Source organism: Elgaria multicarinata, chromosome 4 (genome assembly GCF_023053635.1).
Source record: "Elgaria multicarinata webbii isolate HBS135686 ecotype San Diego chromosome 4, rElgMul1.1.pri, whole genome shotgun sequence".
NCBI classification, from domain to species: Eukaryota; Metazoa; Chordata; class Lepidosauria; order Squamata; family Anguidae; genus Elgaria; species Elgaria multicarinata.
The window spans coordinates 14,127,339-14,251,127 of NC_086174.1; the positions used below are offsets into that span (position 1 = coordinate 14,127,339).

The window sequence follows — 123,789 nt, forward strand, 5'->3', positions numbered from 1 at the left end:
AGAACACTTTGAAATGTCATGTAACTTTTATATTTAGAGCTGCACTTCTCAGTAGAAGTGGTAACCTAAGTGCTAAAATGAAAAAAAAAACAGCTAAGAAAAATAAGTAGAATCTGATCACTAAAATTTCACGTTTTCGGAATGAAGTGCTATTGAATCTAGAATAAATGTTTAAGTATCTAGAACTGTGAAATGAGTTGTAGACTAAAACTATTGATGACTACTTCTCGTGAGGGTTATATGCAAGCTTCAGTATTGGAGGCAGTATGCTGGGGAACGCAAGCAGAAGGGTGCTGTTGCACTCATCTCCTGTTTATGGGCTTCCCGCAGGCAGCTGGTTGGTCACTGTGTGAACAGAATGCTGGATTAGACAGTTCCTTTGTCTGATTCAGCATGGTTCTTATGTTCTTAAAATCTTGAGAAGCAAATAAAGAAGTACTTGCCACTTTTCATTACAGTAAAGTTTTGTCATACTATCATAGGATCTAAGAACATTTAAAAATGGGGGCAGGGGTGGATAGATTTATCCAGCACCAGATGTGGAAACTTTCAGTCATGGTGGAACCTGTTTTCATACTGTCTTAAAGTCCATTGGGTCTGGAGGGGGAGTCTTCTTTGTTCAATATGTGATTTTTGATGCTGCCATGATGAGAACAAATATATGGGGATGTAACAATCAATGGCTACAACTTAACACAAACCTAAGCACCAATGAAATCATCAGATTTGTATCCCTGTATTGGATTGTGACTGATGTCTCTAAGGAAAGCACCAATTAGCGGTAGAGAGAATGTAAATGTGAGCACTTCAGTGATAAAATACGTGTATATTTTTGCTACTTTAAGCTATTAAAATATGTCTACATTTGTTGCTGTTTTTCATTTTTTGTTGTTGTTGTTGTTTTGTTAATATGCAGTCTTGAAATAAACACACCAGTATCTATGTAGGCTCTCTGATAGCTTCTGGAGCAGCCTTTCTGGAGCAACAAGAACTATTTCTAGAAAAAAAGTTGTTTTTTCAGATCCAGTCACACATGCTGGTACAGAAAGAGCAAATTCTAGAGGTGATCAGTTGTTTGCTCCTATCTGAGATGCTCTGTTTGATCTTTTATTTTGCCAGTGAGTGAGCTGTTCTAAAGTTATTCCTAATCATTGCCACTGTTTTGTTTATGGCTAGGAGCAGGGTGTTGTCGGTTCTAACGTAGATACAATATCCACTACTTTATGGTCTCAATCAAAGCCTCTGGCTTTAACTATACAACCTACAGGACCGTGGCCCTGTATCCCTTAAGACTTCCTCCTCTCCTGCATATCATTGCAATTTCTTAGAGATTTGACAGACTACTTTTTTGATAAGTAAATGCACCATTGTTGGGTGGCATCCAGTTGTCTTCCTTCAAAGCAGTAGTTCTGCATTAACTCTTGACCACTGCTTTGATATTACATTGCCGTTATGAGTGCTGATGGAATAAGGTTGGACATGAGTTAGTAGCGGCAAGTGACAAAACCCTCCTCTGATACACCTACACCTTTTGGGCTGAATGCTCCATTGCTGTATCACTCAAGGGCAGGAGGATTTCCTTGCTCTGCACCCTCGGCCTGAAACAATATCCTGCCATTTGAGAACATGTCGCTTCCTATATTTACAAAATACTATTTCTTTGAAGGCTGTGCACTCCCTCTCCCCATCACCTCTTTTGAATTGCTTCACTTTAAAAAGGGGATGAGGAATATGTGGGTCTCCAGTTGTTGATGGACTGTAGTTTCCATCATCCTTCACCACTGGGGGAGATGGGAGTTGCAATCATCTGGAGGGCCACATGTTCCTCATACCTGCTTTAAAATATCAAAAAGCAGCAAATGTAACTACAGCCACTCCTTTCAGCAATCCTGTCCATCTGCTTTTAAAGCTAACATTGCTGTTACACATGGATATGATATTGCTCTACTGCAATATACTCAAGGCTATAGTTGGCACAGTACTATGCATGTTTACTTTAAAGTCCCATTGGGCCCATTCAGACGACATTGAAGGCTCTGTGGTTAACTTAACCATTCTTCTCTGGTTAGCACTAACCACAGGCCATACGCTCGCACACAACACGGTTAACACTGTCCGGTCCCCAGTTTCATTAACCACACGCTAACCACAAAGCAGTTAGATAAGCGCCTGAGTTCTCCGAACGCTCCACCCTGTATCCCATCAGCCCTTGCGCTGAGAGCTGGCAGTTGCGTGATTTAGGCCGCTCTATACTGCTAGCTCTATGATTTCGGCCCCTTAACCACAGGTGTGTGTCAGATGACACCTTAAGCCAAAGTTAGTGCTGCTAACCCTGCTGCGGAACAAGGTTAGTGAAGCTGACCACAATGTGGTTAGCGGAGACACCTGGTTAAGGAAAACGCATGTCAGATGACACTATTAACCCTGCTGCTTAACCCAAAACCCTTAACTCGCATGGTTAACGGTGTTATCTGAACGGGGCCATTGTGTTCAATGGGACTTATTCCCAGATAAGTGCAAAGGACTGCATCCTGTGAGAGAACCTCCAGCTGGTTGGCCACTGTGTGAACAGAGTGCTGAACTAGATGAACCTTTGGTCTGATCCAGCAGGGCTCTTCTTATGTTCTTAGATGTGTTGGACACCTACTCCCATCAGCATAGCCAATGGTCAGGAATAAGGGGAGTTTGAAGTTCAACAACATTTGGAGGGCCAGAGATTCCCCATTTCTGGTCTAGGGAATTATAATCAGCAAGATCTTTGCTCTCCTGACCTCATAATTACTACATCTGTGCACTGTGTTCAGTCTGCAAGGTCATGCAGAGAGTATCCTCACCAACTGGAGACTTGCCCAAATGACTGTGTCTTTCATAAGTGATGCAAGACCTCCCTCTGTTGCAGCTTGTTATTAAAGCCTTGTGGTGTAGTGGCTAAAGTGTCGGACTGGGAGTTGGGAGATCCGGGTTCTAGTCCCCACTCAGCCATGGAAACCCACTGGGTGACTTTGGGCCAGTCACAGACTCTCAGCCCAACCCACCCCACAGGTTGTGAGGATAAAATGGAGAAGAGAGTTATGTACGTCACCTTGGGTTCCTTGGAGGAAAAAAGGCGGGATATAAATGCAATAATAATAATAATGATAATAATAATAATAAAATAGATATGTAAATATGTGTTACAACATGCCTTAAGTCTAAACAGTGGCTGTTTTGGGGTTTTCTGTGTAGCCACTACCTTGCTCTAGTTTTAGCCATTGGATAGGTTCTTCATTCTAGAACTTTGTGCTAAGCACCCTTGAGAACTATAAAGGTGCTGAGGTGAAAACAACTTTGAATTGTTGAGTGTGTAATTAGTCTTAACACCCTGCATAATAAAAATTATGCCACTAATCCTTAAGTGAAGATAACATCGCTGTATATTAATTGTCTTAGAAGAAAGACTTCTTGTGCTGATAGCGAAGTACGTTCTCTTATATACAACCTTCTCAAAGGTCTGCTTTTGCACCGCTTCAGGCTGTTGGAGAATAGATATTTTGAGGACTGGATTACAGTTTTCCTGCTTTCCTTAACGTTTTGTTAGCAGTTCAATAGAAATTGGAGTTTTAATAGGAGATTATGGGACTGGTGTCTGCAAATGCCTTCTGAGACAGCTGATTTGGAAGTCTGATTGGCGTTGGATTTGTAGTGTTTGGGTCTCAAGTGAACTCAGTAGTTGCAATTCATAGAGCCCTGTGTTAGAGAAAATAAGATTTTGTGTGTTGCAGTCAGGACTGACCCAACCATAAGGGCAAACTAGGCCACTGCTTGGGATGCCAAATGCCTCATGGACAGGTACTGTTTGTATGTTTTGGATGAATGTAGTAGTTCTTCAGCTGGTTGATATCTCCTGCATTCCAGGGACATGTTCAGGGATCCTGATTTCTATTGGCAGTCCAGGACTTCTGCCAACGTGCAAAGAGAAATAAAAGCCTTATTCAGGCGTCATAAATCTAAGTATTATTATTCAGATTTATATACTGCTTTCCACAAAAGTATCAAAGCAGTGACACAGTGGTATAAAAACTATAAATATAACAATAAAAACAACAATACAACAACACAATCAGTAATAAAACCACACACTTTACCGTGTGCTACAAACCATAGCTGGCTGGGAATGCATTTGTAAAGAGATGAGTTTTAAGAAGATACCTAAACGTCAGAATTGTCTACTATGTGTTCGTAAAGTGTTCCAGAGGGTGGGTACTACAACACTAAATGCTCTACTACAGGTGCTCCTGAGGTGAGCTTTAGGGTAAATGTGTGAGTAGGGGGAGGAGTATGCTAGCCCTGCTCTATTTGTTGATTTCCATCGCCCTCTACTCATGGAGGGTGACTTTCTGAATCAGAAAGCTCCCTGTGTCCAGAGTAGAGATGTGAAGGCCCGGAAAAAAAACCAGAAAAAAATCAGGAAAAAAACAGTTTTTTTCCGAAGCCTTTTTTGGGGGGTTTCCGAAAAATTGAAAAAAAATGAAGAAAAAACGGATTACGTGATGTTTTATTTTAGCATGGTGAATAAAATGTTTAAGACACAAGGTGTTCAGATATTTACTTCTCCAAATGATTTCTAAAAACTATGTACAGTATTAGATTATTACAATTTCTGTGCACCAAAGACAAGCAAGTCCTAGGTTGCAAATTGAGACTACAACTCTCAAATGCAAGCGCAAGATGCATTTCTGCCTCTAGGGGGCACTGCCACTGAAGCAGAGACTGAAACTGATAGTGATAATGAGAAAATGAGTCTGATTAAATTTCATGCATATTCATTGAATCTTGGTTCCCCCCCCTTTTTTTTTTTCCTCAGTTCTTTTTATGGGAATGGGTACTTTATGTCTGCTTGACACTGTGGAGGACTAGCAGAGACATAATTATCTTTGTTACTAATGATGGTAGTTTCTTCTGTTGTTTTTTGAAATTGTTTTTTGCCTGCTCCTCATAATCTGGCAGAACCAAAGAGGTTCCTTACAGTTCAGGTGTTCCTAACAGTTCAGGAGCTTGTAGCTCCATTTGATACCAAAAAAAAGTTTAAAAGTAAATTAAATTTGTAATAATTGTTTGAATACACTACTTTTAATATACCAAATGTAATAATTTTATGCCAAACCAACTTGGACATAACTACATTTTATGTTCCTAAAGTAACAAAGTGACTTTCAATCTGTAAAAAGTACTAATATTGCATTATTTCAATTTTTCCAAAAATTTCCATTTTTTTCTGAAAAAAATGGGGGGGGGGGAACGGGTTTTTTCCAGGATTGCATAAGGGGGCGTTAGGAGGCAAGGGGGTGGCGGGGGGAGCGCTAAGAGGCAAAAGGGCGGCAGGGGGGCGCTTGAGGTGGTCTTTTCTGTACCAGGAGTTTTGGTTACAGAAGGAAATTTCCGATTGCTATCCTGCACTGCACTACGGAGAGTGGTTCAGAAGCTCCTGGTTGCATTTCCAACATCATATTTGGTGAAATGTGGTTTTAGTGTGGTCTGCCTACTTCTCTCCAAGCAAAGAAATCGATTCCAGATTACTAAACGTGGTGATTTAAGACTCATGTTAAGTGACTTTAAACCAGACATTGGGAGACTGGTATCACTTCATCAAGCTCATCCATCACATTAAGAATTTACAGAATAGTGAGGAACTCTACCCTAGTTACTAAATGTGATATCTAATATTCTTGCTAAATGACTATCAGACTTTGAAAAGTTGATATCACTAGATCAAGTTTATCAATTATGTTTAATTGAATAAACTAAAAAATGTAATTTGATTTTGAATAAATATTCAATTAATTGTTACTGTTTTGAATTTTATTGTTATTTTCTTCCTTAGTGGGTCGTTGAAAAACACTATTCTGAATAATGATTTTTATAGGGTAGGGTAGGGGGCACTGGGCATGAGTTTGTGGAACCAAGGGGGTGGTGACCTGAAAAAGTTTGGGAACCACTGGTTTAGATGTTCATTCCGATTGTCTTTCCTTGCCATATTGTATGTATGACTTGTATCTGGGGCACAGCTGTGTTAAAGATGCTGCAGCAAAAACAGCCAAGTGTCTGCGGCACTTTCAGACCAATAAATATATACTGACATAAGCTTATGTGGGTCAGAACTCACTTTCATCAGTTGCACATCACTTTGCATCTCATAAAGTGGGCTCTGGCTCCACAAATGATTATGTCAATATATAGATCTTGAAAGAGCCATATAACACTGGGGGGGATAACATTTGCAATTTCTGATCTGGGAAGGTTCAGAAGCAGAGTTTTGTAAGGCAGTAGAGGGATCAACAGTTCGAAGTCTTAAAACAAAATTACATTCTGTTTTACAGCAGCCATGTGACCTTCTTTTCAGAGGACACTCCTCTATTTGAAGGGTTGTCCTCTCTAATCCCAGTTTAAAGATTTAGCACCTGCACAGCAGTTGGAACAAGCAGGCACACAAATCACATGGTTACAGTTTTTTGTACTGTAGCAAGACTGATTAAATTATAATTATTTCTAAGTTTGATTCTATTATTGATTAAATTATAATTATTTCTAAGTTTGATTCTATTATATAAATTAGCATATGTAAATTTTATGCAAATATATCCTGGGGAGTGAGAAATTTCCTTTTTTTATTTACAATTTGTGAGTGGCCACCCTAGTCTTCTCCAGAACTATTTTATAGTTTGCTTTCGGGTTTTTCTCTCTTTCTACCCTCCCTGCCCGTTATTCCTGACTAACATAGCCAGACAGGTCCTCCCTCTACAACTGGGTGCAGGACTTCAGATTCTGTAACATTGAGCCCTACAACTTCCCTTCTTTAAGGTTAAACTCTGACCTGTTCAGACAACACGCTAACGCACGGCGGTGAAGCATTTGGGTCAAACTTTATGGCTTAGTATGACGTGTGAACTATTCCTAACCATGGTGGCTACATAAGCACAGTTTAAACACGCTCAAAAAGGGTTAGCAGCCTAACCATGGCTTAGCATGTTGTCTGAACCAGGCCCATTGTATGAGATTTTGGCTGAGTTTGGACAACATGCTGTTCAACTGTTGTTTCCCATTCTGTTCCTAACACCCCCTCAGCCAGTTGATTAGTATTTCGTCCGAACTCAGCCTTTGTTTTGCCAATTGCCTTGTGAGGGATTTTGTCTGGGAATACTTTAAAGGCGCTGTCCTATGGAGGTTTACCCAGAAAAAAAAGTCCTACAACTCCCAGCATGAGTTGTAGGGCTTTTTTCTGTGTAAACCTCCTTAGGATAGCGCCCTAAATCGACGCATTAAAAAATAGATTTCTTTGTCCGTGGCGAGGGCGAAGGAGTTTCATAATCGCCTCTTCCAAAACGTGAGGTATCACTTCAGAAAACAGCCCGCGCGTGTGGCTACAGTTCCTGTCAGCAAGGCCAAGGGCGGCCTGAGGAACGCCGCCTTCCCGCGTTCAGCAGGAGGGCACGCAGTGCGCAGGCGCCTCCCCCGGCCGGCCCCTCCCTTCTCCTGCGCGATCTGACGGTCTCCCTTTCTCCTCGTCGTCTTCCGCTTCTCGGCCGCCGTAGCCCCTGCTAGTGGAGCCCGTGCAGGCCTTCCGTCCCCCTCCCTCCCCGGCTCTGAGAGGAAGAGAAAGGCAGGGACGGGACAGGAGTCGGATTACAAGATGGCGGCCGCGCCGCGGTGGTAGTTGCTGCTGCTGTTGCTGTTTGTCGGTACCGCTGAGGTGGAGGAAAGGCGGCGGCGGTGGCGGCGGTGGCGGCGGGTGGCCCGGGCGCCATGAAAAGCGGCGAGTTAAAGGCCTCCTGAGCGACGCCCCTTGGCCGTTCCCCTCGCCCTTCCGATCCGGCCGGGCCCCCACCATGTCGGACACCCGGCGGCGGGTGAAGGTCTACACGCTCAACGAGGAGCGGCAATGGGACGACAGGGGCACCGGGCACGTCTCGTCCACCTACGTGGAGCGGCTCAAGGGGATGTCGCTGCTCGTGCGGGCCGAGTCGGACGGTGAGGAGGGCGAGGGGGGAGGAAGAATGGGGCGCGGCGGCGGCGGCTGGGCTGTCTGGGACAATAGAGAGGCGGAAAGGGAAAGGACCTCAAGCCCGTGGGGTCTCCCCCAACCTCCTCCATCCACGGTAGACACCCGGGCCCCCAACGCCAGTCCCACCCCGCGCTGATGGCTTTTGGGGTGGGGGTGCGGGGTGGGCAGGCTTCCAAAACGGTGGCTCCGAACGCCTCTTTCCTCTCACGCGCGCACATAACACCTATGCTCGTTCTCTATCGCTACCCAGAATAAGGTCTCAGGGCAAAGTTATTCGTGCTTCTTCCTTTCTTTTCCCCTCGCAAGCCCACCCCGGCCCCCAAGACTCGCGTGCGCTGCTGCTTCAACCCATTCCCCCAACCCCCCACAAGGCACTATGTCGGGGGTCACCCCGTTCCCCCAGTTCTGTTTTTCATAGTTGCCCCGTGCCAAAGTGCTGCAACTGATTCCCCCTAAAACTACAAAAGTTACTACTAACCCGCTTGCCAACGTGTAAATCAGTGTTAGTTGTTTTGTGGCTTAAGAAGACTTAAAGGCGAAGGGAGAGAACACCAACTTTTGGAAAGCTTCTGTATTTGGTCACCTGCAGGTGATTCTTACTCACCATAGATGACCAGGTCAGTGACTATTTACATGCTTGCCTTAATACTACAGAACTATACTCTTTCCCCCCACCCCCTTCCACTGGGAGATCCTTGTCAGATACCACTAGCTTTTTCACTTCCATCTTGTTCAGACATGAATTTCCCTTGAGAATTCCACCTTGATCCCTGCACTTCTAGAAAGCTTTACTCTGAAGCTTATTCCAAGGGGAGAAACCGTTCAAAGGCACTCCAGACTTGATGCATTCTGCTTTCAATTCAGTAGTTTTCTTCAGAGACGTTCATTTTCCCGCATCTTACCGTTTTCCTGAACAAAACTAAACACTTTCTCTTATTTTCAGAGGTGTAGTGTTATTTGTTGTTTTACTGCAACAGACTATGAGTCTTGTAGCACCTTAAAAACTAGCATATTTATTATAATTTGTCTTTAAGATGCCACAAGACTCCTCATTAATTTTTCTCGTGAGGAGCTGGTGTATAGTATGGAGAAGAGACTACTCTCACTCTTGCTTCAGGCTACCAGATCCCCTATTCTGATTTATGTTAATGGAACATAGAATATTGGCTCTTAAAGTTTTGTGTACTAATTCGACTTTAAGTTATCTTCTTGTTCTGAACTCAACACCTTTATTGCAAAAAGTGATTTGAGAACCAAATAATCAAAACGCTGCCTTAAAATGTACCCTAGCAACTGAACATTTGTATTCTCTTGGGAGTAAAAAGAGAGAAGAAGAAATTACTTGTATGCATCGTGTTTTATGTTGTGATGTAAAAGGCTCTTTAAAAAAAAGCAGGTTTTCCTGTTGCAATTTTTTAAACTAAGGTTTAAACCCTTACTGTGACAGCATCATTTTTTTTAAGGATCACGAAAGCTGTTTTTAGAAGAAGAAAGTATATTGGCAACGTTACTAACGAACAGGTGTTAATGTTCTAAATAAACCTTGTCAGGGCTGGAAAAGATTACTCGAGAGCGGTTGCCATGATACACGACTACTTGGACACGCACATAATACAGAGTTTTAGGGTTATGGAGTTTAGTGTTCTGAATATACCACAACATAAATGTATGCTAGCTACCAAAAGAAGATAAGAATACAATGCTCTTGCATGGATAAATTCAATCAATCAACTTTTATTAGTCAACCAACCATAATAGCATGGGGAATTAAACATATATGGCACACTGAGATTTGCTTTTTTTTAGATGGTCCCAAAATGTCAGATTTGGGAAGGGGCTTGCAGAAATATATTTAAAAGTGGGTGAACTTTTTAATTTTGTTACGATCATTGCTTGTATGAACATTTTAGAATAAAAGTTGGTGTTTTAAAATAGATCTGACTACAGACATGTTTAGATTTTATAACGGTGGTTGAGAGATATATTTTTTTTAGGTTCCTAACTATAATCCTTGTTATCCTTTCAGGTTCACTGTTGTTGGAATCGAAGATAAATCCAAACACTGCATATCAAAAACAGCAGGCATGTACTAGTTTTGTTTTTGCTGAATGTTTCTATTGTGTTGCTGTTGTAACCAAAAAAATCGCCATTTTTCACAGAAGTGGCAAAATGAATTAACCAGTCTGAACATTTCTTTCGGGGCATATTAAGAATTGTGAATGGATCTGCTATTAGATTTTGATATAAAATGAGGTGTATGTGTATGAGGTGTTTGGAGAAAAAAGATAATGAAAATTCAGTCTTGATTCTCCTAGTATTGTTTGATTGGGAGAAAGACTCTCTGCTGGATATGGTATGATATCAGCTTTGATTTTAGGAGGAGTTAACTAGCCTGTGATATATAAATCTCGCATGCTACTAGACCAGGGGTGGAAACTTGCAGCCCTCCAGATGTTTTGGTCTACAACTCCCATCAGTCCTAGCCAACATAGCTAATGGTGAGGAATCATGGGAGTTGTAGACCAAAACAAGGGGAGGTCCATAAGTTGCCCACCCCTGCACTTGATCAAGTTAGCCAATCTGATATGGCCTGAGTGTTCCTACTTCTCAACAGCAGAACTTCTGAAATAAAGGGATGACATAATTTGTCATTAGCTTTCTTCCAGTTCTGAAAAGATTAGTGTGTGTTTTGCTTTATATCAAAAACTTAACATTGATGTTCTGTGTTAAATATTTTTTAATGTGTCTATTGTTTACTTAATGCAGGCCTGCACCGCTTGTTACCCTCCAAGCTGGATGCAGCTCTCCAGCCATGTATTGCAGCCCACCTGGAGCTTGATAAAACTTCAGATTTTGCTGCCTGACCGGGACTGCAAAAACAAGGGCTGACAAGCGCCTAGCAGGCTACAGTGCATAGCTGATGATCTGCATCCGATGTGGTGGGTCACAACTTGTGCAGGCCTGACTTAATATTTCTACTTTATCCTTTCTGTTTATTATGCTCTTTTCATCACAGTCATTTTTTTTTGTATTCTTAGATCCTTTACCAGAATTTCAGAGCAGTTTAGAAAATGTAGTTATGATGGTCTTGGTCTTTTACCTTCCAAAGCCAGCCTTTCATTCGCTTTCATTCACATGACTAGTGGATACAAAACAGGATAGGAAATCCAGAGTTTGCTTGGTTGTGACTGCAGTCTTCCATTACTTTCTTATGACAGAAAAGAAGGGGACTAGGTCACAGGTTTCTCTTAGTTTGCTCTACAGTGTTAGAATGCTTGATGGAACCCATTGTCAGCCCTACAAATAAGTTTTCTCCCTTATGGCAAATTGAGTATAGTGTTCAGGCCGGGGAAATATCCAGGGTCGTCTTCTCTTTTGAGTTTGTATAATTCTTTGCAGACTCTTACTGATTATGCTCTCTTGCTTCACGGAAGCTACAGCTGCAGGGCACTGTCTTTCCAAGCTTCATAAACCATGATCAGATCTTGGCTTATTATTCCTGCTAGTTAAGTAAGATTAAAGTAGTGTTCCCTGCTTCAAACAGGGTACTCTGGCTTAATACAAACTAAGAATCAAGCACCAAAGCCAGTGACTGGGTTTGGACAATCAGCGGGGAAAAGAAGCACGGCAGCTTTTTTCCTTGTGCCACTTGCATGTGCACCATTTCTCTAATTACCCTTGCCGTGCCGTGGGTTACCATGTTGCCTGAACCCAACAAGGTGCTCAACTTGTTGTAGGGGTCACCCAGTCAGTGTGTGAGTGGAGGGACTAAAGGGAAAGTGCTCAGTCCCAGTGGTCTTGCACGTCTTCATAGACCATGGTTTATGAAGCCAGGAAAGATCATCCAAACCCATCCACAGAGTCCTTTCCTAGCGTTGAAATAGTTATCTTGTCTTTGGTGGATGGAGGCAACTTCGAAATGGCAGGTAAGTAAGTCTTACTTTGTGAGTAATATTCTCAAGAGCGAACAGTTTAGGGATAGAAAGTATGTTGTGCTGTTTAAGTGGGGTATCAAAAATGGTCCCCTTTCATGTTGATGCCTCTCTGTGGAGACATAGTCTATCATCTAAGCACTGTTAGCACCACTAGATCAGTCTCTCAATGGGTAAGTTTAAGAGAAGATGTCTTTCAAACTGGCTAGTCTCTTAATTACTCTTAAAATTAAGAGACTTAATTGGTCTCTGAATTTTAGAAAATTAAGTGTACTCTCCTTTGGTCTTCAGGAAGCTGAAAGAACGAGATTTTGCATATATATATGGGGAGTTCCAAAATAAAATATGTAGCTAAGGATTTAAAAGCCATATCTGTCAATGAGATTAATTTTATGTTACAGAAAACAATTTCTGAAGACATAGGTTCCGGTTCTATAGTTAGATCCAATTGTGGAACTGAATCATGGGTTCCAGTTCTGTAGTTGGATCCATAGGAAGGCTTCTATGCCTTAGGGGAATTCCAGTGGCTTCATTAGAACTCTGCTGGCACAGAGAACTGTCTTGCATGGAACAGAACGGAGGATCAGGGCTGAAATAAGTAAATCTTGTCTATAAATAGGTTTAGCAAGGCTTGAGCACAAACTCAAAAATACCAGGTTGCATTCACTTGTTATCTTTCTCAGTGTTAGGTGTATATATTTGAACTCTGGTATTGACATCTTAACAGTGACCAAGAATAATTAGCTCTGGACAGAACATTTATGGATTATTATTTACTGTACTAAGAAGCCACTACCCTTTTTCAGTAGCATATATGAGGCTGGTTTACATGATGCAATTACAGTGATGCTGCTATACTGTTTTACTCTGTACAGCACCATGTACATTGATGGTGCTATATAAATAAATAAATAATAATAATAATAATAATAATATCCTAATTGTCTCTGCATGTGTTTAAATACTAGAAGCATTCCTAATAAAATGGGGGGAAGCAGCAGCCCTATTCTTTTGCTATATGTGTCTACCTGAAGGCCAGTTCCCAACATGCCATCATATTCTAGTGTGACCGAAGATGGGCCCCAGCAGATAGAAGGAGGCCTGATTCTCAGGGAAAGAGCAAATGTAGCCCTCACACCGGTGATATCCCCAGGAATTGGGGGGGGGGAAGTATCTTAGGAACATTGGCAATATTTTGTTTATGCAGTATTTTAGAAAAGGGTCTTAACCTCTTAAATCCAAGTAATCAGAAATGGGATTTTTAGATGCATCACCTAATATAATCAATGGTTACACAGTTCTTTATACAAAATAGCTGTGCAAAAGTTTTGTCAGTTCAAACGTTAACAGCAATTATTTAAATGTTGGCCTTTTAAAATGTGTGTAAAATGTATTTTCTGAAGTAATAAAAGCAATTGCATTGTTAACTGAATGTAAATGTTTGTTTTGCTTTTATTTTTATGAAAACTAGGGAAAGTACAAGTACTCTTCAAGTACATGCAAAGGTTTTTGCTTTGCTGCCAGTGTTTGCGGTGCGTTGATCTTCTTAAGCAGCCTTTTTTTCTGTCAAGAGCTGAACTCCCTTGCTGGGTGTTCTGTCAGGGGCTACATGTTGGCAGTGGGCAGGACCAGGGCCAAACGGGGGTGGGGCCCCCTCTCTTTCTCTCTCTCTCTCTCTCCCACTCCCACTCCATCTCTCTTCGTCTCTGACACCCCCTCCCTTCATTTCTCTCTTCCTCTTCCTTCCTGCCCAGTGGGCTGCCAGAGAAGGCACAGATTGCCCTTGCAAGATGTTTGAACTGATTGCATGCAGAGGATTTTTAAAATTAGGCTGAGGACTGCAGGTTGCCCACCCCAATTAAGGAGATATCCCATCCTCCTGTTTCTGTTTTCAGTAATGTGGAAAGCGTCTGCTACTGGGCAATATAGAAATGTAACAAATAAATTAAATAAGATTGTTTATTGATACAATGTTTGCTACCCAAGCTTTTGTTAATGCCATAAAAGTTATAGAAGATAAATATTTTTCCATGTTTTAAAATGCATTTTTATAGGACCGTTCTTAAATTCCTTTGTGTGTTATTCCAGAATTATTTTTCTTGAGCATTGTGGCAATTACTAATGTGGATTAGTGTCACTGTGCTATTCTCTTGGAAATGTGCTACGTTCTTGGAAGTGTGCTATAGCTCTTTTGACCTGTCCCTGTTCTGATTGCAAGAAAATACTTGAACTTGTGACTCTCTCCATAAAAATTAAAATGGTGTACTGTTACCCCATCCATTAAGGTGCTTCTACCATAACTGTATAATTGCTGTTCCATTGAGAGGGCAGTTAATGTTCTTTCTCTTTAGTATTGCTTTCTCATACTAAAGACATCAGGTTGGATCCAGTTGTCACATGGGTGGAAATCAATGTGGCATAGTGGCTAAAGTGTTGGATGGGAGTCGGGATATCCAGGTTCTAATCCCCACTCGACCATGGAAACCCATTGGGTGACTTTGGGCCAGTCAGAGACTCCCAGCCCAACCTACCTCACAGGGTTGTTGTTGTGAGGATAAAATGGAGAGGAGGGAGGACTATGTACGCCGCCTTGGTTCCGTGAATGAAAAAAGGCGAGATATAAATGCAATAATAAATAAATAAAATCAGTCTGCTCACAACTAGAATTTTCCTTTCTTCCTTCCCCCTTGCAGCACCCACAAACACCCCTGAATTCTGCTCTGGAGGTTTCCCCAGCCTTCAGGCGCAGATTTGGGGAGCTGCAGAGGGGAAGGGGGGATTCGTTCCACCAGCGGTTTCCCTTTCACTGGCGGAACACCACGATTGCATGCTACCCATCAGTTGTATGTGTTGAAAAAGATATGTGTCGGAAATTAGTTAAGCAGTATATCATGCAAGCCTTTCAATTCCTGTTGGATCCTAATGAACGTGGTAAACAACTCTGTATGTTGGATAACTTGTTTCTATGAAATAGAGCAGGACCAAAGGAGGTGAAGTGGCTTTCTATTTACTGTTTGTTTAAATATATCTTCCTGAACCATCTTGGAATTTGTTCATTACGGTTGTTGTGTGTGACATCTTATGCTGAAGGCTATACACTATAATAGAACTCTTCACAAATACGGTAATGCAAAATTGCTTCTGTATCATGACAGACATTCATACTGTCATAATAAGTAGTTCTTTTTGTTGGGGACTTTGCAGTTCCCTATCTTTTTTGCAGTTCTCTTTCTATAAAATAGGAATATTAATCACTTACCTCATGTGGTTATGAAAGTGAAGATAAAATCATTTTTCATGATAGATGTGTAGTGTAAACTTCTATACATGCCTTGGATATAATCCTAAATACACAGCTAGTCTCTTCATAAAATGTTTTCTCAAGATTATATATATTGTGTCTGTTTAATGTCCTTCTCAAGATATAGTAAATTGGAAAGTTAATATTGTTAATTAAAAGTTTGGCTGGATAGTCATGGAACAAAAGGCATGAGGAGAGCTGTTCCTCTAAAAAGTTAATTATGCTTTTTTTAGTCTCCTTTTTGGTCAAGCTCAACACAACACCATTTGCTTTGGATATATATTCCTAAATGTATTTCACTGTTCTTCTTGTATGTTGGAATCAAATAATAAGTATAGTCTTTCATTCTGAAATAGGATACTTTGATTGTTTGGTCAGAGGCAGAGAATTATGATTTAGCCCTGAGTTTTCAAGAAAAAGCTGGCTGTGATGAGATCTGGGAAAAAATTTGTCAGGTAAGGTTAACATTTTAAAGCTCTTACCACATTTTAAAATGGATCAGACTCTTTTGGAATAACATATTGCTGGCCAAAGTTGCATCTTGATTTTTGTATGTAGCAGAATTGTCTTGGGGGTGGCTGGGGAGGGAATGGAGTCTTTTTCCCCCTGGGTGTTCATATCTCTGAGCACCACATACATATAGAGCCAAACTCAAGCTAAGTTCCATGACACTTCTATCTGTGAAATAATATGCAGTTGAAAACCCGCTGTTATGTTCATACATACTATATGCATGAACGACTCTTCTAGCCATAAAATGCTTTGTGCACCTTAGAAATATGTGTAAAGCATCCTTGGAAATTTGAGGCAGTATTCAACAGGGTGCTTATGCACCCACCAATTTCCTTCCGCAGGTGGTGAGTCCTGCCAATTCCAGTGCAAAGCGGGACCCACCACTTACGCAAGGGAAATTTAAAGCTTCCTAGAGGAAACAAGAAAAAAATGCTCATTTCTGAAAGGAAGTAGCATGGCGGAGATGCACTGAATCTCCGTTGCGCAAGTAGTGTGGGCCGCTTGCGCAAGAATCAGCAGAGATATAGACACCCCCTTGTATACTGGCTGTAATGTGCCTTATTTAGAAATAAAATGTATAATCAGTTTCACCTAATTCCTAAGTCTCAGCTTTAAACTAGTTATATGGGTTGCTTTGCCTCATAATGGAGTCCTCCTGTGTCTGGAATTACAGCCACCACAACATCCATGTGACTCTCCTGTGTGATCGCGACTGGTTGGGATGTGAATTGTATCATTGGCCCTTTGCCAGTGAGTCATTTCGGAGCAGTTCATCGCATGCATAGCTCTGATGAGCCATAGGAAAGTCCTCCCTTCTCGTTACACAGTATCAACATTTGCCATGAGAGCACAACCTGAGTTTGGTGCAGCCCGCCAGTCCCGTTTTATTTCTGGTCAATTAGCAGAAATCCGAAGCCTATGAACATGACATGATTTATGTAAATCGTGATGAAATGATTGACTTTGGTATTTCTTTCTCTTCTTTGCCACCCACTGTCACATGAGTCAGCAACTGTTCATGTTTCCATTTTTAGGTTCAAGGTAAAGACCCATCTGTGGAAGTCACGCAGGACCTCATTGACGAATCTGAAGAAGAGCGTTTTGAGGAAATGCCTGAAACAAGTCATTTGATTGATCTCCCTACTTGTGAACTCAACAAACTCGAAGAGATCGCAGACCTAGTTACCTCAGTTCTCTCATCACCCATCCGTAGAGAAAAATTAGCCTTGGCTTTGGAAAATGAAGGCTATATTAAAAAATTATTGCAGCTTTTCCAGCTCTGTGAGAACCTAGAAAATACTGAAGGCTTACATCATTTGTATGAAATTATTCGAGGAATTTTGTTCCTCAATAAAGCAACTCTTTTTGAGGTGATGTTTTCAGACGAGTGCATTATGGATGTTGTGGGATGCCTTGAGTATGACCCTGCATTAGCTCAGCCAAAACGGCACAGGGAATTCTTGACCAAAACAGCAAAATTTAAAGAGGTCATACCCATAACAGACTCTGAACTTAGGCAAAAGATTCATCAGACTTACAGGGTACAGTACATTCAGGACATCATCTTGCCAACGCCATCTGTTTTTGAAGAGAATTTTCTTTCTACCCTCACTTCTTTCATTTTCTTTAACAAAGTTGAGATTGTCAGTATGCTGCAGGTAAGTTGAACCTACAAGTTTGAAAGGATTGTATTTTGAAGCTTCCAAGCATGATTGAGATATTAACAACAGTATGCCTTTAATTCAGCTCTGTTGGTTGTGTATACTTTTAAACTTTCTTGTTTAGTAGCTCTGCTCCTCTCTCTCCCTACTCCAGCAGTGTGGGTTAGTTTTATCCTTTACTGTACTCTCTCAGCTGTATATTTCACAGGCTTTCCATAAGGCTATCACATTTTTTCTTAAACTAGATATGTTGCATCCAGCTTGTTCTTTGTGATATGAGAGGTGGGTGACTTTTGGCAGCGGCCTTACTCATGACAGATGGTTAGCAGTTGTGCCTGCCTTACAGTTATGTGCTATATTAAAACCAAAAGGTAGTATAAGTGATAGCTATACTGTCATGAACCTTCCTGCACCTGTAAACAGTTAATATGTGAATTGTAACACATTCATTGAACATAATATACAGGCTGTATGAGAAGGGCACAGATCTTTAATTTTGTAACAGCTTTAGCTTTCTATAACGTTTTGCAACAATCATAAGGTTCCGAAGCTAAATCAGAAACAATAAATGCACAGTAACTGCTGTTAGCAAACTTGTTTTTAATACATATTGTATCCATGGAAACTCTCAATAAAGATGTTTAAAAAATAAAGAGGAAACAAAATGTAAACCTCCTGAGCATAACCCTGCTCATCACAAGAGATTCCTATACAGTTTGACATTGGGTTAAGATGAAGTTCTGAACTGAAATAAAGTAAAAGGGCTGAATGTACAAAGACCTAGGAAGCTACATTATACCAGGTCAGTCAGTTTGTCCATCTAGCCCTATATTATCAGCTCTGACAGACAGTGACTGTCCAAGGTTTCACTCAGTGATCTTTTGCATCACATATCTTATCCTTTTTAATTGAAGATGTTAGGGATTGAGTCTGGGACGTGTGTAAAGAATTTGCTCTATCACTAAGCTATGGTCCATCCCCTTATAAAAATCCTATCGATTTTCAATTAGTAGTTGGCAGGAATTTACTTAGAACACACTATTACAAGCCTCCTAGAAATAGGAAATCTCTTTGCTAGCTAGATAATAGAGGTAAAAGGTGCATGGGGTATCTTACCAAAAGCTTCTGTTTATCTCTCTAATTGCTTGGACAATACAAATGTAAGCTCGATTTTAAGTACTCCAGTTCTTCAGGTTGTAGTCCTGACTGAGTGTATTGAAGAAAGCACATCTTTCACAGAAACACCAGCACTAAGAGAGAGAGAGAGAGAGATCCCTATCTTGTGACATGTTCTTGGATTGCAGATTTTATAGGTCAAACTATAGGAGCCTAATGAACTTGGCTAGATTTCTAGCATTTGGAAGCTGTACACCTTACCATTTCGATGGTTCTCCCGAGAACCCTAAGTGGCAGCATAGAGTAGTTTACACTGTATGGAAGATTGTGGAGTATTTCAGTAATGCTTAAGGGAAATTATTGTGATGCAGTTTTTAAAAGGCGGTGTTGTGGTTGTGCCAGTGGCAAAGGGTGGTTTTTTGTTGTTCTTTTGCTGCCAAAGAATCTGTAATATGTCATCTAGTGGAACTATCTTGGCCTAAGGTAGTTGTGTAGAATTTGCTCTTAATTTCCTTATACAATTGCTTGTGTTCAGCTCAACTTGAAGTTCACTGAGTCCGATGGAAAAACAGCACTTTACTCTCTTGGAATGATTCCTTGGATCAGTATTTGTTGTGTCGTGTAGAAGAAGGGTTATAGACATGAAATGTCAGCAACCCCAGTCTAGAGAGCAACAGAAGGTATTGAATCATAGGCATACAATCTAAAATAAATTACACAGAAGGAAAAAAGAGATTGGGGGGTGGGGGGAGAGGAGAAAGGCCAAAGCAGGCTCTGATTCTGAAAGTTAAATATTATTCGAGTAATTAGCTGAAAAACAGTTCAGGGAGAGGTGAAGCCTGATGGAGCTGGCCTTCCAGCAGAACTGATGGAATGGCCCTAAATCATCACCCTCTGCCAAGGAAGAAGGTCCCAGCAGGTTACAGTAGCTGTTTACTGAGCATATCCATGACCGGCTGTGACCTGTGGCATCCTGTGGTGTAAGATGTGTAACCTGCTGATAACATTCCTCTTCATCTGGCCCTTTTCTTTTCCCCAGATGCCTCTGCATTGGCTTTTGGGTGTCATGCCATAGCAGGAGGCTGAATGAACGAGCTGATTTAAAATCCTGCAAAGATTGAAGTAGGAATAAAGGAAGCTGCCTTGTGCCAAACCAACTATTGGTCCATTTAGTTCAGTATTGTCTGCCCTGACTGGCAAGCGCTCTCCGGGATCTTTCCCAGCCTTGCCTGGAGATGCCAGGAATTGAACCTGGGAGCTTTTCATGCAAAGCATATGTTCTAATCACCAAGTTATGGCTCTCCCCCTAAAGGGATAGTGACAATTGTCGGTCCTTGAGACATGAAGGATTAGAATCACTGACAAAGTTTGGCCTCCCTTTGTCCCTTCGATGTTTCTATGCTTTGAACATAACATGGCAATAAGTGGCCAGAAGTGCTTCTCACCAACTCCATTGGTCTGCAGGCTGCTGATCCTCCTTCATGCCACTGTTGTTTTGCAGTTGGGCTACTGTAGCATGATATCACTCCTTGTTCAGCAATTAAACTGTAGCTACTATAGATAGTGGCTTCTGTCTCAAAAGAATGGGCAACCTGTAGCATAATGTAGCTGAATTGGCACTGGTTTCCATTTGTCTTCTAAACATGATAAAATATGCTTTTTTAAAAATGTGTAATCTAAAATATTTAGGCCCTGCATGTTTTTAAGACTACCTGATATCACTATAGAGAAATATCCTGTTATGACCACAAAGATTGTCCAGGCTTCTTCTTGACTTGTACATTACTTGTGACCCATGCTGCAAGGATGTATAGTTTAACCTTTTGGTGGCTGCTTTATAACTGTTGAAAGTTGCCCAAGTATAATCATTCTCCAGAAGCATTGCAACACCCTTCTGTTAGAGCTGGCCTTTTAATGGTGGAGGCTAGACTGAACATGAATGGGATTTTAGCTAGATTTCATACTTTATAAAATCTTGATGTTGAAAGCTTGATTTTAAATATACTGTAATACTAATTCTTTGGCACTGAGTGGAATGAACATCTAAATGCATGATAAATGAATCCTAAATGATACCAGGCTAGGCCTAAAGCCTCTTCCTGCTGGTGGTCTCTCCCCCCCCCTTCCCCACGCCCCCTTCCACACCCTCTTGTTTTCCAAGAGCATAACACATGGAGGACATATTTTCAATGCTTGCCAGCAACTGTGTTTTGGAAACAGCTTCCTCCTTTATTTTGGTCCTTGTTGCTGCTGCTGTGGCAACACAAAATTGGTGTGCTTTCTGAGATTTCTTGCTTCCTGCAGGGCTCTAAGAGAAACATTATGAATGAGGTAGATGCTGGGTGAATCTCTTCTAATTGGCAGTATTGTGAATAGCAGCAGGTGGAAAGGAACTATATATGCATGAGTATATTTCTTTTGATTGATGGCTGAAGTCCAAAGAGCAACTTCAGAAGTGAGACCAAGGCGTTATGCATGCCCATGGTATTATTTTTAACTTCCATGTTTCAGTGGTTCTTCACTCTCTCTCTAACCCCTCCCCACCATGCCCGTAACATGTAAACTGGCCTGGAAGCTTACTTCAGTTTCAAAAGCGGTTTCCCTTGTGCCGTGGTGAATTGCTGGTTGAGAAACAGATGCCCAAAACAGATTGCTGGGGTTGTGCATCTTCTTTGCCTCTTCATCTTGGCCTAGGTGTCTTCTTGCAATTTTGGAGTTTCCCCTCAAAACCTCAAAAGCTTTTCGCATTCCAGAAAACACAGAAGTGCAGAGTAGGCTCAGGCAATGTTCTGGAGGTACTGTCTTAGGTTCCCTGCAATGGTATACCTTGCTTGCTGTATTCAATATTGCAAGAATTATTATTTATTAATATATCTTGCAGTATTGCAATTTTAAGTATTTCAGGATTGTTATAGAACATTACAAATGGAAACACTGTTGCAACATACAGAGAGGTCACTAGTCAATATTTGGGACTGTCCAGTATAGTTAATTTTCTGCAATAAGAAATCCCTGTACCAAACAAAGAAATAACTATATTCCTTTTAATTATTTTTGGCATACTTCCTGGCCTTACCTTACATTGTAGTAAGTTGAAATTCAGTATTGAATGCCTGAGGAAAGGAATCCAAATAATAGTCTTTTAAGTAGGACTTTCCTCTTCCATCATTGCCCTCTGTTTTAAAGCCATTATAAACTACACATTACTACGACAAGGATCATCTATGATTCTTTAAAGTGAACATAGTTCCCATGATGTCATTCATTCTTATATTTACCGCCTTGCCTAGTTGCCAGAGCTACACAGGCAAGCATGTGGAATTCCCTCCAGGCAAGTGAGTGGGCTGGCAAGGAGGCACAGAGTGACTGTTGCTCCCTTACCAGCTTACTTAGCTTCCATGCAGCCAGCAGGAAAAAGCAGCAGGCTAGCAAAGGAGAAGCACAGCACTCATTCTTTTTCACCAGTTCGCTGCACTTCGAACCTGTTCTTTACGGGCCCATGCAGGCAAGTAAAACATTCTATGGGCTAGTAACTTTTTAGGGCTTAATTACAAGGCTGATACAGTTTTATATTCAAATGGAGTGCTTAACCAGTAACTAAAGCGGTAATGGCTTTTGCTTCCACTTGATGCGATGGAGAAGGTACATCTTGGCTTCCTATAATGCAATACTAGGAACACGCACAGTTAACCACACGGTTAACCATTCCACAGGCAACCTGCTTAACCACGTGTTCAAAAAGAAACAAAGAGAACATCATGTACCTTGAAAATTACTTCGTTGCAAATATCAGCATAAATTTAATATTACTTTCTAAAACGTGCGGGAGACACAGTGTGTAGTCCTTGAGCTGTATGGCTGCCATCTGGAAGCTCCAGGCTACACCGTTATTTAGATGACTATTTGTGACACAATCATTAACTGTTGGGGGGTGGGGGTAACTTAGAAAGACAGCCCACCAGCTTCTGACTCTGTGCATCATGTCAGTTTTCATAACGACGCATTTCTAAGTGTTGGAGAGAACACTAAAAATAGCACACAAACTCTGCTGTTGGGGCAGACATGATGAGGTTGTGGGCCATTTTTGAAATAGGATGGTGGGAAGCAGGAAATGGCTTTGTGATCCATTTGTGTTTATCCAACCCCAGTTCTGAAGTGTTGTTGCATCTGTGTTTTGACTTAATGTGCTGCATTGATCAGTTTCCAGCGGGATGGAAACTTGTAAACAGAAGCACAATTGCTTTATTACTTCGTATTTTCAGAGTTGGGAAAGCTTGGTATATTATGAGGGAATTGGAGGGGTTAATCCCTACTATTTTTAATGACATGTTTACAACTCTTAACTTCATTTAAGGGCTAGGGATGGAGAGTGGCTGAGACTGCCTTGCACTGTGCCTGCTGCTTCCTTCAATCAGTTCACTAAATCTTTTGTATAATCCTTCCATAGTCAAGCTCTTAACAAATGTGTCAGTTAACACGAGAGAGCTATCGAAAAGTTTTAAGATGATACAACTTACTGTTTTTTATACTTTTGAGATCCGATATGCCAATTGAGAATGTGTCTAGCGTTAGTAGGTTGGCTTTTGAACCGGCAACTGCCTTTTTAACTTGCATGTGTTAAGACACATCTAAACCTATACCTAAATTTCTTCCTTGAACAAAATTTTGCCTGAATTATTCTGTTGCATTCACAGGTGTCAGAGTATTCTTGTCCAGTATTGAGTACCAATTTCCGAAAAGAATGAGACTTAACACTGTCAAGTATTTGACTTCTAATTCCCTTTAAAGTGAAGGTGAAACAGCAAGTAAAAAGCTTTTGTAAATCCATAGCATTTGTCGTATCAGAAAGTTTAGGAAATTTAGCCAGGATAGTACATGTAGATGTATCATGTTAGTAGTACACAACATGGCCTGGTTTGCATGAAATGACAAGTATGGGTTGTCATTGAGTTGTGGGTTGTTATTATTAGGGTCGAACCCTGCAATATGGTTTAACTATGGATTGTTAACCATGAACAACCCAGGAAGAGAATCCATAATTTGTTGTTGGCTTGTGAATTCTGGATTGCTCATGGTTAACAACTCACAGTTAAACCGTAGTGCAGGGCTTGCACATAATGGCAACCCATGATTCAACAACAATTCACAATTCAATGACAACCCATGCTCAGTCCATATTCAAACTGTACTCTGGGTTGTTGTTACATGTGAGCCACGACACTGTCAGGTTTGTCATGATAGATGAACCAGGTCATTGAATCAATTGCAGCAGGACAGAACCTGTTTTTATATTACAGCTGTAAAAGTAAAGATATTGGTGTCATGATTATGTAACAATTACTATATCCTACAGGAAGACGAAAAGTTTTTGTCTGAAGTTTTTGCACAACTAACTGACGAAGCTACTGACGATGACAAAAGGCGTGAACTGGTAAGTCCAGTTTGAGTTATTTTGACTTAGGAAAGCTGTGTTTGCTTCAACCTTTCATGTGCACTACCACCTTAATTTCTATTTGTTTTCAACATGTTTTTGCTAGTGTGGCAATTTTAAGGGGTCTATAAAGCAGGGCAGGTTATCCTGGTTAATTAAATATTTGTGTATGTATAGAGTCTATACTGCACCTATTCAAGTCTGTCCTACAAATTAATGTACAGCAAGAGAGTACAGTAAACCAAAACAAAAGCACTCAAATGTCCCCTTCACACCGTTATTTAAAGGTGCTCCTAAGTTTTTAAAGTGTACACTCAAATGTTAATGTGTCAAACCTGTCACTTGGATGTTTTTTACATTATTGCGTTCCTGCTGTTAGACAGCTGAAGTGCATTTTCTTTTTCCAAACTCCATATTAGTGTAAATCCATATAATACTTTTATTAGACCAACTGAAAGTTCACAAAAAATGTGCAAGCTTTTGAGATCACCAAATCCCTTCATCCGGCAAGATGTTTTTAAAAAGGCAGGAGGGGGTGAGGAATGTGATGGTGAATTCACAGTATTTGCATGTTTAGAGTCCCAAGATGAAGTGGGGAAGGAGGGGTCTGCAGGAATTCAAATTAGGCTCTGCTGGTCATGTGATGGTTACAGGTTGGACCTGGTGCTAATCCTAGTGTTACTAGGAACCAGAAAGGGGAAGGTGTTGTAGATATAAAATCGAGCTGTTACTCAGACATGTCTCTAATCTGAGTGAAGCACAGCCTTTCACCTGTAGATCACTGAGAGAAACTAGGCAGTCTTTATATTAACAAAGCTGGAAGTAATTTTAGATGTTGTATTAAGGTTAAAAAAAAAAGTCAGTTTTGAATGCTGTAGCTTAATCTAGTAACTGAAGAGAATGAACTCTCAGGGAACCCTAGTTACAGTTTCAGGTGGTGTAAAATAGTCTTCTTCCGGTGTAGTGTCCCACTGTAGAATGGCTAATTTCAATACTCTCCAGGTCACACACACAAATCAAAGGTAGCCATGTTGACCTAAAGAAAAAAATCCAAAATCCATATTAGAGTTATACCTTTATTAAGCCAATCAAAAGATCATAAAACATGTACAAGCTTTCAAGATCTCTAGATCTCTTCAGCAGGGAAGACATTAAAAATGTTTCAGACACCTCTGTTCCCCTGCTCTCCCTCTCCCCATCTCTCTCTTTATACTCACTCTCAGTCTTTCATTGCACAAGTTGACAGTTCTGTAGCTTAATGTATTAAGATTAATATGTTTCAGAATGTTGGAAGAAATAGATTCCACCACATTATTAAACTCCATGGCATATTGCGACATCAAGAACACAAAAGTTCTTAATACTATAGGGCTACATCTAAAGTTACACAGGCAGACTTCCACTCATGCAATGAGGATTTTCCTCCCACCTCCTACAGTCCCCCATGTTCTCCCCAGATCTTCTTTGGAGGGTCTCCCAACTCTCCAGAGCAGATTTTGGGGGCTGCGAAGGGGAAGGGCGATCAGTTCCCCACAGGAGTCCATCCAACAGGGAGGCAAACCGCATTGGATACAACCCATAGGACAAGTGATTATTCAGTAGCTCCAGATGCTAGTTGAGTCCTAAATATATTCAAGAGAAATTGGGGGAAAGGGAGTTAATGGAGAAGAGATCATATGCCTTCCTTCCACGATACTAGTTTGCTGCTTCTATTGCCTTTATTGCCTGGGGGAAAAATTGTTCTTTGTGTTGAGTAAAATTCAGAATCTTTTGATATCAGTAGCTGCATTAGGGTTAACTTCAGTGTACTAGCATTTAATATTTCTGTCATCTTTTGCAGGTTAACTTCTTCAAGGAGTTCTGTGCTTTTTCTCAGACATTACAACCTCAGAACAGAGACACGTTTTTCAAAACATTGGCAAAGTTAGGAATTCTTCCTGCTCTTGAAATAGTAATGGTAAGTTAAATGCCAGGCAAGACTTGAGGTTTCTCAGTAGTTTGTTTTAATATGTTCAGTCATTGAGGGATTTCAAATAGATTTACAGATACTAACACCATTCTTCGTAGCATGCAGAGCATTTGAAAAAGATAGAATTTATAGTTAACCTGGATATTTCCTGGCTCATTTAAATACACAGCTGGGATCTGGACTATAACCATCATTCTGTAATCACTTAACTTTTGTCTAAGTTGTAAGTAGTTTGTGTGTGTAATACTAGGAGGGGAATGTTTAATGGTAACGTTGAAGTGTCTGACATGTAGCAAAACATTTTCTATTCTTTGTCCTTTAAGTTACATTATGTTCACTAACTGTCATAAATTCTGTCAGTGACTTCGCAACCTGAACTTTAAAAATAGTAAAGTTGGACTTCTTTATTTTGTTTTTAATAGGGAAATTTGGAAAAAAAAATAGTTGTCCAAATCATGGCTATCAAGTTTGTAGGTAGCCTTAGATTCAAAGATTATGTGAAATGATTTCATATCGTACAGAAATAAAGTTATTGGCTTTTTGCATATTTGAAATCAAAACTTCAATGCATTTGAATTTCTTTATATGACATTATTGCATCTGAAATGCTTCATTTTCACTGATTTGATTTTCATTTCAGGGCATGGATGATTTGCAAGTTAGGTCTGCTGCTACAGATATATTTTCTTATCTGGTAGAATTCAGTCCATCCATGGTTCGGGAATTTGTGATGCAAGAAGCCCAGCAGAGTGATGATGTAAGAAAGATGCAGCATGCTTACATGTTATGGTTACAAATATAAAGGCAATAGCCATTCCTATAACCAAGGCCCTTGTTCTATCAATCCAAAACATTCGTTTTCTTCAATTGATGGCAATATTCCCACACACACACACACACAATTCTGAGTGCAGTTCTGAGAACATAGACTTGTATTCTGAACAATAATTAGGACGGACTGAGAGCTGCCTCAGTTACAGTAATGGTCAGGTAGGAGCAAAAGAAATTAGAGACGTTAATAATGAGATTGCAATATTATCTGGCACTGGTTCATACGTAATGTTAAACCATGGACAAGTCTGAAAAAGCCTGAGTAAAGTGTTAGGCTCGCAGACTCTCTCGTCCCTTTGCCCACGTAGCTGGGTACGTGACCTTGACAGAGTTTCGTTTCACATTTGAAGAACCCCGGATTAGCATTGTATTTGAGCCAGGGATCCTGGGTTAAAATTCTGGTCAGTTACTAAACAAGACAACTTCAAACCGAAGTTTTGAAGGTTGCATAGAGTGCAAACTGCTCTGTAGATCTTGGTCTGGGGCTTGGCTGCCTTAAGTATGTGTGCCATTTTGACCCTGAACACTTTCAATTTATTTATGTTTTTCTCTCTGAATTGTAAATGCTAAAAGTAATAGTAATCAGTCTGCAAACAGAAGTAGGAGCTAAAAAAAGATGGTCCCAGTAGTTTAGCACTCACCTATTATAAGGCTGTCAATTTTCTCTTATGCAAGCTCTAGAAGCGAGGCTAAGTAATTTGGAGTTTTATTGTGCTTTTGTGTCTAGATAGGTTATATTGGGCTTACTGAGTTGACCATTGACCACTTAAATTAGTATAGTGTTCATTTAGGCCACATGGTTTCTTTAACATAGAGATCCAGTTTGCACATAATGACTAACTCTGGGTTAAATAAACCATAGTTAGTCATGGACGCACAAGATCGAGTGAGCACACTGCTTCCTGCACTCTCATCACTTGTGCTTTGTACCTGGTTTCATCAACAATCAAGGTGTGCACTCTTGAATCTGACATCCGAACCCGGAACTCTGGGTTATTGAAAGACAAACAACCCCGATTTTGAACCCATGGTTTGTTGATGAAATGGGATACAGTGTGAAAGCAGTGCATGTGCACTGTCACTCAGTCACAACAGTTTGTGGGTTAAACAGCCCATGAATTGCCATTGCATGCGAATCAGTTCAATCTTCAAAATCACTGCATAATAAATGGTTAAACTTTTAGGCAGAATGCATAGCAATACAACAGATTCATGGTGCAAGCATATTTGAGAACTACAAGGTTATAGTTCTGAAAACCTAATCAGCTCCTTTTTACCAAAAGGAAATCCTTGCTAAGAAAGGTGGTTAAATTCATAGGCTGAGTAGTTGGTACCCTGAAAGAGTAGTAAAGCCAAAAAGTGTTATGGCATTTTTCTTGTCAGGGGAGATCTACTTGTTAAATTTCTGAAAGAAGAATGTTTAATTTTGTCTTTATTACAGGATATCCTCCTCATAAACGTAGTCATTGAGCAAATGATCTGTGACACTGACCCCGAGCTTGGGGGTGCTGTTCAGTTAATGGGGCTCTTACGTACTCTAATTGATCCTGAGAACATGTTGGCCACAGCTAATGTAAGAAAATGGAAAGGGGTAAAGAAACTTTACTGTCTAAGAAATACGTTGAATAAAATCTACTTGTCTTTTGGCACACTTTATAATTTCTATACTATTTATAAAATTCACAGTGACTTTGCATTTCTGGCAAATATACTTTGAAGCATGTTTTTTTTTTTCTTTATTTAAAAATGTAACCACCAGTCATCTGTGGAGCTGGAATTGTAGTTGTACTTTTCTGACGTGGTTCCTACAGCATGATAACAGTAGATTTTGTTTCTCCTTGTCCATGGCTTTTCAAATGCATGGAGCTTCGGTCATTGCATACCATTTTGCGTTGAGTCAGACATTACCTTCCAGTAGAAATGTTACAGAAGCTTGATTTATGTGTTTGGTCAGGTGTGTGTGTGGCTGTCACCCACCCTTGGATCAAATGATGGGTTCTGCACAGTGACTGTTGCTCGGGGAATTGAAAGGCCTCATAACACCATATAAGTGAGCGTGGGGGTGGTGGGGCTGGACGTCAATTATGCTATTGCAGACAAAATGACTGCAAGCATGTGTGTGCATACTAGGAATATAAACTATTATATTCCAGTATGATGCTATACAAAGAGTTTGGGATTTCAACTTAAAGGCCCAAATTCATGTTCTCACCCAAGCTGTGCAGCTTAGTAGTTAGAAAAGTTGCTGTCACTTAACCTACTACCTCATAAAATGGTTGAGGGACAAGATCAGGATTTATTGCAACTTCCCTGTGCCATTGTGACTGGGCAGGAGGAAATGTAAGTAAAGCCAGTACTCCCTATGCAATATGTATGTAAGTATGTGACATTTTAGTAGACATTTTAAAATCAGTAGCTGTGTTAATGTTTACATTGCATGCATGTATGCATACATGCATTGGGTAATACGGAATGTCACGTGAGCAGACATCTGCTCACACAATAGGACTCTTCCCCTTCCTCAGAGCTTATCCTTAGTACCCTTTTAAATCTGCCCTGGAAGATCCCCCAACCCTCTGGAACAGATTATGGGGGTGTGCATTGGGGAGGGGGAATTCACCGACAGCATCCATTCCGTTGGCAGACGGATACTAAGAGATTTCACCCGTTATTACTACTTAAAATATTGTAATCCTGCATTTCATTATGCAGTTCATAATTCAGTTTACAGCACATTTTAAAACCGCTATGAGTAAAATAATTTAAAAAGGAAAATAAAACAATGGTTCTCCACTTCCTTGAGAACCATTTAGAATCTAAACCACTAAAAACAACAACACAGAACCATCCAACGCCTAGGGAAATTTTTTAAAAAAGTTTTCTGGGCACCTGAAATCAACAGTTTGCATTCCGTGCAAGCATAAAGGGAGAGAGTTCCATAACTGAGGAACTACTGCTGAGAAAGCCTGATCTGTGCTTGCTAACCACCTCGCCTCAGAAGATAGGGGCATCCAGATTTTACGGAAGGGAAGCATGGTGTCTTTCAGATCTTCTAGATATATATTTTGTAGGTACTGAATGCAACATCCCTGTTTTCTGTTCGTTGGTTTATTTGTACTTGTGAGCTGCATGAGTTCACATTCTCTTACAGTACTTGCTAATATACTTAGTATTTTGTGTTTCAGAAAACGGAGAAAAGTGAATTTCTCAATTTTTTCTACAACCATTGTATGCATGTCCTCACTGCTCCACTTCTGGCAAATACATCAGAGGACAAAAGTGACAAAGGTAAGATCAGGTGCTTTTCTACATTGTCCTCCTCCATCTACCTTTTGGACTCGAGAGGCATGATTGTCCTTGCTGGGATTTGCAAGAGGGCTGTGAGTTCTTGTTGTGTTCCGTGAATCAGTTGGCTTCTGTCAAGACCATGCAATTTTTCATGCCCGAGTTGTATCATCCTGACCTGCTTTTTGGTCTGCAGAAGACTGATAGAAGATGATTATGGCCTTCTTCACACATTAACACTGAACTATGGTTTAGGGTTAATGCATAAGCCTCAGGGTGAGTGCGCTTCCCCATCCCTTCTTCCAGTTCAGCTATGAGAGTTTTCTCCTTCGTTTTCAACTAACGGCATTTGCCTATATCCAAACTGAGATAAACTGTGCTTAACTATAGTTTAGGAAAACAACCCCACTTCATGCTGCAGTATACGAGCCTGGCTTCTTGCCGCAGTTCCCAGTTTGAAAGAAATAACTGGTTAGTTGAAAACAAATGCTCCCAATCTCTTCATGACTATACCAAACGGGGTATACATGGGCTCGCTCCTGTCGTGCTAAATCACGGTTTAGTGTTGCACTGGAATGCAGCTAGTGGTGGCGGATGATCAGATAGAAATACTGTTGTAGAACCGGAGGTTTCATAGGTTCTCTTTTTCACTCACTGTCAAGTACTGCAAGCAGTGTTCTTCAGTGTAGTGTTCTTTCAGTAGCTCTTGCTGTCCCTGAATTTTAGATGCTGATATTGTCTGCATCTTGTATCTGAAATTGACCCAGAAATAGGAATCAAAGGCGGCACTATAGTGATATGATTTTTTAAAAATCATACTGTTACTTTCTACTGTTAGTTTTTCCCTACCCTGTGCCTGCTTACCCTACCCTGTACCTGTTTGCATTCTCTTCTCCTCCTTATTGTTTTACTATGATTTTATTAGATTGTAAGCCTATGCGGCAGGGTCTTGCTATTTACTGTTTTACTCTGTACAGCACCATGTACATTGATGGTGCTATATAAATAAATAAATAAATAAATAATAATAATAATAATAATAATAATAATAATAATAATACAAGCAAAACCCCAATACTACCTAGTTTTTCAGTCACTTTTTAAAGTCATTCTTGAAAAACTAACTTAGTTGATGGCATGCAAAAGATGCTATGGGGTGGAGCAGGCACACGTTAGTGCTTAATTGAGGTATTAGACACGGTGAAAATAACTTGGCATGTGGCTTGTTACTACCCAGTTCTTCTTCCAGTCTTGTGGGTCTGGATCTCCAAAATCTAATTCTGACATAACTATGGAGTCCCAGTGTCATGATATTTCTTTGAGTGCAGCAACAGTTGAGCTCAAGTTTTTGACACTGTGACCAGGTTGGCATGAACACGGAGGGAAAATAAGCCCGCGTGGCTTCTTTTCCCTCTTGGTGTGTGCTGGTCGTGAGCTGTCTAATTAGGGTAATTAAACTCACCGGGCACAGACTGTCATGATGTCAGAACCCAGTGAGAGTGGGTGGATGGGTGGAATGGTTTACAAACCATCCTGAAACCCATGGCTTGTTCTAGGGTTTTCAGGGTGGTTTGTAAATCAGCCCAACCTCTCTGGGTTCAGACATTATGACAACCCACACCCGGCAAGGTTAATTATGCTAATTAGGCGACTCTCAGGGTAGGAAAAGAAGCCACCATGGTGTGCTTTCCATCCGGGATCATGCAGACCTGCCCAGTGCTGTGCACGTAGGGATTTTTTACAGGGATTTTCTAAAGTAATTACAAATTGTCAAATTTTACACCAAAAAAATTGTACTATTTTGCTCAACTGCCTAGTTTTTATTAAAATCTCATTAAGCAAGAGAACCTGCCTAAATGTGTCTCTTGAGAAACTGTATCTATTGTCTTCATCTTGCACATGGGCTCAGTTCAGACATGAAGGAGCTTGGACTTTTGTGCTCTCCCTTCTCCTCCTCCTCTCAAACCCTCGAGAAGGAGATGCTTCCAATTTTAAATCAACTGCAGTTCCATTTGACACCCAAACATGGGGAGCTGTGGTTTGAGAACAGGGCAGGATCTGAAACCATGGGTGGATCCTGGCTTGTTCTCATTTAATCATAGTCTAAATAAATCATCGTTCCCTGAATTCAGGTGTCAAAGGGAACAAAACGAAAGCTCCTCCCTATGGGCTCGGAAGAGGAGAAGGGTGAGCAAGGGGACCTGCACGCCCAAGGCTTGTGAAAGCTTGTTCATGTAAGCAGGAAACCAGGCCTGCTGACCTTCAGGCGCAGGGGTTCCTCACAATTTTTTTGCAATTGGAGCAAAATAGAATGGACCCTGGCAACGTCTTTTTGGAGTTGTGATATCTTACTAACCTGTCCCTAACCATGGGGCTAACTTGCATGTCTGTTGTTTGGCACACAGACTTTTAGTGGCTAGCCCTGTACTGTTTTAGGCATGTCTGTAGTGAAGTTAAAAGCAAAACTGAGTCTGCCTCTGATGCTGTGGCACTAAACTGGTGGATGGAGTTGTTCCGATACATAGGTGAGTCGGAAGATACCCAGCCCCGAAACAAACCGTGTGCTTCTTGTCTAGGAACATATTCTGTGTGACTCAGTAAGTAAATAGGCAACTTACAGTGTTATATCTTTTCACTTTTTGTAAGATGCCGTGGTGGGAAGCAACAAGAGTAACACAATTTGCCCAGGTAGGTGGAAATCTTTCTGTGTAATATTTTTTTAAAAGTGTAATTGGAACTGTAATGTAATAATGTATAGGCAGAAATAGCCTTTCTTGAGAATCTTAGACTGATACCTTCTGCTTCCTTCTAGCGAGGGGGAGAGAATTAGTCACACCATTGTGCAAAATGTCACTAGCTGAATGGTGTAATATGAGTCCAGCTTTTATATTAGGTGGACTCATGTTACGTTAGAATTTGGATTTTATTCTTTTAGAAAACCCTGCCCTTCTATTGTTTGGATAAGGTGGTAACTTTCTGAATGCTGTCATTTTCAACTTTTCAGCCAATATTTGTGTGTGTTTGGTGTGGGGGGGGGCGGTGTTTGTTAGGCTCCCCTGGCTTTTACACTGCAAAATGATATTTTCTTCATACCACTTTAGCTGTCACGACTGTCCTGAAAAATTGTGGGAACTGTAGTTTGGTAAGATTGTGCAATTTTTCTGTGGGAGATCCTTGGATGTTCCCTGTCAGAACTACAAGTCATAGCAGTCCCTCGAGAGAGGCAATAACCATTAAACCAGTTTAAATTGCTGATGTGGAGGCGAAAGACACGAATCTGATTCTTTGAAGCTGCTCCAGCTGCATTGGTGCAAACGGTGGTATGTGCCATTACAGCTGCTATAGGAGACTCCTATTGGGAGATGCCTTATACTGAATCAGACCCTGGGTCCATCTAGCCTAATATTGTCAACACTGACTGGCAGTGGCTCTCCAGGGTTTCAGGCAGGATTCTTTCTTCTCCCAACCTGGAGATGACGGGGATTGAACTTGGGGGCCTTCTGCACTCCAGGCGGTTGCTCTACCGAGCTGTGGCAACATCCAGCACTGTGGTGAAATTGCCAGTCAAAATTGCTCACTACAGAAGAAATTATATTTGGAGAGGGGCCAGGGTTCTACATAATGTAGCTGGTAGGGTCCTGTCCCCAGCCGCACCACCCCTGGCTCCTTGTGTGACAATGCAGGGCTGCCTTGGGGAGGGAAGAGTTGAGGAGGAGACCACTACTTACGGGATTGGACTCATATTGTTTATAAGCCCCAAATAAATGTAGTTCGTTGTATGAACTGAACGTGTCAGTCAAAGCAGGAAAAAAAATGGTTGCCTGATCTGTTTCTATGACACTTTCCTGGGCACTTTGTGGCCCAGGCATCTTATGAACGCTCTGAACAACTCACATACGGCACTTGCCACATTCTGAATTATTCAAGACAGAACTGCTTCGCCGTGGGGGTGGGGAGAAGGAAAATCAAGTTCTGAGTTTATAAGTAGGTGGCTGCATTCAGACATCACATTCACTGATGGAACAAGCCTTGTGCATGTGTTGCTTCCTCACACACTCGGCTCAGTTATGACACCTGAACTGGCAAACTGATTTGAGCAGTCCCTCTAAATCAGGATTGCAAATGCAGGCCATTCCCAAGGACTGGAGAATGTCACTTCTGAATGCAGCCCACAAATGGTTGTGCAGAATTAGTTATATTGCCGGCAGAGTCAGTGCGCACATAAGCTTTTAACGAACCTCTTGAGTGTTTAGTGCGATGTGGCCCCCAGCAAGACAATCTACCAGGAGACCTTGAAGAAACACTCCTGTGCGTTTCATGAGAAATCTGTGGCTCCTTTAGCAGCAGCTGATGGTATTGCTGCACATTTGTATTAGTAGGCTGCCTTAAATAGTCAGAGAGAAAGGGTAATTTGTTTTAAGTAAAACGTTACTAGGCCTGAGATCTTTGCTTTGCCAAGATTTGTCCAGGGTTCAGTTTCCAGTTTGCTTGGCATAGATAGTATGTCTGGCCTGGGGAAAGCCTTTCACCTAGGTTAACCTTTCTCTGGCATTTGCAAAAGGGTCCATGGGGTTCCTTCTATCTAACTGAGTTTCGTTTATTTTGCAGACAACTATCAAACAGCACAGCTGCTTGCCTTAATTTTGGAGCTGCTCACTTTTTGTGTGGAACACCACACATACCACATCAAGAACTATATTATGAACAAGGATTTGCTGAGAAGAGTTTTAGTCTTGATGAATTCAAAACACACGTTTTTGGCACTGTGTAAGTAAGAAGTCAGATATTCTACCTTAGATGTGTATAATTGCTCTCCGTAGTTTGTTGATTCATATCCGTCAGGGCTTTTGCTTATGATGCAATTTGGGGAGGAGCACAGAAAAGTTGCAGATTATGGTATTCAGTACTTCCTGAGAATTTCTGCAGCTGCTTCCCCCCCCCCCCCCAAGCTAGCTTCTAGGATAAGATCCAGTGAGGTTGGCCAGCAGTACCGATTCCCGGTGCACGTGCAGCCAACCCCACCGGCATCTGCTGTGTCACGCTTCTGGGGACAAGGCCCCAAACATCCAGAAGCAGATGTTTCTGGAAGGGGCAGGTCATGCCCTTTCTGAAAACAAGTATTTTTGCTTGCTTTGGCCCTTCCCCCACAGAAATGCTACATTGCGGGGCCACCCACCCACGAGCCTGCCCCCCCCCCATTGCAAAGGGTCTGTTGGATCCTATCCCCAGACGTGATGGTTTTGAGACAGACTCAAACATGTGTGAACAATGCCTGGTAAAATCTCAGAAACCAAAGAAGATGTTGAGTAAGATTTTCAGTAGTCAAATGGTGGAGCTGTCTCCTTTTCAGACCTTGTTCCTTACCGTGATCAGCAGAATAAGTTATGCAAAATGAGAGGAACTGTGCAAATACTCATTATTTCGTTTCAGAACGTTCATTGTTGTAGCTTGAGTCCAGTATTGGTCAAATTTTAAATATCTGACCTCATTTCCACCAAAACTGTGCTACAAAGCACAATCTGAGAGAAGAATTTAGTATTTTCCACTTGGTGCCTTGGTTCAGCAGAACATCTGGCTCAAATTATCTTACATGTGCCTTGCCCTTTCTGCAAGCATCTCAAAATGCAGTTTAGCCTTGCAGCAGTCCTATGAGGAACAAAAGCTTACACACACAGAGCCAACCCATAGTCAGCTTCACAGATGAGCATTGTTTCCTACACCCAAGCCCAGTGCTGCAGTGCCTGAGCCATTTTGGAGCATGCATTGGAAGCCTCTCCTGTACAGATTCCATTGAATTTGAAACTGGCAGAAGAGCAGTGAATTGTTCTTGGTCATTTCTTTCTCATTTTACTGTGGTTCATACAGGCCAATTTCCCAGTGTTTTTTTGCTCCACGTTTGCTTCTGCACAAATAATGCAAATGCATTAAGTTCAGAAATCGTATCTGGGCTTGGTAGCCAACAAATACTTGTACTAGCCAGTAGGCATATATTAAAAGCATAAGAACATAAGAAGAGCTATGCTGGATCAGACCAAGGGTCCACCTAGTCCAACATTCTGTTCACATAGTGGCCGACCAGATGTCGATGGGAAACTCACAAGCAGGACACGGATGCCGCCACACCCTCCCACCCGTGTTCCCCAGCAACTGGTGTACATAAGCGTACATGGCTCTGATACTGGAGGTAGCATAGCAGCATCAGGATGAGCAGCCATGGATAGCCTTCTTCTCCAGGAATTTGTCTAGTCCCCTTTTAAAGCCATCCACATTGGTGGCTGTCTTGTACCTCTTGTAATGTGCAGGGCCTCCCTGTCCAAGGAGCCGGTGGAGCCTGTCTCCTCCCCGCACAGAACTAAAGAGAATGACATTGCTCCCTGACAAGCCTGAGTCCCTCCATATCTTTCTAGAAATTAAACATTGCCTCCCCCTTGCAAAGGTTCCCTATGTTGTCAGCAAACAGAAACTCCCTCCTCCGTAAAGTAGTCCTGGTTTTCCCAACTCCCATTCAGCAACAGTTAAAATCCACATACATGCACATACATGTCTGACTCTGGATGTAGGCAGGCTGTTTTATAAAATCCTATTTTTCCAGGGGCATTTTGAGGCATGAAAGAGGGGCCAGCCACAAGCACACTCCACGATAGCGGGCACTGGCCGGGAAAGAGCTGTAGGGGCAGGAGCAGAGCTGTCCTGAGATGGAGGCACAGGAGGGCAGCGGAGGAGGGCATGTGGAGAACTGAGAATGAAAGGCGGCGGCTGCTGCTGCCAACTCTTGCTCAGCCTGAGGACTGTGGGACATGGCAGGATTAGGGTCACGGGAGGGAGAAGTGCTCTGGCAATGTAGTTAGCTACTAATAAGGAAAATGCTAGCAGTGTTACAAAAAGGAAAGGCAAAATACCGTGGCTTCTCCTGGCTGGAGGCTGCAGCCCAATTCTGATGGCAAGAATTAATTTCTTGATCACCATGGTGACCGTATTTGTAGACTCCTGGTTAAATGTACCATTGTTCAACCTTTTCGCTGCTGTGCATTAAGCTGGACCAATCCTTTCGCCTTATGTAAATGGTGAAATGCGAATTATTTGGAATAGGGGCATTTGAGAACAAGAAAGGACACTCCTAAAATGCTTGTTAATGTTGCAGGTGCTCTTCGTTTCATGCGGAGGATAATTGGGCTAAAAGATGAATTTTATAACCGTTATATCACCAAAGGAAACTTATTTGAGCCCGTCATAAATGCTCTTTTGGATAATGGAACTAGGTACAATCTCCTGAATTCAGCAGTCGTTGAACTTTTTGAATTCATCAGAGTGGTAAGTCTTGTGTAGTGCTGTTTTTCAGTTTTATCTTCTAAAATAAACGTTTTAAGCATAAAGGATTAATACTAAATGCATAAAGGTCTTGTGTGTTAGACAAAATAGAAAAAGTGACACCATAATATTGGTGTGTGTGTGTGTGTGTGTGTGTGTGTGTTTCTTTAAGTCAGCTATTGCTGCTTGAATACAGTGGGCCGGTTCGCACGATCACCACAGCCTTATTTAAGCCACAGTGGGTTGTGGTGGAGGCAGGCAACCATTTTGAATATTCATCTCCCAGCAAGGGGTTCTCATCCAAACCCAGGCAGCAGAGGGTTCTTTGAAGGTTAAATAACCCTACAAAAGAACATGGTTTATTGCTGTCGAGGTTTGGACCACTTGACAAACTACAGCTGGGGCTTGACTAGGCAATCTGGCACTGGTGGCTCCGTGGCTCATCTTGGCTTAAACAAGCCATGGTGCGCTGCAGTGATTGTGCAAACCAGGACAGTGGGCCAGTTCGCATGATCAAACAAGCCAGAGTGGCTTAAATAAGCTACAGTGGCTTATTTAAATCAGCAGTGCATGCTGGGCACCATTAGCCTAATTACCAACCCAGTTGCAACTTGTCGTGTCATCTGAACCTGGGCAGCATGGGTCGCTTGAGGGGGAAATAACCCAACAACAGGCCATGGATTATTTGACGGTTGTATCCCCCTCAAACAAGCTTTTTTGCCTCGGTTCAAGATGATATTGTAAGTGGTGCCCAGATGGGTAATTAGGCTAATGGTGCCCAGCATGCACCACTTACTTAAACGAGCCACCATGGCTTGTTTTTATCATGTGAAATGAGCCACTATGAACGAGGCTCAGCCCTGGACCCGTTCACTGTCTTCTTGGTCCGCTCGCCCTGTCCCTTCATCCTTTGCAGAAAATGAATACCATGTTCACTTGATACCAGGGATCAGCTTGAGACTACTGTTTGTCCCCTAATTTCATCTGGATCCTGAATTTAGATGAATTTGGAGTTTAGAATCATAGAATAGCAGAGTTGGAAGGGGCCTACAAGGCCATCGAGTCCAACCCCCTGCTCAATGCAGGAATCCACCCTAAAGCATCCCTGACAGATGGTTGTCCAGCTGCCTCTTGAAGGCCTCTAGTGTGGGAGAGCCCACAACCTCCCTAGGTAACTGATTCCACCGTCGCACTGCTCTAACAGTCAGGAAGTTTTTCCTGATGTCCAGTCGGAATCTGGCTTCCTTTAACTTGAGCCTGTTATTCCATGTCCTGCACTCTGGGAGGATCGAGAAGAGATGCTGGCCCTCCTCTGTGTGACAACCTTTTAAGTATTTGAAGAGTGCTCTCATGTCTCCCCTCAATCTTCTCTTCTCCAGGCTAAACATGCCCAGTTCTTTCAGTCTCTCTTCATAGGGCTTTGTTTCTAGACCCCTGATCATCCTGGTTGCCCTCCTCTGAACACGCTCCAGCTTGTCTGCATCCTTCTTGAATTGTGGAGCCCAGAACTGGACACAATACTCTAGATGAGGCCTATTTATTTAATTTATTGTAGATACCTTCCGTTTGCAAAACTCCCAGCAGAGCTAACATAAAAATAAAATAATTATGGAATAAAGGTAACAGTATATTAAATAAGAACTGTAAAACAGATCTACATTAGAAACAGCAACCATCAGTCAGAATCAGCTTGATGATGTGCTCAGATGCCTGGGGAATTTTAAAAGGTCTTGACTTGGCCCTGGGAAGACATTGGGTTTGGCACCAGATCAACTTCAGAGGGAGTGGGGGAACGTTCTGGAGTTGTGGCCCCACAACTGAGGAAGCCCTTTCCCTAGGCACCACCCACATGATCGCAGAAGGACATGAAGGAGGGCCTCCAGGCATGATCATAGCACCATGTTGGACCTGGCTTTTTACTGAACGGGAGGCCTGGCAGCGCATGTGGGGTTTGAATGAATGGGAGCCAGAGACTTGCTCTGTGTCCAGGCTCTTCAGAGGCTGGCAGACCTTCTGCACAGACGTTACGATGTCCTGGAATACAACTGGCTGTGCTATTCAGAAAACTGTGTATGTTAGCTGTGGAAACACACCCACGTTTTAAAACAGTTTTAATTCTAGCACTGCTATTAGCAGCTGCCAAAGTAAAGGAATATTTGCGACAGCTGAACAGGGTAGTTGCCTTGAGGTTCATATGGTTGAAGCCAGGCTTCGAATGCAGTTTTTCAAGTCTGTGAATAGAATGCTGCCCACCCCCCGCCCACCCCGTTCCTTCCCTGCTGTTTGTCTGCTCTCACCCTGCAATGATTTCCCAGTGATTCAAGCCCAAAGCATTTTGTAGAAACGTTTCCCTGTTCGGATTATTTCCTCTTCCACTGATTTCATAAAGTTAGTTTCCTTCATATTGATGTTTCTGGTCTTCTCCAGCTCGGTAACATTAAACTTTGTTTTGTGTTCAATGCAGGAAGATATCAAGTCACTTACTACACATATAGTTGAGAACTTTTATAAGGCACTTGAATCCATTGAATATGTTCAGACATTCAAAGGACTGAAGACAAAATATGAGCAAGAGAAAGACAGACAAAGCCAGAAAATGAATAGGTACATATCTTGAAACTAAATATAAATCTGAAAGCACCATTGGATGACCTTTCAAGTGGGTTTAATGTCTGTCTGCTTCTGTTAATAATATTGTGGCACGCATGGTGCTTAGCAATAGATTTTTATCAGCTCAGGTATTTCTGTGTTTAATCCATTTCCCTTTCCAAAATATAAGTCAACACACTTTCTGAGTCTTGATGTTTTAAGACAATATTCCAGGGGATGAGGAGAACCCCCAAGTTCCCTCTCAGAGAAGTTGGGATTTTGTCATGGTGGGTGGGAACAGAGATTAGTTGGTTGACCAGACCAACTACACACTGGTGCAGAACTGACATTAATGCCCCTAGAACAGGACTGCAGAAATCATGATCTGTGGGGGGCTTAATTCAGCCCTCCAGATGCCTCCATCCATCCTGTGGATCCTCCTTGGGTTCTATATGGTATCAACCACACACGGTCTGGCTTTGGTATCTTCTATTTTAACCCTAGTGCCAAATGTTGAACCTCTTTTTGGTGCATTTTACAGTGTCCCGTCTATACTGCGTAGCAACAGGTTCCGCAGAGATGCCAGGACCTTAGAGGATGACGAGGAAATGTGGTTCAATGAAGATGAAGAGGAGGAGGGTGAAGCCATTGTACCCCCAGTAGAGAAATCCAAGGCAGAGGATGATTTTCCAGAAAGTTATGAGAAATTCATGGAAACAAAAAAAGGTATTTTCCCCTGTTGTTTGCAGCATATAATGAGATTCTGTCCGACCTATGTCAAAGCGGAATTTTCAGAAGCTATTAAACCCCATCTGCAGGTTCAGTAGCAGAAAGAAACCTTGAAAGTGTTGTGGGTAGTTTCAGCTGAACTAAAAAATGAAAACCCGGTGAGGGGTGGGGGGATTTTCAGTGTAGAGGGCTCTTCAATGGCCTCTGTCTCCTTCTCTGTTTGTGTGGGGTGTATCCAGGCTGGGCTTTAACTCCTTTCGCTTGCTCAGGAGGCAGGAAACGATGTGACTTGGGTTTTTAATACTCTTACCTACCTGGTGTAAGTCCCTCCCAGTGCCTTCCTTGCCTTTGCTCAGGAAGCAGCTGCAAATAAATAAATAATCTTTCCAAAGAACAAATCTCAACCTAGGCCATTTCCCTCTTCTCAAAATGCTCCTGTCATGAAACATTCACCCATCTTATCCAGGCTATCGCACTGCTGTTTCATATCCCAGCCTAGAACATCCCGTACCAACAGAGAAAGGAAGGTTGGCACTTACAGGAGATGGAAGTTTGTTCTGGTTAGTTTGTGGAAGTATCCAGGCCCCACCTTTGCTGACATTCATTGGCTCTTTCCATGGCCTATTTATTTTATTTATTTATTTATTTAATTACATTTATATACCGCCCCGCAGCCGAAGCTCTCTGGGCGGTTTACAACTATTCACAGACGCTCCTGGACTGTGAGTCCATAAAACACCAAACACTTTCAAGAAGTCACCCTGCTCTCTTTCTCCTTAGCTGTTTCTCTGGGGAAAAATTTCAACCCTAAGCTCGTCCATTGTTTGGAACTGGGGAGGGGCTTACTCCAGGGAAGGGGAGGGAGGGAGAGGATTCAGTGTCTTTTGAGTAGGAGATAAAGCCCAGCCTAGATATGGCCACACATTAAAAAGAAGAAATATTCATAGTACATATCTTTTCCCCCCCCCCCAATCGTGATTGCAACCTTTACTCCTCTATTCCCTGATGAATAGGCGTGTTTATACATACCCCTTCCTTTGATATATATAGAATTCTACTCTCACCAACACCTTGGGCCTCACCAATAGTTGTGAACCGCCTAGAGAGCTTCAGCTATCAGGGAGTATAGAAATAATAATGATAATGAAAATAATAATGTAATCCGTTAGTCACATCAGTCACTGGCATCACATAAAAAAGCGGAGCGGTTTTGTGAACTGCCCAGAGAGCTTCGGCTATTGGTATAAAAATGTTATAAATAAATAAATAAATAAACTATACGGAAAACCTTCAGAAACTGGGCTTACCAAAATACATCCACATCAACATCCAGAAAGCAGTCATACTTAAAACGTGCTCCATTGTCAGGAAATTCCTAAATCAGTAAAAGACAGCATGACTTGGCAAAGCCCATCAGGTCCATCTAGAACAGCCTTCCTCAACCTGGGGCGCTCCAGATGTGTTGGACTGCATCTCCCAGAATGCCCCAGCCAGCTGGCTGGGGCATTCTGGGAGTTGTAGTCCAACACATCTGGAGCGCCCCAGGTTGAGGAAGGCTGATCTAGAAAAACCACCACGAGCAAGAGAAGAGATGACGCTGATTGATGATGATGATGCAGATGTACATTCTCTCTACACCAAAGTTTCGTAAAACCGATGTATTTTATTTTGCAGCCAGAACAGATTGGAGTTGGAGAAGGACAAATTAAATATAAGCAAAGTTACACCACAAGATTTGTGTGTTTGTGATGGCTCTCATTTAAGCCTCCACATTTGCAGCGGTGATTAAGGCTATCCTTCACATCAAAGTGGAGGTTTCAGACCAATGGCGCCTCTGCAGAAGCACTGCAGCAGTGCCATGAGTTCCGGAGTTGCTCATGGGGGTGCGGTGCGAGCTGGAGCAAATTGGATTTTAGGCTGTTAGGTTTAATATACTTAATAGGGGCTTGCCATGCCTGTATTGTCAGAATTGTTCTGGTCACTTCGCTTAATACCCCTTCCCCCAATTAAGTGCCACTGTTAAAAGGAAGAATAGGTTCAGCTGATACATTCTGCGTATCTTGGGTTTTGTAGATTATTTTTGGCAGTTACTGTGCTAAAATCAAAATCCTTTTTTTCCCATTAGCAAAAGAGAGCGAAGACAAAGAGAATCTCCCCAAAAGGACTTCAGCGGGTGGCTTCAAATTCACTTTTTCCCACTCTGCAAGTGCCACTAACGGAGCAAATAGTACAAACAGCAAATCTGTAGCGGCTCAAACTTCGCCAGCAAGTTCAAACGGTTCCTCTTCTAAGAATGCCAATTTGACTGCAGCAGTCACAGCCACGAAGGTGAGTGATGTGGTATTTGTGAAAGCAAGCGTGGTGATGCCTTCGCAGTTTCAAACCATTGGATGATATGGTGAGAAAGCTCCTTCAGATATCCAAATAAGTTGCTCTCAAGATCCAGAGCGTGTGGGGTGAAGCTGGTTGGGATGCACAGCAGGGCTGTGGAGTCGGAGTCGTGGAGTCGGAGTCAGAAGTAATTCTTGGGTTACTGGAGTCGGAGTTGGTAAAAATGTACTGACTCTGACTCCTAATAAATTTAAATTGTATATAGAGTTGCGATATGTCCCTGAAAACCAAGATTGTCCTGGATTCCAGCCAATTCCAAAATATTCTGGCTGGTTGGACAAAAATCCCGGATTTGCAGTCTAGCTGGCCAGAGAAATTCAGACCCCCTCAGCGGATCGGCAGCAACAGAGAAAAAGACGGATCAATGTGCCGCCTTTTTCCAGAGTGCCGCTGCTCCTTCACAGGCAGGCTCAGATGAGTCACCATGACTCAGGTGCTCCATGCATGTGAGTTCCAAGCACAAGAAGGAGTTTGGTAATCTTGGCTGGTTGCAGTAAGCGCTGGGCCTCGCTGGGTTGTTTGTGGGGGAAGAAAGAGTTTTTTGGGGTGTATGAGGGAGGGAGTGGGGGGAGGAAGGAAAGGAAGCACAAACAAATGTTCACTTTTAACTGAACATAATACAGTTGTTACGAAGTAGCTCTCCTGTGAGTGAGCAGTACAGACTCCATTTTGAGGCAGCCAACAGTCAAGGTGTCTTCACCCCTCCATCTCCAACAGAGATGAGGAAAAAAACACAGGAATGGGGCTGAGAGCAATCACAAGGGTAGGTCAAGCAATTCATTTAGATAAGAATCACCTTACTTAGCCACAGACGCTCTATGACCAATGTCTAAAGATGTCTTACAAGTGTGTGTGTGTGTGTGTGTGTGTGAGTCTCATTAGAATGTGTGCAAGTTGTACACGGGTCTAATGAGAGCATATCACGTAACACAGTAAAGGAGATTTTTATTTGAATTTTAGAAAAAACCACCCCAAACATATACACATAGCACGAATCAGTTGCTTTAAGCACTTTTAGCTACCTAAACTAATCCATGTTTAATTAGAAGTAATTTCGATAGAACTCACTGGGACTTACTTCTGAGTCGACACACAGTAAGTCCCTTTGTCTGCAGTGAGGCTTGCTCCTAGGTAAATGTGCAGGTAAATTTTTCAGGATATATTTTAATTTCAAGTTATTTTGTGGTAGCGACATCCTGTGAAGAAAATCACAATGGCAAAAAGAGTGTCAACAAAGTCAGCTGTTTTTAAACATTTTACAATAACGAGATGAGAAACATTATGTATGTCAGTGTATTATAGAAGATGATGATTCAGAAAAAACATGTAATGCAAAAATCAGTAGTTTTGGTGGTTCTGACAAAAATGCACCTACAAGAGCATCGAATTTGAAAAGACACAGCGTTTTCATCCTAAAGTGTTAGAAGCTGTGAATGAGAAAGATAACAACATTCCATCTACTTCAGGGCTAAAGAAAGATCAGAAATCTACTGGCGGCCAAACACAAGTATCAAGATTCTTTACATCTAATAAAGATACCATAACAATGTCGCCAGAAAAGTTCAAAAACCACATCATTGAAATGGCCTTTTTAGGCTTTACTGGAGAAATGGCTAGAAAACTTGGAGTTTTTCTAGAAAGAGAAAGTGTAAGGAGGCTTACAATTAAAGAAGCCAAATGTAAGAAAGAAGAACTTTTGAAAAAGTTTAAAGGGATGTTTTGTCTTCGTTAAAATGGATGCATGCACATGTCAAAGAGTCAATTATTTTGCTATTAACGTTAGATTTGTTGATGAAAGCAATAAAATGATAACTCGAACATTAGGAGTAAAGGACACCCAGTCACATCACACCAGCGAATATCTTCAGAAGTTAGTGGAAGATGTTTTGAAAGATTTTGAAATTAAAAAGGAACAGGTTCTATGTATCGTAACAGATAATGCTTCAAATATGTTAAGCACAATTGAGAAAATGAATAAAGTTGACGAAGAAAACACACAAATGTTAGAAGATAAAGATCCCATTCCTGCAAGTAATCCACCAACAGTGCAAATTGAAGAGAGCAGTGAAACTGAAACTTTAGATGATATTGCAGAAGCACCTAAGCTTATTACAATTCAACATATGCGTTGTGCTGTACATTTTATTTATTTGTTTATTACATTTTTATACCGCCCAATAGCCGAAGCGCTCTGGGCGGTTCACAAAAATTAAAACCATAGTAAAACAACCAACAGGTTAAAAGCACAAATACAAAATACAGTATAAAAAGCACAACCAGGATAAAAACCATGCAGCAAAATTGATATAAAATTAAAATACAAAGTTAAAATAGCAAAATTCAAATTCAAGTTAAAATTATGTGTTAAAACACTGAGAGAATAAAAAGTCTTCAGCTGGCGATGAAAGGAGTACAGTGTAAGAGCCAGGCGGACCTCTGGCGGACCTCTCTGGGGAGCTCAACTAGCAATAAGAGATGGATTGAAAGATCGTCATGCAGCTACTCTCATTGGCAAGCTAAGGCAAATAGCTGTTGCAGCCGGGACCCCTAAAACAGATGCTATTCTGAAGAGACGTGCTGGAAAAGGAGCCATTTTGGATAAAGCAACATGCTGGGGAAGCACTTATTTGATGACAAAGCGTTTGCTTGAACTAAAAGACTTTCTTGAAGATCTGGACAACAGAAATGTTTCACTAACTGAAAGCCAGTGGGTGCAAGTGACAGAATTAGAAAGTCTACTTTCTCCGCCCTTTTACTGTCACCAAGAAGTTGCAATCTGAGGATTTAACACCTGGTAAATTCTTGTTGGAGTGGAAAAGCTTGACGTATCGCCTGAACAAAAGAGGAGGATTAATTGCTGAAGGCATTGTATCTTCAATGAAGAAAAGAGAGGCTCTCTTGCTGGATAATCAAATCCTGTTAGCTGCTTTTTACATTGATCCAATGACCCGGCTTTTGTTGAGCGATGACCAAGTTGCTGCAGGAAAACAGGCACTCTATGAAGTAGCAGTTTGCATGAAAGGGTTACAATCATCCAGTTCAAATGAAGAATTAGACTTTGAAACCTACTTGGACAGAATGGAACGTTCAAAAATAAAGCGACACCGCTTAAGCATGGAAAAACAACAACCAGTACATATCAAAATAAAGAAACTTCGGCAAGAATTTTTTGAAGGATTAAAAGAAGTGGAAAAGTATGACCGCTCATCAAAACTGACTGTAGAAGAAGCCATCCTAGTTTATCCAGCAGTTATTAGTGATGCAGCTAGAACTGTTGAAAGACGGTTTTCAGCACTGAAAATAGCCAAATCAGATTTAAGAGCTTCTATGAGGGAAGATTTGGCAGAAGCAATTCTGTTTCTAAGAGCAATATGTTAGTCTTCAATCTTCTACAAGATAATGTTTATTTCATTAAATGTATATTCACTTGAATTTTATATTCAAACGATACTTTAATCTTGAAAAAGGTTTATGTTACTTATGTACCTAGCTGAGTTCATTTCTTTTAAAATGGTCATTTGTTAAGTTGTTTTAGGTGTTCAATTGTTTTTTACTTTTTTGTAGTTTTGACTTTGATATCAAAGTATATACTTTAGACTTTTGAACTAGTAGAGAAAGTTGTTCCTGATTTTCTTTTATAGTTTCATATCCTATTACTTTATAGTCTATAGTCTTTTGATAAACCACCCAGACAACTTCGGCTATGGGGCGATATAAATGCAATTAAATAAATAAATAAAAATATAACCTCATTGTTTTCATTTCTGGGCTTCTTTAATAAATAAAATTTAAAAAAACCATAATGTCTTAGCTATAGCCTTTAGACCCGGGATTAAACAGGTTAGGGTTCTAAAAAGTTGCGTGCTTGCAGTCAATGTAGGAAATTTATTTCCTATATCGATATATAATTAAAGGAGTCGGAGGTGCCATGAATAAAGGAGTCAGAGTCGGAGGTTTTATGTGCTGACTCCACAGCCCTGATGCACAGTGGGTCTTTCTCTTACCATGTGGTATCGTTTTACAAGTCTGATTCTCTGCATCACAGAGAACTTGCAAGAATTTTATAAATGTGATCAAACTGATTAAAGTGGGCATTATGTTGGACTCAGATACTGGAATTTATGAGCTCATCAGTTGTTTGTGTGAAGCTGTACTTTTAATGTTGCTTTTGTTGTTAGTCACTTGGAATGTCTGGTAAGATCAAGCAGGATAAAATATTTAAAATGTAACACTTAACCCTGTGTCAATGAGCATCATCAGACGAGTGGTTTATTGCACGCTCGTTACTGGCTCCTCATGGTTTTTCGTGCGTCCTTTTGACGATGTCCGCCTCCCGCTCCTTCTGGTCGTCTTTCCGCAACAAATAAGGCTCCAGTAAGTCCCGTTTTTTTGTGGGGGAAACTAAACGTGCCGCCATTTCCTGCTGCATGCAGGAAAAGCGGCACAATTAAAAAAAACTGAATGAGCCACGTGGTCATTGTTTACTTCCTCTTTCTATCATATCTAGCTCTGTTCTTCCTGGGTTGGAAGAAGGTGTTTCAAGTGATCAAACAGAATCAGACTCTTAAGTAAGGAGTCAGCGCCAGAAACAGGCTAGCTTGTACTAGTGGGGGAGAAAGCTCTTATGAGGTCTTCACTAGGTGGGAGTGAACTCTCTCCAGAGCTTTTCTTGTCAAAAGCAAATAATACACAGCTAACATTCTTCTGAGAGGGAGAACACGGAGAGGTTAGCTGATCCTAGAGTACGCCACAGGCTAAAACAGGTGGAGCTAAAAGAAAGCGAGAAAAAGTCGGCCCAGCTGGTGACCCGTCAGAAGCTGCATCAAAACTAGTCTCTCTGAAATTAACGTGTTTTAGAAAAGAGCTTTCCATTCTTCTTGAAAAGACAATTATCTCACTTAATTTGCATGGTTTTGCCTAAGAGAAAGTTCCTTAAAATTAGACTCTCTTCAGGTGGGAAGGGATGTTTATTGCTTGAATAAAACTTTGTAGATTACTTAGCAAACCTCATTATTGTCTCCCAAGAAGACAAGAAGTTTTGAGAAACACGACACTTCCTCCATGTGAAGAAAGAAGAAGTATTGTTGGGCAGAAGCAGGGGAGGGGACACGAAACATGATTACCCTCCCTCCCCTGTCTGATGATGCTCAATATTTTCTGTGTCATGTTAATAAAATTCAGTGGTATTGTTTGACAGTCTTAACTCCCACTGGGAACTATATTTGATGCTGTAAGTTCCAGGAGCCTCTGAGCAGTTGAGCAACCAGATGATTTAGGTTCAGGGATGGACAACTTGTGGCCCTCAGCTAATTTGGCCTACAATTCTGATCAGCCCATCCAGTATATCCAATGGTAAGAAATAATAGGAATTGTAGCCCAATACATCTGGAGGTCACAAGTTGTCTACCTGATCAAAGAGAAACCGTTCTGCTTAATCCTTGTCCAAATTATCCCTGCTTCAGACACACTTTAAGCGTACAGCTGACCTATTCAAGGCATAATTATTAACTAATCTTCCAAGGGCCCGTCCAGTCAAGCACGTTGTTTCCCATAATAGACAGCCAGATACTTCCAAGAAGTTCACAACTAGGTCATGACGACAATAGCTCTTCCTTGCTATTTGTTCACGTATCTCCTATTAGCATGGAGATGCTACTTAACTATCATAGCAAATACCCTTTTGATAGACCTGTCCTCTATTAATATGTATAATTCCCTTCTAAAACCACCCAGGTTAGAGGCCACTGCACAACTTGTGGCACCAAATGCCACAAAATGGGGAACATAACATTCCGAATTGTAAAAGTTTTCTTGCCACCTATGCATAGAGTAATGTCTAACCTTCAGTTTCTGAATTATGACACAGATACCTGCTCTGCCTTTCATCACAGTATTTGTGAAAAGCAGGGTTTGAAACCTAGCAGATCCCTTAAATTGGGGTCCCCAACTTTTTGAAGTTCATGGGAACGTTTATTTATTTCCTTACGGCCCAAAAGCTAACGGTCTGTGGGCAGTCCACAATGAAAACCATAAAATGCAGCAAATCAAAACATAATATAAAACTTTAAAAGTTTAAAAATACCATGTAAAAGCAAAATAAACATAGTAGTTACAGCCCAAGAAAAGCCTGTGTGAAAAGATGTGTTTTCTGGAGGCGTTTTCGAATGGGACATAGCTACACCAGGCGTTCCAGTGTGGTGAGATCCTTGGCTTTTCCTACATAAGCTAGCTAGCATCTGTTTACAGCAATGCATTTTTCCGGAGAATTTTTTTCCCCCCCGATGTGAGTTTTTCCTTTGCATCCAACAGGGAAGCTTGGTTGGCCTTGTGGATTATCCAGATGATGAGGAGGAAGATGAAGAGGAGGAAACATCTCCAAGAAAAAGACCTCGTCTCGGCTCTTAAAACCATTGAAACAAACTCTGATTGAGGGTGCTTAAATGCTGTGACTGAACTAAGTCTGACTCGGAAAGCTTTCTCCCTGGAAAATACATGAGAATACAAGGAGTAGCAAAAGAACTCGACTAGAAGGGTTTAGTTCTGAGAACACCAGGCTTCCAAAGAACCTATTCTCTTTCTAGTCAGTGAGTCTGCCATTCAGGCTGTTAAATATTAAAGTGAAATGGTGGGTTAGCAATCAGCACCTGGATGACCGCTTGCCAGCAAAAAGATCATCTCGGGTTCTGTGAGGGGATGGGAAAAGTAACTTTTTGATATTGCAGGGTTTCCCCAGTTTGTATCCAAGCTAGAAGAAAATTGTAAGGCTTCAGTTGCAAACCTAGTAACATAACTTTGTAATGGTGCTGTCCATTGTGGTTTTTTTTTTTTAGCAATTGCCTCTTTTAAATAATTCTTTCCATTAAAAAATGAATTCAGAAGTTGGGGACCACTATTTGCACAGTCAGCCAAAAGATAGAGGATAGCACCCTGCTATGTAGTGCATGTTGAGTGGCAAATTGATTCTCCCCCCCACCCCAAACATATTTTGAAGGAAAAAGAAGCTGGGTTCAAAATGAAAGATGACTAGAAGAAGCTATCCAGGAAAACCAATACTAAGGATCATCAGCTTTGGGGGGGGGATCTATAAACCATCAATAAACCCTAGTACTTGAAATGACATTTGAGTTGCAATTACTAATAACATTTAATGGAAAAGAAGTTGAATGGCGTCAGTCCGCTAGCATCAAAAATGTTTTCCTTGAGCCATCTGCATTTCACATTTGCAAGAGTAAGAGAGACAACATCGTGAAATGCTGCCAGAAAATTTTGAACCCTACTGAATTGGGGGCATAAATCATTTTTGACCAATACTGATTTGAAGGTAGAGTCAACATGCAGCACCTTGAACTTGAGGGTTTTAGTACAAAGGCTGCTTCTTAACACATTCCATGTATTTAAACAAATTTCAAAAAGTACACTAGGTAAATTGATGGAGGCAACTATTTGAGACTTTTTATTTTCAGAGCAAACTGTAAATATTTTAATGTTAGTTTGGCCATATATGATCTGAGATCATGAAGAAGAAATTCCCCAGACTACAAATTAAGAGTGATATGAACTATGAAACCAGCAGCAATCCACCATTATAGATCACTCTTGCAATGTGTTATGGGTCCATTTCTCCTGGAACAGTTACTGACAGAGTTTCCCTGTTTTGGAGATTTTGTAGTTAACTTTAATTTTAGCTATTGTTTGCAAAAGATGGGCTGTCTGTGTAGATATGAAGTATAGTTTTTCCATGAAACAGAAGTTTATTTTGTATTGAGAAAAAAAAAACCACTGTACTTGTTTTACACCATTTGTATACATGTGGTGATATTAATGCTGAACTGTAAAATTCAGGAATTAAAATGTGACCCTGTAATTCCATAATTATTGGTTTTGTTTGGTTTGTTGTAAATGGTAAGTTAATTCAGATTTTGAAATGTGGCCATTTTAGAAGATTTTAATGAGATAGTTATTTGTACAATTTAATCATTATATGCCACTGAACCAAATCTGGCACAAAAAGCAAGGAATGCTCCTAGATTTAATTCAGTGTGTTGCAATGACTGACATATCTCTGCCCTCTGGGGGCTCCAGGCAACCAAGAATGGGGCTTCCTTCTCCCTTCTTCAATGGAGTCCTTCTTACTGGTGGGGAAACAATTTGGCTGGTTCAACAGTTGCTGTGTAGACTTGCTCTTCTGTTCCTTTTCTCTTTCTTTCTTTTTGGTTCTCTTGGCGAGTCTTCCCTCCACTCCCACAGAAGTAACAATTTTTTCCTAATGCTCTGTGGTTAACCCCTGGGGAAACTCCGTGTGTACCATTTCCCTTCAAAGTGAAATTCATGTAACCTGTTTCTAAGCTTTTGAATAAGTCATTGAAAAAGACCCAAAATACGTTTGGGTTCATTATCTTCCATCCTTTTTCAAAGACTGTTAGGGGCTTTAAGACACATGCAGACTTGCTCAGGAGTTGCTTCTATAGCAGAAAACAGTGTTGCTTTTTATAGTTTAAACAATAAGAGGGTGAACATGTCAGCCAATATTTAAACACTTGCAATGCTGTGAAAGATGCATTGAGCTTCTCCCTTTCAAGTTACACAATCTGCCTCAGGTGTACTCTTCCCAACTTCCACCTCCTTTCCAGTTTGGATGCTGGTTGCTTTTTGCCACAGGACAGCCCACATTTCAAATGCCTGGGGCCCTTCAACTGATTTTTTAAAGAAAAAGATTTCATCTGCCAACATGTCTCAGTTAAATACTATTTTAATAAAAAGTTACATGAAATGTGGATGGCCTGTGTTTTTACTGTGTTGAAAGTAGTATTCTGTTACCTCCATAGCAACAGGACACTGATCAAATTCTGGATGATTCTGAATTACAAATATAGACAATAACTGGGAGTTTCTTGGTATATTTATAATTGAGCCAAACAAAGTTAAAAGCTATTTCTGTAACAGCAGATTTACATTTTTAAAAGCCCAAGTGCTTACCATTTGCAAGCCAGATTTAATCATACTTGGAATAGTCTCATTGGTTTCGATGGGACTAGTCTAAGTATGACTAAATCTGGATCCAAACCACCAGCTGGTTTAATCTTGTCATTTGTGTGAACCACACTGTCTGCCTGTTTCCTAGGCTGCTTCACACATTGCAGTGGGCTGGATCCAGTTCTAAAGACATGAACTTGGTCATGATTAACTTGTTCCATTGATTTCAGTGGGACCTAAGTTCAGCTAATTTAGTATGGATCCCCCTCAGGATGAATAGGTACATGGTAATGTTGTATGTGCTTATGTGGACCCTGTAATGTGCAAGAATGCCATACTTTCCCCTCATTGTAAGTACAGCGGGAAATGCTTTGGAAATGTAGGGTCACTTGTAGCTCCATGGAGTGGCAGACAAAAAATACCAGAGAGTACGTGTGTATATTGTGTGAACTGACTTTACACATGAAAGGTATGCAGTTTATTTAAGTGCCAGGACATTTGCCATGTTGGATTTTATGCCTGACACTCCTTACACAAGCTTAAAATTAAAACAACTTTAACCACTTTAATGCTGAGTAATATTCCTGACGTAAGTACTGGTGGGGGGGGGAATTAAACCGCACAAAGGTACCACAGAGCCCACATTCAGCAATACACACTGAAAATCATAAACCAAACTACTGGGTGGTTAATGCTTTGGAACAATCAAACCTACATAAAAATAACTGGTTTTATAATATATAAAATCAAGTTAATGAATAGGATGCTTGTAAACAAACAATTCAGTTCATGGTTAAATATATACTAAAGGTAATTTTTGTCCCCAGCTCTTCTCAGAAGCAGCTTCTCTAAACTATCGCTTATTAATAACTTCTTCTTTTAGTTTTGCTGCAAGCATTCTCTTCTTTAACAACCTTTGCTCTTCTTCTTCTGTCATGCCCTAAAAATTAAAAATAAAAACATTAACTGCAACATCTGTGGCTACCTTGCATAGTCCTATACACATGTTTACTTAGAAATAAGCCCCACTTGAGTTCAATGGGACTTTTTCCTCAGTTAAGTGCATAGGATTTCAGCCTGTCAATTGTGAAATGATTTTATGTTACAGCAAGCACTAGACTAGCAGTTGCAGCTTGTAAGGCAAACATAATTTTTTAGTTTAACATTAGTAACAAGGAATGGGATGCTGCTCCATGCATTACATGGTAAAGTAATGGGACTTGAGAGGGACTGTGAATACCTGCTTTGGATTGGCAGAAGATCCTAGTTTCAATCTCCAGGTAGGACTGGAAACATTTCTACCTGAAACCCTGAGGAGACACAGTATTGACAATACTGGCACAGATGGGCCGTTGGTCTTACACAATATAAGGCAGCTTCCTGTATTCGATGAGGTAAGTGCAGATTTGCCACTAAGTACCAGTCTGACTGGGTGTGGGAGGGGCAGTTAGATTTTTATTAGCATCTCCACCTAATGGATTGGATCTCTGAAATCAATGGTAGTCATGACTAAATTAGGTCTCACTGATTTCAAGGAGTCTACATGGGACTCAATCCGAATCCAACTCAATGTGTGGTGCATCTTTATAAATGTATTCATCTTAGTACCAGATGAGTAAATGTGATATACTGGATAGATCAGACAAGTGATGGCACAGCTAACACTCTTATCTGACTTTAGCATGGAAATCTCTTGCTACTGTTTACTCAATTTAGCATATCCTGCTGCTGTATGAAAAAATGCACCATAATCCCATTCATCCGGCATTGCTCCATGAATGAGACATTTCATGCTGTATTTACAGAGAAGAGAAAAAAATATAGAAATGGTTTTGGAGATGGTGGTATAGAACAGGGGTGGGCAGAAGGTAGATTGAGATCTGTGAGATCTCTGGGTGATTTGCAGTAGATCAAGGTTTTCCCATTACTATCATTGAAGAACAGTAAAAGCAAAAGTCCTCTTGACTGTTCCCAGATATTTGTAGTGGAATCAGCATAGAATCCTTAGTCTGCCTTCTACAGAGTTTTCTATGTTTGAAGGTTTGCTTTTGGGTAACCATAACTTTTTATCCTAAGCCTAAATATCCCAAGGGGAAAGTACGGCACACACTTGAGAAGTGCAAGACTTTAATTTACACCCTCAAACAGACATTGGAGATTTGATGAATCTGAAGTCTTTTATCATTTCCACCCTTCCAGCTTTTCTCTAAGCAGAAAGAGTTTCAAGGAATATTTTGCTGGGTTATTAAAAATCTGTATTTCTCCAGGTTGGTGTGAGGAAGGCATCCCACAATGGGTTAACTCCCCCTATCGCCCAGGAAAAGCAGGGACTCACATGACTGAGTTTTAAGCCCTCTATTGGTCTGAAGCTCCTCCTACCCAGTTCGTCCCTGCTTTTCGCCCAGGACAGAGCTACTTCTCATCTCCTCCTATCTCAAGCCTATACTTATCTCTATTTCTAACACTTTTTAAACTTCTTACCTCTTTGACTTTCTTTCTCTTACCAAAAACAAACAAACAAACAAAAAACGCTTTTCTGCTTCCTTTTCTCTGCCGCTTGCCTATCATTCTCTATGACCCCTCCGGCAAAGAAAACCATTTCGAAGCCTCAAAAGAAAAAGAAAACAATGACTCATGTGAGAGTCGTTAGGAAGCCATCAGCAGACAAAAGGATGACCTGCCAGAAAGGTCAAGGAGATAACCAGTTTGCCGGCTTCGGCTGCCTACTGAGTCTCCCAGCCGCGGAGGATCAAGGAGATCACCAGCCCGGAGGCCAAGGCCCCTCGCTGAGTCTCTTACACACCAGGAACGGTGCGATCCCGGCCTCAAAAGATGCGGCCGAGACTGAGGGAGTCGGGGGCTCAGCACGCCACCCTCTCCACTCAGAACAAGAGGAGGAAGCAACGGAGCAGCTGGATGCTCCAACAGCATCAAGGGTGAGATCAAATCCATTCTTTCTCCCCCACGTGGATGTTTCCCGCCAAACAAAGCGGGCGGCCATTTTGAGTTGCAGTTTCGATTCCAACTTGCAAAGGGAAGCCCCTCCTCCTTCCACCTCCTCCATTGCTCAGCCACAGAATAATGAGATAGCCCCAACGCCTATCCTAAGCATGGCTCAAATAGATAAATCTGTTTTAGCACAGATCACTAAGGCAGTACTGGATAATCTGTCTGAGCATTTGTTAGACAAGCAAACCTTGAGATCAAGCCGTTCTGCAAAACGCACCAGAGGCTTGCACACTTCTGAGTCTTCCTCCTCTCCTCCTCCACAATTAGAAAACAAAAATAAAAACAATGATAAAACAAAAAACAAAAATAAGGCTTTCAGGTCAAAACAGCCCAATTCTTCCCATAGTCTGCACTCATCAGCAGGCTCTGGGGACGACTCTCCAGACCCACACTCCATAGCCAAAGGTCGCTCTAACAAATCCAAGACCCCCTTGGCTGAGCCCCACCATGACAGTGATTCCTCCATAATGTCACTGCAGGAGTTCTTTTCAGAAGGAGAGGAGGGTGGATGGTCAGACATAGAAATTACAGACCATATCTCGGCTGATCGATTCTTTAACAAAGAGGATTTTTTACCTTTATTGTCCAAAGCAATTGTCTCTCTAGCTAGTGAGCCAGTACAACCCGACAAACAGCAATCTTTATCTAGAGGGGCAGCGATGTTTCCAGAACCCAAGCCAACCACCAGAGAGGTACCTTTTCCCAATTCCTTTAATAAATTAATGAAGGAGGAGTGGAAATCTCCCCTCCAGGGGAAAAAGGGAGTCAGTACAGCGCAGAGGTTTTATACTCTTCCTCACAATGTGATGGAAGAATTAAAAATTCCATTAGTAGATGCCCCTGTGGCGGCCTTGCTCTCAGGTGCTGTATTGCCAAAAGACGGTGACTTTCCCCTAAAAGACCACGGGGAAAGAAGATCAGATACAGCTTTAAAAAAGGCGCATGAAGCTTCAGCATTAGCTTTAAGGGCCTCAGCAGTATCATCTTTTTTCGCTAGAGCTTCCATCTTATGGGTGGAAGACATAATAAACAATAAGGAATTAGATCAGCCTACTTTATACAGAGGACTGCTCAAACTCTCTAAATCTTTTGCCTTCCTGGCTGATGCTACACAAGATGCGCTTCAGTTTTCAGCCCGCTCCATAGCAGCTGCTAATGTGGCCAGACGTTCCATTTGGCTTAAGCACTGGAATGTTGATCTTCCCTCAAGGGGAAATCTTGCGACTGTACCTTTCACAGGTGCACACCTTTTTGGAGAAGAGGCCTTAAAAGATGTCCTCATAGAGACTAAGGATAAGAAAAAAGTTATGCCTTCATCCTTCCGGCGAGAAGATAAAAAACTCATCCGGTCTTATACATCCTTTCGCCCATTCCGGACCACTAACCAATCTTCCTTTCGATCCAAAAGCTACAGGTTTCCTAAACCAGCATGGTCCAGATCCCGCTTTCAGTCCAGAAGCGCCAACTCCTCTAGCGCTTCTGCCAAACCCCCTTCTACTTTCCAGGCCTCAAGGTCTGGACGACAGCAGTTCTGACGCCAGGGAACCCTTCATCGGGGGGAGACTTCAACATTTCCTCCCAGCATGGGAACAATCCACAGACGATCGCTGGGTCCTGGACACCATCTCCCATGGTTATCTCATAGAGTTTTGGAAACAACCTCCCCCTCGGTTCACCCCATCCCCCACATCACAATCCGCCACCAAGAATCACATCCTATCTACCGCCATACAGCGTCTACTTCAAATAGGAGCGATAGAACCAGTACCATCCATAGAAAAATACGAAGGTATTTATTCCATCTTATTTCTAGTAGCCAAAAAGGGCAAAGGCTGGAGACCAATTCTGGACCTCAAGCATCTGAACAGGTTTGTCAAATATCGAAAATTCCGTATGGAGACATTGCAAACCATCAAAGAAGCCCTTCACAAAGCAGAATATTTGACTTCCATAGACCTCACAGAGGCATATCTGCATATTCCCATCTCACTACCTCACAGAAAATTCCTACGCTTCACGTACCGGAACTATCATTACCAGTACAAAGCACTTCCATTTGGCCTATCCTCGGCACCCCGCATCTTCACCAAGATCATGGTGACAGTAATAGCTCATCTCCGGCTAAAGGGCGTGCATATTTATCCATATTTGGACGACCTCCTTATCCGTTCTGTTTCCAGTCAGAAAGCCTCACAGGATCTACAGACAACTGTCGAGTGCCTAGAAAGACACAGCTTTGTCATAAACAGAAAAAAGAGCCATCTCACACCCACCCAGGTCCTCCCTCATCTAGGAGCACTCATCGACACCTCCAAGGGTTTAATATTCCTCTCCCCAGAGAGAATAGTCAAGCTTCAGGACCGCTCAAGGGCAATTCATCGGCAAAGAATAACCAACTTAATGGATGCTGCGCATCTTCTGGGTTTAATGATCTCATGCCTCGGCATTCTCCCATGGGCCAGGCTGCATTCTCGCCCCCTTCAGTGGTTCCTATTGCCCTTCCAAGCTCAAATAGCAAGGAGGGATCGCCTCCCAATACTTCTCCCTCTGCACGTCAGAGACTCCCTCATGTGGTGGCAAGACCTCCAAAATCTGCAGGTGGGCAGCCCCTTCCAGGAGCCTCAGAGGATCTTACTGACAACAGATGCCAGCCTCGAAGGGTGGGGAGCCCACTGCAACTCTCTCCTGGCCCAAGGAAAATGGAATGCAGAGGAAAAATGCCACAGCATCAACTGGCTGGAGCTCAGGGCAGTACACCTGGGTCTAAAAGCATTCTCACGCCATCTGCAACATTCTCATGTCCTAGTCAGAACGGACAACACAACAACACGAGCCCACATAACACGTCAAGGGGGTTCCAAATCCCTCTCCTTACACCTGGAGGCCCAGAGCATGCTATTATGGGCCGAACAGAACTTAGCCTCCATATCAGCCCAACACATCAAAGGGACCCTGAACCATACAGCAGACTATCTGAGTCGGCAACAAATAGACCCAGGGGAATGGAGCCTACATCCAGCAGTCTTCCAGAGAATCATACACCATTTCGGCCCACTAACACTGGACTTGTTTGCATCCAGGCAAAACCACAAGCTGCCAAGATTTCTCTCCAGATTCCAGTCTTACGGAGCCGAAGGGATAGATGCACTATATATCAACTGGCCGAAAGAGAGGCTCTACGCATTCCCTCCAATCCCCCTCTTAGCCAGAGTTCTACAAAAAATCAGAAAGGAACAAGCCACTGTAGTCCTAGTAGCCCCCTTCTGGCCCCGACGCCCCTGGTTCTCCGAGATTCTAGCCCTAGCAGTGCAAGGTCCATGGTTCCTGCCCCAGATCTCAGATCTCTTGTCTCAGGGACCAGTACTGCACCCAGACCCAAATTGGCTCAAACTAGCCGCCTGGCTGCTGAGAGGTCCATCTACTTAACTCTGGGTTATTCTGAGGATGTCATATCCACCCTGCTGGCATCCCGCAAGGACTCCACCACCAGAATTTACGAAACAACCTGGAAGTCCTTCTGCAGGTGGAGTGAAAGGGAGAAGCTTATTCCACGGGCAACAGGTGTCAAGGAACTCCTAGCCTTTCTCCAACAAGGCCTTCAGATGGGTTTAAAACCGGGTACCCTGCGCAGGCAAACGTCAGCCCTGTCATCAGTCCTTTCCAGGCCTGGTAGGCAGCCACTAAGTTCACACCCTCACATCAAAAGATTCCTCCGTGGAGCCGCACTCAAGAGTCCTCCCATTGTCCATAGGTTTCCTTCCTGGAGCCTACATGTTGTACTTTCTGCATTGACTAAACCTCCCTTCGAACCAATTGCCTCTATCCCACTACGCATTTTGTCACAAAAAGTTCTTTTCCTTGTGGCCATAACATCTGCTCGCAGAATCTCAGAGTTATCTGCCATTTCAATCAGAAAAGGCCTCATCACCTTCCATAAGGATTCTGTCGTCCTTCGAACAGACCCGACCTTTATCCCTAAGGTCAACACGCTATTCCATAGGTCACAGGAGCTTATTCTGCCATCTTTCTGTCCTAACCCTTCTCATCCACAGGAGAAGGCCTGGCACAAGCTGGATGTCCGCAGAGCCATTAAAGTTTACTTAAAAAGGACAGAGTCCTTTCGAAAATCTGATTCACTGTTTGTTTCCTTTCACCCTGTGGCTATGGGCAAGAAGGTTACCAGATCTACCCTAGCTAGGTGGTTAAAAGCATGTATTTTTTCGGCCTATGAGGCCTCATGCCTCCCCAAGCCATTAGGAGTCACAGCTCACTCCACTAGAGCAGCAGCCACATCAGCCGCCTTAAGTACTAATGCCCCTCTGGCAGAAATCTGCAAGGCGGCCACCTGGACAAGTCCTAATTCCTTCATAAGACATTACAAAATAGACACATATGCCTCAGCGGATGCCTCCTTTGGCAGGAGAGTCCTCCAGCAGGTTGTAGGACTACAATAGACTCGGCTTAAGATTTTCCCACCCAGATAAGGGGTTTTTAGCTTTTGCATATCCCATTGTGGGATGCCTTCCTCACACCAACCTGGAGAACGGAACATTGGTACTTACCGAGAAGGTTCCTTCTGGGTTGGTGTGCGGAAGGCATCCCAACCACACCCTGAAACACCACCGAGTCTATCAGGCCACTTGTCTCTGCATTTAGCCGGCCAGACCTTTTCCTAAGGATCCTCAAAGTTTGTACTCTCAGATTGATTTCTAAGTACTTACTAATAAGTTATCTTTTCCTCTGTGGTTCTTCCTTACCTATGATACAAAGAGATGCTTCCTTTCTCAATTTCCGAGCTTTAGCCATGGACGGAACTGGCTAGGAGGAGCTTCAGACCAATAGAGGGCTTAAAACTCAGTCATGTGAGTCCCTGCTTTTCCTGGGCGATAGGGGGAGTTAACCCATTGTGGGATGCCTTCCGCACACCAACCCAGAAGGAACCTTCTCGGTAAGTACCAATGTTCCGTTCACTAGCATATAAAGGCTCAGTTCAACCTCACTGCCTATCTGCCATCTTCAGAACTAACATGACTCCTTCAGATAACTGTAGGGATACCAGCTGGGCATCCATTCAGTATTGCTCAGCACCTTAGATTGGTCGTGTTGATCTCTTCCAATACTGTCCCAGCAAGGCAGGAGGTGACTTTTTGCAACAAGCTGCTCTAACCTGGATGGACACAGCACTGTTTTATACCCTCCACTAGAATTATGTTTGTTTTTTGCACATGCCTTCAGTAGAATTTTTGTTAGCATGGCTGAGGGGAGCAAGGAGTACATTGTACCATGGAGCTGTAAAAGCATTCACCTTCTACACTCCCTCCTTCAGGAATCTGGAGAAGTCTCTTCCTGTTATTGGATGGGAATATCCGAGATTCAACACTGGATGGCTTTCACCTCTTTCAAATATGCCTACAGGAAAGGAGTACTCCATCAAGTGGTCTCAGTTTGGGAGATAAATGCAAGAGCCCACACCTAGGATGCTTTTAAGCCTCCTCCACTGTAGTATAATAAAACTTTGGACAACAGGGCAAGTTATTTTTCTACAGTGGGGGGTATCCTACCAAACCTGGTTGGAGTGTCTCACTGTTGAGGGGAACAGCAGACAGTCTCCAACTCTCAGGGTGTCTCAGTGTCTTGGAGCCAAGAGGCATCGCACACTTCCTCATAAGTATTTTATTTTCCTTTGCAAATAGTTCACTGTTATTCTATCGTTAGGATTGCAGTCCCTGCATGAGCAGGGAGAGTTGAGTAAGTTTAGAACTAACACTGTCCTAAAACTGGGAGGGGCTTCTCCCATCCAGGAAAACACGTACAAGTGTGACTTGCATAGGCCCTGCCTATTAGAGTGAGAGAGAAGAGCCAGCCATTCAAGGATCCCCTCCATCCACTGCAGAAAAGGAACTTGTCATGGGAAGTCCAATATCCTATTTATTATTATTGTTTTCTTTGCTGTGATTTCCATTCTCAGTTATATGTAGCACCACCTTGTGTCATACATGTGTGGAAACAGGCTTCTGAACACATATCCTTAGCTGGGTGGAGGGAACTGAGCACAGTCCTAATTAGATACTTTGAAAACCAATCAGCTGTTCTGGATTTAATCCTCCTCATCCCCATTCTCCCTCCTTTGCCACTCGACAGTACAATCCATATGAACTCATTGGACCTACTCAAGCGCAGTCCCAGATCAGGGCTCATGTTTTGCCATTGTAGACTGATCTCCTAAGTAAGACTTAAAATGACATTTTCTCATCCTTCACCTCTTTAGAAGGTACCAGCTCTTCCTTCTGCTCTGTACTTTGTGGTGGCATACTGGGTTTTGACTCCTTCTTCAAGGCCATCAATGCATCTCTCTTCTGCTTTAGATAGTCCTCACGCTCCCTGAGTTCTTGTACTCCAAGTTCTGATAATTTCTGACAGAATTTAAAAGGCAGTTTTACTATGCAATTTCTGAAATGCATTTTTAATCAATTAGATAGAGATACATGTATGAAATACAACATTCTTCTAAAAGTTGTTCGCTTACTTATCAGCCTAAATTTAAACAGTCCCAGCATCAAAATGGGTAAACACAAGGAAAAACTGACAAAGATGAAATTTGTTAAGGCATACTGGCTACAAGTAGTAATTGGATGCCTTTTCCCATATTCCACCAAGGTTCTGGTACTTGGATTGCTTCTGTATAAGTAAGTGGAATGGGGGGGGGGGGGGCTTGGAGAGGAGGGACAAGCCACAGGGAGAAAAGCACAGCCACTCTGGCTTGGCTGCAGTCTGAACCAGAGAAGGATTGAGGTGGCAGAGTCAGTTCATTTTGTAATGCACTCACGCATTACGAGTAGGACAAATTATGGCATTTTTATTAATGATGGCAGCGTCAATCGTCAACATGCAAACAACAGATCTCTTCTGCAGCAGAATAGGTATATCCTGGCTCCAGTCATTATGCAGCAGCAAACCCAGGTTTGCTCAGGTGTAGAGTCAACTGAGAGCCACAGTTAATCCTGGCTCACTGACAAGTGTACCTGTTTGATAAATGTTGCCACATTTTCATTTTACATTTTTAGGTAAAGCAAGAACAAAAAAAATCTTTAGGTCCCACAAGACTCTGGTTTTTGTTTTGTTTTTTTGCTGTGGCTCAGAATGCCAGAGTTACTCCTCTGAACATTGCATGCAGTATACATGTAAAAAGAAAACATAGCATCAAGAGGCCTTCAGTCGACCTTTTTCTTCTTAATCCTACAAATCAGAGCTGAGGGGAGGAACACTCTGGCCTCTGCCTTCGGCCAGAGCACCAAGGACCATTGGGGAAATTGCCCTTACTGCCTCCCAGGTAGAACTTCATGGCCAGGGCAAACCAGCTTTGTCTTGCCTTCCCATTGGCCACCGAAAGAGCAGCGGTTCCCGTGCTTGCTTTCCTCTTTCCTCCTTATTCCCTTTTCCTGTTGTATCACATCTATTAGATTTTGAGTCTGCAGGCAGGGACTGTCCAATTTTTTAATCTCTCCGCAATGCTTAGAAAGCATAGGAATGCATGACTGTTCGAATCAAATTTCCAAAACTGACATTCTTTCTCAAAAGATATACAGCCAACATGCACAGAAATAGATAACTTTCTTATCCAACCCAAATCTGAATTGTACCATTGGGTCTGCACTATCATATCACATACCCCAAAACAAATCACATCATCTGCACTCTTTCCATATTATTAGAAGGAGAATAAATGGAATTCTCTGGATACTTCAGGGATTTTTTTCCATGGAGAGCACTATCAAATCAGTTTGTAGCATACTCCCATACCGAAGCGTCAGAGCAGCTAACACTGTTTCCTTAATATCTATGCTCAATATCAATTAACCCTTTAAAGTTTTGAATGGAATTATGTTTGATAGTAAATCCAATTTCCTTAGCATATATGGTGTAGGTCAAATATCTAAAAAGCTAAATAAAAACAAGACAAAAAGCCTAGTTGCACATAAAGTAGCAGGTTTATTCCTATTCCCACTTCACAAAGTGCCTACCTTGTATCTCCCAAGTAACTTAATTACTCAGAGCTCTAAGTTTAAGTCTAACAGCTATTCTGGATCTATTAATGGTTCTCTCACTTCCTCTTTTGCACTCTGTGTTAATTTGCCCCAGGTTCTGTCCCAAGGCCAATTATTTCTACTTTTATATAACCTAAATTTTGACTCATTGTTTTGGTTGCCAGAATCACTTTCTATATTGATGACTTTCAGCACTGCAATTCTTTGTCTGATCTCCCTCTTCTTTAACAAAGATTTCTGAGGCTTCATCTACTATTTCTTGAGGGTGGCTTCTTACTTTTAACAACTTTGATAAAACTGAGCTTCTGCTTTGCTGTCCTTACTCCACTGTTTGTACCATCTCTCAAATTTGTAACCTCAAGTGTCATCTTTGATGCCTCTTTTTTCTCTCTCAACCACTCAGTCCCTAGATCTTGTCTTTCAACTTTGTAATATCTAAAAATGTGCCCTTTTCTCTCTCCCTTGAAGCAACTAAGGTGCAAACCCTATGAGATCCATCCTTAATACTCTACAAGTATCCAATCCATTTCAGCTAGGCAGCCTTCTTTGCCCATCTAGCTGAGGCATCGCTGGGAGGAAAGGAAAGAGACTAGAGACCCCTCAGGATATGGAGTAAGCCAGCCTCTCCAGTTCCCTCCCCTCCCATGTGGCAACACCCCCTTTTGCATCCTCAGAGAGGCAGCCAGCATGGTTCTCTCCACACTGGCTGCAAGGGTGCAGGGAGCTTGAATTTCTAGGTCCAAGGTCGAAGCACTGTCTCTGACCTCGAATCCAAAATATTCTATGGCCCTCCCAGATTCTAAAATTATATGCTAGTTACAAAATAACAGTATCCTTTAAACAGAATAAGCATTCAGCTTACACGTCCTTCGGTTCCTGTTTGCTTTGTTACACATTCAGAACCATTCCCAATTGCTTTCTTGCAACTATCTTCTTTCAGTTTGGCAGAGGGCAGTTCCCGGGTAGATAAATCTTTGTGTTTTGCCTCTGGACCTAAATTTAGATTGAAAAAAAACTAGTGTATCGCATGCTTATACAAGTACAAATCAAAGATCTGCTGTCATTACACCTTAAATGGTTTTAATCAAAGACCAAGAATTTTAAAATGGATGTTTCACTTTCTAAAGTTTGCCAAATACTAATCTTTTATAAAGTGTTTTTAATAGGTAAAGTGCTTCACAATCTTCTTTTGGGGTGAAGGGCTTACAATAATATTCTGAGAGAGGGCATTATTTTCCCCACCATTTTACACTTGTGAATCTGAGATTAAAGAAACTGTGACTTGCTCAAGGCCACGCAAGCCCTGCAGAGGTGAAATTTGAGGTCATCTCTTCCAGTTCCACAACTAACTACCAACTCTCTGGCTCTTGTAGTGCAGCAGCTACAACTACAACTTTAAGTATAAGGAACATCAGCTACAAACGTGAAAATAATAAATGTAGGCTTACAAACAGTTGTTAACTAATCAAAGTGTAAAATTCTGGAATAATCTCCCTGGAACAGTGGTGAGAGAACATTATAATGCATGAGGAAAACAAACAGCAAAAGTACTGGATACTAAATTTCCAACCTAGTTTGAACTCCTAATTTTTCTCAAAAGCAAGATTGCTTCACAAATGTAAGGTAGTTTAATCTGCTCACCCATTCCACTGAATACAACTTTCCACCTTGCATAAATTTGTCAAACCTTTAAGTTGAGACAGTACATCTGCTAAAACAGAACACTTAGCTAGTCACTAATCTATTTTAGTCCCTGATTTGTTCAGTAATCTTAACTTATTTCTCTCATTTTTCTCTTTCCATTGCATAGCTAATATTGCTGCTATTTTTTTCGTGTCTGTCCTCTTCTCTGGGCCCCCCAAAACTAACATGGCCAGGGCAGCGCATTTGGTAACATAAAGATGCACCCTCTTAAATTTATCTTGGGATGAATGGGTAGGTGGGTTTTGCTCACGTTTGGGGTCTAAACAAATATGACAGCAGATGTCTAAAGAGCTGCTGCTTTTCATATTTTAAACATACGTGTTTGTCATCAGTTGAACTGAAACCTCGACATGATTTCATCTCAGCATAAATAGGAATAAACATGTTGATATTTTTAATCAGTGCACTTGCAAATATCATACCTGACGATAGTTTTGTAGTGTGGTCAACAGGTTCCTTAGTTCCTGCACTTACACTTAGGTGTCCTGGAGATTTGTGGGCACCATCAGATGATTTCTGCTTACCATGTGACTATATATTTAAGAAGAAAATAGACAATGGGACAATGTCCAGTAATGCACTCCAGGCACTAAAAAATATCACTGTATATAGTGAAATCCATATAAGCTAAAACACAGTCTATTTGAGGCAATTAGTGGTCATGCATTAACTGCTATCTCCACTCACTGCTACTTTTACCAGCTAGATTGGGCCCCTCCATCTACTCACAGGGCCCACTTGGAACTAGCTTCTCTCTGAGGAAAAGTAGCAGGACCATCTGCCCTAGGTTTGCAGGTGTCCTCTAGACACTCTGAGCCTTACCTATGGTTGTAGGAGTACCAAGAAGCTGACTGTTTCACAATAGATCAAAAATGTCTGCCTGTTTTGCAGCCATTTTGAGGAGGTTGGCTCACCAAGCTACTTCTTGGAGGCCCACCAAGACCTGTTATTGAGCTGTCAACAGTCATTTCTATCCCAGATAGTCAGTATAAGAACTATATAAACATTACGAATCTGTGTCTGAGTTTCCTTATTTTCCTTTTCTCTCCTCGTCCCTTTTTCCTTCTCCATCATGTGTATTCAGATCATAAGCCTGAAGGCATGGACTGTCTTGTTTTTATTAAGTGGTAAAGGTGCAATGACATGAACGTTTAGACAGGAAAAAACTCCTGTAAATCCCAGAATCCCCTACCCAGCATGGCTGGATGGGGCATGCTGGCAGTTGTAGGACTTTTTTCTGTCTAAACATGCATAGGATTGCAACTTAAGCTGCTCTGGGGTACAAATAGTTCAAACAAACAAAGGCCAGATAGCTTTTAAAAAACCCTCCCAACATGCATGTTATACTAGTAGATCAAGGATATTCCCATGGCGCTTAGCATGCAACACTAAGGAACATATGGATTGATCTCAACCAGTCTTTCCTTATCACAACTACCCAAATACCAGCTACTGTGGCCACCAGTGCCAGTAGATGAGGTGTAGGAAAACTGATAGCTGATGCTTTGCTGTGCTGCTGCCTTATAGCAGAGTACTGCTTCAGCTCCCTGTCCCTCCATTACCACATCACATGTCCCATTTAGTTTGCTACTTGATCAAAACACAAGCTTTGATTCCATTTGGACTGTTTGTCCTAATGTCATGAGTCAGCTCATTTTAATAAGGTAATGAACATCAATAATATCCATGCCATCATGGCCCAAGCACACACAAAAGAAAAAGAAAAAAACACAAGACTTGAAAACAAAGGTTATTTCTGTTTGTAAGAGGAACATGGAGGACATTTTCTGAAACCAGTAAGACCTGATGAGAAGTGGACGTGTTTGACTGAAACCTGAATTTACAGACCTGTCTGTCATTAAAGAGAATAATGGTCTCCCTGCAACTGTGTGGTAGATGAGTTCAACTGAACCCCAACATACCTCTTTAGTTCTTTTCCTTTCTTGCTCTAGATCATATTCTTCCTTAGACTTTCTGCAAAACAAAAAACAATATAATATGCAATGCTTTGCTACATTCAGTGGTTCAGAGTTCTTTAATAACCTGCTCACTCAAAATGCAAGAGTAATTCAAAATGACATACAGTTTCCCAGTCCTCACAATCATTCTCTTCAGGGGCCGGCTTGGCTGCAAATTCTCTTCATACTCTCATGAAAAGATCACATAATATGCTGGAGAATCCTTTAGGTTCAACAGAGTGTTAATTATTCTCTGAACTGTCAAACTTCCAACTCCCTATGAAGGAGCTGGCCTGTCCACTCCTCTTGAAGTGTGGTCTACATTGTCCAAACTTCACACAACCTCCGTATTACACCAACATTGCACAAACACCTGTAAACTCTGAGGGATTCACACAATGGTGTCTATAGAGATACAGAACTTTCCTTATACAGGAAGGGAAGAGCGAGATGGAAAAATAATTATGCAATTTTTAGTGATCCTAGGGGACAAAACCAGGACGGCAAAATGTTAATGCAGGAATAGCTCCCACTCTGTCCTAGCTGTACAGGTGCATATACCAGACAAAGCTAACAATCAACGATGATGAGATTATCAGAATTTAAAAAAAGTTATTATTTATACAGCCCTATTAGTATACAACACAATTTATAATGTTTCATGAGCAAAAAAAAAAAGAAAGCATAAAGTCCTTGGCCCTCAGGAACTTATAATCTAAAGTCTACTAGAAAGTAGAACAATACAAGATGGGAAGAGAGAGGCAAGGATAGCAAGGGATGAATGTAAGCAAATGCAGTTATATTTCTTTATATACATCCTTCACCAAAATTGATTCCACAGTAGTCTACAACAAGCACAAAAAATGCATATCTCTAAAACAAACCAAGTATAAAAACAGCAGATAAAAAAAGCCAAAAGAATGTAATATTGCCAAATGTACTTAAAGTTGGTTACAGATGAGAACAAATGCAGGAGGGAAAGCAAAGACCACATGGAAGGGGTGGGTTTTTATGAGTGGTTTGTAGAGAGAGAGGTGTTGCATAGGCAGAAATTTGTTGTTTAGGCAGAAATTTGCTTTGAGAGATTCATGATTATATGTAGAATCAAACATTTTACACTGGAACCAGGGAAAAGTCAGCAGAAAGAATCGGTGGAAGATGAATTTCTCACCTTCTCCTCCTTCTGCCAATCCTGCCCAAGTTCCTTGAAAAGTCTCTCCTGAGCATCAGGAAATCCTCCTAAATGGGATGGGCTGTGGCACCAGGGGGGGGGGATTGCTGAAGATTTTTCAGAGACATCTTCCATTAGTGGGAGCTGCCACTAAAAAATGGTGCCTCCACCCTATTTTGGGGTATTCCCCTTTCCCTTTCAGTGACATGGGGCATTCCATTTGGGACAGAGATGCAGGAAAGGACATATTTTTCTCAATTATTGGAGGTGTAAACTTCTGTTGTGAAATACTATACCCACATGGGTCACCCCAATCTTCAACTCCATTCAAGTCCAAGTTGAGGGCTAACAGTGCCTGTAGCATCATAATGTCATGACAAAAGCTTGTGAACAGCAGAACAGGAAATCTATCTGCTTATATCAGCTGAGGATTCTGCCAAGTACCTGCCATTATGTGACAACACATATTTATCAGAGGTGCATCCAGCCAAATCCTTAGAAATAAACCTGACAGAAAATTTATTTTTACCTAAGAACTTCCCTTAGTATTTTCATTTCTTCTTCTTCAATTTCAGTGTATGCATCAGACCCATCTGTCAAACAGTCAGGTAACACACCTATTTAAGAAAAACGAAAGAAAAAGTGTAAAGTAGGATGACAGGCATTTTTCTATAGATGAAGTAGGAGCTGTTCTCTGGTAACATTCTTCAATGAAACATGGGCCAAAAGTGCAGAGAAAATGGAGGATTTTTTTTAGAAATAACTCATTTCAGGTGATTGCCACAGTTCTTCACTAAATTCATATAAAATAAAGGGGGTATCTTCTATCAGAAATCCTGGTAGATGAATATTGAATCAGAAAGTTTAGAAGCTCACACATCTGTACTAACTTTGAACTCTGTTTGTTAACCATACAGAAAACCAAACAGCTAGTTTTATGATCAGCTTAAAAGAAATATGAAACAGATCACACCAAAATGGTTTTTCTTCTACATGATTAAATAATAATAATAATATAATTCTTACCCGCCTTTCCCTCCGGATCGAGGCGGGGAACAACATTAAATACAATATAATACATAAAACTAGTTAAAGAGCATATAAAACCAAAGTGCCCTTTCGTGGCACTGCCTTTGGTATTGCTGCCACCCATGTCAGGGTGGGCAAGTAACAAGAGCTGTCCCAGGCACTTTGAGCACAGCTGACCCAAATCAGCAGAAATCGGCTTGGGGGAGTATTTTTTCTTTCCTGCTCCAACCTTGGTGTAGCGTTTCTCTCTGGCAGCAACACAGTACTAGGCAAGGCCAGAAAGATGGTAAATTGGCTGATCTCCTGCTGCAGGATGTCCCAGCTGCCTGCCTCTTCTTGGTCCATGGCTCTTGTAGCCTTTCTTTCACATTTCTACTTATTGCCTTTTCCTAAAACATTTTCTTTCTGCCTTCTTGGCCTTCTGTATTTCACCCCTTTAATGGCACTCTTTTCACCTCTCCTGTCTCGCTGTTGAATCTCTTGACCTCTCTTGATCACTTGTCCAAACCTCACTGAGCCCACGAAATCCCCATGTCCCAGAGAAATCTTTTTTGTCACAACACAAGAGATGAGAAGTCATCATTGACCATTACTTACCATTTCTTTCCTGAATTATTCTAATGGCTTGCAACTGCATTTCAATGTTTTTCTGAACCATCATCTCTTTAAACAATCTGAAATCTTCTGCTGCCAATACTGGCTGCAAAATGGCCTGTGTGGAAAAAGTGTTTCTATCTTATAATGTCAAGAACTTCACAGATTGATTAATTCAAAACAGGCTCAACACCCACATACTAGCAATAATCTAAATTTAGTGGGAAAGTTTGTGAAAGCGTCTGAAATAATTATTGTAGACATAAAACCAAGACCTAAGTAGCTTTAAGGCTACAGTCCTATACCCACTCACTTGGGATAAGCCCCACTGAACTCAAAGGGACTTACTTCTGAGTAGGCATGCATAAAATTGCAGTGTCGGGCCCCAAATGTTCCTGATACTCATGCCTATGGCTAATATTGTGATGTTGGAAACCATCTAATCTCACTTATTGGTAAATATCTACACACTTCTTTCCAGAGTGTAACAACAATAATAAGCATTTATATAGCACTCTGATTATTCAAAGCGCTTCATGTGAACCGCCCAGAGAGCTTCGGCTATTGGGCGGTATAAAAATGTAATAAATAAATAAATGTTCTTTATTTCAGTTATTTGTATCACAGTCTGCCCGCTAACAATACAAGTTTCTGAGGTAGCTAATAAGAGACAATTATAAAACCAAATAAAACAGTTATAAAACAAAAGTAAGATACTAAAAATCAAACAGAAGCACAAAATTAATCAGTAAGAAACTGGAGTAAAATCAGAAATAAAATCACTAATAGAACACAGGCAGCAAAAAACTGTCTTTACCAGCTGCCTAAGGGACCCCAAAGAGTTTCCTATAGGACCCCTATATAGGACCCCTTGGGCAGAGTTCCACAAAGTAGGTGCTATAATCCTTACAAGTTTTTAAGGTAGATCAGTTCATAGGAACCTGCCTTATACTGGGTCAGACCACTGATGCTTTGTGGTATCCAAAACATCATTAGGACTCAATCCAAATTGTTCTCCTGACCTTTCCATCCACATTTCACCAACACAAAGCCTTTGCAGAATAACTACGCTGCATTGGGCAGAGACCATGTCAACACAACAGTATCAATAGTTGTGTTTGCATGTAATGATAAACCATAGTTAAGAGTTATGTGCATGAGCAGGAATGAGACCGCACAAAGCACTGGGCTTGCATCCCCACTCCCACTCCTCCTATTCAACTGGGAAGAGGAATAAACCAGGCTTCCTTTTTTCTTTAGCAGACTCCTGGTTTGGCATTATGTGTAAACCAAGAATTGTGATTTACAATGAACTGCTAAACAATCGAACTTCAAAATCTAGAATTGTTTTATGATTTGTTTAGCATGCTTTTTTTGCACCTGATCTTTGCCAGTGTCAAAAAATCCAACCATGGGTAACTTGCTAGGACATGTCTACTGTTGGTTTTCCACTGCAGCTTACTTTTTTACTCAGCTTCTACGGAAAATTAAGTAGAAAGGGGGCAGTCGTAAACGTAATTATGCACAAACCCCATTGCCTTGAACCAAGGGGACAGGAGCAGGCAGAAGTAACATCGGGGCCTGCTCCTGCTGGACTCTTCCCCCCCCCCCACAGGGCAAACTGCCATCTTGGCCCTGTGGGGAAGAAGAAGGACCGAGGGGACAGGAGCAGGCAGAAGTAACATCGGGGCCTGCTCCTGCTGGACTCTCCCCCCCCCCACAGGGCAAACTGCCATCTTGGCCCTGTGGGGAAGAAGAAGGACCGAGGGGACAGGAGCAGGCAGAAGTAACATCGGGGCCTGCTCCTGCTGGACTCTCTCTCTCTCTCTCTCTCTCTCTCTCTCTCTCTTTCTCTCTCCTCCCTCCCTCCCTCCCTCCCTCCTTGACTCCTTTTCCTTGTGTGTCATGTCTTTATTAGATTGTAAGCCTGAGGGCAGGAACTGTCTTTTTTGCTAAGTGTAAGCCGCTCCGAGAGCCTTTTTTGGCTGAGGAGCGGGGTATAAGTATGATAAATAAATAAATAAATAAATAAATTTGAAAACATTTGTGCTTAAGATGTAAGGTTTAGAATCAAAGTATCCATGTCCTGTCCTTTCCTTTTAGCCCTATGACTGTATTTGAGAGGTTGTGCATGTGTGCGTGCACATTCTTTAAATGGACACAGATCACTGTGTGGTTTGGGAACAAAAAAGTGGTGCATAAAATAAAATAAAAATATTACAAAGGAAACATTATCATATAGTGCTGTATTTTAACTTTGTTAAAATACTACTTGCCTGTGAGGTACGAGTCTTGGCAAGAGGAGACATGCAAGCTTCCTGGAATTTGTCTTCACTAATTCCAACTTCTTTAAGGTAACTGTCTAACAACTTTTCAACCTGCAATAATAAAAGAATAACAACAATGAAAGTATCCTTTGTAATCTCTGCATTATCCTCTACAGGCAATCCCCCACAGAAGGGTTGGCATCATGGACACCTTTCCTGGCACCCATCACTTAAAAAAAAAATTAACACATTTTCTTACTGGCAGCTGGGACTGCTTCAAAGCAGGTGGACCACTCCAGCCACTGCCATCTTCATTTCCTATATAGCCTTTGGGCTACATGGTAGTTCTCAGACATTTTCAGGAAATGAAGATGGTAGGAGACTGCAAGCTGATGCTTTCCCTCTGCAATGCGCCCAGCCATGAAAGAGAAAGGCAAAAAAGGGTTCTCCTGTCACTTCTATATCATAAGCTGGTTAGGCGGGTGGGGTCAGGGAAGCCAGCAGATAACAGAAGGGAAGAATTATCTCCTAAGAGAGTGGTAGAAAGCCAGCAGGGGCTAGGGAAACCAGTTGGGAGCAACCTAGAGGGCTGGGGAGACTTGTGTGCTTGTATGTCTGAATGGAAGAGGAGGCAAGCATTGGTTGGAATGGAGGGGAACCCAAAACACACAATAAATGTCAGGAATTGAATCATTTACAACTTCAGCAGAAGGGGGACTTAAAAATTGGATTGCATTTTAGCACACATTCATGCCCGCCTTTTGCTTCATGAGTGTACCCTACTAGACGCACTGCGTGCTGCCTATGTGTTTGCCCTTTACACATAATCTTACAATGAATGAATGAAGCCATTATTAAAATCTGGATGTTTAGCAGAAGTTGTTATTTGATTAGAATCCATTACTCTCTCTTGCCCTCAACAACAGCACACGATCCTTTCTATGCATGTTTACTCAGAAGTGAGTCCCACTGAGTTCAATGGAATTAACTCCCAAGTAAGTGTGTACAGAACTACAGACAAAGTCTGCTATGAACAGAAATCATTTGTACTAGTAGATAATCCGTACAGTGTCTGCAGCTCGGTGAACTTCTTGTTTTGTTTACTATGCGTACTGCTGCATCCAGCAGGCATCCTTAGCCTATCCCAAGAAGAGACAGATACCCAGAGAGCCATGCTGAATCTATTTCGTTGAGTCCTAGACAGCTCCCAATAGTGCCAGGTTGCCTGTGCTTCTCAAGCAGCAGCACTATAAAAATGCCATATTTTGCCTCATTTTGCGCTATGTAGCAGGTAAGGGCAAAAAAAATTTATTTTTAAAAACTGAAAATGTTTTTCAAACTCATTGGCCAGGGACTTTTAATGTTGGATTTTTTATGCATATTAACTCAGAAGTCACAACAAATAAGTCCAAACTCCTATTTACAACAACTTAAAATTAAATTTTATCATTTTTTCCTTTTATTAATACAATTCTGTGGATAAGGTCTAATTATTCTAGAAATTACCTTATTGTTGTTACAGTAATATTGTGGCGGGATTAATATTGTGGTGGGATTTGACTTAACAGATGGCTAGTAGAAAATGATGGTTGACTACCAAACTTTGCGACATTTCTTTGATCCCATCCCATGCACACCATCTCTAATTAATTTTGAAGCCGACACTGTCTCTAGGAAATACAATATGGGATTCTAGAATCTGAGAATGACTGTACTTATCTCCTCTTTTTCAGCTGCATTTAAAATGTCAGTCAAGCAACTTTGAAATATAATCTCAGGTGAAGAGGAGCTACTGCCCGTGAGAATAAGGGCAAATATAGACAAATACAGTAAGGTCGTAGCTAGACCTAAGGTTTATCCCAGGATCATCCCAGGTTCATCCCTGCCTGAGCGCTGAATGCCCTGTGTGGCACTTAGATGAACAGGTTTGACCCCAGGACAATCCTGGGATATAAACATTAGGTCTAGCTACGGCCTAAGTCTCCTAACAGCTCCTGGAGTTGCTCCAATTTCATCCCTATCTGCTGCTAACTTTCTTACTGTGATGGGGACACACTGCACTTTAAAAAAATTCTAAGAAGTCTGAAATAGCAGGGACTGGATTTGCAGAATTAAAGCATAAATAATAGAGAAGTAAAGTAAATAGTTCACTCCCAAGATTGCTCATTTAATATCAGTAACTGATAGTGACTGCTTCCAAGAATAATTTTAATATTTGAAAGGAACAGAATTACTATAGAACTGATTGACTGACCAGGAGGAAAGCAAAAAAGGATATGGGACAGCTGCTTTTGACTGAAATCACATGACTGCAGCAATGTCAAGTTATGCCTGCAAAGATTCAGCACAAAGTAATGGGATACATTCTGTTTTATCCACAGTATCTGCAGCAAGCCGCAGGCATCTATACTAAAGCAAAATGCAAATTTGGCACAGTAATAGTTCTTTGACAATGAAATACTAGTCACCTAGCTTTCCAAAGCTGTCATAGGAATTTATAAGATGACACAACAGATAAACAAAGCACTTCAGCTTCAGTAGCACATATTTCTTAAAGGTTAGGAAAAAGTAAATTATTACTACTCACCAAAGCTTTATATTCCTGATGAATCTCAGTGTAAGACAACTTACTTTCTTCTTCATCATCAAAAACTGAAAAGACAGCACAATTTATTTTTCTTTAAAATGTAAACACTAAAGGCCCAGTGAAGGCTGCCAAGTATCCAATGCAGGGCAGAGGAGAGCAGCAGCTCTGCGTTCCAGCCTCCCTGCATTTGGGCACCTCTGAGGGGGCAGCAATAGAAGTGGCATAAGGCAACTGCCCTGGTCTTCTTCCCTCCCCCGGGAATGCTCCCTTTTCCCCATCTTCACACTCCATTTTTCGAGCATGGAGAGGTTCCCAGCACGGTTCTCTCTACAAAGACTACGAGAGGGATGCGGAGGGGGTGGGGAGTGCAGTTTCCTGACTCCAAGTTCGGAGCTGGGAAACCAAACTGTCCTATGCACCCCCTGACTCTGTCTGGTAGGCATAGGATTGCTCTCTAAAAGAAATCAGTTTCCAAAATATATCTAGAAAGAGCTGCACATTACATTCCTAGTATGGTGAAATCTATCTAAATGAAAAGATGCTATCATCTGTAAAATTAGATGGTCCACGAAACAGGCATTTTCTAAGCAGTAAATAATTGTGTCTTAGTTCCAGATTTATTATATCCTCTAAGAACTCCAAGCCTAGATGCTTAATTGGATATATCCCCTTTCCTTCTTTTCTTCTAATTGCCTAACACCTTTTGCCCTTCAGGCCAGTTCTTCCCCTGGCTCCTACCTACCTTTTCTCTCTCAAGCACTTCACCCTGAATATCCTCAGTATTGAGACTCACAACTCTGCCTATCTATTCAGCGATCCCAATAGGATCATGATGCACAATCTGCAAAACCCCAAACCCTGACTGTTTGTAAGTCTAATGTGACTAAACAATCTGAATACAGACTCACACATACACATCAGTATTAGTTTCACTCACTTCAAAGGAACCAGAACATTGTTTCAAGCAGCAACCCTAGGCAAACATCATACTGCAGCTTAACAAAATCTGATGTAAGATAGCTGTCCTTGCAAACAATGTAAATCCAGACAATTCCTAGAAGTGCAGTGATGAAAATTTTGTTAAACAGCTCAGTCACTGTGAATAAGGAAAACACTCATAAAACAAAGTGGTGATAATGGAGGGTCATCACAGATTCAGTTTCATCTTGCCTATGGGAAGGACGTTCTTCAAATGGAATAACTGAGAAATGTTTTTAAAAAGCAGTTAAAATGTTTCCAGCTAACAAACGTTAGTTATTACTTCCACTTCCCATTGATCTTCAGGGAAGCATATGCTAAAGATTTGTGAGGTTACAGAGCTCCCCATTTTTCCTGAGAAGAATCCACCACCACCAATGGCCACTAAAACTCTAAGACTTTAAATTGTCAAAGCACTATGCTGTGGCAAACTTCATTCAATTCCAAAAGGAATGACATTGATGCAGTATTTTGAATAAGCCACACATATCAAATTATGTCTTATTGATTGTAGAGCAAGACTGGCAGACAACAACTAATCAGTGATGATTATAACTAATCAGATAATCATCTTAATAATAAGATGCTTTCAGTTTTTAACATGAAAGGAGCTCTTTCTGGAACTGGAGCTAGCAATCCATATTTTCTTAAAAAGTGAAGGATTGTAAACACCTTACTTTGAGATCATTTTGCCTTTTTCAAGTTGAAGTTTACAAGTTTTACAAAATAAATCAACTCAAACCAGTTCTAGCCATTCATAGGCTGTAGCTAGACCTAAGGTTTATCCCAGGATTGTCCTGGGGTCAAACCTGTTCATCTAAGTGCCACACAGGGCATCCAGTGCTCAGGCAGGGACAAACCTGGGATGATCCTGGGATAAACCAGAAAAACACTGGCTTCAGAACACTGAAAGCAAGGCAATCCACTGAAGCACATACCTGATTCTTGATCCAGCAAGCAATACACATATGAAATCCCGCTTACGTGCGGGGATCTTCTCAACTGGATTGGTCCACATGTGTTTAAATTTGCAGTAACACTTTTAAAGTGTTATACAAAGTGGCTTTTTACACAACATGACAGCCTAGTGAGGCTGTGGCACATGTGGCTGCCATTTTGAATATTCAACCACCATTCTGGGTTTGTCATGTTGTTCAAACTAATCAAGCATGGGATGTGAAGATTAAACAACCTATGGCCTGTTTTAGAGTTATGCAAGGGGTTGGTTAACCCTCATATAACCCACATTCACCAGGTTTGCATGACGTATATGCAACCTGGTGCTCATGGGTGCTGCAGCTTGTCATAGCTTAAAGAAAACACAAGCTGTGGTGTATTGTCCAAATCCAATCAAACATTTCTTCATCCAGAGCTTTATTTTATATATTAGAGAGAAATCCAGGATTCCAAAACATTCAATTTTTTTGACCATTTCCCTAAACCCAGCAAGTCTACAAATTATCTATATGCGTACATAGATTGATGATACCCTTTTCTACCTCCCTAAATTTTCTAGGATTGATGTAATTAGAGAACATCAGCTACTGGGCAGTATAATTTAAATAAATAAAATAGAAATAAGAGTGGAAAAAATAGGCAGCTATAGTCTGACCAAAATAACATGGCATAAAAATTATCTCCCTGAGCAAGATGCAAGAATGATTCAGTAAAAAAAAGCAAGCTATTAAACTCGGTAAGATATATGGATGGAAAAGCTCAATTGAAAGTGCTCTGGAAGATTTGACAAGTCATATCAACCAAGGCACTCTATAATTCTGATAACATTTAACCAGCTTCCTAGCAGTTTCCTGGTATTCTGTGAAATAACTTCAAGTGATTTTAGGGTTGTGAACAGTGACTAATTGTTATTCCTGGATTTGTCAAGAAAAAACTAACCACTGAGTCCCAAGCAGTAGCAGAAAATATTGCTTGCTATTCGTTTGTCAGCCATTTTCTCAATTCTGTGTAACAGTCTTCTCAGCAGTAAGGAAGGGTATCTTCACCCTACTAACCACAACGTACAGGCAGTGGGGGCAATTATTTCCCTTTTCATTTTGTTAAGGCCATTTAAAGCAATAAACTAAAGGAAGGGTCTTTTTGCATTTTATCATCCCACTGTGTAGAATTTAGGGAAGTCAGAGCACAATATATAGGCTCCCTAAACAGTCCATCTTTGGTGCATTTAATCTTAATATCTCTGTGTTATATATAATGAGAAAGAACACCATTAATAAAGTCATCTCACACACTGACCTTTGTAAGGGGGGCAAAGGGCTGGTTCATGCATAATAGAAAACCATGATTTCCCACTACAACATGAGCTATACCAGCCTTCAGATCACACACTCATTCCTCCCCTTCCCTTTTGTGCATGGAAAGAAGCAATCAGAAGTTTTCTCTTCTAATTTTAAAGAAACCACATTTCCTTATGAAGTCTACACTCGGGGAAGTGTGGTTTGTTTAAATTCAACTTAGTGAGAACAAATTACAGTTAAACCATGATTTCAGATCTTGGTTTGTTCATTAACTCAAGTTTAACCAAATCAATTGCCAGAGTTTGGATATCACAGGGAACTATGGTTAGTTTAAAGATGGAAATGGATGCTTGTGATTTCCTTCTCTGGCACGCAAAAGAGGACGGTGGAGTGTGTGAACTCAAGGCTCACAACATCTCATTTATGTAGCAAGAAACCATAGATTGCATCTGAACCAGGCCAATGTGTGTGGTAGGGTTTTAGCTCCAAAAACATGCAAAGCCTACCCCAACCGTTATTCAATTCATCTCCCAAATGCATCTGCCAAATTCCTTGGAGTCCATAGAGCACACAGACACAACAAATTCCATGCTATGGACCAGCTTGATGTCACCAAATGGCAGAGCACAGAGACACAACAAATTCCATGCTATGTTTGAACCCGGTCAATGTCACCAAATGGCAGAGCAGAGACACAACAAATTCCATGCTATGGACCAGCTCAATGTCACCAAGTAGCAGTGGAATGGACACATTTATTTTTTGATACATTGCCACAAATCACTTCCCCATCTAGTCCAGTAACAGCCTTCCCCAGCTTGGTACCCTCCAGAGGCTTTGGACAACAACTGCCATCAGTCCCAACCAGCATGGCTGGTAGTCAGGATGATGGGAGTTGTAATCCAAATATATGGAGGACACCAATTTGGGAAGGTTCTGACTGGCCCAACTAGCAGCTCTCCAAGAACTGAGCCAGAGCAGGCCTTTCCTAGTTCTACTATCTGACATCTTTTCAACTGGAGAAGCCAAAGACTAGGCCTGAGACTTCCTGCATGCAAAGCATAGTCTCTATCACTTTGCTGTGGTGCCTTTCTTGCACTATACTAGAAAAATACCAGGACTCCACAGATTGCAAAGAAGAAGAAGAAGAAATCAGGAGAGGCAGGTTAGAAATAAAATTATTATTATTATATTAGTATTTCTGTAGTATAGCAAGGAAGCGTACAGACTGTAAAGATTGAAATAATATATCTTTTAAAATACAAACTGTCACAAGTAATGGCCAGCAATCACTTGTGATCACTGATGTCACGAACACAAGAAATGACTGACATCCATACAGCCACATTCCACACAGTGCTCACAACAGCAAGGGAAGGGGTAGACAATCACATTTCCCAGCTACAAAATATTGCTCTTCTGAGAAGCCACATTGGAATACTCCACAACTGAGCAGCTGCACATTTTTCTGCGGAAAAAAAAATGGCACAGAAGGGTTACGTGTCTGGCAGGTTTTTTCATGACATAGGATGTGTGTGTGTGTGTGTGTGTGATTTTAATCTTGCTGATAATCGCTGGGTCAATATGCCACTATTTCAGCTAAATTAGTATAAGTGGGGTACACGTGCTGGGAGAGCCAGCCTTTCAAATCCTGTCCTGAAATCCTGCTGTGTCAAAGGGCATGCACCTTACGGAGAGGATCACATTCTCCACAACAACCAGTATAGAGTTCTGCATTTCTCTTCCATCTACTGAAGAGTTACATATTATTATTATCATCATCATCATCATCGTACATTATGTAAAAGAAATGTATTCTTGAACCAAGGCATAATGCTTTTACATCCCATTAATTTCAACATGAAGTGTTGATTAAGTGTTGTTGTGAACCATCCAGAGAGCTTCAGCTACTGGGCGGTATAGAAATGAAATATTATCCTATGTATATTAAATTTAGAGCGTGGAGGGGGGGCGGCATCATGCACAGGACGCGGCTGCACATCCGTCCCTCAGGAATCAAGGGGATGTTTAAATGCTGCCCCTTGGCTGAATCACGCCCAATAATAAATTTCATATACGCAGCTTGTCCCGTATCCTAGTTGCCTCTTTATATACATACAAACTCTTATTTATACACGAAACGAATCTGAGGAAAATAGGGAGAAACGACCACTACAGGGAAGACCCGGTCAGGGTAAGGAGCACGAGGGAAGGAAATGTTGGCGTGATTCGACAGGGCAGGGAGTGAGGGTCGCGGGGGAGGGGGGTTTCCACAGACGAGCCCCGCCCGCCCCCGCCTCATCTCTCACCCTCGCACTTGTGCTCCACGAACTCCAGGATGGGGGTGGACCAGGCGGGGCTGCGGAGGAAGCCGGCGATGCTGTCTACCACCCACTCCACTTCTGCCTCCGCCTCCCCCTCGGCCGCCATCTCATCTCCCCTCCCCTCCCCTCCGCTCCCTCACAAACGCTCGCGCGCGCAGCTCGGTCCGCAGGGAGAGTTCCTGGGGGAGAGGTGGGGGAGCGAGCGAGCGAGCGAGCATGCGCGTGAGCGCGAGGTGAAAGAGGCGAAAAACCAGCGGAGACGGTTTCGGAGTGGGTGGGTGGGGTGTCTTGCTCCCGTCGCTATGGCAACCGTCGTCACAGAAGGGAAAGCCGGAGAAATGGGGGAAGGAGAGAGAGAGAGCGGTAGAAATGAGGGCGCGTCTCGGGGGCGTGCACGCACCGGACGCGCGCACGGCGCAGGCAGAGCAACCCCTCCCTCCCGAGTGTTCGATCCAGTCACGCGCTGGTGCTTGTGTGTGGTGCTGCTGCTGCTGCTGCTCCTCCCCCTCCCTCTGCTCCTCTCTGGGCTCCATTGAGCGTTAGAAACTGAAGGCGACGACGTCAACCGCCGCTGTGAGGCGCGCGAGGCGCGCGGCGGTGCTGCTGAGCGAGAGAAAGCCTATTGGCTCGCAGAGGCGCATAACGGTCGGCACGCCGGCGGCTGCTGCTGCTGCTGCTGCTGCTGCGCTCCCTTCCCCGCCCTTCGCCCGCCAAGGGCGAATGAGGGGAAAGCTATATATCGGCAGCCTCTTCTCGTCCTCAGTAGTGCCCAAATCTAGGAAGGTTACAGCAACACTTACAAGCATCCTGTGGTACCTTAAAGTCTCGCTTAAAAATAATAAGCGTAATTATTATCGCGCTCCTCAGCCAAAAAAGGCTCTCGAAGTAGTTTACATATATACCAGTAAAACCAAGACAGCCCTACCGCCAGGCTTACAATCTAGAAAGACACAACACAACGAAAAGAATAGGGAGGAAAGAGAAAGGTGGACCGGAATGCCTGAGGACGGTGACAGTGGAGCACGAGCGTCAAGGGCCTAAATCCCACTTCGCCTGAAGTGTTATTCTCAGCTGGCAAATAGCACTTCGCGTGCATAAATATACATACGTACGTTTGTGTGGGTAACGCTTCGGGTATCTGATGAAGCAAGTTCTATTCTAGAAAACCTTAAGACACAAAAACACAAGATTTTTTTTCGTACCACAGAGGCAGATATGAGAGGCCTGTAAGAGTAAACGTCAAGAGCTGTAACAACAAAATAAATACGTTAAGTCTTTAAAATACCACAGTACGTTTTTGTGTTCTCAGAAGTGTCGTTATTCATATAAAGCAGAACTGATTCTCATTTCCATTAGTTTCCCGTGTTCTCTAGTGGGCTTTTCCATACACCTCCATCCTGCCTGCGTTAATGGTCACAAAGGACATATTCAAGTTAACTATGTTTATCGATTAATTTCAGATGAACTCAGGAATAATGATGCGGGGCTTGGGAGTATTCACACAGCTCACACACCACCATCTGGAATTTATTTCTAGCTGCTATTAACAGTTGCTGTGGTGAGGGAGCTCATTTATTTTTAACAAGTTTTCACTTTCAACATGGAAGGGGCAATTATCAGGTAAAAAATTGCCTCCATGTTGTTGTTGTTGTTGTTATTTCAGCTCTCAATAGCCCAAGCTCTCTGGGCGATTCACAAAAATTACAAAATACAAATGCAAGATAATAAAAATATAAAATCTTTAACATACAAAATTTAAAACAAACAGTTACAATAATATACCGGACTGGATAAAAATCACTGACATAAATGCCCCATTATATTCCGTCAAATGTGAAGCAGAGGACAGTATTAACCTGGCACCAAAAAGATGACACTGTTGGCACCTAGCAGACCTCAGTAGCGGCCCTCTTCTTTGTTGCAGCTTCAGAGCCTCCTTGGGGTGGTGGGGAGCACTCAGAGAAAGGCCTCAAATGTTGCCAAACATAGCTCTAGAACCACCACCACCCCTCAAGCTACGAACCTGTGCCTTCAGGGGAAGAGCAACAAGTTATTAGATGCTGCAGTTATTTCCCAAGTCTTTAGAATCTGTATCTGTATAACTTGGGCCACAGCTAGACCTAAGGTTTATCCTGGGATCATCCAGGGTTCGCCCCTGCCTGAGCACTGGATCCCCTGTGTGTCACCTAGATGAACAGGTTTGACCCCTGAACGATCCAGGGATAAACCTTAGGTCTAGCTATGGCCTTTGTCTATAAAAATAAAAGCCTGAATGCAAAAAGGTCTCTCCTGTTAAATTACCTAAGGAGCTAGGTAGCCAAGCTGTAAAAGCTGGTAGAAGACATGCCTGAGGCCATCTAAGCCTCAAATGAAAATGTTAAGTCCAGGAGAACCTACAAGCTATGAAACTGCTCCTTCAGACGGAGGGCAACCCCATCCAGAACAGGTTGAGCATCCTATACGTTCAGGAGAATTATGAACTAACAGATTCTCAGTCTTGTCTGGACAGAGCTTCAGTTTATTAGCCCTCATCCAGTCCATTGACACAGCTGGCACCAATAGTATATCCGCAGCCTCACCTGGTGAAGATAAAAAGAAGAAACGTCATCAGCTTTGTTGTCCCTCAAAACCAGGGGTTAAAGGCTCGCTACCCCGGTGCTTTAGTAGCCAATCAAACACACGAGACTGGAGAATCCATTTACTTCCGATACTGCAGTATGGGGGTGCTCTCCAGTTCCACAAAATGGAGGCACCAAGGACAAGGGAATCTCACAGTATATATAGGCCCTGACTACAAGAGGGTGTTAGTCTCTTTCTAACCTTTCTATTGGACAGTTCTAGATTAGCAAGTTAAGTTACATTCAATTTTCAAGTTAAGGTGCCCAATCTCAATAAGTCATAGGTTACATTTGATGCTCCATTGGTTGAAAGTTTTTCCCTTTGTCTGCTAGCGCATGATGTCCACCATTAAGGAATGCAAATCTGGCATGTAGCCACCTTTAGCCACCCTTTGGCAGAGAAGCCATCTTTAACCCTTGGCACATTACATTCATCAGAGAGATGAAATCTCTCCCTGGGTCTATCAGCTTCCACTCCAAAGCTCTGGATGCCTGTATTATTATTATTATTATTATTATTATTATTATTATTATTATTATATTTATTTGTATCCCGCCTTTTGCCCAATGCTGGGCCTCAAGGCAGCCTTACAAAGTTTAAAATATACATGGGGGGGGGGAGGGAAACAAAACCATAAACAATTAAAAAATACACAACAAAATTATAAAACATTAACATAGATGGAGGGCTGGATTATTCTCCAAAGGCCTGCTTGAACAAAAAAGTTTTAGCCTGCTTCAGAAAGCCCATCAAGGAGGGAGCCAGCCTAACTTCCCCAGGAAGAGAGTTCCAGAGCACCGGAGCAGCCAATGAGAAGGCCCTCTCCCATGTTCCCACCAAGCGTGCCTGTGAAGAAGGTGGGACTAAAAGAAGGGCCTCTCCAGAAGATCTCAAAGCACGGGCAGGCTCATAAGGGAGAATACGTTCTTTCAAATAACCTGGACCCGAACCATATAGAGCTTTATAGGTCATAACCAGCACTTTGAATTGTGCCCGGAAACAGACTGGAAGCCAGTGGAGCTGTTTTAACAGGGGAGTTGTCTGCTCCCTGTAACCAGCCCCGGTCAGCAATCTGGCTGCAGCTCTTTGAACCAGCTGGAGTTTCCAAACACTCTTCAAAGGCAGCCCCACGTAAAGCGCGTTACAGTAATCCAATCGGCATGTAACTAAGGCATGTGTCACCGTGGCCAGGTCCGACATCTCTAGGAACGGGTGCAGCGGGCGCACTAGCTTTAACTGTGCAAATGAACTCCTGGCCACCGCCGAAACCTGGGTATCCAGGCTCAGGGCTGAATCCAGAAGCACACCCAAGCTGCGGACCTGCGTCTTCAGGGGGAGTGTAACCCCATCCAACACAAGCTGAATCCCTATTCCCTGATCTGCCTTTCGACTGACCAGGAGCACCTCTGTCTTATCTGGATTGAGCTTCAATTTGTTCGCCCTCATCCAATCCATTACTGCCAACAAACAGCGGTTTAGCACAGAAACTGCTTCCTTGGAATTGGGTGGAAAGGAGTAGTAGAGTTGGGTGTCATCAGCGTACTGGTGGCACCGCACCCCACAACTCCGGATAACCTCTCCCAACGGTTTCATGTATATGTTAAATAGCATGGGGGACAAAACAGAGCCCTGAGGGACTCCACAGGCTAATGGCCAAGGAGTCGAACAGGAGTCCCCCAGTACCACCTTCTGGGTCCGTCCATCCAGGAAGGAATGGAGCCACTGTAAAACAGTGCCTCCAAGACCCATCCCAGCAAGGCGGCCCAGAAGGATACCATGGTCGATGGTATCGAACGCCGCTGAGAGGTCCAGCAGAACCAGCAGGGACACACTCCCCCTGTCCAGTTCCCGGCGAAGATCATCCACCAAGGCGACCAAAGCTGTTTCTGTCCCATAACCAGGCCTGAAGCCAGATTGAAATGGATCTAGATAATCCGTCTCATCCAGGAATCCCTGGAGTTGGGAGGCCACCACACGCTCCAATACCTTGCCCAAAAATGGGATGTTGGAGACTGGCCGGTAGTTATCCAATACAGTGGGGGCCAAGGAGGGCTTTTTCAGTGTGGGTCTTACCACTGCCTCCTTCAAACAGGCTGGGACCCTTCCTTGGCAAAGGGAGGCATTGACCACTCCACTTACCCACTCAGCCAGTCCCCCTCTGGCAGCTTTTATAAGCCAGGAAGGGCAAGGATCTAGTATACACGTGGTGGCTCTCACCAATCCAAGGACCCTGTCCACATCATCGGACTGTGCAAATTGAAAGGTATCCAATAATACTGGACAAGCAGGTGCCAAAGTTACATCCACTGGATCTGCATCAACAATAGCATCCAAGTCAGAGCGGATCCGAGCGATTTTGTCTGCAAAGTGCTGGGCAAATTGGTCACAACAGGCTGTTGAAAGGTCTGAAATCACTTTTGGGGGGCCAGAGTGAAGAAGGCCCCTGACCACCCGAAACAGCTCTGCTGGACGGCTCTTTGCAGACGCAATAGTGGCAGAGAAAAAAAGTTTTTTCGCTGTCCGAATTGCCACATAGGCCTTCAGATAGGCTCTAGCCTGTGTTCGATCAGATTCACTCCGAGTTTTCCGCCAACGTCGCTCTAGCCTCTGTCTCACTCGTTTCATTGCTGCCAGCTCAATGGAAAAGCAGGGGGCTGGTGTGGCTCCACAACGTGAGAGAGGGCGCTCAGGAGCAATCGTGTCCACTGCCCTGGCCATCTCTGCATTCCAGAGATCAGCCAGGGCATCGACAGAATCACCTGCCAAGGCAACAGGAAAATCCCCAAGAGCCATCAGGAAACCATTTGGATCCATCAGCCTCCTGGGGCGGACCATCTTAATCGGTCCTCCACCCCTGCAGAGGTTCTGAGTGCCAGCAAGTCTAAACCCCACCAGGTAGTGATCTGTCCATGACAACGGAACTATATAAAGTTCCTCCACTCTCAGATCCCTGTCACCCCATCCAGCACAGAAAACAAGGTCCAAAGTGTGTCCAGAAACATGGGTGGGGCCAGATACTACTTGGGACAGCCCCATAGTTGTCATGGTGGACATGAAGTCCTGAGCCTCTCCCGACAGGGCAGCCTCAGCATGGATATTGAAATCCCCCAGAACAACAAGCCGTGGGGACTCCAACACCAAATTTGAGACTATCCCGGCTAGCTCAGGAAGGGAGACTGTTGAACAGCGGGGTGGACGGTACACCAACATAATCCCTATTCTATCCTGGGCACCCACCTTCAGATACACACATTCGAACCCTGCAGACTGCGGGACAGGGCACCTGGTCAGGGGAATGGAATCCCGATAGACCACTGCCACTCCACCTCCCCGCCCTCCAGGCCTTGTTTGCTGCTCGACAGAGAACCCTGGTGGGCAAAGCTGAGAGAGATTAACTCCCCCAGCTTCATCCAACCAGGTCTCTGTGATACAGGCCAGGTCGGCATGCTCATCCAGGATCAAGTCCTGGATAGCAGTTGTTTTCCCATTAACCGACCTGGCGTTCACCAGCAGCAATTTCAACCCGGGAGGTCTGTTGCCAGGGCCATCCAAATTATTTAAATTGGGGGGAAGTTTGGGGACAACCAACACCCTGTCATTGCACTCTCTCTTATGACAGTGCAGCTGTCTCCCCGCCCTGTATCTCCCTCTGCCCTGTATAACTGTGATGGCTGCTCCCGGACTCCCATCATCTCCTCCACTCCCAGGAAAGCAGATGTTCATGACAGGCTGGCAGAACCCTCACACGACTAAACGGAAGCAGGCCGAAAGTAGGGGGGGGGAGGAGAAAAGAAAAGAAACAAAACAAAACAAACAAGGGGACAGGCCCCCGCCCTTGTGTATTGCCCCGAAGTGGCTTCCCCAAATTGGCAAACCCCTTTGGAGTCCCCCCCGCCCCCCGGCAGTGAGCCCGCCCACAAAGGAGCCTGCCTCTTAAGCTCCCAGTCCCCCAAAGTTGTTGCAGCTGGGGGTGAGATGTTTCTTTGCTGGGAGCCTGAGTCTGCTAGGAGGCAGTTGGAGGTTCCGCAGACTAGGCAGGACAACAGCAGCCGCTGATTGGTCCCTTGCTCTGCAGGCCTTCCTCTCCTGGCTGGATCAGATGGTCAAAAACCCAGGTAGTAGGAGCCTGCCTCTTAAGCTCCCAGTCCCCCAAAGATGTTGCAGCTGGGGGTGAGATGTTTCTTTGCTGGGAGCCTGAGTCTGTACTCAAACGTTTCATATAGCTGTTAAATTAGGGTGACCAACTGTCAGGATTTCCCCGGATTTGTCCTGGTTTTTGTTCTTTCCATAGTGTCAGGGGGGATTTTCTATAATTTTCAATAATGTCCTGGAATGACACACCTTCCCCTTTAAGGCTGCCATTAGCATGGCAGGCAGGAATGACATGCTTTCTTGAGGCACATCATTCCGCCACCCCGAGCTCCAATTGAGGTCTTAAAGGGAAAAGTGGGTCATTCGTGGACATTATAGAAAAGGCCCCAATTGGAGTGGGTGGTGGTGGTGCAGAACGAAATCCTTTCCCCTCCTCCACTCCAATCGGGTTCTTTAAGGTGGCGGGGGAATAACGTACTTTCTGCAGGACTCAGAAAGCTGCTTCCCCACACACACACTAGGTGTCCTCTTTTTTGGTTTCCCAAATATGGTCACCCTATGTTAAATAGAATGGGGAATAAATCCAAGCCCTGTGGAACCCCATGCTGGAGAATCCACAGGGCTGAGCAATATCCCCAGATACTACCTTCTGTAGCCAACTATCCAAGTAGGACCAAAACCACTGAAATGCAGCACTCTCCATTCTCAACTGAGACAATGGTCCCTGAAGGATACCATGGTTGACCTTATCAAAATCCACTGACAGTTCAAGGAGAATCAATAAGGTCACATGCCCCATCTCTCTCCCAACATAGGTCATCATACAGGGTAACCAGGCTATTTCCATGCCAAAACCCAACCTGAACCCCAACTGAAATGGATCCAGATGATTGGCCTCATCCATGAGAGTCTGGAGCTGGTTGGCCACCATCCACTCAAGGATAAAGTGAGTTTAATAATTTGGAATTAAGTCACATTTGAATAGATTGAAAGAAACCACACTTCCGTGGAGATTCTTAGTTGGTGGTGGTTGTTACATTACGTACATGGTGTTTTCCAGAATAACATAAACAGGACAAGTCCCTCCCTGTCTTGAGGAGATTGCTAAGGAGATGTGGTGTGCAAAAGATAAGAACATAAGAAGTGCCATGCTAGATCCGACCAAGGGTCCATCTAGTCCAGCACTCTATTCACACAGTGGCCCACCAGCCATTGGCCAGGGACCAACAAAGCAGGACATGGTTCAACAACACCCTCCCTCCCATGTTCCCCAGCAACTGGTGCACACAGGCTTACTGCCTCGAATACTGGAGGTAGCACACAACAATCAGGGCTAGTAGCCATTGATAGCCTTCGCCTCCAGGAATTTATCCAACCCCCTTTTAAAGCCATCGTAATTGGTGGCCATCACTACATCTTGTAGTAGTGAGTTCCATAATTTCACTATGCACTGTGTGAAGAAGTACTTCCTTTTATTTGTCCTGGATCTCCCACCGATCAGTTTCATGGGTTGACCCGGGGTTCTTGTATTTTGAGAGACAGAGAAAAATGTGTCCCTATCATCCACATTCTCCACACCATGCATAATTTTGTACACCTCTATCATGTCTCCCCTTAGCCTCCTTTTTTCCAAGCTGAACAATCCCAGTTGATGGAACCTCCCCTCGTAGGGGAGATGCTCCAGCCCCTTAATCATTTTAGTTGCTCTTTTCTGCACTTTTTCCAGCTCTATAATATCTTTTTGTAGGTGTGGTGACCAGAACTGTACACAGTATTCTAAGTGTGGTCGCACCATAGATTTGTATAAAGGCAGCATGATGCTGGCAGTTTTGTTCTCAGTTCCTTTTCTTATAATGCCTAACATGGAGTTTGCATTCTTTACAGCAGCCGCACACTGGGTGGACATTTTCATTGAGCTGTCCACCACAATCCCAAGATCTCTTTCTTGTTTGGTCACTGCCAGCTCAGATCCCATTAGGTTATACTTGAAGTTGAGTTTTTTTGCTCCAACATGCATCACCTTACACTTGCTTACATTGAACCGCACCTGCCATTTGGATGCCCACTCTCCCAGTCTGGAAAGATCCTTTCACAATCCCTTTGTGTTTTAACAACCTTTCCTCTTATTCCATGACTACTACGTTTGTTCAGGAGTCTTTGGTGGGGGACTTTATCAAAAGCCTTTTGGAAGTCCAAGTAAACAATGTCCACTGGATCACCCCTGTCTACAAGTTTGTTGAAACTCTCAAAGAATTATAGTAGATTAGTGAGACAGGACTTGCCTTTGCTGAAGCCATGTTGATTCTTCTACAGCAGGACCTGCCCTTCTATATGGTTACTAATTTTGTCTTTAATAATGCTTTCAACTAATTTACCTGGAACAGATGTCAAGCTAACCGGCCTGTAATTTCCTGGATCCCCCCTGAATCCCTTTTTGAAAATTGATGAATCTATCACTCTAGACTTCATTTCAGATTAAGGGAGAGCATATGATCGGGCAAACATGTTACTCCTTTGGTGCTCCAATGCTGTCAGGGAAATTCTATTGTGCTTCTTACCTGTACATGACCATTTCACACTGCAACATTTTGTTGCACACCACACTTGTAAATAACTGTTACTCCTTCTTTGCACATTTCACTGTTTTATGGCACTTAATGAATATATTTTATTTAAGGCACCTGAATACTAAATCTTTCAGCTGCCATTCGAACCAGTTGCAGTAGAGTTCATCTTTAGCTGTTTCCAGTCAAACCTGCCCTGAAAAGCACTTTGTAACTTTAAGAACCAGTGCCTGAATTTACTTGTTTGCCTCTTCTTTTTTCCTTTTGTATTGTGTCTTTCAGTTTATAAACCCAAGGGCAGAGACTGTCTTGTTGTTGAACTTATTTAAGGGACTGGGAGCAAGATAAAAACGCTCTAAATAAATAGTTTTTTGTTTGTTTTTAACAATTAGACTTCAGACAACCCTAGCCTTGAAATGAAAACTGATAATAGGGATATTGATGCATTGAAGTATAGGGATATAAAGGAGAATTTCCCAGTGTATGCTAACATTCCCCCACCCCCCAGATATGATAGGGTGACCAACTGTCAGGATTTCCCCGGATTTGTCCTGGTTTTTGTTCTTTCCATGGTGTCAGGGGGGATTTTCTATAATTTTCAATAATGTCCTGGAATGATACACCTTCCCCTTTAAGGCTGCCATTAGCATGACAGGAGGGAATGACATGCTTTCTTGAGGCACATCATTCCCCCAGCCCGAGCTCCAATTGAGGTCTTAAAGGGGAAAGTGGGTCATTCGTGGACATTATAGAAAAGGCTCCAATTGGAGTGGATGGTGGTGGTGCAGAATGAAATCCTTTCCCCTCCTCCACTCCAATCGGGTTCTTTAAGGTGGCGGGGGAATAACGTACTTTCTGCAGGACTCAGAAAGCTGCTTCCCCACACACACACTAGGTGTCCTCTTTTTTGGTTTCCCAAATATGGTCACCCTAAGATATGACCATTTGTGTTCTAGTTATATACACAGGAATACAAGCTAGAATCTACCTAATTAACAACTTAGATAGCTACCAAAGAAATGTGATTTTGTCTAGATATCCTTATTGTCTAGTTCAAGTCTGCAGATACAAAATTGAAGGAAGCATCAGAACTCAATTCTTTCAGTCCTTGCTAATGTAAGGCTTTAGTAACTTATATTATAATGGCCTCTTTTGAAATATTATATTTTGCTTTGGCTTTGCATTCATCTCACTCTCTATTCTCAGACTTGCTTCTTTCACTCAGTTCATTCTCCTGGCAATTTTTAAATTTTGTGTTCCATTCTCCTTCCTGTGCTTCAAAATGGGTTCAAGGAGCAATAAAGTTAATCCAGTGAGATCTTTGACCCTTGAAGAACAGATGTGCACAGATCTGTGACTTGCACTAAAATGAGGAAAAGCAGTGCTTTACCAGATAGATAGATATTACTACAACATTTTAAAAGATGTGAAAGATGTATATTGTGGTGTTCTAATTCATACTGTAGTCTGTATATTATGGTTTACAAAGAGATAAGAGGAAACTATAAAGTATAAATCAGTTTTTCTTGAAATCAACATAATTGGTATCTACCTATATATAAAACGCTTAGGTATGTTTCCGTAAAGGCTTCAGCTGATACAGGTTGCTAAGCAACAGTAACAACGTGTAACATCAGCTGATACAGGTTGCTAAGTCCCTCGCCTGATTCCTCCGGGCTTTCCAAGGTAATCCTATCCCCCTTTCTGCCCCTTCGCTACCCCCCCCCCACGAAGGGGGCAGCGCCATGGTCCGGAGCATGAGCAAGGCACAGCCGGGGCCCTTGGTGGCCAGGTGGGAGGCCGCTCGCCTGCTGCGAGCTGAGGCCCCGGCCTAATCTCATGTGAGCTTGACGGGCGGCCCAAGGCTGACAGTAACGCCGGGGAGAGGGTCCAGATCATGAGCGAGGCATGGCCGGGGCCCTTGGTGGCCAGGTGGGAGGCCTGCTCCCCTCCCCCCAACCTCCCTGCCCCCCAGGTCTGCCAGACGGCGCTGTATCAGTGGCCTCCAAGCAACCCGTGCCCCCGCAATGATATTTAATTAATAAACTTTAAGATATGCTACAACGGCGTATGTTACGCCGTGTACAGCTAGTAACAATATAAATTACAATTGGTTAAAAGCATCAACAGTTGAATGGAGGTAAACTAGTTAAATACAAGTATTCAGAGTTGCAGTTGTTCTAAGGCAGCAGGGTCTCCTGGCAATTTAAATATGTTCCATGACTAAGATAAAAACATTAAAAAATAAAGAACACAATAAAAATGAGATTGAAAGATAATTGAACAAAAATCCAAAACAGTCATTACTAACCACAGAGTATTAAAAAACACTACCTAATAATGAAGCATCTCTTAGTAGAATGAAACCGTTCCAAGATAGCGTCAAGAACATGCAAATTAACCATTTAAAGATAAAGTCAAAATATGCAAATTAATTGTTACAGTCTTTAAAAAGAGGTGAAAAGGTGGTTGGTGTAAATGCTGTTGATGTATGAAAATTCAAGACAAAACAATTAACTCATCATACTCTTCTGTACTCTTTAACAAGTATGATCAGCATTTTGTTCTTATTTTTGTTTTGCTTACTTAGCTATTTCCTTTTTTAAAAACAGCAGTCTTTCCATCCATTAAGTTTTCCACTGGAAGAATTCATCTCTCTTTCTTGCCATCATATGCTGGGCAAGATGTCCAGTGGAGACAGTCAATAGCTCACTGATTTGCCCAGAGCTAGCACCAAGGCATATCACAGCACCCTCCATTTACAGGTGTCATATCAAAGTTTGTAAGAAGCATATTCTGCTATATGCAGAGGTTTGGGTTTTTTTCTCATATTCTGGGAGGATGTGATGGAGTGGGGGGCGGGGGTTCTTTCTCTACTGGCAGATCTCCCTTTTGTAAGGATTTCCCCCAAAAAAGAATTACAGTAGCCTGGCACCACATTCTAAATTTAGCCTGAAAAAACCCTCCTCAGGCTGTCCACCTATGGGATACGGTGTTCCGAAACCTACTGAAAGTTTTATATTACCTTCCTAAAGCCTAGGGGACACATAACCTACCGGTTTGGCCCATTCATATAGGCGAACTATGTTGGCCTAGGGCGCCAAGTTAAGTGGGGCATCAAATTCAAGTAAAAAATACAAATTAAAAAACACATACAACTTAGTTTTTAAAGAGTTTTCTTAGTTCTTTTTATACTGGATGCGGTGGTAATGGCAGTTCAAGATAATGGATGATTTTGGAATTGTAATGTGTTTTTATTGAAATCATAGTGAAATATCATCTAGCTATAATTTCTGAAAAATAATTCTCAAAATTTCATGTCTCTATTTTATCTAATCTCAGAAATAACGTTTGGACAGACAAACGGATGGAAAAACTGAATAATTATGCCTCTGTTTAAATAAATACACTTAAACATTAAATGGAAATAAGAGCAAAAATAAGACTGCCCCTGAGAATGTAAGAGATTCTTGTTATCCTTAGAAGATATGGGGTAGCTGAAGACTGATGCAGGCTAACATATGAGGAATTTTTTACAAGAAACTCCCTTTGAAACCAATGAAGCCAACTGCCAAGGTATATAAAGAAAGTGTAGTGTGTGTGTGTGTGTGTGACATAGCAGTGGGGGAAAGCAACAAATCACAGATTTCCAAATAAAAGTAATAAAGTCAATGGGCCTGTTCAGACAACATGCTAAGTCTTGGTTAGACCACTAACCCTTTTGCAGCAAATGGTTAATGAGCATGTTTAAACTGTGGTTATGCAGCCACTGCGATTAGGAATGGGTCACATGACACGCTAAGTCATAATGTTTAGCTCAAAGACAACATGGCTTAGCATGTTGTCTGAACAAGGTCAATCTACCTTAGCTAGCTACACTTTACGTGTTTGAGTAGAATCTTGGTTTTCTGAACATGTGGAGGGTTAGCTATAGCGAAAAGCAATTCAACTGGTAACGTGGATTAGATCCAAAAACAAGGTTATTGGTCTTTTCAGTGGGTTCTCAGCAGGAATCCAGAGTCCTAGATGGTAAAGTAGAAAAGTAGGCAGACCACACTAAAACCACATTCCACCAAATATAATATTGGAAATGCAACCAGGAGCTTCTGAACCACTCTCCATAGTGCCTGAGGTGGGTGCTTCCCATTTAAAGGGGCCACGCTAGGGTGACCATATGACCGGATTTGCCCGGATTTGTCCGGGTTTTGATGGCAAATCCGGAAGGGGGAGGGGAAATTTGGATTTTTCCAAAGAGCAGCTCTAATGGGAATTAACAAAAATGCTTATAACTCCATCATTTTTAAAGATAAAGACATGAAACTTGGCACATTGGTAGCTCTTAGAAAGGACTTTAGTCATACCAAATTTGAAACAGTTCCGTTCATCCATTGATTTTTTAGGATTTTTTAAAAAATTAAGGTTTTAAAATTATTATTTTTAAAATCCTAATTTTTAAAGATAAAGAGATGAAACTTCGCACCATGATAGGACTTATGTAGAGCTTTAGCCACACCAAATTTGAAACAGATCTGTTCATCCATTGATTTTTTAGGAATTTATTTAAAATTGAGGTTTTAAAATTATTATTTTTTTAAACTATCATTTTTAAAGATAAAGAGCTGAAAGTTGGCACCATGATAGCTTTTAGGTAGAGCTTTAGCCATACCAAATTTGAAACATCTGTTCATCCATTGATTTTTAGGAATTTTTTAAAATTTGAGGATTTTTTAAAAAAAATATTTTTAAAGATAAAGAGATGAAACTTGGCACCATGATTGCTATTAACAAGGACTTTAGCTATGCCAGGTTTGAAACAGATCTGTCCATCCATTGAGTTTTAGGATTTTTTAAAAAGTTTGAGGTTTTAAAATTATTTTTTAAAAATGACATTTTTAAAAGATAAAGGCTGAAAATTGGCACCATGATAGCTCTTAAGGAGAGATTTAGCCATGCCAGGTTTGAATCAGATCTGTTCATCCATTTTTTTAAAGGATTTTTTTTAAAGGTCAAAGTTTTAAAATTATTGTGTTTTAAAACTGCTGGAGCCATATCCTTCAAACTCAGGTTGTCAAACCTCCTCTTTGGGGTTTTGCATATTGAGCAGTTTCAGCCCTTGGCATTAAGGGGATCTCCAGTCTTTAGGTAAACTGCCACAACACCCACCCTAATGTTAGAGTAGAGAAACTTGTGACAATTATACACAAGCTTTTTTAAAAAATTGAAATTAAAAAAAGCCAGCCATCCGGCCGGCCGCTAGCAAACCCTGTTAACAACAACAGCAGCTTGCAATGAGTGAAGATACAGTCAGAAAAGATATTTGAGGGAAGGGGAGACTGTATCACACAAAGCATAGCAAAAGCTTCAAAGTACAGCAAAACCTACAAAAGTAGGAGTGAGTGAAGTTAATTTCAGATACATTGAATCTCTCACTTGTTCTTTATTTTAGTGATTTTAACATTAAGATGCTATGTAGAACAGATTTGTCTTAAATGTGTGCTGTAAAATCAGACATGTGACCAAGGCTATGTTCGGGTGGGCACGCCCCCTTGGTGCTGGACTCGCCCCCTTGGGGCCGACCATGTTGTCCTCCTTTTTGGTTTCCAAAATATGGTCACCCTACTGTTGGTCTATTTTAAAATATAGCAGTTCCTCACAGCAACAAAGCAAAATTGGCCAGCATAAGGTAAACCAATATAACATGACAAAGGAACTCTATGGAAAGGGTTGAATTCCAGGAGGGAAGTCCCAAAAACATGTTAAGATGCATGAAGTACTAGGCTTATACCAATAAAATAATACATATACTTTATAGATCCATCATACAAATTTATCTATACACCAAAGGTTTTTTTTGAGCTATCAACAAATACTTTCACATGTGCATATGCATCATAAGCAGAGTGAGATATATACCTTGGACTAAATATAAATACATCTTCCAACTTTTAAGTAGCAGACGTATGTGAAGAAAAGCCAAACTGTGAATCATACACAAACTATATATTTGAATATTTATATACTGCTTTACTAAAAAAGGTTTTCAAAGTGATTTATATATGCAAGGTGGCATGCAAATAGATTTGAAAAATCTGTTTACATTCCCAATAGGGACAGGCTTCCTCATACCAATCTTCCACCCTAGTGCAAAGAAACACACACCCTTGCCCTAGTCTGAAATATACTCAAGTTCTCTGTGTCTTAGCCTTAGGAATGGGGCAAAGAACCCCTCCCTGGAAACACCCACTCCAGACCAAATGTTGGTGTAAAAATAACGTCTGAGTCAAAAGGTCACTAGGGGGCTTTAGGCCAGCCATTTTCTCTCAGCCCTTCTCTCAATCTCAGTTCCCCACCCTCCGCCCTATGTAGATAACAGCATTGGTCTACTGCACAGGTCGGTTGTAGGGATTATTGAGATAATACATGCAAAGTAGTTTGAACATAAGCTGCACTGTGCAAACGTTCCCCAGACTGGTGTCCTGTAGATGTTTTGGACTACAAATTTCACCCTCCCTGATAATTACCCATGCTGGCTGGGGCCAATGGGAATTGTAGTTCAACACATCGGGATGGACTCCATTATGCAAATAGAAGCATTATTATAAATATATATTGGATATGATTAGAGCCCACTGATTTCAATGGAAGAGACTTAAGCTTTGTGAAAGTGCAAACTAGAAATTTAGGCTGCAAACTTATTTACCTGGAAGTAAGCAGCATTGAAATTAATGGGACTAACTTCTGGGCAGACATATATAATAGGATTGCACTGTTTAAAAGGTGCTACATCTGTGTTGCAATTCTGTTATTATGCATAGGTGTTGATGCAAGTGTTGGATTCTAGTACATGTTGCTGCTGCAGAGCTAAAGAATTAAATTACGGATTAAGCATAATGCCCTTTTTTTTAAAAAAAAAAAAATCTCGTAAAGAAATTCACTCTCAGTTCCCCTTTTGTTATAGCTATGGCAAAATAATAATAATTCTGTATTATTTCATTCTATTAGTGATGAGCAGGTTGGTCTCTGAGCTGTATAACCCATATTTGCTTCTTAACTGATCTCCAGAGTGCAGTTTTTCAGGCAGAAAAAGAAAGCAGATTACTCTAAAATACAGCCGTTTGGTGGTAAGGAGATAAATAAAAACCCATCTGGGCTACATATAGATAGTTGAAGAAGTCAAACCCAAAGACTTTACAGACTCAGTATATGCTTTCAGACATCATGTTTACCCAAGGGATAACTAAACCTGGAAACACACACACCACCAAGGAATCCTGGTTGCCAGAGCTTATGGCTCATGAGGGAAGAGGCTGGTTCATAGAATCATAGAATAGCAGAGTTGGAAGGGGCCTACAAGGCCATCAAGTCCAACCCCCTGCTCAATGCAGGAATCCACCCTAAAGCATCCCTGACAGATGGTTGTCCAGCTGCCTCTTGAAGGCCTCTAGTGTGGGAAAACCCACAAGCTCACCAGGCAACTGATTCCATTGTCGTACTGCTCTAACAGTCAGGACGTTTTTCCTGATGTCCAGCTGGAATCTGGCTTCCTTTAACTTGAGCCCGTTATTTCGTGTCCTGCACTCTGGGAGGATCGAGAAGAGATCCTGGCCCTCCTCTGTGTGACAACCTTTTAAGTATTTGAAGAGTGCTATCATGTCTCCCTTAAATCTTCTCTTCTCCAGGCTAAACATGCCCAGTTCTTTCAGTCTCTCTTCATAGGGCTTTGTTTCCAGACCCCTTCAGACAGATCCAGGTGAAGTAAATCAGATTGAGTCAGATAGTTCAAGTTCAGTCAGGTCATTGGATGTCAGGTCCAGTTAAGTACCCTATTTCTTCAATTCTAAGATGCACTTTTTTCCCATATAAACATCTCTAAAAATGGGGAGGGTCTTAGAATCGCAGGTGTGTCTTAGATGTTTTTTTTTTCCTGTTGGTGATACTGAAATTAGTGTGCATCTTACATTCGATGGTGTCTTACGATCGAAGAAATATGGTACATCAGTTCAAGTCAGTCCGGATCTACGCTATTGTTTTAAAGCACTTTATAACAGTTTTGACAACTGTATATGGAGTGTGTCCTGGGCCCCAACAGTTATCAAAACTGTTATAAAGCACTTTAAAGCAGTAGTGTAGATCCTGCCTTAGTCATGATAAGTCAGGACAGGTCAAGGCAAGCCAATTCACTACTTAGCTTAGTGTTAGCAGATTCAGACAAGTAGCGATCAGAACCATGGATAGTTAGTTCCTAGTGTGCTCAGTTAGGTGAGCTGAAAATGGCTGCAGTCAACTAAGGCTTTAAAAAGGCTGGCAGATTGTGATCTTCCAGTGGCTCCAAAACCTGCAGGATGCTGACTGTAATTCTGAAAGGGCCTGGGGTTGTTGTGCAGTTTCATATTCCTGCATGGGTGAGTGAATCCTAACCACTAGACCACCAGAGAGAAGGGGTTTCAGGATAGCTAGAGGGTTAACTTGATACGTTTTCCAGCTTAATGTGTGAATGCAAGTCAGGTTTTTCAGATCCCACTCATTTCAGTCATATAATTCTATCTAGGATTCATCCTTGCACTTTTGGTGTAAATGGGAACTTCTAAGGATGTTTTCAAGCACTGTAATTTCTTCCTAGTTTTATGTGGGGGTTTTTTTTACTATGAGCTGGATTACATATTACTTTATCACCAGAACTGGCATTCCCTTGTTGTTCCTCCACCCATATATTATCATGAAGAACTCACCATGTGAGTAAAAGCCTTCATATAGCGAGTTTCCCTATCTCCAACTGATGTCAGCTGTTGGGGCAGGCAGGGAGCCAATCCCCATGATTAAGAAACATGTAGACCAGCTCACAGTTTGATTATTCTGTATTGTCTCCAGGGATGTTCAAGCATCTTGAAGGCTCCCTCTAAGTATTAAGGGTATTAAGAGATTCCTCCTTATCACATTCTATTTTTAGCTGAAAATTTCAACAGCATGACGGTACATCTTGGGTTATTGTTTTGCAGCTAATAGAAAAACCTTTTAATAGTTCAGCACATTGAATCCATCTCTGGCTCAGAAGTCATCTTCCCAGTGCCCTGCTTCAGCTCCCAGTAATTATAGACAAGTCCAATTTTCTGTTAATATGATCCTAATCTTTGTTGGTCATAGGGAGTGAGAAGTATTATTCCAATTGTTGGCATTTTATTGGTTTTTTCAGATAAATAGCCTAGCCAAGTACAGTACATCCCTAAGTATCTACTGCCTCATTACATTTCCCCTGCCTCTGTACAGGCTACAAGTAGCCTTCTTTTACTAACATTAAAAGAAGGGTGTTAACTCTATATGTTCTGGAATATAACTCGCAGAATTCCTGATCATTGCTCATACTGGCCGGGGGCTGATAGGAATTGAACCCCAAAAATCTGAGAAGGGCACCAGGTTAGCGAAGGCTGAAGTGCTATATAAATGTGAAGTTAACATTCTTCCTTTAAAATGCTTTAGAATAATCACAGCACTTTACTTACAGTATTGCTGTAAGTATGATTGATATAATGTAATGTAAGGAATGTGAGTAATATTATTCCCATATTGCAGATCAGGGCTCTATGGCTGATTCACAGTAATTTTCCAAAGTGTATTTGTAGCTAAGGTGGGGCTTAAACCATGGGCTTTTCAGCTCATTCTCTTAGCAAATGCTTGAATTACAGGGAACCAGAAGGAATTCAGCCCTGTTAAGTTTTGTGATGGACCATTTAATGTCCCATTCCTGCCACCCCTACCATGTGGCTCAAAACCCGCCTTACCAGGAGCAGTCCTGTGAGTCAAAGATTTAAAAAAGGTTTAAGGGAATTATCCAGCAGGGAATGCAAAATGAGAGATTTCATTTGAAAAATAGCTAGGCTTCAACTAAACAGGCTTATAGGTGATGTTGCTGCCCCACCCCTTCCTAGCTTGTAATTAGGGCCCTGATCCAGAGCATGTTTCCTCCTCACTCATGAAGGCCCAGAAATATTTGACATGCTGCCAGATGGATACTTTACGTCCTCTGGGCCTCTGTCTCACTGCCAGATTTAGGAACAAGCCAAGTAAACCTTGGCTTAGGACCTCTAAATATGTTGGGGATAAGTAAGTATTACCTTCATCTTAAATATGTTGGAAAGTTTGATGTGACTTACAGGAGAGTTGCCTTATATAGAGAAAGCGTGGCAACATAACATTTAGTATTGGAGGCAATAAGCGCAGACCGGAGCCAGTTTTAAAGAAGTTCACAACTACTTACTTTATTAATGCTGTTAAACACATCTTCAGAGAAGCTATCTAACACTGTTTAATTACAAGCACTCTCGTAATGCTGGATGGTACCCTTTCATTATCCTTTCTATTATAATGTAGTATACTTTTTTCTCTTTATTTTTACGATAAGGGGCCTCTGAATCTTGACATGGTTTAGGACCTCAGCATGTCCTAATCTGGCCTTGCGCTGTCCTAACACGCTGCTTCCTCTGATTTGGTGGGTCGGGAGCAGGGGGATAGGATCAGTCAGGGAAATTAGGTTCTTTCAGTGCCTCAGCCTTCCAACTTGGGGCATTTCTCTTGGAGAGTGGTCTCAGGAGAGCTAACAACATCTTCCAACTTCCCTTGACCAAAAAACACTAGGACAGGTGATAGGGTCTTCCTCCTTTGAGATCTCAACCAATTCTGGGGCATCCTTGTCAGGAAGGTGGTGAGACACAATACCAAGCCATTGTTTTTAAAAGGCTATTTATTTATTTATTTAGTAGAGCACAATTTGACTAAAACTGGAGAACCTGGGGAAGGGGTGGGGCTTCTATTATTTAATTAATCCCCAGCATATTTTCCCTCATAATTCAAGCACTGGTTTTAAATCTCGATGCTAGACCTTTACTGATCTCCTAATGTTAAACTTTTATTGAGGCTCAATCTAGATACTACGGCCTAATCTACACCAAGCAGGATATTGCACTATGAAAGTGGTATATAAAAGGCAGGAGCCACACCCAGCAGGATATATCACTATGAAAGGGGCGTGTGTCAATGGGCCCCAACACTGCACTTCAATACCGCCATAAAGCAGTAGATCCCACTTTCATAATGCAGTATCCTGCTTGGTGTAGATTAGGCCTTTGTTAAATGTATGTTTGCTACCAATAATGGCACCTTTAAATTTTCCCTCCTCTTAGGTTAATGTTTGGGGGCGGGGGAATAAGAGGGCATAATCATCTTATTAGCATAGTCTCATCCAATCTCTTCTGCAGTAGTCCACAATATGAAGCAGTCTAGAGTAAATGTCAACATGGTGGCCTCTTGTTGCATGTTTCTCTAAGTAGATGTTACAGCAAAAGAGGGGGAACTGGATGGCGGGTGTGTGTGTGTGTGTGTCATTCCAGCAGTAAATGCACATTTAAGGTAACTTCTAATTTGAGCCTGGGGCAAAAGGCCACACACATTCCCTCACCCCTCACATGATAATCACGTGCTAGTACTTTTTGTTGACAAACCCATTAAATGCTACTTAGAGACTTACATTTCAAAGTCCCCTTCATTGCACCACCATTTAGAAATTGCCAGCTCCCGTTCAGAATTAAACTTCATGGAGACAGCCGGTCTAATCATGCTTAGATGAAGAAGTGAACTCATTTGCCCTCTTTTGGAGAACGCTTTGTAAGTTTTATAGTGTTGGACAGAAAAACAAGTGGCATGTGAAATGACCTAGAATAGATTTACAGTGGAGGAATCTAAAAATAAATCCACAACAGTAGAAGAAAATTAAATTCCTCCACAGCCAGTTCTTGTGTTCCTCATTGCCACCTCGTACGGTTTCATCAGGTCATTATTAACCTTTTAGAAAGAGTTTGGAAACACCATTCAAAAATTTTATTTCAGCCTGGATTCCTTTAAAAGAAAGTGTGGCGGCTTTGCAACAAAAACAGGCTATAAAAAACCCACAGAATGACAAGATGGAAAAACATTTACACCGCATGGGAGGGAATCCACAGGGAAACTGGACAACTGAAACGACAGGAATAGAGACATAACTGACAAAGCAGATTTATAAATTAAACGCTGAAAATCTACAAGAGAAAAACACTGTTTAGAATATGTTGCAAATAAGGGGAAATTTCAGTATTAGTAAATAATTCAGGCACTGCTGAGTTCTGAAATAAACAAAGAAAATAGAACACAAAACCAAGAATAATCAAGGTCTGATAGAACTACTATTGCTGCAAGGAATTAAAATGTAACATTTTAAAATTTAAAATGGCTCTTAATTCAGCAACAGAAAATGAGGTTGAATAAAAATAGCTGAGAATCCAAACATTTGCACAGTGATTAGAGTGGATTACATGTTTTATCTGGAGCGCCCATAGTGTTTTTTCTGAAACTCTAAGCTCAATGATGAAAGTGGAACTCTGCAGTGATTTTCTGGAACACTGTTCTTCTCCTCCTTTCCTCGTGCATTTTTATAACATGAAAAAGCGTTGCTAGTGAGTTGGCCTGTGCTTTTCTGGCCTGAGCAATAAAATTGTTCTGTCAGGGTCAATCTACACATGGATCAAGATCCCCCCTACCTTTTTAAAAAGCTAAAAGCAGCTGGGCAATAGGGAATTGGATTGCAGCTGCAGCACTGGATAAGGTGGGACTTAATCCTTTCCTTTCATTTTATCCAGTTTAATTCCTCCTTTCAAATCTACTATTTGTCTGGGACTAATAACCAGGTAGCCAGATCTGTTGCTGCTGCTTTGGATCTGTATGAGATACATATAGCTCAAAGACAAGGCAGTGTAAGGCTGGCTTCAGGGCTGAGGAATCCGTCCCATCCCCCTCTCTTATGTTAGTGGCCCTCTTGGCGGAGGGCTTAGCTGGCAACAGTGGTGGACTGCTAAGAAGCCACCACTTGAAATTTCCAACAGTGCCTCAGAGCAGCCAACATAGTGCTGCCCTGGGGCGCCGCTGTGGGAAATTTAAAATGGTGGCTTCTCAGATGCAGCCATCTGACATGGGGGCCTCCAGGCCAACATGTGATAATGCAGGATTCAATGTTGGGGATCTTGGTATGACTGTGCAGCTCTAAACTAAATTGTCCCCTATCACTTGTGATCCTGTGATAAGCGTCCAACAATCCCCATACCTGGAATGAGAAGCAAGCATTGCCCCGCCTCAACTGTGCTCCAAATTGCAGGCCACAGAACTTAATAGGAGTCACTGAGAAATGCAGGTTGCTTACCTGTAACTGTAGTTCTTCAAGTGGTCATCTATGCATTCACACATATGGGCTTTGCGCCTGTGCAGAGACCGAACCGGAACCTTCTATAGCTTAGGGAAACGTTTTTTGGCGGGAACCCCTCCCCCACGCTGCCGTGCATGTCCATGGGGTTCCCGCCCTTACCTCAGTTTACAGGAGTCCGACATTGTGCCCCCATAAACATGAGTGTAAATTAATAAAGTAAGATTACACACCTAACTGCGTCATTTGTAAGTCTCACACCACCAAGTGGGGATGGTGGGTGGGTTGTGTGAATGCATAGATGACCACTCGAAGAACTACAGTTACAGGTAAGCAACCTGCATTTCTTCATCGTGGTCTCTATGCATCACACATATGGGCGAGTAGCAAGCTGACATACCTTGGAGGTGGGTTGGTGCCTCATCTCAGGATTTCTGACAGCACTGTCCTCCCGAATAAGCAGTCTTGTCTCGCACGGGTGTCCAAACTGTAGTGTTTAATAAACGTGGATGGAGTGGACCACGTTGCAGCTCTACAAACATCTGTCAAGGGAACACCTCTGCTGAACGCAACAGATGTTGCGACGGCTCTAGTAGAATGAGCTGTTACAGGCCTTAAAAGGTCTAGTTTAGAGATAGGGTAGGCAAGTTCAATTGTCTCTACAATCCAGCGTGACAATCGCTGGCATGAAACAGGGAGTCATTAGAAGGCTCCCCATAGCAAACAAACAATTGATTTGTTTTCCTAAAACTCTCTGTCCTAGCCTTGTAAAAAGCAAGAGCTCTCCTTACATCAAGTGTATGCAATGAAGACTCAACAGGTGTTGCAGGATTCGGGAAGAAGGCTGGTAGAATGATGTGTTGGGACAGATGAAAGGTTAACACTACCTTAGGCAGGAAGGCCGGGTCTGTGCGTAGCACAACCTTGTCCTTGTGAAAAATAGTGTAAGGAGCATCTATCCTGAGAGCTCTAAGCTCACTTGCACGTCTAGCCGATGTGATGGCCACTAAGAAGGCAGTCTTGAATGTCAGAAGCCTAAGGTCTGTTGAGGCCATGGGCTCGAAGGGTTTCCCTGTCAGCGATTGTAATACAACTGACAGGCTCCATGATGGAACGATACACTTTACTGTCGGTATCATATTCTTAAGTCCCTTTAGGAATTTTCTGGCTGTTGGATGTGTAAACGGTGAAAAACCATCCATGCCACGATGATAGGCTGTAATAGCAGCTAAGTGGACTCTGATCGAAGTGATTTTGAGTCCCTGCTGATAAAGTGTCAATGTATTGAAGAATCAGTGATATAGGGCAAGATTCCGATGGTCGATTATTCTCTAAAGCAAACTTTTGGAATCTTTACCACTTTGCCATGTAAGACTTTCTTGTTGAAGGCTTTAGTGAAGCCAACAATATATGGTCTACAGTTAAACTTTCAATACGAGGGGAGGAGTGGTTGTTATCCTCCACGCCGTCATCTTGAGGGTCGACAGATTTGCGTGTCGAACCCTGCCCTGGTGTCGAGACAGCAGCATCGGTATTGACGGGAGTCTGATGTAATTCCCGTTGGACAGTCGAAGGGCATGGGAGAACCATGTCTGTCGAGGCCACCACGGTGTGATGAGGATGCAATCCGACCTGTCCGTCTGGATCTTGGCTAGTACCTTCGTTAACAGTGGAAAAGGTGGGAAGATGTAAAGAAGATTTCCTTTCCAAGTTCTGGTGAAAGCGTCTCCTAGAGAGTGCTTTCCTCTTCCTGCTCTGCTGCAGAACCTGGAACAAGCTGCGTTTTCTTCGGTAGCGAAGACATCGACAGCAGGGCGGCCCCAGTACCGAAAGAGATCATCCCTGACTTCGGTATCGAGCTCTCATTCGTGGTCGACGTGGAAGGACCTGCTGAGGGAATCTGCAATGGTGTTGTCCTTCCCCGCTACATGGATCGCAGTCAGGTAAGTATTTCTCTTTATGCACCAGTTCCAAATTCTGAGTGCCGATCGGTTCAGGGGGTGTGATCTTGTTCCACCCTGTCTGTTGATGTATGCCACTACGGTGGTGTTGTCTGTCGCGATCAGGACGTTCCGGCCTTCGATAATTTGTGCGAAGGTCTTTAATGCATTCTCCACCGCTAAAAGTTCTAGGTGGTTGATATGATGTTCCCTCTGAGAAGGAGGCCAGCGGTCTTGAGCCGTGAGAGAGTCGCAGTGTGCTCCCCATCCGGTCAATGATGCGTCCATCGTGATCGTTACCGAAGGATTTCTTGTCGGAACGGAACCCCTTCTAGGAGAGTCGCCATCGAAAACCACCATTTCAGGGATGCTCTTACTTGCCTCGGAATAGACAGGTAGGTTCGTCGGGCATCGCATCGAAGATCGAACGTTCTTAGAAACCAGGCCTGCAAGATCCTCATTCTGAGTCTTGCAAACCTGATGACTGCGGTAGTCGCTGCCATTAAACCTAATAGCCTCTGGATCGTCCATGCCGAAATCTTTCGATGGCTTTCGGTAGCGATGGCTAAATCTTGAAGAGTGTTTGCCCTGGTCGAGGGCAGGTATGTCCTCCCGTCTCGAGACGATAGGGTTAACCCTATAAAGTCCAGCTTCTGATATGGGGTCAAAACAGATTTTTTCTCGTTGACCCATAGACCTAGCGAGCCCAACAGATTGAGGGTGGTTAATATGTCCTTCTGGAGCGTGGAAATGCTGTCCGCTACCAGAAGCCAATTGTCTAAGTATGGGTATACATAAATTCCTTTTTGTCTTAGGTGGGCTCACACCACTGCCATCACCTTTGTGAAGACCCTCGGTGCCATGGCAAGCCCGAAGGGAAGAACGGCGAACTGGAACTGGGACGCACCGATTGAGAATCGAAGGTAAGCTTGATGTGACTTCCTGATGGAGATATGGAAGTACGCATCCTTCAGATCCACCACAGCGAACCAAACTCCCTTGTGTAGGAGTTGCAGAATAGAAGTAACCGTTGTCATACGGAACTTTTTCGGGGTAATGTACTTGTTTAATTGCCTTAAGTCCATGATCGGTCGAAGACCTCCATCTTTCTTCGGGACTGTGAAGTAGAGCGAGAAAAACCCCTGGTTGGCTTCCTCTGTGGGTACAGGAGAGATGGCTCCTTTCGCGAGTAGAGTCTCTACCTTGAGAAGCAGAGGAGGGGATGGCGCTGTTACTTTCACCCCCGAAGAAGGAGGGAGGACATCGAGCTCGATGGCATACCCCGACTTGATGATAGTGAGCACCCAGGAGTCCGATCTTATTGACTCCCATTGTTGGTAAAACGGTGCTAGGCGGTTCGCAAAGGGAGGTGGATCTGGGACGGAGGAGTCAAACCCGCTGCTTCTTGCTAAAGTCGGGCTGACGCTTGTCCTGCTGGAAACGGCTTTGGTATGGCCGCTTTCTTTGGAGCTGCTGCTGTTGGTGTCTAGGCTGTCCTTGATAATGAGGACGCTGTTGCTGTTGTTGAACAGGTGGCCTGGTAATCCAAGCTCTTCTTAAAAACTTTGACTACAGAAAATTGCACAATTTGCCTAGGGAGTTGTTTGACAAACAACTGTTACTCTTAGAAAACTAACAGAAATTTCTTATCTGAACATTGATTTATTTCCTGTTGTCTTTCTCCTCAGTGACACGGAAATGTTGAATTCAAGGCAATTTATGAAATATTTGAAAAGGCATATATCTAGGGTGACCATATGAAAAGGAGGACAGGGCTCCTGTATCTTTAACAGTTGTATTGAAAAGAAAATTTCATCAGGTGTCATTTGTATACATGGAGAACCTGGTGAAATTCCCTCTTCCTCACAACAGTTAAAGCTGCAGGTGCCCTGCCCCCTTTTAAATCTGGTCACTCTAGTATAGCTCCTGCAGCTTTCACTGTTGTGATGAAGAGGGCATATCACCAGGTTCTCCATATATACAAATGACACCTGCTGAAATTCCCTTTCCTATGCAGCTGTTAAAGATACAGGAGCCCTGTCCTCCTTTTCATAGGGTCGCCCTACATATATCTTTTGTTTGACATTTTTAATGGAGTTTTACAACGTAAGCCCAAGCAACAAGATCAACAAAAAGCTCCCGTTCCAAGGAGTTTCAGGTCTACTCTAAAGTCTTACACTGGAGGAGGGAAGAATGAAAGAGGCAATGAGTGTGAGCAAATGCAGTTAGTGCTTAAAATCTGAGTGTGCTTAAACTCCCAGTGGAGGCCCCAACTATGGTGTGAGATCAGCTTCCTCTCAGTTTTGCACACTCGCATGCTAGCAAATTGCTGGTTTACTGTCATCTTGTTCCTTTCTTCACACTTCAGGTGTATTGCCTGCCTTTTAAAAAATAATAATAAGAGCACTGTAAGTACAGTTATTTATTTAAAGGTTTATTTCTTGTCTTATTTTAAATAAACCTCTGCAAAAATTATAATTTTTTTTGCAAACTGCTGTGAGGGAGGGGAGGTGGCATCGTAATGTCACAGGTGCCAGCCAATTAGCACCATTCAAAGCTAGTTTCTTTCTTTTCACAGCTCAGTGCTAGAGAAGAGATGTGCCTCATCTGGTAACACAGTAAGGATGCTTCCAAATTGGCCCCACTGCTGTAAAAAATGTTAAATTTGTCTTCACCTTTCAGAGCAGTTAGGGATAAAGAGTGGTGTGTTAGGCAATGCAATTAAGGTCTTACCGCTGCATAAACCACACAAGACCCTAACAACCTAACCCTATGCATGTTTACTCAGAGGTCAATCGTGCTATAAGCTATGAGGCTTACTCCAGGTTGAGGTACATACAAGTGCAACCTAACAGAGCAATCCTATGTACAAGGGTGGCGATAGAGACCTGCCTTGGAGCCATTGCTGCATTCAGAGACCTGCTGGCTCGCAATGCTCAAGCCAGGAGGTGGAGGAGCAGGCGTGGGGGTTGCTCTTCTTGCAGCTTGTATTTTTAAGAAATTCGATCCCTCCCATTGGACTCGAAGTAGGGCTGTGCCAGTTCCATACAGCCACTCCTGAGCCTTCCCCAGAATGTCCCATTTGGGGGCCCACCAGAAGCAACCCACAGATTTCCACCACAGGGGTACTGGTGAGCTCCACAGTGGGCATGTTGCCCTGTTGATGGAGCTCCTCTCGGCTGACAGGACAGCATTCCTGCCCCAGCAGGGGTTTGCATTGCTCCCTTTGTCTGCAACCACTGCAGATGTTAACTTGTTTCATGAACATGCCTCAGACTTAGTGTAGCCATCTTCTGTTCATGTAACAGGTAAATAAACAGCTGTTCCTTAACCTTTAACTGGGGTGTGAAGTTCCAGAATGTCAGTCTGAGGTGTGGGAACAAATTGCGATAAGCTCACGTGGTATCTCTCTTTTCTCTTGTATAAAGTGACCGTGCAAGAGACATACTGGCCGTTTCTACACAAGGCATTTATTGTGATTGGTCACTCATGGAAGTTCACGGGTCCAGTACTTGACATCATCATCCACTGGGACATCTCCTGCTCTTTCCAACCTTTATCATGTTGTTTTTCATGGCAATGAAAGTCTGGTATTTTCCCTCCTCCTGCTATAAAGCTATGGTGTACTGACGAAATGCTGGTTTATTGCAAATAAAGACCTAGTGTGGTGTAGTGGTTAGAATGTTGGACTGAGAGTAGGGAGATCCAAATACTAGTCCCCACGCGGCCATTGAAGCTCACTGGGTGACTTTGGGCCCATCACAAGACTCTCAGCCTCACAGGGTTGTTGTGAGAATGAAACAGAAAGGAGGATTCTGTACTCCACCTTGGGTTCCTTGAAGGAAAAAAGGCAGGATATAAATGCAATAAATAAATAATAAATAATACAGCACCATCTAGTGGCTTCATAGTAAAACATATAGAAAAGAAAAAAGGGAAATCACATGGAAAGGAGCCAACCTAATCCCACAAGATATCCGGAAGCAGAAGCCCCAGTAAAGTTGTAGGATTTTAGCCTGGTGTAGAAATGCTCACTCTGGTGCTGTAACAAAATTTAGATATATAAAGTTTAACCATCTAAACATTTATTGCTATTTGCATGATGATACTTGAGTCTCAAAGACTGGCAAAATTTCTACCATATAAAAACACAGCTACGTCAAATTTATGTGAGGAAATATGAGGGGAAACCTATACGTTAGAAGTTTTAAATATTTACTAAAAAAAAAAAAACATTCATGTTTGGGCAGATTGAGGAGTTATTTGACATCCTAATTTATATTCATGGCAAAAGTATGCCAACGTTTCTTCAGTTCCTCCCAAAATCTAAACATTTAGAACTGAAAATATTTACTCTAATAACACTTTTGTCCCAGAAAGATTATGTCACACTGGATGTTTGGAGTTTCAGGTGTCCAAATGTAAATAGAATGGCAAGATGTATTCCCTGGAATCCCATCAGGCTGCAGCAAAATGAGGGAAGGGAAGCAGGGCCATTCCATTGACTATGTGCCTCTTCTCCTTAAACAGTTTCCATCCCAGCTTGTTATTATAAGAACTCTGTAACAAGAACTTCTGCTTGAAATTGCTTTTTTCCTCCTCTCTTTTTCCTTTTGGGTCTTGCCTTTTTAGAATTAGGTTGTAAACTGTCAAACAAACAAATAAATAAATAAAGTATAAACAGCTCTGGGAGCCTTTTTGGCTGAAGAATGGGATAAAACTGCTTAACATAAATACAGTAAGTATGCTCTTGAACCTTGACTTTTTTCAATCTCTCTGTTTTCTATGCCATATCAGTTATCTCAGAGAAGAACTAGAGCAGTGGTTCCCAAAGTGGGCAGTACCACCCCCTTGGGGGCGGTGGGATTGCATAGTGGAGCGTTAAGAAGCAAAGGGGCGACAAGGGAGCACTAAGAGGCAAAGGGGCGACAGGGGGGTGCTTCAGGTGGTCTTTTCCGAGAAGCGCCTCTCCAGAAGGTCTTAAAACCCAGGGACATTTTTATGGGAGAAGATAGTTTGGTCCCAAGCCATATAGGGGAAGAATCTACACAGGTATTAATATCATTTAAGAAGAGTCCTTTTAACAGTGAATTGAAATGTTTCAAAAGCACCAAAACGCTAATGAAGGGACATACCCTGCTTGGTGTGCCCTGTCACGCCGGCTGCAAAACAGAAGCATTTGCTCTCTTTTCCCTCCCTCCCTCCCTTGGCAAGCCTGCAGCGGGTGTTTCCCATTTAAAGGGGCTGCGCGCAGTACGCCCCCTTTTTCATTCTCAGCTCCTCCGCCCAGCCGCCACTGCTCAGCCTGGGTGCCCAGACCAGCAGGATCCAGAGGAGTGTGGCCCCTTTAAATGGGAAGCACCCACCTCAGGCACTATGGAGAGTGGTTCAGAAGTTCCTGGTTGCATTTCCAACATCATATTTGGTAGAATGTGGTTTTAGTGTGGTCTGCCTACTTCTCTCCAAGCAAAGAAATTGACTCCAGATTACTAAACATGGTGATTTAAGACTCATGTTAAGTGACTTTAAACCAGACATTGGGAAATTGGTATAATTTCTTCAAGCACATCCATCACATTAAGAATTTACAGAATAGTGAGGTACTCTACCCTAGTTACTAAATGTGATATCTAATATTCTTGCTAAATGACTATCAGACTTTGAAAAGATGATATCACTGGATCAAGTTCATCAATTATGTTTAATTGAATAAACTAAAAAATTTAATTGGATTTTGAATAAATATTCAATTAATTGTTACTATTTTGAATTTTATTGTTATTATCTTCCTTAGTGGGTCATTGAAAACCACTATTCTGAATAATGATTTTTTTATAGTGGAGGGTAGGGGGCAGTGGGCATGAGTTTGTGCAACCAAAGGGGAGGTTATCTGAAAAAGTTTGGGAACCACTGAACTAGAGGGTTTGTTATTCAGATAATCAAGGGGTACAATTAATATTGCTTTAGAGGGAAGACTCCAGAAAGTGCTGCAGGCAAACAATTGCTCAACTCTGTGTATCTATGCTAGTGGGGACCCATGAGGTTCCATTCTAGATCCTATTAGGGCTGTGCACAGCCCCCGATTTGTCTTGGAAGCCGCTTCAGAAATGGCCCTGATTTGACTCAGGATGCTTTGGGGGGTGGGATGGCTGCCACCCCCACCACCCCCTCGCCTGCCACCAACACCACCCCACACACCACCCCCTCACTGCCCCAACCCAGAGCTGCAGGCACTGCTGGGACTTAACTGCAAACGTGTCCTCCTTCTGAAAGCCAGGCCATGATTTAAAGTAATTGCGAGGGTTCTTTAATTTTAGTATATCTATGGACACAAACTACAGCAGCCATTACGACCACAGTAGTTTACAGCCATAGATATACTAAAAGTAAAGAGTCCCTGTGATAACTTTAAATTGCGTCCTGGTTCTCAGGAGGACAAGTTTGCAGATCATTTCTGGTGGCAGCAATGGTAGGCCTGGGAGAGTGCAGAGAGAAAGGGAAGTGAGTCGAACGGACTCACCTGGACTGACAGCCAGCCTTATGCCAGCTTTCCCAAGTGGGTGGCTATGGGGGAGCGGCCCTGCACTGCCCCGAATTAGCCTCCCTCACCTCGGATTTGACTAGAGGTGGCGCACAGCCCTAGCTCCTATGGTGTTCAACATCTACATGAAACCACTCAATGACGACATCTGATGATTCCAAGTGAGGTGCTATCAGGATGCTGATGACACCCAGCTCTATTTCTGTTTTTTGTTAGATTCAAGAGAGACAGTGGAGGTGCTGAATTGGTGTGTGGAATGAAAAATGAATTGGATGACGGCAAATAAACTAAAGCTCACTCCAGATAAGCTGGAGATGCTGAGCTCATCCCGATCCAGCAATGTCACTAGATGCTCAAGTGACATCTGTGGCATGCAGTGCATTTCACCAACACTGATTGTCAAATTACGTCTGGGCACAATCCAAAGTGCTGATCTTTTATTCTTAAACCCTGAACAGCTTAAGGCCTGATGCAAAGGATCTTAGCAGCGCTGCCGCCCAGGGTGTGATTTAGCTAACAACAATGACAGCTTTACACTATGGGGATAATTCGAGGGAAATGGGTACGTGGGATGAAGCCCACAGAAAGCCCAGTTTCACGTCTTTTCAGTTCTGACCTCAGCAAAGACAGGAATATGGTGCATGGCTTTTCCAGATGACTTCAAGGAGCAGGAGGTTCATATGAGAGAAAGTACATGGGGACCAGACTATTAAAGGCTTTAAAGCAGAGATGGGGGGTTCTCCAGATGTTGATGGACTGCAACTCCCAGTATCCCTCACCATTGCTAAGCTGGATAGGACTAATGGGGGGTTGTAGGCCCAAACCTCTGGAAGACCAAAAGTTCCCCATCTCTGATATAAAGTCATTCTGTAGGCTCTATCATTTTTGCATAGATTTGTCTAATATTGCCACAAGGAAGAACTGGAAGAGGAATGACACTGTGGATCGCAAGGACATTTTTACCACTACTATCTTCCCCAGCTGGACAGGTTAATTTTGCTCCATTTTTTAATTTCTTGTGTAATTTGAATGACAAATGAGTTAAAATTTAGGGGTGGGTGTGTTTGTTTGGCTAAATTCTGGAGAATCTGAATTCCTAGGTACTTTTTTATGTTTTACAAGTATCCTTGAGAGTTTCTTGAGTTGCTGATGGATTTCCGAAGGTTTATTCATACAGAGCATTTCACATTTGTTACAATTTATTTCCAGTCCTGCTATTTTTCGGGTAGAGATTATATTGGATCTGATGAGACAAGGAATTTGTCATCTACAAACAAGCTAGTAAGGTATTCTGTACCCCCAATGTCAAGGCCTTTTATTTTAGTCACAGTCCAATAACAAGGGCCACATGTTTCCCACCCCTGCTTTAAAGGTAAGAACAAGCTCCTTTAATCAAGCAAATAGGCAGCTAAATGCAGCTAAATGAGCACCAGAGTAATAGGGTCTCTCATCTACATACCCTTGCCAATAAAAAGCTGCAGTATTCTGCAGCAATTGCAGCTTCTGTATTTAAGATTCCCTGTTTAAACAGACAGCATTCCCTTAGAGTATCTGCAAATGCAAATCACCTAGAGTCACCGTCCTGCTCTGTTGGCACTGTTGTTGCCTATGCTGCAAATCAGCTGCAGTTACTAAGGCAGCAGTAGGCAATGGCCCATTCATTTTCTTCTCAGCGATGTCACAATGGGGATTTCACAATGTGCAAGCACAGGTGATCCCTTATGAAAGATCTGGGCCAAACTGACAATAAAGGCATCTGTTTCACCAAGGAAACTGTAAGATATTATGTTCTAGTAGACTTGTGTTGTACACAGGGCGCATCTCCTACATCTTACATACCGTATTGCACTTGTGGCAATATAACCTTGCCACAATTTGTACAGTGCATGCATCAGGGCATACACCAAGCCGGATATTGCACTATGAAAGTGTTATATAAAAGGCAGGAGCCACACTACTGCTTTATAGCGGTATTGGAGTTCATTGACAACTGTTGCTGCCCATTGACACACACCACATACCACTATATCCTGCTTGGTGTGGCTCCTGCCTTATACATACCGCTTTCATACCATTTTCATAGTGCAATATCCTGCTTGGTGTAGATTAGGCCAGAGATGGACAGGAGAGAAAGAATGTAATGAAAAAGTGAGGACCAAGGGAGAAACATAGATGGACAAGAAGGTTGTGAGAGAAAAAGTTCACATAATCACTGCAACCCACCGTAGCTTATTAATTAAATCACAGTGGATTGCAAAATGTGCTAGCGTGCACCAGCCAGCTTTGGAGTATTCACGCTGCAACTTCAGCTTGTTGCGTTGTGAACCCAGCAGGAATGGGTTGTTGGCATAGTTAACCACTCACAACCCTAAAACAGCCCATGGATTCTAGGTAGATTAACAACGCTAACAACCCAACTTCACCAGATTCACATGACACAACAAACTCCAGTCATAGCTTGAATAATCAAAATAAGCACCCACACGTACCACTAAGCCCCACAGGTTAATTAACTCATGGTGGCATTAACTGACACCAAAGAGGGAGCGCGTGGTTTCCAGCAGTCATCCACATTCCAGAGCTGCCGCCTTGCCCTCTTCCTGGTTTCCAGCAGCCAATTGCTGGAACGCCCCCTGAATCAGCTCAGGAGCAAGGTCAGACGGCTGAAGAGCCATACTGACCTTGTTCCCACTGAAAAAGTTGGGGTAAGTTACTGACTTTTTCAGAGCGCAGTTTCATGGGAAACCCCTGCGATGGCTGAGAATCTGCAGCTGTGTCATATAACTAACACAGTAAAGATTCACAGCCACCACGGGGCTGGGTGTTGCAACTCACCAGCCAAAACTTTAGTTGCAGGTCTCAGAACTATTTTCTACACCAGAGCTCAATCCTGGAACACAAGAGGAGATTAAAGTGCCCCTGAGCAGGTAGAGAGTGCATTTTCCTCCCTACTTTGTGAATGCAGAGTCTCCACATGTCAATGGCTATATGGAAAGGCCATCAGGTAAGCAGGCAGTGTTTCAATAGAGATTTGATACCTAGAATAACTTTTTCTTCTTCTAAATATTAAGCACTGGTTATACAAACAAATCCAATTTTGAAAGGATTTTAAAAAACACACACACACCCTTTTGTATATAGCTGTCTATGAAAGCCAGAAAACATAGTAAAACTCATATTCATTACGCGTTGCTGTTGCATGCAGGTATAGGTCTCTCAATTTATTTGGCGTGTGTGCGTATGCATGTGTGGTTCCTTGTTGCTTTTCATATGTATGCAGTTTTTATTATTTTTTAATTTTTGTATAACTCTGTCTTAACTGTACATGTTTTAATTTGTAAAGCTGCCTTGAGTCCCAGTATAGGGGAAAAGGCGGGATATAAAATACTAATAATAATAATAATAATAATAATAATAATAATAATAATAATAGTTTTCTTCCTGGAACTGCAAGATTTTTTTTTAAAAAAACAATGCCCTAAAATAACACTGCCTGTATAATTATATCCATGCCCCCATATCCTGCTTCTGTGGCATCTGTTCTTTCAGCAAACCCATTGGCTGCTCATTCTGCCTCCTCCTTAGAGGGAAGGGCTTGGAACCTGAACTATGAAATTGATTCCAAGGGCTTGGGGACTGTCTATACATTTTAAAAGGCCCACAGTGACGCTGCATCGGTTATACAATGCAGCAGCCACCTCGCAGCTACCACGGGGGTTTCCTGAGAAGCTGTGCATTGGAAAAGTTGGGGATTTACCCCACTTTTACCCCACTTTTTCCTGCTGAAGCGATTTTTCCTGCTGACAATGTGCTGCGGGTGTTCCCGGGCAGAAGGCAAACTCTGACTGATCACCGGAAGCTGGGTGAAGGGCAGGGAGTGGGCCCGGCACACCGAATGGCTGCTGGAAAGCCCGTGTTGCCTCCTCCAGTTAAGATTACTCGCCGTCACCCCACAGCAGCAATATCGCAGGGTGCAGCAGCAGAGCAGCACCATGAAGGCAAGGTCTAGGAGACAGTGCCATAAACACCTCTACTTTTTGCTAATAAATTGTACCGTTTTTGTGGATTTTATTGTAATTCGCTTTGCAGCAAATCATGGCCGCAAAGTAGAGTATAAGCTTCATAAACAAGTGTCCCTGAATAAAGATGATATATCAACATGAAAAGAATAATGGAAGCGAGGTGGATGAAATGGTAATGTAGCCAGATTCCGGATCAAAAGGTTGCTAGGGTTTAACTTTTGCTAAAAGAAATAAAAAAGAAATTAGCCTCCAAGATCAGTGGTGAACGGGTGCACTGGTACACTGGAGCAAATTCAGCGTGAAGAAGGAAAAAAGCTCTGATAAAGGAAGGAGGATGGGCGGGACAATGACTGTGAAGAAGGACAATGCAAGAAGTCTGACTAGGCCACACAGGCTGGGGAGATTTGTACTTAATTAATGAGGCACATGTTTCATACAAGAAGGAAAGCAACAACCCAGGAATGGAGCGGCAGGGTCTTGCTATTTACTGTGTAATCTGTACAGCACCATGTACATTGATGGTGCTATATAAATGAATAATAATAATAATAATAATAATAATAATAATAATAATAATAATAATAATAAAAATAAACAAAGCTTGACAGATCCTGGGAGGCACATGGACTGCAGCATCACATCCTGCCTGCCTAATGAGTTCTCCTGAGGTGGCTTTGCTCCATGTCCCACCACCGCAACAGAAATGCAGGTGACGGGCATTTGGGACAGGACCTTCTCCACTGTGCCACCAAAGCCCTGGAACTCTTCACTGTGAACCCTCATTTTGATGCAAGAATGGAAAAACATCACTTCACTCACATAATTAATAACTGGATACTTTTTACAATTAAATCTCCATTATATCATAGAATCATAGAATAGTAGAGTTGGAAGGGGCCTATAAGGCTATCAAGTTCAACCCCCTGCGCAATGTAGGAATCCACCTTAAAGCATACCTGACAGATGGTTGTCCATCTGCCTCTTGAATGCCTCTAGTGTGGGAGAGCCCACAACCTCCCTAGGTAACTGGTTCCATTGTCATACTGATCTAACAGTCAGGAAGTTTTTCCTGATGTCCAGATGGAATCTGGCTTCCTGTAACTTGAGCCCATTATTCCATGTCCTGCACTCTGAGATGATTGAGAAGAGACCCTGGCCCTCCTCTTATTGGGGTACTTAAAAATGAATTTGAACTGAACATTTGGAATTAATGTGGTAGTTACTAATAGCAGAAAAGCTTTTAGTTGCTTCTAAATGGTGTCGTCTTCCTACTGTACCATGTGTGAATAAACGGCTTTGGAAGACTTGTTATTTAGTCGCAGACTATGTGCACCTATATGATGGGAGGCAACATCAGGAAACTTTTGAGAAACACTGGACTCCATTTATTCCAAATTCAATATGGACATCTACTCAAACAAAACTTTCTCAATGCTGTCATAAATATTAGTTTCTAGATTTATAGATTATAATTTGTAAATTATAAATGTAAAATGTGGAGACTTCAGGTCTATTCTGTATTATTTGTTTTGTATTGTTGTGTATGTATACTTTATGTAGGCCATGTAAGCGTGGACTGAATGTAAGTAGTTGATACAAAGCATTTTATGGGCAGCACAGTGCCTATGGTCTAGCAGGACCCATCGCTACAGCAATGAGAAGTTAGCGGTTCCTGGAGCAACCAGAAATTAGTAGAAATGTTTGTTTCCAGAATGAGGCAGCTCATCTGAGCTCACAGAGCTCCACTGACCTGTCCTTATCCAGAAATGAGCGTTTCCACTTGTTTCCGGGGTTGCTTTAGGAACTGTTAGCTTCTCATTGCACTAGAAGTTAGTCCTGCAGAGACAACAGAATGAGCCAAGGGGTAGTGGCAGTATTGGATACTGCTCTTCATGTTTATAATAAAACAATCCAAAATAAAATATTGCACAGGGCCTTCCATCTGTAACTTGAAATCTCTTCCTATGTAACAATGATGCTGCTCTCCTTATGCCTATGGCTGTTTATTAAACTGTTTTTACTTAATGATGATTGTTTTAGTTCCATGTACTTAAGCTTCCTTGACGGTTCCGTGCAATGGAAAGTGTGTGTCAATATTTTAAAAATCCTTATTAGAAGCTGCTTGTTCAAAATACTACTGCTTTGGATGCACTCAAAGCTTTCCCCTACCTTCCTCATATCCGTTCCCCCTTCATTCCCCTGCTGCAGAGATCCAGCCGGTCCCCTCCCTCCTGTTTGCTTGTGAGCCCAGGGGGCTGCCTTCATAGCATGGAGTTGGTGCCACTCTGCCGCCAAACCCCATGGTATCACTGCTGCAGGGTGGCAGCGAGCAATCTTGATGGAGAGAGGCAGTGTGGGTTTTCCAGCAGCCATTAGGCTCACTGGGCCCGCCCCTTCCCTGGCTTCTAGCGAGCAGTCCAAGGTAGCCTTCTGGGAACGCACCTGGTGCAGTGCCGGAGCGAGGACAGACGGCGGAAGAGCTGTGCTGACCTCACTCCTGCAGGAAAAGTTGGGGTAAGTCCCTGACTTTTCTCCTGCACATCTTTGCCTCTTTGCCCCACAGTGGTTCCAAATCAGTGGTTGTGTCATATAATTGATACATTGCTGGTTTGGAACCACTGCGGGACAAAGACAATGTTTAGACAGTCCCTGGTTATACATTTCTGTTCCTGTACCAAACAGGGCTATCTTGTTTCTACTTTCTGTACTGGTAATAGCTGCAGATCCACCCCAATTTGCCTGGTGTTTCTGCTGGAGAAAAGGAAATTGTGGTTTTTCTAACTTCCTCCTTCTTTGGACCTTTAAAAAAAAAAGGGGGGGAGAACTAATCCAAAGTTCTCACAAAGTCAGAACTGGCCTTTTTAAAATAATGGTTCTACTAATTCTGGTGTTTGAAAATCTCCGATGGCAAAGGAAGAGGCAAACTCTGGTGCTCCGGAGTTTGAGCACCAGAGTTTGAGCACCGGAGTTTGCCTTCGGTCTACGTTGCCTTTCCCTCCACATTTCTGCCAGTTTGAAAAACTCCACCAACTCAACAGATATCTGAAATGTTCTTTGTTCTAGAAGATAGATAATACTTTGTCCCATCCTGCAGGACTCTGAACACCCCTCCACCACAGACAAATTGCATGTGCCCCTGAGACATATGTCAGAGGCGATTTTACTGTAGAAACATCAAGAGGGAGAAAAACAGCCTCTTTCTGTTTGTTTCTGGTGAGATCAGCAGACTTTTTCCACAGTGACATCACAGAGTTTTATGCCTGCCAAGGCTAACTTTAAAATATTGATGATGGCAGGCAAACGGTCTACCTGCGTAATTTTAAAGCAAAAATCTTATTTTTGATACATGCTGGAATTGAATTTTAATTATCACATAATTGTTTTAAGTGAGGAATTTTGAGCACAAAGGAATAATATAAACATAAGAACACAGGAAGTGGCATACTGGATCAGATTAGGGCCCTTTCTACACCTAAGGGTTATCCCAGGAAAATGGAGGGATTGTCCCTGCCTGCTCCCAGGATCCCCTGTGTGGCATTTGGATGCACAGGAAAGATTCCGGGATGATCCTGGGTTATAGGGCTGCTGTAGACATGCCTCAAGAGTCCATCTAGTCCAGCACTGTGTTCACACAGTGGCCAAACAGCTGTCCACCAGGGACCACAAAGCAGGACATGGTGCAACATCACCCTCCCACCCATGTTCCCCAGCAACTGGTGCACACAGGCTTACTGCCTTGGATCCTGGAGGTAGTAGCCATTAGGGCTAGTAGCCATTGATAGCCGTTTCCTCCAGGAATTTATCCAACCCACTTTTAAAGCCATCCAAATTGGTGGCCATCACTACATCTTGTGGTAGTGAATTCCATAATTTAACTAATCGCTATGTTTAGAAGTACTTCCTTTTATTTGTCCTGAATCTCCCACCAATCAGCTTCATGGGATGATCCCGGGTTCTAGTATTTTGAGAGAGGGAGAAAGTACTTCCCTATCCACATTCTCCATACCATGCATAATTTTGTACACCTCTAGCATGTCTCCCCTTAGCCTCCTTTTTTCCAAGCTAAATAATCACAGCTGTGGTAACCTTCCCTCATAGGGCAGATGCTCTAGCCCCTTAATAATTTTAGTTGCCCTTTTTTGCACTTTTCCCAGCTCTGTAATATCCTTTTGTAGGTGTGACCAGAACTGTACACAGTATTCTAAGTGTGGTCTCACCATAGATTTGTAAAAAAGCACTATGATACTGGCAGTTTTATTCACAATTCCTTTTCTTAAAATGCCTAACATGGCCCCTGTCTTGACGGCAGTGCTTTGGTGCCGCTAGGCCTCCAGCATCTGTACGGGAAGAACGCAAGCACGGACTTTCCAACGCAGCTGCTGCTGTGCTGAGCACCGGAAGGGATGGGATTTAGGGCACCCGAACCACCTCTCCTCCCTCTGACTGCCCATTCCTTCCCCCTCCCCATTTTAAAAATTATTATCTGTATCTGCGCAGCTTCACAGATACAGGTTTTAAAAACTTGGGTGGGGGGAATGGGCTCCGTTCCTCTCTTCCCCCTGATGATGATGATTATGATGATGATGATTTGTATCTGCAAAGCTGTGCAGGTACAGATAAAAAATAAATTTTAAAAATCAGGGATGGGAGGAATGAGCCTGTTTCTCTCCCCCCCCCCCCGTTTTTATTTTTTATTTATTTACCATGGGGTGGTAAATACCTGAGCTCCTGGAGGTCCGGCTCCTTCCCTGTCCAGCTGATGGCAACCAATCAGGCGGGGTGACACGCCTCGACAGACAAAGAAGTCGGGTTAAGTGCCCGACTTTTTTTTAGCAGTTGCTCTTAACTCTTTTGTCCCAATATTTTCCTCCTGGCTTACTCTCCTAGTGACATACCTATATTTTGCACAGACCAAACTCCCGCCCCAACACACACAGTCATCCTGCCTCTAATAAGACACTAGCCATATTCCCACTCAACGTTAACCCAGAATTCTGGCATACCCTTGCTCATCATTAATGACAGATAGAGGTACAGTGCATATGGGGCTCTGAACCAGTATAGGAAAGTTACTAAAAGCTGCTGCATTATATGGTACTCCTGGAAATTATCCTATCATCTTTGTTTTCAAGGAAAGAACAGATAAAGATCCTTTGTGCATGCTTTAACTTTTTGTTATTCAATTAAATTTGGCTGAGAGCCAAAAACCTGCTTACAGATTTGCATTAGCCAAGCAATATATTTGACTCCCCATCCCCTTTCAATGGCTAATCTAGATTCCATGTCACAATCTCCCTTCAGTTTCAAAAGTAATTTGCCATACTGCAAAGAGGGCTGGGGGTGCTTTTCGAGAAAAAGATGTCTAAAATCATCTTAGACTTTTGAACAATTCCATCCCTAGGGCAATTCAATATCAGCATTAAAAATGCCCTATTAAACGATAATAGGTTAAATCCAAAGTCACATGAGTAGGCTCTGCCCACAAAATGGGACTGCCCCTTGCTCTGCTCTCCTCTCCCCTGTAGACTCTCCATGCACCCCAAATCTGCTCCAGAATGTCTCCCAACTTTCTGAACCACATTTGGGGCACGGGGTGTGTGGAAATCCATTCCCCCTGTGGTTCTGTTCCTCTGGCAAACAGCCAGAATTGGATCCAGCCCAATATATAAAAAGATTAAAACCACCCATGCTTAATCCTACTTTATATTAGACTAGATTGGTTGACCTCTGGGTTTCAATTCCCTTATTAAAACTAGGTGCAGTTCATTCCGAATCTTCCAAAAGAGTATGTAAAGGCATAATCTCCTGCATTTTGGATCTTTCCATAACATGCAAAACATAAAAAGCAAATTATTTGGTTTCCATTTTTCCCTTAAAGAGTTTTTATAAAGGGTTAGAAAAATGCCTAACATGGATGAGTGGGATATATGTGTATATGTTGTGAGGTCCCTCCGGAGGATACAGAAGAATATTGCCCTCCCTCACAGGATCACTGATGCCAATGGTGGTAGGCAATTTCTCCATAGGTGTATACGACAATAATATATGGAAGAAGAAAGAATGGATCCACTTGGGGATATCAATGCAAGTTTCTGGGATAAGAAGCAGATTCAGCCCCTCCTCAACTGTGTCCCAGAATGCAGATTGCTTTACTTTGTGGGGTTCCGTTTCTTGATCACACAATATGAAGGAAGCTTAGAAACTGATAGATAGGATGGGATAAGATAGTTCAACCTTATTTTGGCCTCAAGATTTGCCACACAATTATAAAGCAACAGTTTGGATCATTTCTTCTAATAATCCTCTAGAGAGTAAACTAATCAATCAACAGCAATCTCCATCAGCAGCAGATACCTACTGTTAAAAATCCCACAGTAATCTTGCGGTTGTGAGAGCTGAAAACAAGCCCTGTGTACATGGGTTTTGATAACCACACCTTCCTAATTTTATCTGAGATTTCAGCATGAACTATTTCCAAGGGGGGCAGTTCCTTTATGCTAGCCTGTGACTTGATGTTTCTATCAGCAACGCCCCTTAGTGAATCTTGACAAACCAGGAAATGACCTATGTGCTACAGTCATTGTTGCTTGATGAAAGCCTACAAGTTGATGAGCCAAAGAAGTTCCTTCTATTTGCGCACACAATTATGTACTATATACTGTTGCCAGACACAGAAAGCTGAGTGGTGAGTTATTCAGGCTTCTACAAAAATGCTTTTGTAGTTGCCTCTAAGGGCTAGAAGTTTATTGGCAGTTATTTCACTCATGTATCACCAGATCTTTGCTCTAGCAGTCCAAGACTTCCCAAGCCCTTTCTCCTGCACCCCCACCCCGACTTACATTTCAACTGGAGTCTAATAAAAACTCTTCCAAGAAGATCTGATTTGCGGGTAAGGGAAAGAAAGATGATCTGTCTCTGGCGAGATCCACATTTGATTAAAAGAGGAAAGATAAAATCCTATCCTTGCAAACAAATCTGTCATATTTGTTTTGATCTACACACCATTAATTCTCTCTCTTTCCCTTGTCTCTTTAAAGTAAACACTAATTTTAAAAGCTAGGCTTCCTACAACTTGTAATTTATTTTCCCCTATTTCACAAAAAGATTTTCTCTTGTTTCACGGATAACAGAAGAGGTCAGTAAAGGGGATTTTTCATTCTAATCTTGAAGAATTAGGACGTTTACACCATCCAGCTATTTGGGTTAAAAGCATAATCTGTTTAGCTATTTTACCCTACTTGGTTCTCCCCCCCCCCCAAATATTTGCTTTTCACTATTTCCAATTATTAGTTCCTATTGCATGGTTCTAAAACTACATTGAGCCCTAGATAAAAAGCTGTAAGGCGGTGGGTACAGAAATTGATAAATAGTTTCACTCCTGTCATATATGAAGAGAAAGAATTAGGTCTCTTGTCTCATGAGAGATTTTCTGTAAACTGCTTTATCAATACAGCATATAAGCACACGTGACTATTAAATACATTTAATCCTCTAGGTTAATGCAGTGCTTGAGAGTTTAATAATGTTAACCACCTAGGCAAATCAATTCACTTGGTTTAATTTACTTTTCTGTAGCAACCCTGTTTCTACTCTGCACTTTAAATACAAACAATTAACTTCTGACAGGAAGGGAGATGTAGAAATGCCTGTCAGAGTGAAAATCTGAACAGAAGTGTTGATATTCACGTGTGAATGCTAACAATTGCAGATATAGTCCATTAGCAAATATCTTTTTTTAAAAAAAGCAGATGTGTGGGCCCCAGTTTTATCAAGATCACATCGTGGCCACAGCTAGACCCAAGGTTTATCTTGCGATCATCCAGGGTTCGCCCCTGCCTGAGCACTGGATCCCCTGAACAGGTTTGACTCCTGGATGATCCAGGGATAAACCTTAGGTCTAGCTATGGCCTATGTGAGGAAGTTTAACTCTTTCCTCCCCTGCTGTGGCACTGATAAAAATTGCACCCCCACAAGCTGCTATTAACTCCAAAGGAAAGCTCTTATAATCTTCACATCCAGTTCTGTTTATCTGAAAAATGGGGATATATGTCTTTTCTGTTATTCACAAACTTTATCTGGAATTGTCAGCATTTACATGTGAATGTTTAGATTCACTACATTTTAGACACTCATTGTAACATAAAAATACTACCAAGTATTGCAATGATCATTAACACTAGTAACTAGTGATCTGTAATTAATAATCATCATAGACCCTAGGCCAGTGGTGGCAGCTTGTGGCCCTCCAGATGTTTTCCCCTACAAGTCCCATGAGCCCTTGCCAGCATAGTCAATGGTGAGGGATCATGGGAGTTATCAGTCAAAACATCTGGAAGGCCACTAGTTGCCCACCCTTGCAAACAAACAAACAAAAAGCCCACCAGTGTAGTACTCTATGACTACTAAAAGGATCTGGTTGTGTATATAGAGCTTCAAACACAAATGACATATGAATTTACAGAGCCACCAAAATGCTAGGCTTTGGTTATGTATATATGAATGTGAGGAACCCAAGCCCAAGCAAGAAAATGCAAACCAAGGCTGATTGAATTAAACTTGCTTCATCCACAGTAATTTATTTTTGCATACAAAGTCAAAGAAAACTTGTGGAACATCGGGTAGTATCCAATGGTGTCCCAACACAAGTGTTAATGATGTTGCACTAGCATAAACCAATGCTTGTGCAATGTAACAAGTGCCACATGAAAAAGCCTGATTTGCTAGTGAATTTCATCAGCAAATCACCACTTTCCCCCCACTATGCTATTTACATTGTGCAAATGTTGGTTTACAATAGCACGACA

At 42.3% G+C, this 123,789-nt stretch overlaps 2 protein-coding genes across 4 annotated transcripts; one reads left to right on the top strand and one right to left on the bottom strand.

Moving 5' to 3' along the window:
• Positions 1-7,613: 7,613 nt before the first annotated feature.
• On the top strand, positions 7,614-51,868 carry PPP4R3B (protein phosphatase 4 regulatory subunit 3B). 3 transcript variants are annotated; one of them, XM_063123799.1, is made up of 16 exons: positions 7,614-8,004; positions 10,065-10,120; positions 15,628-15,726; positions 16,819-17,442; positions 23,915-23,992; positions 25,833-25,949; positions 26,602-26,718; positions 28,234-28,383; positions 29,978-30,080; positions 32,724-32,765; positions 34,686-34,844; positions 37,219-37,388; positions 39,850-39,989; positions 40,516-40,700; positions 42,829-43,031; positions 49,404-51,868. In XM_063123799.1, exons 1-16 carry the CDS (start codon positions 7,863-7,865, stop codon positions 49,497-49,499), a joined length of 2,481 nt encoding a protein of 826 aa, XP_062979869.1. In that variant the 5' UTR covers positions 7,614-7,862; the 3' UTR covers positions 49,500-51,868. The 3 variants fall into 3 exon arrangements, with proteins under 3 accessions (XP_062979869.1, XP_062979870.1, XP_062979871.1); XM_063123800.1 differs by having other exon boundaries at positions 28,234-28,365; XM_063123801.1 differs by lacking the exons at positions 7,614-8,004; positions 10,065-10,120 and adding an exon at positions 10,807-10,977.
• Positions 51,869-52,530: 662 nt separating this feature from the next.
• On the bottom strand, positions 52,531-80,125 carry CFAP36 (cilia and flagella associated protein 36). Its single transcript, XM_063123803.1, has 10 exons — positions 79,974-80,125; positions 74,432-74,496; positions 71,854-71,955; positions 69,581-69,695; positions 68,484-68,571; positions 66,748-66,799; positions 65,248-65,356; positions 63,984-64,114; positions 61,337-61,489; positions 52,531-53,007 (listed from the first exon to the last, which is right to left on the bottom strand). Exons 1-10 carry the CDS (start codon positions 80,092-80,094, stop codon positions 52,921-52,923), a joined length of 1,023 nt encoding a protein of 340 aa, XP_062979873.1. The 5' UTR covers positions 80,095-80,125; the 3' UTR covers positions 52,531-52,920.
• Between the last annotated feature and the right edge of the window lie 43,664 nt (positions 80,126-123,789).

Coding starts and splice junctions, on each gene's coding strand:
- PPP4R3B (XM_063123799.1), top strand. CDS start 7,863: ATGTCGGACACCCGGCGGCGGGTGAAGGTCTACACGCTCAACGAGGAG. Junction 15,727..16,818: donor TCTGGGAAAAAATTTGTCAG/GTAAGGTTAACA, acceptor TTCCATTTTTAG/GTTCAAGGTAAAGACCCATC. Junction 40,701..42,828: donor ATTCATGGAAACAAAAAAAG/GTATTTTCCCCT, acceptor TTTTCCCATTAG/CAAAAGAGAGCGAAGACAAA.
- CFAP36 (XM_063123803.1), bottom strand. CDS start 80,094: ATGGCGGCCGAGGGGGAGGCGGAGGCAGAAGTGGAGTGGGTGGTAGAC. Junction 68,572..69,580: donor AATAATTCAGGAAAGAAATG/GTAAGTAATGGT, acceptor TTTCTTAAATAG/GTGTGTTACCTGACTGTTTG. Junction 64,115..65,247: donor CACTACAAAACTATCGTCAG/GTATGATATTTG, acceptor ATCTAAATTTAG/GTCCAGAGGCAAAACACAAA.